This window comes from Capricornis sumatraensis, chromosome 18 (genome assembly GCF_032405125.1).
Source record: "Capricornis sumatraensis isolate serow.1 chromosome 18, serow.2, whole genome shotgun sequence".
Classification (NCBI taxonomy): domain Eukaryota; kingdom Metazoa; phylum Chordata; class Mammalia; order Artiodactyla; family Bovidae; genus Capricornis; species Capricornis sumatraensis.
In genome coordinates, this window is record NC_091086.1 from 47,499,100 (window position 1) to 47,643,278 (window position 144,179).

Below are 144,179 nucleotides of genomic sequence, written 5' to 3' on the forward strand. Positions count from 1 at the left end.
CACAGGGCTTAGGTGAGGTCTAACGTTGTCACTGTGAACTTTTGTTCTAAGCCTTCTCAGCTGATCCATGTGCCCTCTTTGGGGCATGGGAGAATGTCTGGGCTCTGAAAATGACCCAAATGGATTATAGGAGACCAGTGTGGTGTGTCTGATCCTTCGGTCAGCCTCTCTGTCAGGGTTACACCACATTAAGAATTATGGCTGCCAGGCCCATTGCGAGGCCAGTTCCAGAATTCTGCAAGTTACCTCAGGCTTGTTGTTGTTCAGTCACTAAGTCTCTTTGCGAACCCGTGGACTGGAGCATGCCAGGCTTCCCTGTCCTTCACCATCTCCCAGAATTTGCTCAAACCCATGTCCATTGAGTCAGTGATGCCATCCAACCATCTCATCCTCTGTTGCCCTCTTCTCCTCCTGCCTTCAATCATTCTGAGCATCAGGCCCTTTCCAATGAGTCAGCTGTTCACATCAGGTGGCCAAAGTATTGGAGCTTCATCTAAGGAAACTGATTGATCACCCCAATATGACTAGGTTTCTGTATACTTATCTGGATATTTGTGCAGCCCTTGAATTTTGGGCTTTGAATACAGTCCCCAAGGTCCTGACATCTGACCTCTATATCCTATTCTAGCTCTTTCCTCCTTCCCACAGCCCTCTGAGGTTGCAAGGGATGAGCTCTCCTTCCTTCCTTAATGGAAGAAGCTTCCGAGATCTCATACCAAAGTTCCCTCTGCCCTGTTACTTATAATAAAACTCAATGATCTGATGCCCAAGCTTGAAGAGGAACAACCGAACTCCTAGTTATACATCCAAGAGGAATAAAACCCATGTCCATGCAAAAGTCTGTTCAGCAATGTTCAAGCTGGTTTATCCATAATAGCCAAAAAGCAGAAACAACCCAAATGTCCATCAGTTGAGGAATGGATAAGTCAAATGTGGCCTGTCTTACAAAGGAATATTAGTTGGCAATGAAAATGAATGAACTGCTGACCCATGTTACCGCATGGGTAAACCTTGACTACTATGCTAAGTGGAAGAATCCAGTAACAAAAGACCACATGTTCTATCATTTCTTTTATATGTAAGTCCAAGATAGGCAAACCTTTAGGGACAAAAGTAGGGTTGCCAGGAGCTGGGGGAGACAGGGGGTAGCTGCAAATAGTATAGGGTTTCTTATTGGAATAATGAAAATGTTCTTGGGAGCTGAAGAATCTTAGACAATCTATTCTCTCTCACCAAAGCCCCTTTCAAAATATTGTCAATCTGTAAACTCAAAACTTCCATTTTGGAATTTATAAAATCAGCATCACTTCTGTCCTTGCATCCCTGCTTCAAAAATTCTAATTCTCCCCAAAGCAAATGGTATCTCCAGAGAAACAGGAGGTCACATACCAGGAAATTCAAATACCGAAACCATGTTAAAATAAATGAAAAATACTGTTCCCATTATACTAGCATCAAAATAAAAATGGGCCATAATTGTGTCAAATTATTTGCTAACACTCCTCTCTTTCACCCATAAATTTGAAAAGCTTATCTTTTGTATCTTCATGGGGTCATTTGTAAAAAGAATAAAATCATTGAATGAGATAAAGGATGGAGTTTGGAGACACACCACAGAAACATGTTTGCGAGTTGACAGTGATCCACTGTGAAAATATTGTTCATGTGGAATTTATTCCTATACCAGCCCAAGCAAATCATTTGGGGTTGTAGTGGACAGACGGTAAAGTGAACCCCCCAGCGTTCCTCTTCTGGTATTCAAACCCTTGTATAATCCTCTCCCACTTAATTTGGGCACTACTTGTGAGTTGCTTCTAAGTATTAGAATACGGCAATGGTGACGCAATGTCTCCACTTGATTGTTAAATTATATAAGACTCTAGCTTGCTACAGACTTCCTCCCTTCCTGGCTTTGAAGAGGTAAGTGGCCGTGATAGAAAGGCCGCATATCAAAGGGGTGAAGATGGACTCTAGGAGCTGAGGATAGCCTCTACGCAACAGTCAGAAGGCACGTAGGGCCTCAGTCTCACAGTCATAAGGAAATAAATTCTACGAACAATTTGAGAGAGCTCGAAAGAGGCTATTTCTCTAGTCAGGCCTCCAGATGAGAACACAACCTGGCCAATACTTTGATTATTACAGCATGAAGCCAGAGAATCCAGCTAAACCTTGATATATATTCTTGACCCACAGAAATAGTAAGATACAAATAGCATATTTTATATATATATATGTATTTATATATATAAATAGTGACAAGGTAAATGTATATTGTTTTAAGATACTATGATGAGATTTGTCACAGCACAGAAAGCTAATATAGGGTCATATAGTGAGGGAACCAGAGGCTTCCCAGGTGGTAAAGAATCTGCCTGCCAATATAGGAGACGCGAGGGACTCGGGTTTGATCCCTGAGTCGGGAAGGCCCCCTGGAGTAGGAAATGACAACCCACTTCAGTATTCTTGCCTAGAAAATTACATGGACTGAGAAGCCTGGCAGAAAACAGTCCATGGGGTCGCAAAGAGACAAACATGACTGAGTTTGCAACTGACTGGCTCAATGAGTGAAGGAACAAATTATCCAGACATGTGCCTTTATTCTGATCTCTGCTTCAAATTATATCGCCTTTTTGGTCTGGTGGCTGAATCAGAACTCAGGAGAGCTAAGATCCTATTAAGTTGTGACCAACAATTTCCTTCCTTTCCCTTTGCCTCATTTTCCTCATTTGTAAAATGAAGACATCATAGTGGGTGAACTCTAAGGAATGTTTCAGCTCATTTTTTATGTCCTATGGCCTCCAAAGAAAAAAGTACCCTTGAAATGCATTTGAAATGAAGTGAAGCAGAAAAGGATGAAGTTTGGGAATAATGGAACAGAAATGAGCAAATATTGAGGACTAAAAGGAAATTTAGCTCAGAATAGAAGTTTTAAAAACCCATATACTGATGGCTCCATAGAAATCAATGAAATGCCCCCAACCAATTGCAAACATGATGCTGGCACATGCAGCCACGTGGGCAATGGGATTAATACTTCCCATCTTGTTTCTATGAACCTCATTCCAAAGACATGTATTATTTGGGAGTTTTGTTGTTGTTGTTGTTTTAATCTAGATCAAATCTTTTCTAGTGAAAGAAAAAAGAACTTACCTATACCCCAACTCTGAGAAACTTGGCATGAGAATCCTCTTCGTGTTCTCCACCTCTAATAACAGGCATCGCTCAATTATTAGACCACTGTCATGACTTCTGGTTAGTCGGAAGAGCAGAGCCAATGTTCCTAGAAGTAAACCAGAGCAACAGGCTCATGTGAAATAGTTTTGTGGGTCTCCATTTTCTAATGCTACATAAAGAAAGGCTTTGAATAGTGCTGGATTCTGGGAAGAACCATGGTGAGTATTTTCTAAGATTTCAAAGTCAATGGAGGATAAAACTGAGAACATAAATTCTAAAACCATCATAAGCTGAATGTTGGAAAAAGAGAAGCAAGTGTTCTTTTCAGTGTGGAAGAAAAAAAAAAAAAAAAAAGCCCTGCTCATTAGGGCCTTAGAATGAATCTACTCTTACAAGTCTAATCCATGAATAAACTAAGAAATAGAACTTTGCTGAAAAATTCCTCATGGATTTACAAGTTGCTATAAGTCCCCAAGGGGTAGGGTTTGAGCTATGAAGTTGCCTGAGGTACACAAATCTGTACAGTGTAGTAAGAATTTGGAAGCTGACATCTGTCCACAACAAAGACACTACTGATACCAAAAACCAGCCCTATCTGGCTTTCTGTCCCCTGTGTTAAATAGCACTTAGTGAGGGTTTAAGAGTAACTTAATGGTTGCTGGCTTAATAAAGAGGGAATTTTGAGGGGCTGTTGGATGTGTGAAAGCAGAAGAGCCAATCTAGATTTCTTAAAAACCCAGGACTTTAAATCATTTAGTTTAATTTTTATCTTAAATTTGTCATGTAATTGGACTAGTGATTTTCAAAATTCTCAACTATCTATTAACATATAGGTAAAACGAGAAAACAAATATACATATACTTCTTTTCCTCTTATCAAATGAAGTAATACTATTAAAGAGCCCAGCAATAGAAGGGATCAATAAATATAAGTTTTCAACAAGGATCTACTGTATAGCACAGGAAACTATATTCAATATCTTATAATAACCTGTAATGGCAAAGAATCTAAAAAATTATATATATATATATATATATATATATATATATATACACACACACGTATATGTATCTGAAACACTTTGCTGTGTATCTGAAACTAACACAATATTGTAAATTAACCATACTTTAATTTTTTAAGTTAAATTTCTTAATTTAAAAATAAAAATAAATGTATGTGTCATCTTCCATTCTGCACTTTATTCAGATGTCCCATAATAATGGATCAATTGTTTGCCAACTCTTAGATTTTATAATGAATTTAGCTGAATGTTAAATGTGCTGTTTTAGATGGACATCAGTTAAAAACACAGTCACAAGGCAAAACTATAGTAAGACAAAGCTGAGAATATTGACTCAGATTGCAGATTATATCAGTCTCTGATGCTCCAGCCATTTGTGAAGCCTGCTTTGGTCAAATGCAACATCCCTTTCTTCCTCATTTGAGAAATGATCTCATTTGGAAGACTGCAAGAGATAGGGAAATGAGAAATTTGGGGGGGTATAAGATTGCCATGGTCAAAGTAAAGATCATATTATCTCTTATATATCTTGATAATTAGACTGAATCAAAAATCAGGAAGCCAATAATTTGTAGTGATCTTACCATCTTAGACAGAGAGCTGCATGCTCATCAGAGGGAAGACTTCAGGGAGATGTTTCATGACCCTAAGATCTCTTCAGAATGGGGTTTTTCTTTTATGAATCTTTGAGTTTATTCAGACTTTCTAGTTCATGTTCAAGAACTCAATTTTTTAAATGTTAGCAGTTTTACCCAGTGTATTAAATTATGTGCTAAATACATATTTGCCAGAAAATGTATTGGTGTCCAACTGCATTCAAAATGTCTTGCTGATTAGGTACAGCAGTTTGGGGAGATAGATAAGGAAATAAATAAGACATAATTCTTGGCCTCTAAGAATAACTAGTCCTACTTGGAGAAATGAGACATAGTCATGTACAATCACAATACATAGTAAGGTATGCTGTAAGAAAAGGACAGATAATAGTCAGTGTGAGTCTCAAGACAGAAGGATTATTGGGGATTGACAAGAGTTAAAAAAAATATTCAACAGTATTTTTCATTGATTTCACACTATGGAGAAATCAAGATTTATCTTAGAATCAAGGATCTCAGAAATAAGAGAATTCTGAGAAATCATGAAGCAGTCCTCTACCCCATGGGTTCTTAAGTAGAAACCCATGGACTGACTTTAGGGTATTTAGACCCTCTATACTGCCTCTCATTCTCTGTCTCCTTTGAAGACTCATCCTCTTCTATCCTGTCCTTAAATATTGAAGTTCCTCAAATACTCATCTCAGCCCCTTTCATCCATACCCAAGACTTCAATAGCTATAAATATCAATAATTCTTAAATTTATCTCTCTAATCAAAATGTCATCTCTAAGTTCCATATATTTCACTGCCTACTAGGCATCTCCAGCAGGAAAATGCAGCATTTTCAAGCTGTATCTCATAATCTTCCCCCTTAAGCCTGGTTCTCCTTAATATTTAGACACTGTATTCCTCCTTGGGCTTTCCCAGTGGCTCAGTGGTAAAGAATCCACCTGCAATTCAGGAGACACAGGAGACATGGGTTTGATCTCTGGGTCAGGAAAATCCCCTGGAGAAGGGCACAGCAACCCACTCCAGTATTCTTGCCTGGAGAATCCCATGGACAGAGGATCTGGCGGGCTATAGTCCATAGGGTCACAAAGAGTAGGACATGACTTAAGCGACTTGGCACACATTCTTCCTTAAACCCTTACAACCCTGTCTCCACACAATGAAATTAGATCATCTTTTTCAGCTCGTGGCTGACCCTGTCACACTTTTCCTGAGATCCTTTAACAGCTTCCCCTTGTTCATTCATTAAACACCAAACCCTATACAAGGCTTCATGACTTGAGGTTCTTTTGGCTGCAAATAACAGAGAACACCCACTCAACTAGCTTAAATAATAATAATATCACCTAACAAGAAGAAGTCCTTATAATGGTGGCCCCAGATGGATCATCAGCTTCTTCAAGGACCCAGTTTTCTTCCATCTTTCTTTTCTGCCATTGAATTTCTTTCTAAGATTTCTGATTTATGTTCACCATTGTTTTAGTCATAAAGGAAAAATTTTCTTCTCATGTCAACCTCTCATTGAATTTTTATTTAAAGTGTCTTCATTTTATCCTTTAATTACAGTGAGGGCATTTTTGAAAGGCATTTTCAAGTGTGAATAAGTAGGGTCCGTGGGATACATTGCTTCCCAAGGTGCATATTTTTGAGAACTACCACCCTGGTCACATAAGCAAAAAGTGTCATGGTCCCAGATTAACTTCTATAAAGTCCAAGCTGCCAGTGAGTTTCAAGGTCAGAAGCATTCAGCTGTACTTGACTGAAATGTTTAATAGTGTTGGGTCAAGCATAGGTTGGCACACTGTGTTTCCTTCAGGCTATCTCCCAATAAGATAAAATATTCATTGATTGTAACTCATAAGTTCTCCCCTTGCCATGTATTTTGTTGTGTTGAACGGGTACAGAGCTGTAACTAAAGAGATAATAAGGAAATAAAGGGGAATGTAAAAGGTATAATTTCTCATTTCAGAGCCATGCTTTGGCGAGAGTCACACCAGGCAGAAAACACCATGAGATGCCCTCCTTGGAAATGGCATGATGCTGACAGGAACCAGCTTGCCAAGCTAAATCACCGGGTTCTAATTCAATATCAACTGCAAATGAGATTTGATGAACAGAAAGTCTTTTGCAGGAAAAATGCTATGTTGCTTATAGTCATTACTTAAAGGCAGCCAAGACAACCTTTATGACCTCCAAAAAGAAGCCAACAATCCCAGACTAAGGAGAGAGAGCGAGAAAGGAAATCAAAAGGTAATGGACTCCTATGGTTCTAGTCTAGTCCAAGCATAAAAAAAGCATGGCACAAGAAAAGCAGAGGCCAATACGGAAAGGTCTTTCCATCATTAGGAAAACACACAGGAGGCTTGTAAGGAGAGCTCTGTAAAACTTATGTAATGAACCTAGGTGGAATTTGGTGATGAACATTAATTGAGTGATAATTTTGGATGGAAAGCAAACATGAACTTTCTAGATGTTTTTACTCTTGATCAGAAAACTCTTAATTTGTAGCAACTTCTTTGAATTTTAAAGATTATTTGAATCCCCATCACCACTGAAAACTGAACTGAACAACTAGAAGTTGACTAATGGGATACTTTCAAAACATTCATAATTCCAGGAACTTTATGAAGAAATATAAGAAAGACTTTGCTACCTCACATCCATTAGGATAGCTACTGTCAAAAAAAAAAAAAAAACAGAAAATAACAAGTGTTGGCAGGGTTGTGGAGAATTTGGAACCCTTGTACCCTATTGGTGGGAATAGGCAGCTGCTATGGAAAATAGTACAGAGCTTCCTCAAAAAGTTAAAAATAGAACTACCATGTGACCCAGGAATCCCACTTCTGTGAATATATCCAAAAGAATTGAAAGCAGGATCTCAAAGAGATATTTGCATCCACATTTATATCAGCAATATTAACAATAGCCAACCCAGATGTTCACTGACAGATGAAAGCAAAAACAAAATGTGATATATTCCCACAGTGGAATATTATTCAGCCTTAAAGAAGAAATTCTGACACATACTAAAACATGAATGAACCTTGAGGACATCATGCTAAGTGAAATTAGCCAGTCCCCAAAATGTAAAAATACGGTATGATTCCATTTATATGAGACATCTAGTAGTCAAATTCATAGAAACAAAAAAAAAGAATGGTGGATACCAGGGCCTATGGGGAGGTGGACAAGGGGAGTTGTTGTTTCATGGGTATAGAATTAAGATTAAGAAGATTTTTATCTGGAAAGATAAAAAATGTTCTGGAGATCTATTTCACAACAACATGAATTTGTTTAACACTGCTGAATTGTATTCTTAAAGTGGCTTAGATGGTAAATTTTATGTGGTGTGTTTTTTTTACCACCACCACAACAAAAAGACATTACCATTCCCTTCATTGACAATTAACTTCAGGAGAGATTGGATGAGAGGTTTCCTCACAGGTAAGAGGAAGATGGAAGGGGGAAAGAATATGGAGAATTTTAAGGGCCCTAGACTTGTCCTTCCCAGTAACTTGGGTGCTATTGAGGCTGCAGAGAATGAATGAAGAGAGAGCACAAACAGTAACCTTGGATATAAAAGGGATTGAAAAGGCTTATGCAAGACCTCCTATCTGCTAACTTCAGGTCTCCTCAGTTCTGAATCTCTTGGTAGATCTTCATCTTTTGATGCCACAGACCCACTCCCTCCATCCTCCTTAGAATTCATACTGCCTGAACTGTCAAAGCAGAGTCTTTATATGCCGTGCCCCTGTCTGTGCTGGGGAGAAGACTCAGAGAAAGTGCTGCATCCTGGGAGCTAGAACATGGGAGTGGGTTGGGACTCAGGGGAGCATTCTAAGGATGGGATAGCATGGTTCTTTAGCTTGGAGCAAGGTGATGGTTCAAAATATTCAGGCACAGGATAACCAAAAAATGAAAAGAAGGCCAGCCAATGGTTCAGAGTCTAAGAAACAGGGACCAGTAGTCTGGTCCATAGGCATGAATAGGAGCCTCCCTTCCCCAGGTGGGAAGTGTGACCAACAGATGTAGTCTAGGCAGCAGACACAGAAGCCCTGCACAAAATGTAACTGACGCCTCTGTCAGAAAGCTCCTCTCAGAAGTAATATAGACTACCCATTACAGAAATTTAGCTCGCCTTGAAGACCTTGATTTGGGACTTCATGGTGTCTGACACTTTCTGCTAAAGGTAAGAAAGCACATCCATTGTTGATCTCTTTCAGTTCCCTTTACATTAGATTTCATAGACTTCACTTCTGGTAGTACAGAAGATAGGATTACCTGGAGATTTCCCGCTGCAGAACAGTTAGAAATGCTGGATAACGCTAAAAAACATTCCTTCAAATGCATACCTGAGCTCACCAAAAAAACTCACCAGAGAACTCCAGGGGCTCAAAATGCGTAAGGAATGGAATGAACACTGTATCAGTAGAAGCATGAACCCTGGTAAAGAGGATAGGGATTTGCCAGTTTACAGAAACCAGGATTTGGGTTTTCGCCATACAGGAACAGAGAATGAAAGTTTCTGAGAAAAAGTGCCATGACTTGGTGTCTCTCTAGTGACCTTGGGTGACTTGTAGCCTTCTGGTCAGAACTAGTGCCCAGATCTTTCTTCCCATTGACTAGTTCTTAGGAAGGACAGGGTGAAATTTCTTCAGTAGGTCTTCTGGGTATGTTTATCTTTATCAGAAGGCAGAGGGCATTGAAGCTAATCAGTACAACTTAAAAAACCCTAGAGACCCTCCGAGTCCTCTAGCTCTGGGCATTTAGTCTCTCAGGAGCTGTTAGCTCCTTATTGTCTCACCCAGGTTCACAAAGTTGATGGTTACGTCTTTCACTCTTCCTGCCTGCCCGACTACCAGGCTCCTAGCGCCTAGAATCTGTAGCCCAGAGGGTCCTGAGTCCAGAGCCTACTGTGCCTTAAACTGAATCGTCAAGACTAGAATGTTCTTTCTGAAAATTACACAATTATTCCTTTTAGAAGGAGGGAGTCTGTCTGCTTTTAAAGCCAAATGTGATGTGTTTCCTTTAAAAAGTCTCCATAGCGACAATTTTGGTCATGGCCCCCTCAAGTCTGGAACAAGCATCTACAAGAAATATTGGAGGCCTCAGGACATGGCACCAAGCTGTCAGGTCAGGAAACCAGTAAGGCACCTTGGAAGGAAAAAAGGGGCACACAGTTACAGTAAAAACAGAGTTCCTTATCGGTGATGTTCACTCTCCTCAAACAAGGAATTCCGTGTTTCCCTGAGAAGGTAAACATGAGGTTATTAGCCCTGAGATGACTCACTGAAACGCACCCAGAGTAGCTGTATGTTCACTGGGAGACCCCCGTTGGCAGTGCAGGCTGTAAATTATGGTCATTCCTAAGAGGTAACAAGAGAGGTTCTGTCAGCTGTGCGATTACTTTGTTTTGGCAGGACACTTTGGAGTCAAGAAAACATTGGCTGGAGTTCAAGGCCAAGATTTTGGATCAGCTGCCACCATAATTTTTCAGAAATGTGATGACTGTTCCTCAAGAAATAGTTTCCTAAGTAGGCTGCAGGAATGTCTCCTGTACATGTTCGAATGGGATTTAAAGAATGAAGCCCTCGGGGACCGACCAGTGAAAGTGAGTTACCATGGGCTTCTCAAGCAAAGAGTGAGGAGCCAAGATCACATCAGGGATCTCCTCCCCAAATAGAGTGAAAGAATTAGAGAGCGATTTTCATTGAGGTGAGCCCTGCCTGGACGCTCTAGCTTCTACATGATATGTAAGAACAGCGATAGAAAGTCTACCGAGGTTACTCAGATAGATTTCTCTTTGACTTCTGTGTTATACTAGCAGTGTAACCTTCTGACACTTCCCCATATCCTGGTTGTATGTGATAATAGTAAAGAAGAGAACCGTGAACATCTAAATGGCCCCGTGCCTGAAGAGGGTACTGGATTGCGCTCACTCTTTCATGCCTATTCACAGTCCTTCATTTGTGCAGCAGAAACCATCACTCATGCTTGAAACTTCAGGGGATCATTGCAATCTGAACACCCAAATGTGAGTCCATGGCTTGGCTTGGCACAAAGAACATTCCCTGTTCTTTTTTATTTAGCATAACATTGCATCTATGTGAACACTCTATTAACACTGTACATTGAGCTCATCAACAGGAACATTTACAATGTACTTGAGTTCCTAAGATAGAAAAGGAGGTCAAGTTTGGATGGTTGGAGGTTGGGTATGAAACTGAGAGTCGAAAACTGCGTCAGAAATACCATTATGGAAGCATAGATGTGATGCCTGTGGAGGACTAAGCATTCGTGAGGGAAGAGAGAGGAAAATGTCAGTCTTTTGAGGCAGTAGCTAGGCCATGCAGATAATAACCTGGAAATTGACTTATTATGTTACATTTTTTGACTTTATGAGGGTATATTAAAAACACTGTTTGCTCTCTAAGAGATTAAACAAAGATGGTAGCCAGTCTCAGAGTTCATGTCATTCACACAAATGGTTTCCAAGATGGAGGCTGATGCTGGGTTTCTCATTCTGTTTAGGAAATTGTATCCATTACTCTGGGCTTCCCCAGTGGCTCAGCGGTAAAGAATCTGCCTGCAGTGCAGGAGCCACAGGAGACGTTGGTTCAATCCCTAGGTCAGGAAGATCCCCTGGAGGAGAGCATGGCAACCCACTCCAATATACTTGCCTGGAGAATCCCATGGACAGAAGACCCTGGTGGGCTACAGTCCATGGGGTTGCAAAGAGTTGGACACCACTGGAGTGACTTAGCATGCATGCAGGTGTTCATTACTCTGTGGAAGCCCTGAAAATTTTCTTTGCTCTACTATGAGTGTTCTTAGATAGCTTCTACACCATGAAATTAAAAGACTTACTTCTTGGAAGGAAAGTTATGACCAACTTAGAGAGCATATTAAAAAGCAGAGACATTACTTTGCCAACAAAGGTCCATCTAGTCAAGGCTATGGTTTTTTGTCATGTATGGATGTGAGTGTTGGACTATAAAGAAAGCTGAGCGCAGAAGAATTGATGCTTTTGAACTGTGGTGTTGGAGAAGACTCTTGAGAGTCCCTTGGACTGCAAGGAGATCCAACTAGTCCATCCTAAAGGAAATCAGTCTTGCGTGTTCATTGGAAGGACTGACGCTGAGGCTGAAACTCTAATACTTTGGCCACCTGATGCGAAAAGCTGACCCATTGGAAAAGACTCTGATGCTGGGAAAGATTGAAGGCAGGAGGAGAAGGGAACAACAGAAGATGAGATGGCTGGATGGCATCACTGACTCAATGGACATGGGTTTGGGTGGACTCCAGGAGTTGGTGATGGACAGGGAGGCCTGGCTTGCTGTGGTTTGTGGGGTCGCAAAGAGTTGGACACGACTGAGCGACTGAACTGAACTGAACTGAACTGAACACTATAATATCAGTTCTGAAAATTTCACAAGAGATAATGATGCACAAATGATATGGACTGCTTCTTTGGAAGGCCTACTTCATTTCAATTGTTTCGAATTAAATTTTTATTTTCTATATTTTTTATCATGTTCCCAACTTTACCACATGTGCTATGTGATGTGTGGGAGTGGGTGTACATTTAAAGAGGTGGGAAGGGGGGTCTAAAAAGTTCAACAGCAAAGTATCCAATTATCAAATTCCCACTAAGTCTTACCCTTTTCTGTCATTATCCCCATTGTTGTTGTTATTCAGACTCTTTGCAACCCTGCAAACTATAGCCCACCAGGCTTCTCTGTGCATGGGATTTCCCAGCAAGAATATGGGAGTGGGTTGCCATTTCCTACTCCAGGGGATTTTTCCAACCCAGGATTAGAATCTGTGTCTCCTGCATTGCCAGGTAGATTCTTCACCACTGAGCCACCAGGGAAGCCCAAGATTTTAAATAGAAGGCTTGCTGCTGCTGCTAAGTCGCTTCAGTCGTGTCCGACTCTGTGCGACCCCATAGATGGCAGCCCACCAGGCTCCCCCATCCCTGGGATTCTCCAGGCAAGAACACTGGAGTGGGTTGCCATTTCCTTCTCCAAGGCATGAAAGTGAAAAGTGAAAGGGAAGTTGCTTAGTCGTGTCTGACTCTTAGCGACCCCATGGACTGCAGCCCATCAGGCTCCTCCGTCCATGGGATTTTCCAGGCAAGAGTACTGGAGTGGGGTGCCATCGCCTTCTCCAAATAGAAGGCTTACATGATCAAACTTATGTTTTCAAAAGATGACTGTGATAGCAGAAGAAAGAGTTGGAGGGGATCCAAAAAAGAGTCGTCATCGATGCCAAAGTCCAGAAAGTAAGCTGTTGCATTAATAGGTGAGAAATGATGGCAACCACTCTGGCCACCAATGATAACTAATGACTTAAGCTGGTGTTAGTGCAGACAGAGAAGTGACCATTTCAATAGATGCTTCAAAGACAAGATGAAGATTGGTGATTGACTGAACTGGTGGAGTACTGGGGAGATGAGAAAGAGCGGGTTTGTGTTTTTTTTTTTTTTTGGTAAAAGAGCGGTATTAAGGGCACTGATCCCATCATAGGGGCTGTACCCTCATGCTCTCATTTAATCCTGATTCCCTCTCAAAACTCCCACCTCTTTTGTCATTCAGTCACTAAGTCATGTCTGACTCTCCTACTCTTTGCAACCCCGCGGACTGCAGCAAACCAGGCTCCTCTGTCCTCCACTATCTCCCAGAGTTTGCTCAAACTCATGTTCATTGAGTCGCTGATGCTATACAGCCATCTCATCCTCGGTCACCCCCTTCTTTTGCCCTCAACCTTTCCCAGCATCAGGTTCTTTTCCAATGATTCAGCTCTTTGCATCAGGTTGCCAAAGTATTGGACTTCAGCTTCAGCAACAATCCTCCAATTTGCAATGCATACACAACCTCACCAAAATACTGAGGGACAATTGGGAATCTTAGCTGAGATTACAAAAATGTATTCCCATTAAAACAATCAAAATATTTGATCTCCCAGTAGACCCTCAGGGCAGAACACTCACCAGGGCTGTTATTAAGCTGGGAAATTCATCCTAACATTCAAGGTTCTTTTTAGGGCATGGGATATCTTTCATCTGCTAGTGTAAAAAGTAAAATAGACTTTTGAAACTCTGGTTTCTAGACCTGAGTTTACTGTTCAGTTACTTTGTAAGCAGCTTCTATAGTAAGACAGATCACTACTGATCAGCTTATCATAATAAAAACAATCAGGATAGTGACAATCATGCAACAATATGTCCCCTTCACTCCACTTTCTGTATCCTTCCAAACCATCATATTGAAACCTCTAAGCCTTTTTCAACTTAGCTGCTCTAAGTTCAGCATTGGAGAATGGTTTGGAGAAACAGCTATGAAACCTTTGAAGAAAAGAGCTTCAGTCTGAGAGGTTTGTTTTGCCAACAGTTTTGGTTTGAAGATAACTTCTTAATCCCAACTAGTCAGAATGTGAGGGATCACTCAAAGGAAGGCAAAGAAGAACTATCAGAACTGCGTTGGGACACAGGTTTTGTGTAGCCCTTAAAAAGAATCAGCCAGTGAAGATTTACTCAATGGATATCTTTAAGCTCCTAGGATGCAAAAAGGAGATGAGGGGAGGCTGGCCCAGAAGACAAGATTTAGTCTCACACACACACATGCATGTGCTCAGTCACTCAGTCCTGTCTGATGTTTTGTGACCCTAAGGACTGTAGCTCACCAAGCTCCTCTGTCCATGGAATTCTCCAGGCAAGAATACTGGAGTGGGTTGCCATTCCCTTCTCCAGGGGATCTTCCTGACCCAGGGATCAAACCTGAGCCTCTTGTATTGCAGGCAGATTCTTTACCATCTGAGCCACCAGGCAAGGTCCATGCCAAAAGACCCCATGGTCTCAGTTTACACCAGGCTTCACCCCAAGAACCCAAGAACTTGAGATGTTAAATAAGGCTGCCTCATGAATATAGTAGCAGCTTTGATTTATTGAGCTTCTGGTCATATCAGGTGCCACGTGAACCCAATGAAGTGGTTATTGTTCTCCTGATTGTACAAAGGAGGAAACTGAGGCTTGGGAAGGGCTCACAGCTAGTGAGTTTGCTGGGCCCCACAGTTAGTAATAGAAAAGCAGGAGTTTAAGCTCTAGATTCCTCCTTGTGGGAGACCATTTAAGAATATCCCAGTTTTAAAAAATTTCACAAAGCAGAAACATTATGTATTGAATATTAACATTGAAAAACCACACGGAATCTTTTGGGGTAATAATTCCCCTGGGACAGGAAATCTTTTATTTCAGAGTCACCTAGTACTTGACAAAGATGGTAAAGGAAGAGAAACAAATCCAAGTGTCAGAGAATTCTTTGAAGACCAGCAACTTGGAAGTTATGATGCTGAAAAGATAAGTAAGGTGGCAATAGAAGGGATGCTCCATGCAGTTGCCTGATTAGCTGTACAGGCGGGGTTTGCAAGCCCCAAGAAAACTGGGTGTAAGAAAATCAAGAGTGCAGGGATCCGGCAAACTGGAGAGCATTTGTCCCATCTCAAAACACTCAAATTTCTTTATTTTTCCCTGTCTAAACATTGACTGGCCAAACACATCTGTAGACCACCCATTCATAACCCCTCACAGAATAGGGTGGAGCTCAGCCTAGTGAGGGTGGATGAGGGAGCTTACTGAGCACCTGGGATGTAAACTCTACGTGAAGGATGCATGGACCTGGTTAGAAAGCAAAGCGTTTTCCAGGTGGGAGGAACAGTGGGAATAAAACACTGCTGGCAGGAAAGCGCAAGGAATGTTTAGTAGATGACAAATAAATCAATTTGAGCAAGTCAATTTCAGCACCATTCCACTGAACAAGAGGTAGTGAATAATGGGGCAATAGAGAGAGACTAAAGGGGGAGGGCTGGGCCACCAGGCACAGAATATGCAATCGACCTCTGAGGACGGGAGTTATTATAGGTTATCAAAGAGGACAGGAGTGTTATCACAGCAGTATTTTAGGGAGACTGACAGGGTAATGGTGAGAAAAATGAGTTAAGAGAAAGAAATCAGAAATCAGAAGAGTTAGGAGGCTTTTCCCTGCTCATGTGGGGTGAGGTTATAAAGGCCTTGTTTCAAGGCAGTAGAAACAAAGAAGAGATAGGGAATTTGATTGAACATGGAAGGTAATGAAGAGGGCTACTGATGGAGACTTAATGTGATCACCAGCCACAAGATTCAGCAGTCTGGCATGGTCCTCGTTAGGGTCACCATTCTGCCTTCAAACCCCAGCCCTGCTGTGTAGTAGCTTCTGTGTAGGAGACCTTCGGCAAGTTACTTAGCCTCTCTGTGCCTCAGTTTACCCACCTCTAAAATAACAAGGGGGCTTCTCTGGTGCCTCAGACAGTAAAGAATCTGCTTGCAATGCAGGAGACCCAGGTTCGATCCCTGGGTCAGAAAGATCCCTTGGAGAAGGGAATGACTACCCACTCCAGTATTCTTGCCTGGAGAATCTCATGGACAGGAAATTGGCGGGCTACAGTCCGTAGTGTTACAAAGTCAGACATGACTGAGCAACTAACACACACACACACACAAAGTGAGGGGATGACCACAGTCCCGCTTCGTGGGGGTGACATATGGATAACCATGTCTGGTGAAATAAATGATCCCAGTTCAGGTGCTCGGTGCAGGCTTGGCTTGGCTTGTAGGGTGCTCTCTGTCAACAGCCACTGGAACTGGATGAGGACGGGCACGCAGTCTTGCTCATGCTTCATTTTCCTTCTGAATAAAATCCCAAGAACCGCTATCAAGGTTACACAACTAAGACACCAGGTGGCAAGTTCTGTTTAGATAGTCTCTGGCCAGATTTTTGTCTGAAAGCATCGAATACCTTTGACGGCACTGAAGCTGGCCCCCCAGGGGAGTATAGCTCTCACACACAGCTGGTGCTTCTCAAGTTTTAATGGAGCCCATCCACCCCTCCTCCGCCCCACCCCCGCCAGAGGGTGCCCCGCACTGGCTCCTGAGAGAAGGGATGTGGAGGAGGTGACGGAGCCTGGAATGCAGCCTCCCAGACCGGCCTGGCTGACTCCCCGCACTTGGCAGCCTTTGGGGAGACCGCCCAGTCTTCATCTGGTCTCTGGGGCCCTAGGCCTGGGGGGAGAAGCCCCACAGGCACCAGAAATTCTGGGGCTTTGCTGGGGTCACTTTCTACCAGCCTTCATGACGCCTGGTCTCTCCTTGGCTAACTGAAGTGGTAGTGGAATAAGAACCCCCTTTTGTCTACACTGGCAAATCCCCCCATCCACTGACACACTTATGAGGTGCCACTGTTGCATCTGGGACAAGATCCCAGCCTTCACAGGGAGACGAGGGCAGAGGGCAGCCCCTAGTGGGAAAGATGTCCTTCAGGACACCTGAGGGTCCCTTTTCTTGGTGGGATGGGGAGCGGGGGCTGCTCTGACTGATCCCAGAAGCTAGTGTCATGGTCCAGGGGGCTGAGTCCACGGAGGGGTCCTCAGGGCCCTCTCAGTGGGGGTCGGGAAGCAAGACATGTGTGGCAGGTGTGACACACTGGTCCAACTGAGGAGAAAACAGGCTTGAATGTGACTGCTCCAGCCCTGTGAGAGCTTTGCAGGCCATGAGGCTGGAACTGTCCCCTCTAGGCCTTGTCTAGACCCTCTGTCGGGGGGACAGTATACAGAAAAGGAACCTCTTTCTCTTTATAGTCTCTGATTTCATCTTCTAAGAGGGCAAGACTAGATATCGTCAAGACAAATTGTCTGGAAAAGCCTCAAAAATGGCCAGCTGAGGGTTTTGCCTTCTTATCCAAAGAAGCGGGAGAGTGTAGGGATTATTCTGTTGACGGCTTCACCACGTGCTTAGGTTTGAAGTCCTCACAGCAGCCCAATGAGCTCGGCACCATTGTTACACAGGTGACATGAGCCACAAGAGTCAGAACCTGGATATAAACCCCAGGAGGCTGGCTCCATGTGTCCTCATCTATAAAGTGCAAATGACATGGCTTCAGGAGCTTGAACAGTCAGGGGTGCATAAAGCCTGCAAAAGGAATTCTTTTTCTTGGTTCTCGTTTGGTGATGAGATGGTTTGTTAAGCTGCTATTCTTTTAAAGACGCACAACCATTGGTCCCTCTCCCTATAGCAGCTGCTATTTAAATCAACCTCAGAAGCCCAAGATTTAGGGTTAAGATGAGGCCCTAAATCAATGGTATGCAGAACTCCCAAGGCTTCTTCCAGAGACATACCCCCAACCTCCGCCATTAGCCACAGTCATGAGGCATCTTTGGTCTATTGTGGAGTGTTGGGTGTTCATGAAGAAATTCAAAATGAGCAGGAGGGAGAATGGAAAGATTCAGGAAAGCTATGGTCCCCAAAGTGATGTAGGAAAGTAGTGGGAATACACTGTGTTATGGACTGAATATGTGTGTCCTCAAAATTCATATGTTGAAGTCCCAACCCCCAGTCTGACTGTATTTAGAGACAGAGCCTCCAAAGAAGTAATTAACATTAAATGAGGTCATAAAGATGAGGCCCTATCATAGGAAAAGGGTCCTCATGGGAAGAAACACCAAAGAGCCTTCCTCCTCCCCATTCTCTTCCTCCCTCCCTCCCTTTCTCTCTCTCTCTCTCACACACACACACACACACACACACGAGAAGCCATGTAAGGACACAAGAAGAAGGAAGCCATCTATAAACCAGGAGGACAGCCCTTACCAGGAACCAACCCTGCCAGAACAATGAGAAATACAGTTCTGTCGTGTAAGCCCCAGTTCATAGTATTCTGTTACGGCAGCCCGAATGGACTGAGACACCCTGTGTTTCCCGGAGGCTTCCTGGCCTCACCCTTCATTCCTGCAACACCCACCCACATCCTGGCCTCCCATTCCCACGCCCCCACCTGCTGTGGAATCTTCTCAAACTCTGGTACCCAGTGTGAGTGACATTGATGGCACTGCCAGGGGACCTCACTGGCAGTGGCGGTGGTGGCAGAAGCAGGACCTGGGGCACCTTGATCCAGCCCTAGAATCACTGTGTATTTCTTGGGCTTAATGTAAATCATGACTAACCTCCCAGAGAGTGAAGCAACTTTTTACAAACCAGAGGTGCCTGCAGATGCTTGAGGCTGTTGACTTGTCCAGTACACTAGAGCCTGAGAAGCACTTTAGAGGGACAGAACTGACTTAGAACCTCATCAAAGTGGGCAAGGGACATAATAATATGAGTCAATGGGGCCAACATGTAGCTATGTGGTGTTCTCAAGCTGCAGAGACTTACAATATCATTCACAAACATTTCTTCCCTTACCTGACAATTCAGGGTTTACTCCTCATTCCAATAACATATCCTCTTATTTCCGCAAATTTCCCTTTTCTGGGAAGAAATTCTTGAGTTCTTTCACGGGTATCCCTCAGAGAGCCCAATTCATCACATCTGCTGAATATTCTTGTACTTAAACTGTGGTTTCCCTGGTAAATCAGACAGTAAATAATCCACATGCAATGTAGGGGACCAGGGTTCGATCCCTGGGTCAGGAAGATGCCCTCGAGGAGGGCATGGCAACCCACTCCAGTATTCTTGCCTGGAGAATCCCATGGACAGAGGAGCCTAGTAAGCTACAATCCACAGGGTTGCAAAGAGTCGGACAGGACTGAGCAACTAACACTTCCACTTTCTCTAAACTGGTCCTAGGAGAACAGGAAGTCCTCAGAGAATATGAATATTTGCAGTGTATATTGGTTGAATTATAAACAGGAAAAGTTTCGGTGGGATGTATTTTTTAATGAGAACACATTGTTATCCTGCGAGCATGTGGCATTCTTGCTTAACAGAAACATTTATAAGAACACATACACATTTATATCCAAACACCAAATGAAGATATCTTCAATGACCAATTTGCACCAGAAAGAAAATATATTATACAAAACAGGGGTTATATCCACAGTCATTAATTTTCATTTTCTACACAAAACAACAATAAATTAAATCACATTATATGCAGATAGTTCTACTTACATTAGAATAATAAACTGTATGTAGCTGTCAGCTTTTTACTTTCATTTTTCTACCAGACTCATGGTAAGTGTATAATGTTCGGTAGTCCAATATGTAAATTACTGATGAATAATACGGCCTGGGAGACAAGGGCTGCAGGAGTAATTGCCCACAATGTCTGTTCTGTGTCCTCTTGGATTCAATTATTCACCATGCTCAGGGAACAATGCTCAGATTCCCTGGATCCAGCAGAAAGATCTGCAAACTCACAGCATCTCCAGGGCGGTAAGGGCACCTCATTGCTATTTTGTAAGACACACCACAATACACACTTTAAGATCTTGATATTGAATAATAAATAGGACATCGTGTCTCAAAATCCAAATTTGCCTGTTTCTCAACTTTCTCTGCCTTGGTATTATGTGCTATGACAGCTTTGTTCTCCCAGCAAATAAAAACCGCTTCGGTAGCCTATGCTGTGACTTACGCTGGTGAATGGGCCCTTTATTCCTTGCACATAGAAATTTAGGTATTTAAACATGTGACTCAAAGCAATGCAGCACTTTTTGCTAACTCTTAATTCTGCTTGTTCAAATATGTCCCCTGGGAATCACCGCCTAGTACATCAAAGAGCTATTATAACATGGATTTTTACTTCTGAGCCTTGGCTCCCATTGAAACCTGTTTACTGTGTTTGAAGTAGGTGAAAATATGAACATTAATAGCATCAGCTGGTTTAAAATTGCTTTGGTATGAATGAACATTAGTGGTTAATGAGAAATCTGAACAAACTCCAATCCGGCACCTCTTGAAAGTCATTTTAATCCTAGAGTCTAGCTATGGGGGCACACCTGCAAGAGACATTTGCGAGAGCTCCACGCTGAAAACTGAAGCCAGTTTTGTTGGAGTATATGCACATCAGAGGCTTGAACTGCCCCAGGAGCACGTGGTCAAGTTAGGTAAGGGTTCTGATCAAAAGTCAGCCACATTCTTACAGCCAGCACACTGTCTCCTTTCTGCCTTCTGAGGAAGTATGGAGGTCCTGCTCACAGGCTGCTACCTGCGTGGCATGAAGCTGCCGCACCTTTGGAACCATGATGCACAGTGGATGGGGGAGGGGAGAGGGGTGGTAAATATGGTGGCAGCTGGCAACACTACCCTCTTCCATTTCTTTTGGAAGAGCTTGATCTTGACTCTTCTCGTGGGAGAGGAGCTGAATTATATGTGGTTCTGAAGGTGAATCTACAGGTGATTTTGAATTATAGGTGGTTCTAAAGATGCACTGAAAAAGAAACGGGTTCCTCTGAACAGCACCATCTTACTCTCTGTGCTTTCACACTGCTCCCAGAACATATTCCATGTTATTAGTTTCCTGTTTTTTCACTAAGGAGGAAATTCAGCTTACCTTCAGCTTTCTCATGAAGCACTGAACCACAGGGCATAACTAAACAAAACCCATGAAAGGGACTTGATTTTTGTTGGTGTTTGGCCTTATGACTGCATCCACTCAGGATCTGAATGCTTTGTGTCCCAAAAAGTATAGGTATGTATTCCTTTCAGTTTACAGACACTCCCTGAATACCAGTGGCTAAATATTCTATTTGGTCTCCCAAAGAGACTTTACAAAAAGATATTTCATGCTAACTCACAAGAAGGTGGTAGGGCCACTGGACCTACTCTGAATTCCTGTCTCTATCTTTTTAAGGTCTATACAATGGCCTTAATTCCATGGTCAAGGACAAATATCACATTCCCAAAATCAGCAGCAACCAGAAGGGAAGTGGTCAGTTATGGGCGCAAAAGGCAGAGGAGCTTTGAATTAGTGAGTGATCCCAGGATCCTGTGAGTAGGGAGATATGACTAACATTCCAAAGTAAGTCTTTGAATTTAAGGAAGAGGAGAAAAGAAGGCATCAACTTTCCATATGTTTCTCCCTTCCCTGAAGAGTCAAGAACCATTTTAAAGCCTGCAGAACTATGTTTATAGTTCAGGAAAGGACAAGCTAATGGTTCTTTTGATAAATGAGTGTTTACATGGATTTCGTCAGGGAACCTGTGGGGGCAGATACACACTCTATACAGGAAGTTCTTCCCAGATAGAAGTGATCGTTTAGAGGAAGCTTTTATTTCTGAGTCCAGCAAAGAAAAAAAATCTAAAATGATGATGATGACCATGAAAACCTAGACTTATTTCCAATACCAAGAGTCAATACACTAAAAGTATATACTCATTTTGACCTGTATTGGTGTCAACTTATGTTAGACCTGATGAAAAATTACTGATAAAGTATCCCCTTTTGGAATCTGAACACCCTGGATTTCAGGGTAATAATTTATAAAATGATTCAAGAACTAAAGTCTTGTTTATCTTACCATATGATATGTGGCTACTGGCAAAGTATGAGTGACCAGTTGTCAAAGATGTTAGCAGTTAGAAAATTAAATCCTGAGTTGTAAATGTCCAGAAGTCTTAAACCAGGGTAAACTTGAGCCAAACACCTACAGCTTTAGAAAAGGTTTTCCAACTTTTCAAAATTTGATAGGGTTTTATAACTTATATGACAATTTCAAGGAAGAAAGGATAGACAGCAGATGTGTAAATAAGCAGTCAACTTCAAGAACTGTAGAACTGCTTTAAGATTGGAAGAGAATGGCATCTACAAATCATAAATCTCATGATTGGCTCTACTATTTTTAAAAGACTAAATTATCCTTTAAAACTTTTAAGATTTTATGTGGGAATCATAATACTAAGTTTACTACGATTCTTCTACCTGAAATAGAAATAAAAGATATCTGCTTTAAAAATACTAGAGTTGTTATATTCAAATATTTTTTGATATTGATCTCTAACATAATTGATCTCTAACATATTGTTCTCTAACAAGAGAACATTCTGCATGATTCCAGTATCTCTAGACCATCAAATTTTTGCACCTGGTCTTATGTCCCTGGCTGTGTTCCAATGTCTCCTAGTATATAGTCTATGGGAACTTGAATAGAATTTGTATCCTACTGTTGTGTGAAAATTGTATAAATCTTAATTACGTAAAATTGGTTCATAGTGCTTTTCAGGTCTACTATATCCACCTACTTCTCTGTATATTCATTCTATTAATTTTTGAGGATTTGATATTGAAACTCCAACTAAAAATCTTTATTTATCTACTTAAAAAATAATTGTATAGTGGAAGTACATGTAACTTTGTTCTGTATTTTCCAAGTCACCTATAAATGTGTTATCATGCTTTCATAATTTAAAAAATAAAAAAGATTAATCACCCCTATAAAAATTCTAGAAAGGTTAGAAATGTTTCCACCCAAAGACTGCAACCAGGTAGAGAGTTTTTTCCCTGTAATAAGTACATAGGCTCAAATTTAAATGTTTTTTTACAAACAAGATAATAGAAAATGAGTACTTCTAAAATATATGGAAAATACCACTGAAAAATAAAAATAGAGAGAAATAAACTCTCAATTCACAAAAATAAGACAGATGCAACCCTTCCATTCTGTTCTCATGCTGAGCAGTCCTGAGATGCTACACACTTTGCTTTCCTGGATTTCACTTCCCAAGCTCTCTTCCTATGTTAGAATTTCTGGAGCTGGCCTCTCTTGCCTTCTTTTTCCCTCCTGTATTGATTTCAGCACTTTTTCCACTGCACTCAGCATGGAGAGCTACAACGTAGCTCTTTCAGTTGATCAGAGTTTATCTTTTTATCACGTTCTCCAGCTGCATGCATTCCATTTTTAAACAATATAGGGGAGATGTGCCTTACACGGAAATAATCCATTCACTGTGACTAGCTGAAATAGAAGAGACGGACGCCCCCAGGGAAGCAAGCTCAGGCCAACTTCCAGGACACGCAGCTCTCACATGCCCCACCTCCACCTCCATTACCAGTGTAAACCACAACTTCCATCACTACCTAGGAATGGCTCCAATTTCTGCACCCTCCTATTTTCTTAAGCTGTCCTATTTTCCTCCTGTGGATGGTCTTTTGTAGACATTAAGATAATCTTTAACACTATTTTCCAGATGCTCAAAACATTATTGAGGAAAGACCTTCATAACATCATTATAAGATAGTACACTGATCTGACAACTTCCCATTCTTCCCTCACTGTCTGTTTTCTCCACAAATTACACATGAAAGTGGCAACCTAAGCTTAAACCTATACACAGAGTACTAGGTGCAAAGTTGAGATTCGGCAAATAATTATTCAACCTTGACCAATTCCTGATATCCATACCCAACCCCTGTTACACAAGTTATTAGCGGATGTCTGCAAAGTTCTGTGGTGTTTACTAACAGGGAACATAGTAGCTGTTTAGATTCCCTCTTTTAACCAAAATCATAATTGTCAATTTTGGTAAAATGTCATTTATTAAATTATCATTTCTATGCATACTGCCAAGTTCTAACTCTCTATAAAGTTCTTCTTGAGAAAAAAAGGTTGCCTCCCTTTATAAAACCTGACTTAATTCTAATAAATTTCATCCTTGATCCTGATACTCATCATTTGGCCAGAACTGAAAGGAGACTATCCCTAAAATAGCTTGCATTTAAAACAAGTAAATTGATGTATTCCTGTAGAGTCTACAATCTGAATACATTTCTAGATCTCTGTAGTTAAAGCAGCAATTTGTATTGGGCTATGGCCACAGGGAAGAGGGAAACAGGGAGGGAAAAAAAGAGAGGCATCTCTCATCATTATTGGTTTGCTGTACACATTACCCATGTTTTTTTTTTTTTTAAATATAAGTGAAATTTAATCTTCAAAATGAAAAAATAGACACATTTTCTAATAGCAAAATATAAGATTAAAATACTTAAAAAATAAAATGTTAGTGTGAAATAGGGTTTTTCATATTTTAAAAAATGAAATAGTTTAGATTTGCTTTTTCTGCATAAATCCTCTTATCTCATTCATAGTTACAACTTTCCAGAGTAATTCTTACAAGACACTGAAAGAGGTGGGGGAAATTCTTTTTCAAGACATAAAGTCAGGACCTGAATGCATACATCAGATAGAGCAGTCCTTGACCTCAGATCCCTCCACCAGCTCTAGAGAGAGGAATGCTGCATTTTCAACCTTGAGATTTTCATTACATTTTCTTCTTCATGGGGTTAAATTCTTTTCAATAATATCCTACTTGTAAAAATGATTTTATTCTAGCTATAAAACATCTCACTTAAGTAAAACACATTTTATAGCCTTGTGTCAAATGCCCCCAAACGCCATCAAGATATGGAGACCTCAGACTTTCAGAACATAAATCTAGTCATATGCCCTTGAAACAGTATCAACATTTAACAGTGATGTTATATTCTTGTATTTGTTTGTCATGAGATGAGAGGCCAGCAGGCATATGGTGATTAATAATAGTTCCTGAGCTTCTAAAGAAATTTTATGACAAAATGACTAACTGCTTAAAAGAATGAGCTTTTCAAGAGCGCCCCTTCTATTCCATTGATGTCTTTCATCCCATATATCTCCTTAAAGAATCTCAAGCCAAAAGAACGGGCTTCCTTTTAAGCCACCGAAAAGTGGGATCTGATGGAATCTTCCCGTAACTCCCGATGTTTTCCAACGTTGCTTTCTTCTTGATGGTTTCGCCTCTCAATGGTTATTCTGTATTTCTTCCTGGGTAGAGGGAAAGTGAATGCAGTAATAAAACCTCACTTGGCTACAAAATACTATGGTTTCTCTTACAAAGAATGCCCTCAAGGGACATCTGGGTTTGGGTTGATAAATGAGAAGTGACAGAATATGAAGCCATAGTCAGAGATTAAAGTGGGATGCCCCAAGGCATACTGCCCTTATTCAAGGAGGAAAATTGGCCTGCTTTCCCAATACCATAGAACAAGCCTTCCCGTTCTTCCCTGGGTGCCTCGCGGGTTAAGTCCTGTCTGTTCTGCCACATTACACCCCTCAGCTCCCAGGATATGCCCTTGATAAAGATCAGATGAAGTATATGGGAATGCAATTGTTCCCACAAAGACTCATACACACCCAGAGTTACACAGCCATGCAGAAATGAAAAATGCATGGTCCAATGACTTAATAAGCCTCAAACTCAATCCCCAAAGACTGCAAAGGAATGGACAGCACTCAAGAGGTGAAACTATCAGGATCTTGAACACACATAAATATTACAAGTTTATAAGACTCGGGGCTTAACCACAGTGGTCACGAAGCATGTGGGCTCTCAAAGACTGAGCATAGACCTCCTGAGAGTACAGACTGCTCAGAGTCACTTCCTTCTCTAGAGAAAGTAAACTCACCACGTATTCCTAAATTGGAGGAAGCCTGAGACTAGGGAAGTTGATTTCCCCTTTGTCGAGATTCTGTCTCCACTTATGTATGTGGTGGGTGGAAGGAATTCAGGTCAGAATATTTGTGAGCAAAAGACTGCAATGGCTCTGTGGCACACAGTGGGATACAGAAGAAACCCTGATCCACTGCCTGGTATGCTAACCCCCTGACCACCAAACCAGAGTCACACCAGTGGAAGGTTTAGCTCTTTTCACTACCTTGCTTTTTGGGTAAGAGCAAGATATAGACAAGTCACAAAGAGGATCGTGCAAAGGCAAATGGCAGGAAATTAAGGAGAGTAAATTTTAAAACTTTATAAAGCAGTCCTAACCTGAAGAAGTAGAAGGCCATTAGCAAACCAGCTCCTAGTAAGGCCCCCACAACAATTCCTGTCACCGCTGATTCTTCTAGGCCACCTGCTTGAAAAAGAAACATAGATAATCTGAGTTCATTTTGAAAAACAGCTAGAAATGCCTCACTCTGACTTTTTATTCATTGAAAATTTTCATTCATTAGAAGATATTTCGTGGTTTACCACTTGAGGCAAATTTTCCAATTTTCCTTTCTTTTAAAGAAAGTTTTTCTAGGCAATCCTGTTCATTGTTGTTGTGGTGGCAGTGGTCATATTGGTGGTGGTGGTGGTGGTGGTCATGGTGGTGGTGGTGGTCATGGTGGTGGTGACAGTGATGGCATGGTGGCGGTGGTGATCATGGTCATGGTGATTGTAGCAGTGGTGGTCATGGTGGTGGTGGTCGTGGTGGTGGTGGTTATGGTGGTGGTGGTGACAGTGATGGCATGGTGGCGGTGGTGATCATGGTCATGGTGATGGTAGCAGTGGTGGTCATGGTGGTGGTGACAGTGATGGCATGGTGGCGGTGGTGATCATGGTCATGGTGATTGTAGCAGTGGTGGTCATGGTGGTGGTGACAGTGATGGCATGGTGGCGGTGGTGATCATGGTCATGGTGATTGTAGCAGTGGTGGTCATGGTGGTGGTGGTCGTGGTGGTGGTGGTTATGGTGGTGGTGGTGACAGTGATGGCATGGTGGCGGTGGTGATCATGGTCATGGTGATGGTAGCAGTGGTGGTCATGGTGGTGGTGACAGTGATGGCATGGTGGCAGTGGTGGTCACAGTCTTGGTGATGGTAGCAGTGGTGGTCATGGTGGTGGTGACAGTGATGGCATGGTGGCAGTGGTGGTCACAGTCTTGGTGATGGTAGCAGTGGTGGTCATGGTGGTGGTGACAGTGATGGCATGGTGGCGGTAGTGATCATGGTCATGGTGATTGTAGCAGTGGTGGTCATGGTGGTGGTGGTCATGGTGGTGGTGACAGTGATGGCATGGTGGCGGTGGTGGTCACAGTCTTGGTGATGGTAGCAGTGGTGGTCATGGTGGTGGTGGTGGTTGTGGTCATGGTGGTGGTGGTCGTGGTGGTGGTGGTTATGGTGGTGGTGGTGACAGTGATGGCATGGTGGTGATGGTGGTCATGGTCATGGTGATGGTAGTGGTGGTGGTCATGGTGGTGGTTGTGGCAGTGGTGACAGTGATGGCATGGTGGTCATGGTCACGGTGATGGTAGCGGTGGTGGTCATGGTGGTGGTGGTTTTGGTGGTGATGGTGACAGTGTTGGCATGATGATGATGGTTGTCATGGTCATCATGGTAGTGGCAGTGGTGGTCATGGTCATGGTGATGGTAGCAGTGGTGGTCATGGTAGCAGTGGTGGTCATGGTGGTGGTGGTTTTGGTGGTGGTGGTTTTGGTGGTGGTGGTGACAGTGATGGCCTGGTGGTGGTGGTGGTCATGGTTGTCGTGGTGGTGGCAGTGGTAGTGGTCATGGTCATGGTGATGGTAGCGGTGGTGGTCGTGGTGGTGGTGGTCATGGTGGTGGTGACAGTGATGGCGTGGTGGCGGTGGTGATCATGGTCATCATGGTGGTGGCAGTGGTGGTGGTCATGGTCATGGTGATGGTAGCAGTGGTGGTCGTGGTGGTGGTGGTTATGGTGGTGGTGGTGACAGTGATGGCATGGTGGCGGTAGTGATCATGGTCGTCATGGTGGTGGCAGTGGTGGTGGTCATGGTCATGGTCATGGTGATGGTAGCGGTGGTGGTCATGGTGGTGGTGGTCATGGTGGTGGTGGTGGTGACAGTGATGGCATGGTGGCGGTGGTGATCATGGTCATGGTGATGGTAGCAGTGGTGGTCGTGGTGGTGGTGGTCATGGTCGTGGTGGTCGTGGTGGTGGTGGTTATGGTGGTGGTGGTGACAGTGATGGCATGGTGGCGGTGGTGATCATGGTCATCATGGTGGTGGCAGTGGTGGTCGTGGTGGTGGTGGTTATGGTGGTGGTGGTGACAGTGATGGCATGGTGGCGGTAGTGATCATGGTCATGGTGATGGTAGCAGTGGTGGTCGTGGTGGTGGTGGTCATGGTGGTGGTGGTGGTGACAGTGATGGCATGGTGGCGGTAGTGATCATGGTCGTCATGGTGGTGGCAGTGGTGGTGGTCATGGTCATGGTGATGGTAGCAGTGGTGGTACTCGTGATGGTGGTGGTCATGATGGTGATGGCAGTGGTCATGGCGATAGTGGCAGTGGTGCTGGTGATTTCGTATGGTGTTTTTTTTTACCAAGTGCAAAGCTTAAAAGCACTTAAGAAAATACTAGATGAACAAACTGTTACAAAAACAGTGAGCACAATGGGAACAGAGCAGGTTCGAGAAGGATTTGAAAACAACTGGAAACCGAAGTTTTCAGATCTATGCACATTGTTTTGAGTTTTCTGCCAGAGAGGACAACCACCTGGACCATGGGACTGAGCTGGCTCTTCTCATTTTCACAGATGGATGATGACACTTCCAAGTGCTGGGAAATTTGGTGAAAAATCTATTGGGTTAATGTTCTGTTTTTAGATGTTCTCTCACCAAAGCCAGAGTTTCATGTCAAAATGTCTTATATAGCTTTGTGAAAATGTAACAATTTGAAATAATCAGTTCTGTAGTGTCCCAGATGTTACGTAAAAATGATAAATAGCTAGCTTGTGTAGAAGGAGTTTAGGATACAGTCTTTAACACAGTCTTGTATTTAATCCTCAAAGCATTCCTGAGAGTTGGGTACATTTCTTTAATTTTACTTATGAGAAAACTGAGGCTTAAAGAAATGAAGAAATGATCCTGAGGTCACAGTAAGTGACCACGATGGGATTTCAAATCCAGGCCCAATAACTCCAGAGACTGTGTTCTTAACACATTTATGCCTATCCACTTATTGCATATACACAGATACATCGCAGTTTGAAGACTGTTCCGAAAACATAACGAGCACACGAGTGAGTGAGTGAATGAGTGAGTGAGTGAAAGTCTCTCAGTCCTGTCCAACTCTTTGTGACCCCATGGACTATAGTCTGCCAAGCTCTTCTGTCCATGGAGATTCAACAGGCAAGAATACTGGAGTGGATTACCATGCCCTCCTCCAAGGGATCTTCCTGACCCAGGGATCGAACCCAGGTCTCCCTCATCGCAGGCAGATTCTTTACTGTCCAAGCCACCAGATATTAAAGTGAACCACTTCCCTGAAAGGTCGATACTCACTTAATTCTCCCACTTTGCTTATCAAAGTGTCTTTCTACAGCAATGATTTCCAACCACTTTCCTGTTTGTAAGCTTCTTATAAGAACCTCCACTTGCTTCTACATTTATGACAAGGCTACTCATAAATAACATATTTTACATTTACTTGCTAATTTGTAAATTTTTAGGTGTCTAAGGAACGTTGTCTGGTTCTGGGTGGGTAAGAGAATAAATACAAACTTTGAAACAACAGATGAATAGTGAGTGACATTTAGTATTTGATATTTTAATTTTCCCTAAAAGTATAAAACCTCAAATAATAACAGATTATGGTAAGAGATGTAAAAATAGGAAGACACCTTCTACCATCTTGGAAAAGGATAGAAGGGAAGAAGGACCTAGAAGCCTCTGATGGAGCTGGATACCAGTTTGTGAACTGTTGTGGATTTTACCACATCAGAGACAGAAATCTGTTCTTTCAGAACAGGAGCCACTGAATGACGCCTGTGTTATATGGATACTGCAGATGATGAAACACAGAGCGAATTAAGTCTCTAAACTTACATGCTTTGCAAGGAGAGCTGTTCGTGTGCTCCACCATTCTGGTTTCATCTATTCTCAGTTTTAAAGGTCCCCAAGGATATTTGACATTTGGCCGCATTTCAAAACGGCCTTCTTTTCCAAAGTAATCACCAATAACCTAAATAAAAGAAAAAAAAATGCACAAACTGAAAGGTCGAAGTTCTCTGCAAAGGAGGCCCGGAGTAGGCCCCCAGACCCTCCAGGCTGACTACAATAGTGTGTTTCTGAAATCTTTGTAAATCAAGGTGCCAACAGCGCTTGTAAAGCGAGCATAATTTAGAAAGCACAGGCTCCCCATGGCGGGGAAGGTAGTTATACAGAAAGCAGTAACCTCGGAAGGTACGGCTTTCCCCTTGCTCCTGGGAGAGAGTGGTGCCCCTCCCGCCTGCAGGTCAGCCGTCTGTCAGGACCCAGTTTGTTCCAGGAAGAGGGAGTTCATGACCCATCTTATTTCCGGGTCAGTGAAGCTTGACACAGAATTCAAGCATCAGAGAGCCTCTTTAGGAACCTTCCACTTCACCTTCCTCTGGTTCAAAGGCTCTTCTCCATCTTGGCTTTGAGGGTTACCTTCTCCTCTGTTGAACACATCCTATTTGCACCCCACCTCCAAGTTGAACCCTTTTCAGTTAGTTCCTGTAGCCTCTGAAAAATCCGTATCCTTTCATGGCTCAGTTCAAGGGTTACCCTCAGCTTCTGGTTTAAACAACTGTTTCATCAGCTACCGATCCCTGATCTAGCACTACCTGTGCACCCAGGTTCTCAGGATCCACCTCCCTACTGTCTCGACAGTGGCACCCTGCTCCTGGGGGACGGTGACACCCCCTGCCTTCTCTCTCCTGAAAGAGGCCCCACAGGCTCTCATGTTGGAATGAAAAGAATTCTAGGTAATCACCAAACTCCAACAGTCACTGGCATGTACTGAGCAGGTACCAAGTCCTTTACACACGTTCACGCCTGGGTCCTCACCATGACCCTCTCTATTATAGACTATTTCTAGCCACTTTCTATAGAGGAGAGACTGGAATATACATGAGACTCAGATCGTCGAGGGTAAAATAATCTTACAGCAAAGGTAGCCAATACAGATCCTGGTGGCCTGACCCCTCCCACAGAGGCCAGGTCCTATGGACAAAGAGAAGAACAGCGAGTCCTTCATGCCAGGTCACAGGAAGTGTGACAGCAGTCATCAACCCTGGGTGAGAGCCATCAGAGAATTAAAGAAGGAACTGCATCATCTGACCTCAAACACGGTGGATGCACATCCTCTTTCTCTATATATTTATCATGCAAAATTTATATAATACTTCTCCAGGTTCCATTTCATCTGGTGCTTGTGACCACCATGTGAGGTCAGCAAGGGAGATAGGATTATCTCCTTGTTAACAGCCAAGGAAGCTGAGGCAGAGAGCTCGTACCCCAGTAAGTGTCAGATCTCTATGTCCAGGGCACCCTTTTCTTTCTAGTGATGCTATCCAGAAACTCCATCATCCTTTGACATACTAATGCATGGTCCAGTTTGTAATCATTCCCTGACCAAAAAAAAAAATTTTTTTTCAAATTTTAAGGGAGGAAATAAATACACAAATTCACTTTAAGTCTCTCATCCGATGATGCCGTCCTGCATCTTAGGGCTGAGGTGTGATTCTCAGCCACTTGAAAGGTAGGATGTCCCCACTTAGGATAAACAAGGAGCCACTTCCTAAAGCCTTCCCTGATACCCTCAGCCAGAAGGAAATCCCCTCACTAAGAAACTCCCGGTGTTCAGCTCATTTTTATTTGGAGGCTGCTTTGGGGGCAGCTGTTTGGATACCAGGACAAATACATTCCTTGGAATCTCAATAAGCAGAGGAGGCTAGGGTGGAGGTCCCATCTGCTTACCTCCTGGGTGCCCGCTTCTGTGTCGGTCATGGCGATCACGGAGAAATCCCCATACCGGTCTCCGTTGGCATCTATGGACACCTGCCCAGCAATACCTAGAAGATGAGATGCAAGGAGCTCCAGTTGGTTATTTAAAATACCTCTGTCCACCAACGAAAACAAGAAGATGAATTGACAGGACTTTTTAAACAAACTCATGCCACAGGGAATCTCATCAGACTCGGAGCATTTTTGTTGGCATTTAGAAAGACATTGTAATTTCATCTGTGTCTGCATTCCTAAATTCTTAACATTTCTCCATTTAAAAATGAAAAGAAAAAGAAACAAATGACCTTTTTTGGGGAATATGTTAAAGAAAAAAAAAAGGCTAAGGCTAATCCTGAAAGCAGTATGCTTATCCCAGAGTTTTGTATTAATTTGTTTTTAATGCAGGGTAAGAAGCAGAGTTGTAGCACGTTCCTAGACTTGCCATGGGTTCACGTTATCACTGGGCAGACATTATAAAGGAACACCTGTTCCAGGGCCAGGATTCAATGAATGTGCTTCCGTGTGGGCTCCTTGAATGCACAGGAGAGCAGAGGGCCTGCTTCACAGGTCGTGGGAGCCAAGAACCAAAGAAGAGCTAGTTTATCCCACTTGTGTTCATGCATCCATTCTTTGAGAGGCTTTATTTTTGTTTTCCAGTTAAATTGAGATGTACTCGATGTATCTCACTGTGTAAGTTTCAAGAGTCCATCATAAAGGTTTGACAAAAATATTGTGAAATGAGTTTAGTTAACACTCATCACCTCCTATAGATAGAATAAATCATTCATTGTTTATCCAGCAGTTACTAGGGGCTGAATTCAATATTGCAGCAGAAGCAAAGATGACCCGGACACAATGTCTGCTCAAGAGAAAAGCAGCCTGGACTAGGAATTTATCTTGTTGGCGCGGGAATCTGACCACCTGCATCTGAGTCCCAGCTTTCACATTTCCTAGCTCTGTGACCTTGGGCAAGGATTTAGACCTCTGAGCCCCAGTCTCCAGAACTGGAAAAAAGGCAGGATAGTACCTCTCTGCCAAGAGGCTGCTGAAAAGATTAAAGGAGCTAACACAGGTAAAGTACTTGTGGGTTTCAGAGAAGTCAGTTGTTTTCTTCTTTTGTTATTACTATCGCTATGCCTGGAATCTGGGAGAGGACCTAGGATGGTGTCCACACCATTCAGGGCACGGGCTGGAACATCTAGCTGGAGACTCACAGAGGACCCAGTAGAAGAGCAGGCCTTCAGTAGACATGTTGGTGAAGCCTCCAATTTGGACAAGCAGCCAGCAGGGTGTGGGAGTGTTCTAGGCAGAAAGGCAGCCTTGCGAGTATTTACAAAGGCACAAAAGCTGAAAGGAATCAGGGGTCAGAGGGGTTTGGGGGGAGGTGGCGCATGTGTATGGAAGGGAACAGTGAGCTCTAAACCTGGAGCAGGGAGGCCAGAGCGTGGAGGGCCCAGAGTGCCACACAAAGGGTTAGGCTTGCTTAGGCTAGCAATGGCGGCTTACAGAAGCTAATCAATAAAAACGAACATGTATATACGATCAGCTGATATTCAATATGTCTATATTGTCATTTTCCTTAACTAAGTAAGAGAATATGTGTGTCAGCCACATCCTAAGTATTTGTTTTCTTTCATTTCAAACTGTGCCAGAGTTCAGTATAGTTCTTAATTGGGGTCTCTATTGATTTGGTTCTCACCGGAAATAAAATGAATGTCTGGGAAAAGGAGTCCCAAGGGAAAGTTCCATCCTCTAGTGTGGTTTGGAGAGAGCAAGTATTTGGGTTTGCTCTCCTCTGGGTTGTGGTTTGAAGGCCCTCTAATTTTTCCAGACTTTGGTCTACTTTGCCGGAAACAGAATGGAGCTACTATTCATCCTAATTTTTTTTTTTTTTTGTCTTCTTAATAGAGACTGCTTACAGAGGACACACGTATCTCAAGCTAGCTTATCCTTGACAGTCTATACAACTTTTAAGTAATAAATGTCACTGAAAAATAGATACAGATGTATCTCCAAACATACTGGCTGTCTAAAACCATATGCCATTCTGTTTAGAGGTGTTTATGATAGTGTGTTCTGCTAAGTGTTTTGCAGAGTATTTTATAAGACAAGGTGGCCCTAGTAATCCAAGACCTCATTACACTTAAAGCTATTACAGTTCTGCCAAGAAATGGGGTGTGAACCCTCAGGGTGGCCAATTAGCAAGTGAGATTTCACCTGAGAGTATTATACATAAGGTGAGAGCGTCAGGCTGAGAGCAGAATTTTCCTGTACATAAGTAATTAGACTTTCTACCCTCCTTTCTATTGGCCTGCAGTGGAGCTCAGGGTTTGAGCCACAGTCCTATTTACCTTGTCACCCTGACCTCTCCCACAGTGAGGAAATTCAGCTTCTTCCCAGGCCATTTATTGAAAGTCTTGAGAGTCGGTCATAAGTTTCATGGTAATAAAATCCAAATTTGTCAAATAACATCCAGAGTATTTTTCCCTTGACAACTTAGTGGTCACTTACAGTGACTATTAAAATTTTAATTGTTTTTAATTTTAGAACAGTTAGGGATATTTTTATAGTTCTTTGGGGGTTTACCCTCAGGTTGATCATTGTTTAGCAAATAGAACGAGCTCCCCAAACAATTCAAGGTCAACACTTAGCTTGGCTTCAGTTATCTTTACATTGGACAGATGAGATTCTAAGTTTGGACTGAACTATACAGTTGATTATTCTGGGACTCATTTAGTATTGCCTGTGTAGACCGAGCTCTAGAATGGAAGCCTCAGATTGGCCCACAGGAAAATTTAGTCCATGCCCTTTATGCAAAACTGAGTTCCAGCCATCATGGGCACCTGCCCTTCCCTTAACAACCTCCCTTGGAAGACCAAGAGCAAATGACCACACCATGCAGAGAGGAAGAGCTAGGAACGGGATGTGGCCTACCAAGGTTGTATCCACACATGCCAGCTCTCAGGGCATGGGACAAAACTTCTGGGAAATTTGATTCTGTCCTAATATGACCCCTGACTGATCCCATTTGACTTCAGCTCCTCAGCTAAAGCTGTCAGAGGTCAAGCAAGACAACCCTGAAGGGTTATTTGATTTGTTCACGTCCTACAATCTGTTCAAAGTTAAAGCAGATGCCACTCTGGGTTACAGTAAGATGTGGCATCTACTAAAACTAGCAAGGAGAAGTGAAATCCACCAACTGTCACCATAGCTACTGCCCAGACAATTCTCGCTGGAACCTGACCCCTCTATCCCATCTTACCCTTTCTAATGACCAAGGACAAGGTGAGGCAGAGGAGTAGAGGAGAGTCCTAAGTGATCAACACAGTATGAACCTAATCTTGGTAAGGCAGATAGGCACAGCCCCAGTACATTCAACGGCTCAAATTGTTGGCATGATGCAGAACTCAAAGGGCCTTTGTCAGTCATCAGCTGATCCAACCCCTCTTGGTACAGGTGACCAAGGAGAAAATGAAAGGACTGAGGTGACAGTCAGTCACCAGGATGCTGGTTTTCTGACCTGGTTAGTGACCTGTATGTCAATGGTCCTCAGATGATATCCATCGGCATTGTTATTGTTCAGTTGCTAAGTCGTGTCCTACTCTTTGTGACCCCATGAACTGCAGCACACCAGGCTTCCCTGTCCTTCACTATCTCCCTGAGTTTGCTCAAACTCATGTCCATTGAGTCAGTGATGCCATCCAGCCATCTCATCCTCTGTCACCCCCCTCTCCTCTTGCCATCAATCTTTCCCGGCATCAGGATCTTTTCCAATGAGTTGGCTCTTCACATCAGGTGGCCAAAGTATTGAAGCCTCAGCATCAGTCCTTCCAATGAATATTCAGGGTTGATTTCCTTTAGGATTGACTGGTTTGATCTCCGTGCTGGTACTCTCAAGAGTCTTCTCCAGCATCACAATTTGAAAGCATCAATTCTTCAGTGCTCAGCCTTCTTTATGGTCCAACTCTCACATTTGTACACACCCTACAGTTTATTTTCCACACAGATCCCAGGGGGCTCCCTTTTAAAGACTCAAGACAGATCCTGTTTCCCTTGACACCCTCTGGCGGCTTCCGTCTCATTCAAGGTCCTCAATGCAGCTTTCAGGCCCACAGGGTCTGGTCCTACTTGACACTGTCTCTGGCTCACTTCACACTGCAACTCCCATACTGCTTTAGCCACACAGGCCCACAGGCTCTTCCAGGGTATTCACCACTGTCCCCCAGCTACACTCAGGGTCTCTGTGTCTGCTGCTGCCTCTGGACTATTCTCTCCTAAATAGCTGCATCATATATCTCAGTTCCCTGAGGTCTGCACCCAACTGCCACTTGTCAGAGAGACCTTAGCTGAACTCTATTTAAATTAGTAGCCCTACTATACCCCCTTCCATAACTTTCTATCTCCCTTAACCTGATTCACTTTCCAGCCCCTGAAGTGGTGTATTTATTCCACAGAAGCTCAGCTGATTGCAAGGAACATCTTTAATTTACTGCTGAGTTATCAGCCCCTTAACCCAGTGCCTGGCACATAGGAAGTGCTTAAGAATACCTGATGAATGAATGAATGAGTGAGTGAATATGAAGCTGATGTCCCCAGGGCTCCAGCAACTGGGTGTTCTAATATTGAGTCTCATGCTCATTTTTGACTGATGGCAGGTCAGGAAGCAACAGTTAGAAATGGACATGGAACAACAGACTGGTTCCAAATAGGAAAAGGAGTGTTTCAAAGCTGTATATCGTCACCCTGCTTATTTAATTTATATGCTGAGTACATCATGAGAAACACTGGGCTGGAGGAAGCACAAGCTGGAATCAAGATTGCTGGAAGAAATATCAATAACCTCAGATATGCAGAGGAGAACACCCTTATGGCAGAAAGTGAAGAAGGACTAAAGAGCCTCTTGATGAAAGTGAAAGAGGAGACTGAAAAAGTTGGTTTAAAGCTCAACATTCAGAAAACGAAGATCATGGCATCTGGTCCCATCACTTCATGGCAAATAGATGGGGAAACAGTGGGAACAGTGGTTGACTTTATTTTGGGGGGCTCCCAAATCACTGTAGATGGTGATTGCAGCCATGAAATTAAAAGACATTTACTCCTTGGAAGGAAAGTTATGACCAACCTAAACAGCACATTAAAAAGCAGAGACATTACTTTGTCAACAAAGGTCCATCTAGTCAAGGCTATGGTTTCTCCAGTAGTCATGTATGGATGTGAGAGTTGGACTATAAAGAAAGCTGAGCACCAAAGAATTGATGCTTTTCAACTGTGGTGTTGGAAAAGACTTTTGAGAGTCCCTTGGACTGCAAGGAGATCCAACCAGTCCGTCCTAAAGGAAATCAGACCTGGGTGTTCATTGGAAGGACTGATGTTGAAGCTGAAACTCCTATATTTTGGCCACCTGATGCGAAGAGCTGACTCATTTGAAAAGACCCTGATGCTGGGGAAGATTGAAGGCAGGAGGAGAAAGGGACGACAGAGGATGAGATGGTTGGATGGCATCACCCACTCAATGGACATGAGTTTGAGTGAACTCTGGGAGTTGGTGATGGACAGGGAGGCCTGGCGTGCTGCAGTTCATGGGGTCACAAAGAGTCAGACACAACTGAGTGACTGAACTGAACTGAACTGAACTGACGTGAGAAGATACTAGTATTTTATACACCATCAGCAAGAATATGGATAGTAGACCTTTCTGGAAGCTCTTTAGCAATATCTAATGTACTTTGCTTTTTTATACAGTTCATGGGGTTCTCACAGCAAATATACTTTAGTGGTTTGCCATTCCCTCCTCCAGGAGGAGAAGGGGACAACAGAGGATGAGATGGTTGGATGGCATCACCAATTCAATGGACATGAACTTGGGCAAACTCTGGGTGATGGTGAGGGACAGGGAACCCTGGCATGCTGCAGTCCATGGGGTCACAAAGAGTTGGACACAACTTAGTGATAGAACAACAACACACTTTAAAAGGCACCAATATAATTTTGGACCCAGATATGCCATGACTAAGAATGTTCCCTGTTGGATGTACTCACAGAAATTCATCAAGACGTGTAACCTCATGATAATATTTTGCATAATAGCAAAAACTAGACAATTGAAGTATCCATCAATAGGAGACTGGGTAAAGAAATCCTTGTACAGCCAAACAGTGGAAAAATGTGGAACCATCATTTTAAAATGTGCTGAATTTATGAGCGCTCATATGGAAAATTCTTCTGCTTGACATACAAGTGAAAAAGCTAAGATGAAGAATGGCATTCCTAGTATGACCCTTTTGTGTAAATTTTTTAGATAAGATATACAAATGCATATGTGCTGGCAGAAGGCACAGAATATTTTTAGGCTGAATCATAGGAAATTTTTAATAGCCATTACACTGGGGAGAGGGGACTAGGGTGGAAAGGAAAACTTTCACTTTTCATTTTGTACATTTTTGTAGTGTTTAACTTTCCAGCCAAGAATAGTCTCATTCTTGTACAATTTTTAAATGTCAACAAAATTGCTTGAGTGAGGAGATGACATGCCATTTCTTTTGTTGTTGTACTTATGCTTCCTCTGTTCCTAAGAAAGCAACAACCAGTATTCACCATTTCAAAAATTAAAAGCAGAGAGCTCAACTGGACCTGCTCATCATCTCAAACCTCCAGATGTTCTGAACAGAGGAAAGTGTATCTGGGATAATTTCTTCTAAAACTGATCACAGAACTCTTCACAAACTGATTGCTGTGACTGAGGCTTATGACAAGTTTAAAGATGTCTAGGAAAATAAAATAAAATAAAGAATCCTAGGGGCTTCCCAGGTGACACTAGTGGTAAAGAGACTGAAGTGACTTAGCACAGAATTGCGGCCATCAGGAGACAGCGTGAACGTGAATGTGAAGTCGCTCAGTCGTGTCCGACTTTTTGCGACCCCATGGACTGTAGCCTACCAGGCTCCTCTGTCCGTGGGATTTTCCAGGCAATAGTACTGGAGTGGATTGCCATTTCCTTCTCCAGGGAATCTTCCCAACCCAGGGATTGAACCCGAGTCATCCATATCATAGACAGACGCTTTACCGTCTGCGATCTCAGCCAAAAGGCCGAGAAGGTTCTTCCTATTTCAAAGCACTTTCATAAGCTTTATCACATTTAATTTTCACAAGCCTGTGAAGTAGGTTGATCATGACTTATTATCCTTTTATAGCTGGGAAAACTAAGACACTAGCAAGGTCCCATAGTTGTAAGAGAGAAAAACAGAACCAGGAAAAAAGCAACTTGATTGGCAGCAGAACGCTGTGACCTTGTAGACTGAATCCTCACCTTCAAATGTTCGGTTCCAAGTCTGCTGGATAATTTTCCCTCCATCCTTCTTACTGTAACCAGCTTTGAGTACTTCACGTAAAGCCAGGACGTAGAGGAGGATGGCATCATGGAATCCTTCAACAAACATGTTCACCTGGAAAGGAAAGTCCAGGTGGGTGAGCCCAGACACCACATGACTCACGTTCAGGAATAATGTGAGAGAATCCAAATGGTTAACAGGTTAGGCTCGAAGCCCGTGGCAATGGCAGAAGTGTGCAAAAGAGCAACTAACAAAGAAAAGGCTACAATTTTCCTGGCAGTGGCTTATGTCAGGAAAACCCTTTCCCCATTTGAGAATTTGGAGAAAAGACAAGATATTACCGAAGTTAAGAAAAATGTACCTGTGGGCCAGGTTAAGTATTCCAGGTGCAAAAAGCCTTTGCCCACAAATACCTCTGAACATGTGCCCTCTACTCCCACGTCTGCTCTCTACCTGAAGCCATCTCCCCATTGAGGTCTTCTCCACCCTCACCAACCCCTGTGCTTTCCACGCTCTGAATATGAAGCAGAACTGAAAGGACAGTAGGGACCCATTCATTCATATTCAATACTTCCCCAGTGGCTCAGATGGTAAAGCGTCTGCCCGCAACACGGGAGACCCGGGTTCAATCCCTGGGTTGGGAAGATCTCCTGGAGAAGGAAATGGCAACCCACTCCAGTACTCTTGCCTGGAGAATCCCACGGACTTGGAGGAGCCTGGCAAGCTACACCCCATGGGGTCACAAAGAGTCGGACATGACTGAGCGACTTCACTTTCACTTTCACTTTCACCACCTGCCTAGTTGAGGAGCACAGATGCCTAAGTGTGCAAAGAGGAGTGGGCCTGGCTATCCCCTCTCTGTCCTCTCTTCTATCAGCATCAGCATCTCAGTTTCTCTCTCCAGTTTGTGTTCTGACTAGTTCCAGTGCATCTGAGTCCTGCCTACTTCCAGTCCCTGCCAAGCTCCAAGGACAAGAGCGGAAACGGGCCATTGGTTTATCTCGGTTGAGTTCTGGCTCAAGTAAGATAGCCTTTGCCCTCAGCAACGTAAAACTTTGTGTGAAATTGGAGAAGTCACTTAATCTTTCTGAGCCTGTTTCCTTCTATAAGCACCGTTTGGCAAGTTCTGATACCACATGTAAACCCATTAATGTTCACTAAAGATGAAATGAGCAAATACAATCTTGAAACACTTAAGAGTCACAGATTCTGTAGAATTCTGTAGAATTACCCCCAAATTCCAGCCTTCTTATTTCAGAAGACAGGGTCAAGAAAGGAATTCCATGAAGCAGGGTGAATTAGGTATCCCATAGACAACTGCAGGGAAGCCCTATGAGGGGCATTCCTGCCCCATCCCTAGGAAAAAACACCCAGAGGAGGAGAGCCACCTGGTTCAAATACACGAACATCACAGAAGACATAGCTCAACGTCCAGTTCTTCTCAGCCTCATCCCACTCTGAAGGACTAAGTCCTATATGCATCACAGAAGCAAATATTTCAGAACTGCCAGAGCCGAGTGCTGCTGCTGAGAGGCAGGCTAGAATAACGCTTGAACAGCCTGGGTTCGTACCCAGCTCTGCCACTTCCTGGCTGTTTCTGCACCGCTCTGGGTCTCAGTTTTTCCCATCTGGAAAATGAGGAAGATAGCCGTAGCTATCTCAAGGGGTTGTTGTCATTTTAAATGATTTAGCAGATATAAAATCTGTAAATGTCAGCACTCACCTTTTGTTCTTATCATTTGGAGACAGAGAATTATAAACCTAGGGATCTTGCTAGGCTTCTAATTCCCAATAGAAGTGTTCAGAAAATAAGTGATTTACTTACTGTTACAGCATATCTTACTGACCCACTTTCATGGAAACTAAGACTCCCTGTTCATGCTTTCACATCCCAAACAGGGATCTTCCACGATGTCTCATCCTTAATTCCTCCCAAGTATGATGAGTGCAGCTGGTCAGTTTTACTGACCCCCTGGGAGAGTCGGAGGACAGATGAGTAGAGTTTACAGGAGAGCCCTCACTTAGCCACTACACCCAAAGTTTAATCCAAGCCTTGACAGGTTGCCTGATCTCTTTAATCTTCAATTTCCTTATCGATTAAATGAGAGTTTAGTATCAACTTATCTCCTAGAGCTCTTCTGGGGATTAAATGAACGAGTGTGTGTAAAACATCTACAACAGTTCTTGGGACTGTGAAAGAAAACGGCAGACACTGGCTCTATTGCTTAGCCATCAAGCTAAATTCTCAGAGTCATTATTTTTTTAGGCAAAGCAGAATGGTGTAGAAATAACACCTACTAATCAAAGATAATTTTCTGCTGATTTGGCTATGCTAATTCAATTTTCCAAAGGAAAGAAATTTTCACTTAGCCTATGAAGTCATCATGGCTTGAGAAAGTATGTATGCTGATGAGTTCACGAGTGGACTTGAGCTGCGTGATTTAATCCTCAAGCTACAATAAAAAATATTTTTTCAAAATATCTATCTTCTCTTTGATAATTATATAAAAATCACCCAGCTATAGCAGGAAGAATCACAGAATAGTGGAATATGGTGAATATAAGGTGCTTTTAAAAAGCTCTGATCTAATCAACTCCTTACCTTGAGCACCTAAAGAGCATCACTTTCTCTCAACCTTCTAGTATTCTGGAAGCTTTCCATCTATATTCCTTGTTCTGGGAGACTTTAAAGTTTCAGCTGCTAGACATCACCTATCCATTCCTCCCTCTCCTTCTTCTTCTCAAAATCCTAATCCCAGGCCACCATGCCGCCACTGGCCACCCAAAGCACCAGAATGGGAAGAACAATGATTTGACTGAAAAACACGAGCTTGCATTACTTCCGTCCTAACAGGTTTAAGGATTTCTGTGGTGGCTCAGACAGTAAAGAATCTGCCTGCCATGTGAGAGACCTGGGTTCAATCCCTGGGTCAGGAAGATCCCCAGGAGAAGGGAGTGGCAACCCACTCCAGTATCCTTGCCGGGAGAACTCCATGGACAGAGGAGCCTGGCGAGCTACAGTCCATGGAGGCACAAAGAGTCGGACACAACTGAGCAACTAATACACACAGACACACAGACACACACACACACAGAGGTTTAATGGCAGAAGAGAATAGACAGGCTCTGAACACATGTCTGAAAACTCATTTTACCTCAATTTGCAAATGAATCACAAAATTTACCTTCTTTCCTCGCCAAGTAGCTGAGTGTCTCCCTCTCCTGCCAAAATTAGCAGCAAAGCTGCTGGCCCCTAGTGAGGTTCACTCACACCCCCACCCACTGCGGGGGAGGCTTCATCACACCTACCTCATAGGACCTCAAGCCAGAAGCAAAGCCCCAGAGACCGTCTTTTCTTAAGGAGAAACATTCTCACATCCACACGTGTTTTTTAATGGGAGGAAAGCCCGTTAGCACATTATAGACACTGTAAATTGGAAGTGCAAATTTTTGTAAAAAGCGAGGGAGAAAAATAAATCCAGAGTATTCAGTTGCCTTTGGAACACTTTCCACTGGACTTCCAGGCTGAAAGGCTTTATAAGGTTATCTGATCTGCCCCCTGTCTCTGGTCAGAACAACACCCAAACCTCAAAATCCTGACTGACAGAGCATGCTGTCATTACCAACAGAAGAAAATAGGATTCCCTCTTCTGACTGACTTGTTCTTGTATTAGGCCTCATTTCTAGCCAGGGCTTCCCTGGTGACTCAGACAGTAAAGAATCAGCCTCAACATGAGAGACCCAGGTTCGATCCCTGGGTCGGGAAGATCCCCTGGAGAAGGAAACAGCTATCCACTCCAGTATTCTTGACTGGAGAATCCCATGGACAGAGGAGTCTAGCATGCTACAGTCCGTGGGTTTGCAAAGAGTCAGACACAAATGTGCGACTAACACACTTTCACTTTCACTTTCCAGCAAGAAAGAAGCCATCACTAAATTTGTCAATGTAGCCATTCCCCTGCTGGACACTAAATGGTTAAGAGAACCATACAGCACCACCACTCCCCATGGGTGCGTAGATGGATTCCACACAAGGCAGCTGTGAAGTTAACCCCCAAGAGGGGACCAGCTCCAGGGTAATAATGATTTGCTTTTATCGTTCAAATAAGATGATCATCATTCACCATCTTTCATTCATTCTGGGGAGTTTGCCAGAACAAGGAAGCATGCTCTCCCTTCATTTCATCTCAATTCCCTTGATGTTATCCTCTGGAATTGGGCTATTCCATGTAAAAGAAAGCCATTTTTGCCTTTGACTTTTCTCTCTGATAGTACCTGTTAGCCATATCTGTCTGCTAATGTGGTTTCTTTTTAATTCTCCATCATGGGGAAAGCAGAATAGAAACCTAGTTCCTTTTCAAAGTGGACTCACAGGTATAGAGAACAAACTAGTGGTTACCAGTGGGGAGAAGAAAGGAAGGAGAGGCAATACAGAGGATTAAGCAGTGCAAACTATCAGATATGGAATCAGCTACAAGGATAGATTGCACAACACGGGGGATATAGCCAATATTTTGTAATAACTACAAATGAACGAAAGTTTTCAAAATCATGAGCCATTATATTGACACCAGTAACTCATATAACATTGTACATCAGCTATACTTCAATTTAAAAGAAAGAGGCAGAGTTCTATTTTAACTGAGCATAAAGAGTTGCCATTTATAACATGGCTCCTATCTATAACAGTGGGCAGAGTCTTTTCTCATTTCTTTTTGGGGGAGACACATTCATAGGTGAATTCCTCAGTGGCTGTGTTCCAAATAAGTCAGCAGAGAACGCTACCTGCCTCAGCTGTTCTGTAAAGTGAGAATGAATAGCCTGGCAGTATCAGGCTCCCAGGGTTGTCTAGATATCCAAGAACGCCTATAAAGCGCTCAGATGGAGGCAACTGGGAGAAACCTACCAAAGCTGAGTACAGGGTGAGGCTGCCCCAGGGCTTGGCTAGTGGAATCCACATGAACTCAAGTATTCATCAGGTGAATCTACCTTCCTCACCACAAATCAATGGTTCCCAGTGCAAATGAGAAAAGTGGAGGGTGCTGGGCAGCATTTTTCAAGTCTTTTGAAAAAGGTGACCTTCAAAGAGGCGGTCAGGGACAAAGACTTTTTTCAGTACTTTTTAAAACTATTTTTAACTGAAGGATAATTGCCCTACAATATTGTGTTGTTTTCTGCCATACATCAACATAAATCAGCCATAGGGATACTTATATCCTGATGTTGGAGAAAATTCTTGAGAGTCCCTTGGACTGCAAGGAGATCAAACCAGTCAATCCTAAAGGAAATCAGTCCTGAATATTCATTGGAAGGACTGATGCTGAAGCTGAAACTCCAATACTTTGGCCACCTGATGCGATGAACCAATTGGAAAAGACCTTGATGCTGAGAAAGATTGAAGGCAGGAGGAGAAAGGGACGACAGAGGATGAGATGGTTGGATGGCATCACCGACTGGGATATGAGTTAGAACAAGCTCTGGGAATTGGTGATGGAATGGGAAGCCTGGCGTGCTGCAGTCCGTGGGGTCACAAAGAGTCGGACACGACTGAGCAACTGAACTGAACTGATACCTATGTCCCCTCCCTCTTGAATCTCCCTCTCACCTCCCACAGCATCCCATACCTCTAGGTTGTCACAGAGCCTTGGTTTGAGTTCCCTACAACAAACAGCAAATTCCCACTGGCTAACTATTCTACATATGGTAGTGTATATGTTTCCATGCTACTCTCTCCATTATCCCACTTTCTCCTTCCCTCCCCTGATCTCATGTCCATAAGTCTGTTCTTTATGTCTGCATCTCCATGGCTGCTCTGCAAATAGGTTCATCAGTACCATCTTTCTAGAGTCCATAAATATGTGTTAAAATATGCTATTTGTTTTCTCTTTCTGAGTTACTTCACTCTGTATAATAGTCTCTAAGTTCATCCACCTCATTATCACTGACTCAGATGTGTTCCTTTTTATGGCTGAGTAATACTCCATTGTGTATACGTACAACAGCTTCTGTATCCATTCATCAGGGACAGGGACATTTTGATGGCAGGTAAATAAGAGGAGACACGGCCCAGGACCTGCTTCTCCCTATCAGAGCAAGAACAATGGCAGCTTCATCTGGAATGATGAGAAACAAGACCGTGAATATGAACCTTGTCCTGCCCTCCTAGGCCACTGGATGAGAAAAAATTGGCCTGGGCATGCTGCATTGGGAGGTCAAAGGTTAAAGGATATTAGGCATTTGATGAACACTACGCATTTGACCTCCATACAAGAAACATATAGATACTATCTATATTTATGCAATTTTCTTTGCATCATAAAATTAAAAACTACAATATAGGGTAACAATAAATCAAGTGATATCACAAATTCTTCAACATCAAAAGAGGAGTTCTCATTCTTACCAGCAGACATCCCCAACATTTGCTCTTTTCTATTGGGCCTGCCTTCAGGGAATTCATACTTGGTCACTTGCTGTCTGATTTTAGCCTTGAGGAAACTGAAACTGAAAACCTTCCTTCCTATCCTAGTGAACTCTGAAGAACACTATCCTAGTGCAAAGGGCAAATGGCTTTCTAACCATCAGACAGCAGATTCAGGAGGGAGCCGGAGTCCAGCCCTATGCTTAGCCAAAGAACCATATTCCCTGGCAGACTTCTTTGAGATGGAAGTGGGCCCTAAGTTGATAAATGACTGTCTCCATCCCAGGCTCAGCTCTGGCCCCCAGAGTAATGCCCAAGACTGGTAAATTAACTCGGATCAGCTAGCCTAAAGTGTGGCTGATGCCTGCAAATATAAGCAGAATTTTTTTCTCTATCTCCTTACCTAAGACAAAACGGATCATTAAACAAAAGCGGTCCTGAGATCATGAAGTCTGTTTCTGACCCCTCATGCATCTTCCACACTATCACAACTGGCTGTCCCTCTAATGAAGAGAACAGCAGTGCAAACTGCCCACAGGTATCACAGTGCTTGCAGATCACATCCGTGCACCAACCCCAGCCAGGAGAGCCGCCTGAGAAACAAAGCAGAGGAAAACTGGAGTCTTGGAACTGGAACTGGCCTCCTAGGATTAGTGGGTGTGGAGCAGAAGCACAGGAATGACTTTTTAAAATTCTCCCATGGCTCACACAGGGAATTCAGTCATCTGATATGTGTGCCCTTTGAACGTGTCACACACACATGTCATATAAGGATGCTTCTCCTCACCCATCACTCTTAAAGGCTTAGTTGAGAAATGCACATTCCTAATGATGTAATCGTCCCTGGCTTTCAGGTGATCAAGTGAGCAATGTCTGTCCTTGGCCTGGATGTCCCACCCGTGCTCAACCATCTGTGCCTCCGAAAAGCTTGGGGACCCGACCCCCACACACTGCTCTGGTCACTCACTGGCCTCACTTTCCAGGGATCTGAGTTCCTCGGTCAAGCACAACATCAAGGTGGGTGAACACACACCACACACACCCCACACAAGTGGGAGGGCAGGGGCAGGGAGTCGGACCTGCTGGGCAGTGAGGCACCCCAAGACACGAAGCAGGGTGCCAAGGCAGAGGAAGACAGACAAGGGAACACAGGAGGACAGCGTCTGGCCTCATTGTTTCTGAAAGGCCAAAATCAGAAGGACCATGTAAATTCTAACTTATCCAACTTGATGACATCCTTGACAGCTGATCCAGAGAACTTCAGATAGCTTTCCTTGAATTTCTTAAGTCACCTGGAGATGTGATTAGAAGGAAAAGATGAGCAAAAATCCAGGCTTCATATAGACAAATAGCTCAATCTTATCTGACTCTTTGCAGTCCCATGGACTGTAACCCGCCAAGCTCCTCTGTCCATGGGATTCTCCAGGCAGAATACTGGAGTGGGTTGCCATTTCCTACTCCACGGGATCTTCTCCACCCAGGGATTGAACCCACATCTCTTACGTCTCCTGCATTGGCAGGAAGGTTCTTTACCACTAGCGCCACCTTTTTGATTCTCTTATATCTTAAAATGAAACCTCTCCTTTTTATTCAAGCAACATGTGGTGAGGACTGAGCTAAGATCCAGAAGCCCAACTTCTAGTTTAAGCAGCACTGATTTATTCACTCACCGTGAACAGGCAACAGCTTGATTTTGTTCAATTCTTAATTCAGGGTTTCCAACCTGGATTCCATAGAGCAGCAGCATTCCTTAAAATGTTAACACATACTTCTAGAAATAGCACTATCATGGTTAAACAAGTTCACAAAATGCCAGATTGAACAAAGTCAAACAGTGCTCTTTACTTCCAGGTAATAGCTATGATATTGAATATCTCCTATATTCTAGGAGCTGAACTTAGTAGAATTTAAATTCTACTGTGTTTAGGGTCTTCCCTGATGGCTGAGCAGTGAAGAATCTGCCTGCAATGCAGGAAACGCAAGTTCCATCCCTGAGTTGGGAAGATGCCCAGAGGAAATGCCAACCCACTCCAGTATTATTGCCTGGAAAATCCCATGGACAAGGAGCCTGGTGGGCTACAGTTCATACAGTCACAAAGAGTCAGACATGACGGAAGCTACTGAGCATGACAGTAGCACGTGTTTGTCCTTACAAAACTTTTGTGAATGGACACTGTTATGCTGTGGATAGAGACTCTAACATCCTAAACAGAAAGAAGAGATCTTGGCCCGTGGATGGGGTCAAAACTCCAGAAAATGTTCAGTGGGCAAGTTAAGTAAGGGTCCAAACCAAGTCTTGCCTAGTTATGACATCTATCCAACTGGCACATATGTTCAGCCAGCTCATACTTGAAAACAGCCTTGTGCTCTGGTTTCTGTTTCTAACTGGCCAATAGTTGCAGAGCTTTCCAAGTTGAGTGTGTAGATTAGAAAGACCAACAAGCATCTATAGGAGAGAAGACGAACAATGTACTGCAAGATGAGGGAGGGACAGAACCATGTCTAGAGATGGAATGAGAGGGCAGAGGATGGAAGAAGAGGAGAGGGGACATGAGGAAACATGCTAATTGTTAAGCAAACATTTAAACCAGCAGCTCAGAACAAGTGAATCAGGATTTCTGACTCAGCTAAAGTTGCTCTTGCCCAGCTGTGACTAAAAAGGCCTATTAATAAGCCTATCAGGGTATACATGGGTGTACATGGGTATACATGGATGGGTATACATCTGAAGGAACTGAAATCCGTATCTGGAAGAGATAATTGCACTCTACGTTCACTTCAGGATTATTCACAATGGCCAAGATGTGGAAACAGCTGTGTCCATTGGCAGATGAATGATTAAAGAAAATGTGTGTGATAGAGAAAGACAGACGGATAGATGATAGAATTCAACCATATGGAAATCCTGCCATTTGGGTCAATATGGATAAATTTGAAGAGCATTAGGTGAAGTAAAATAACTATACGGAGAAAGAGGGAATACTAAATGATCTCACGTGTGTGGAATCTAAAAAAGTGAAATTCACAGAAAAAGAGAGTTAAATGGTGCTTGCCAGTGACTGGCAAGTGGGAGAAATGGGGAGATGTTGGTAAAAGGGTAAAAACTTTAAGTGATAGGATGAATAAGTCTGGGGATTTAATGTACAGCATGATAACTCTAGTTAACAGTACTGTATTATAGACATGTAATTTTCTAAGAGAGTAAATCTTAAAATGTTCTCACCACCGGAAAATAAAAATTGAAAAGGTAACTACTGAATATATGAGATGACAGTTGTATTAACTAACTCTATTGTCATAATCATTTCACAATATATACATATACCAAATCCTTATGCTTGTATACCTTAAACTCATTTGTCAGTTATAGCTCATTAAAGGTGTGGGGAAGTAGACAGGTTGCTTATGGAGGTAGAAACTGATTGGAAAAGGACATGGGGAAACTATGTGGTCATGCAAATCTATATCATACTAGCAGTGGTGGTTGCACAGACATACACAAGGATCAAAGGTGATCAAGGTGCACAATTAAGAGCTCTAGATTTCACTGGGTATAAATTTTAATTACATAATAAAGAAACGAATCTTTTAAAATGAGGATGCCTTGGATTTGCTTCACAATTACCAGGGCCTAGAGTTCTAGAAAAACATCTATTTCTGCTTTATTGACTGTGCCAAAGCCTTTGACTATGTGAATCACAATAAACTGTGGAAAATTCTGAAAGAAATTGGAATACCAGACCACCTGACCTGCCTCTTGAGAAACCTATATGCAGGTCAGGAAGCAACAGTTAGAACTGGACATGGAACAACAGACTGGTTCCAAATAGGAAAAGGAGTGCGTGAAGGCTGTATATTGTCACCCTGCTTATTTAACTTATATGCAGAGTACATCATGAGAAACGCTGGGCTGGAGGAAGCACAAGCTGGAATCAAGATTGCCGGGAGAAATATCAATAACCTCAGATATGCAGATGACACCACTCTTATGGCAGAAAGTGAAGAGGAACTAAAAATTCTCTTGATGAAAGTGAAAGAGGAGAGTGAAAAAGTTGGCTTAAAGCTCAACATTCAGAAAACTAAGATCATGGCATCTGGTCCCATCACTTCATGGGAAATAGATGGGGAAACAGTGGAAACAGTGTCAGACTTTATTTTTTGGGCTCCAAAATCACTGCAGATGGTGACTGCAGCCATGAAATTTAAAGACGCATACTCCTTGGAAGGAAAGTTATGACCAACCTAGATAGCATATTGAAAAGCAGAGATATTACTTTGCCAACAAAGGTCCGTCTAGTCAAGGCTATGGTTTTTCCAGTTGTCATGTATGGGTTTGAGAGTTGGACTGTGAAGAAAGCTGAGCACCAAAGAATTGATGCTTTTGAACTGTGGTGTTGGAGAAGACTCTTGAGAGTCCCTTGGACTGCAAGGAGATCCAACCAGTCCATCCTAAAGGAGACCAGTCCTGTGTGTTCAGTGGAAGGACTGATGCTGAAGCTGAAACTCCACGAAGAGTTGACTCATTGGAAAAGACCCTGATGCTGGGAGGGATTGGGGGCAGGAGGAGAAGGGGATGCCAGAGGATGAGATAGCTGGATGGCATCACCAATTCAATGGACATGAGTTTGAGCGAACTCTGGGAGTTGGTGATGGACAGGGAGGCCTGGCATGCTGTAATTCATGGGGTTGCAACGATTCAGACACGAATGAGTGACTGAACTGAACTGAGGGTAAGGGTGGGGAAAAGATTAGAGATGAAATTAGACTTGGCTAATTACGAAGCTAAGTGATGACAGCATGGAGTTTCACAATACTGTGCTCTCCATTTTGTATATACTGAAAGTTTCCCATAGTAAAAAGTTTTCTTTATTAATCCCCTAAATGGATATTCCAGGACAAGCCTGGAAAATTTGTCCACATTTGCCACTATTAGAAAATACATAATCATAAGGTCAACGTTCTTGTTTTGTCCAATCCAGTTCTGTTTTCTATCACTGAACTAAAATTTTTAAGCAATAATTTTTAAAGGCATTTGTATATCTCAGATATCAGCTCTAAAGAATGGGGCCTCACATCAAAAGATCAACACGCTCTGAATCCCATTTGGGATCCATCATAATGAACTCATCTAAATCATTCTGGAACCCATGTGAAGAAAGCCTTTGGAAACTAGGCAAGTAATGAGTTTCATATGCTTACTAACTACCAGGAAAAATAGTCATTCCTTGTAATTATCCTGAAAGTATCCCTTCAGGTCTACAGTTTTGAGAATTCAGTTAAGTCTTCACATTTCAAGAAATGCCCCACAGTCTTCACAAGTTTGGATCGTGTGACATTTTGAAGAGATTGATCTTTTTCAGTCTGTTTCATAAGAAAATTATTTCACCTAATTGGGCAACTAAAAGATACCCCATTTCTTTTTTAAAATATTTAGGGCTAACATATTCTGCTTCTGTGAGGAGACTCATTTCTCCTAAGAAAGCTACCAGAACTATGCAGAGTACTCTAGAAACAGATGTGTCTTCATTTGGAATCACGGATAGAATGACACTGAGCTTAATAAATATATTGGCCACAATATAAGAGAGACTCCTGAGCACATGTCTAAGGGAGATGCATTATTTTAACCTCATAGACATTCCTAACAGCCTAAAAGAATTACGGAATCACAAGTTTACAACTCAGAGGGAATTCCAAGCTCATTTAATCCAACCAGCATGTTATGTAAATGAGAAACTGAAGGCCATAACACTTGCCTGATTCACTCAACGTCGCACAGATAGTAAGGATAGAGCTGCGACTGGAACTTAAATCTCCTGACTCCAAATCAGGACCTTCATCATCAGTGCTGATTTGTCTATCAAGCAAAGTACCTCCTTAAAGACCAAACCCACACCCAAGGAAAGAGCACCAATATGCGTTCTCTAACACATATAAGATTTTCAAGATGTTTCATGTGTATCAGGAGAGAGAATAAAAGAAAGAAAAAATTTGCCCCAGTAAGCACATTTTTAATTAACTGTCAGGAAAACAGAATCAATCCCTCCTGCTTGGAGGGATGATGATGTTGGATACCAGATTATTAAAGCTCCAGGGTTGCTTAAAAAAAAAAAAAAAGTAAATTGATCAAAGGGCTTAATTTGTATAAGCCCACTGCTTGTAAAGTCGATTCACCATTGTATAAGGACTTGCTATATTTTTTAAGCCCTGAAGCACAGAACTTAAAGGGGCTTCCCTGGTGGCTCAGTGGTAAAGAATCCGCCTGCCAAGCAGGAAACACAGGTTCAATCCCTGGGTCAGGAAGATCCCCTGGAGAAGAAAATGGCAACCCACTCCAGTATCCTTGCCTGGGCCATCCCATGGACAGAGAAGCCTGGCAGGCTACAGTCCAAGGGTTTGCAAGAGTCAGAGACAACATAGTGACTAAGCAACAGCAACAGAACTTGAAAGGGGAAAGATCCTAATCAAAGGCTCTGTTCTCAGTGAACTAAGATGTCAAAAATCCCACATCAAATACCACTGTCATCCAATGCAAGGACTCTCCCTCACTCCGGGGCATAATGAATACATTGAGGAGGCTGGCAGTCAGCTCACATTCTTCCTCTCCACCCACATTATTGCACTCACACCAAACCACTTCAGTGTACCTGTGCTTTATCCATTCATTCAATATTGCAGCCTCTTGGTTCCCTGACTGCCATTATTTGATCAATTTCTACTCCACTGAACTTCCTCAGTTCACTCTCAGGCACATACCCTAGAACAAACTTTCTCAGAACTGTGCATGCAGCTCACCTGCGAATCTTGTTCAAATGCAGATTCTGATTCAATAAGTCTGAGGGACAGAGCACTAGGGCTCCTCCTTTCTGCAATCCCGCAGGGGATGTTGGTGACTGGTACACAGACGACCCTTTGAGCAGCAAACCCCTAGGTCTCATCATCACCTAGTACTGTTCCACTTCCAAAATTCTGGGAAATCTCTTTTTGACTACAGTCTCCTACTTTTTTCTGCATACAGAACAGATTCTTTGAATTCAAACTTCCATCCTGCTTGACTCTCCTTCTACACTTGGTTCAGCAGAGCTCAGAATGGAGCAATTCTGAATGAAAGGATGAGACAGGTAGACACAGTATTATTCAGGCAGAGGTGCCAATGGGCAACTGGAACTGCGTGCCTGCCACTCCAAGGGAGTCTGGAGTTGGAGATAGAAACGTAGGTGTTATCCACATTGAGATGAGCATCTCATTCAGGGGAGTAGATGTGCTGCCCAGAGATAAAAGAGCCAAGGGAAGAACCTAGGAAACATGAATATTTGTGGAGCAAGTGGAAAAGAAGAGTCATGAAAGAGAGAGGAGACCAGGAAGGCCTACAACATAGGCAGACCACTTAGACATGGTGGTGTTTTGGCAGCCAAGGGAGGAGCAACTTTCAAAGAAGAAAGACCTTTCCAAAAACCCTCCTTGACAAAATCCCCCCATTTAAGCCAGGTGATTTTGCTTGCTATTCCCTAGATGTGTCTGCTGCTGCTGCCGCTGCTGCTGCTGCCAAGACGCTTCGGTCGTCTCCGACTCTGTGTGACCCCATAGACAGCAGCCCACCAGGCTCCCCCGTCCCTGGGATTCTCCAGGCAAGAACACTGGAGTGGGTTGCCATTTCCTTCTCCAATGCATGAAAGTGAAAAGTGAAAGTGAAGTCGCTTAGTCATGTCCGACTCTTCGCGACCCCATGAACTGCAGCCCACCAGGCTCCTCCGTCCATGGGATTTTCCAGGCAAGAGGACTGGAGTGGGGTGCCAATGCCTTCTCCTGCATCCTACTTCTAAGCTGGTATTCTCTTTATTGGTCTCTCTGAGGAAGCTCTTCTGTACCACCTCTTCTTACCCATCCTTCAAGAGCCACCCACACAAGTGCTGAACTGTCTTCACAGGACACAGTGCCTTGCCTGAAGGAAGCACTCAGTAAGTGCACAGTGGTGGGCATTCAATCAACAACCATCTGCAGGCTTAACTGTATGCTGGTAATATGCAGGATCAAGTGATCAACAAAAATGTATGTGCATATAGATAGCATATGAGCTATATCTGAAATCTGTCCTACCCAAGGAATTCTTGACATATGGTTACCATAAACATACTGTTGAGTAGATTTCAGTCACTGCTGCGTTACAAAAAGAAAAAAATGGCCCCAAATTGAAATGACTATGATTTGTAGGGCAACAGTGGGCAAATTAGAGTGCCAATTTGATGGACTATTTACTTAAAAAAAGAAGAAGAAATCTCCTTAAGATCTTAAGGATAAGAAAAAAACACAACTGGCTGACTACAGTGATTTAGTAATTATCCCAAACAGAGATAACTGGGCAAAGGAAATAAATAACACAAGTCCCAAATTTATGCCAATTGTTAAACTGTTCCTTATACAAACACACACAAAATCCTTTGCTCACTTCCTCCCTATCTTGGGAAGATCCCCTGGAGGAGGAAGTGGCAACCCACTCCAGTATTCTTTCCTGGAGAATCCCATGGACAGAGGAGCCTGGCAGGTACAGTCCAAGGGTTGCAAAGAGTCAGACATGACTGAGCATGCACGCAAAATCCCTACCTCTAAATTGCAGCCTGGGGGAGCAAGATTTTTAAAACCTTATAAAATGAAGTAATTTCTCTCCAGGGGGATATCAGATGATAAAGACTAATCCAAAATAATTTCCTACACTTAAGCCACTTTCAAATTTCATAACCAGAATGAGGGTTGAGCCCCCAGCAATGTTATTCTAGTTCCTCTCTTTTGGCTGGACCCAAAAAGGATGCCACTCAACACTGCTGCTAAACACTGCTTACAGGGCCATGGGGATGCTCTGCTCTCTGCGGTTGGGTCTGTTTCCTTTGGACACCATCACTCAAGAGCTTAAGCTTCTAAAACCCTTTTACAATCATTTTTCACAACATCCAAGAGCAACTCGGTGTGGTTTTCTCCATTTCACAGATTAAAGTCTTGGGCACACAAGCTGGCATGCCCCAGGGTCATCCATTGTTTTATGCCCATCAATGAACATTTACTGAACTACGACCTTGAACTCCTCCGCCACATCCACAAACACAGACAGCAGCATCCATGGCCAGGCCTTACAAACCGACTCTGCCCGAGGACTTCCAGAACCTGTGGCTGCTACCAGCATCAAACACCAGAGTCCTCTGTCGGTGCAGTGGTGAGTGAAACTGACAGGGGCCTGTTGGCCTCCCATCTTGCAAGTTGCAAGGCTGAACACATGAGATTCCTTCCTGGTTCCTGTCAAGTTATGTGAAATACGGTACTTTGCTGCTCTATTAGTAAAATGCTAAGCTTCGTGTAAGGGAGTTAATGTTCAGAAAGCACCACATCGCTCCAGCCACAGGGTGGCCTGACTAAAGAAATGTTTCCTGAGTAGAGTTCTCTTGTAGAAAAACTAAACCCTGACCTCTGAAAGACTCGCTCATCTCCTCCCAAAAGCAAAATATCACCCTTAGATTCATTTACGTTGTCTTCCTTTTCCAGCTTCCTCTTTTAAATGAAATATCCTGGTAATAAAGCTAATCTACTGACCCCTCAATATCTGTGTGGAAATGAGTTCCTCACCAAGTAGAGAAAGGGGGACACTGAGGCCCTGAGGCCCCCCCAGAGCACAGAGACATCAAAAGGGAAGAGAAAGCCAGAAAACAGAAATCTGAGCTTTCTTCCCCTACAGTTTTGCCTCCGTGCTTCTTCACTAATGGGTACCAAGGTTCACACCGATATATGTTCTTTCTGGAAACTGAACTGGCAATGTGTCTCTAGTCCATAGTTTAAGTGATTCAACTCTTCTAGAAAGAATGTGCTTCTGCTGATGTACGGCTGAAACCAATACAATATTGTAAAGCAGTTATCCTTCAATTAAATATAAATAATTTTTTAAATTAAAAAAAAAAAGAAGAATGTGCTTCCACTTTAAAGAGTTTGGCCCTCCATTCAGTGACAATTCAGGAAAAAAAAAAAAAAAAAGGAAAGCAGCTTGGCCTTCGTTGTGAAACATATTTCCACACGGCGTTGCTATTTCAGTTGTGCATATTTTAGTATGTTGTCACCATTATTGCAAAATATCTTTCTAACTAAAATTGCATCGCTGCACATAACAGTAAAAAAGAAAAACAAAATGCAGCGATTGTCACTTGACAGGTCCAAATGAAGTCTGCTGCGTGGAAAAACCATTTCTCCTAGGTGCTGTGGCACTTCCTTGAACATTTGCCAATTGCACCAGTTCGACAGCAATGAATAGATCCACATCTGCCAATATGTGGGAATCACAAGCAAATGAGTGCCTATTTACAATCAAATAAAAGTGCTTTAGCCAGGAGAGTCCCAACTTTTTTTAATATTCTAATTCTAATATTTTAATATTCTAATATTTAGTAGCACAACTAAAGCTATCTAAAATTACAGAAAGACAATTTTAAAGCATTTTCTCTTTTATGTCAAGGAAAAAAGTGATTTTTTTTTTTTTTTAGATTTTAGGACATCTTTATTTAAATGTGTTTTCAGAGTCAACTGATAATTTCTTTAGCTAGAAGAAAAAAGAGAATGGCTTTTAATAACCCATTCCTCTTGGCATCCTTATTCTGCCTGATTACATTTTTCTAATAAAACTAATCTTATTGATATGTTGGCATGTGAGCACATTATTTTTCTGTTGTTAAAAGTCAACTTGTGGTTTGCTCTTATTCTTTCAAATACAATTAGCAAAGCCCTCCTCCAATGCCTGAAAGGGTCTTTTCATTTGGACAAATTATTCTCCGGCTGACTTGGAAGGAAGAGGGTGAGGGCCCAGGGCAGGGTAGTGTGGGGCAGATCCTCTATTCTGAGGCAGCCCCGGTAGACACAAAAGCGGCCTCTGCACACTCTCACCAGAAGTGGGACAGATCCTGCTTGCCTTGGCTGCATTATTTTTTTTTTCCTTCTTTCATTGGTTTTACTGAAGAGCTAACTGGAAATTTCAGTGAGAGTGTGTGCATGCATGCCAGCTAAGTCGCTTCAATCATGTCTGATTCTGTGAGACCCTATAGACTATAGCCCAACAGGCTCCTCTGTCCATGGGGATTCTCCAGGCAAGAATACTGGAGTGGGTTGCCATGCCATTCTCCAGGGGATCTTCCCGACCCAGAGATCAAACCCGAGTCTCTTGTGTCTCTTGTATTGGCAGCTGTGTTCTTTACCACTAACACCACCTGGGAAGCCCTCAGTGAGAGTATACAATTCCAATTAAATAATATACAAGACAAGAGGAGAGGGCTTCCCTGGTGGCTCAGATCTTAAAGAATCTTCCTGCAATGCAGGAGACCTGGGTTCAATCTCTAGATCAGGAAGATCCCCTGGAGAAGGGAATGGCTACCTACTCCAGTGTTCTTGCCTGGAGAATTCCATGAACAAAGGAGCCTGGTGGTGGGACATGACTGAGCAACTAACACTTTCACTTTAAGACAAGAGGAGGGGAGACAAGAGGAGGGGAAAGGCCCGGCCAAGATTTTACTGCTGAACTGATAACTTCTCAACTAATGTCACCTCCCACACTGCCTCTGTGCAAAACCAGGGTCAAAACACAAGCTGGATTAGACAGATTTACTGCTGGGCTTTCCTCTCATTGAAGGAAATAACATGTGTACTATTCAACATCTTGGACTTTCCAAAATGCAATGCTTCGCCTATCTAAACAATGATTTATTAAACCCTATCTCTGTTTGAATACTGTGGCTAGATAAGGTGTAGACTTCAGGCCCCCGTTTCTTTTCTGAGTGTCAGAGGGAGACCTGGAAGAGAGGGATTGCCCAGTACACATCCTACCTCCCTAACAATACTGCTGTGCCATCGGACATGGCCAGAATATTGGTTTAATTAGTTACATTTTCAACTTTAAATAAGGAGAACAAACAAGCTATGGGTGGCCTGCTAACCTCAAACGAGCAAATATCCAAGGTTATAAAATCACCCCCCGCTCAGAATACCTGGTTAGAAATAAAAACAGCATTTACCAGATTCTACCCCAAGTCAAAAACAGAGCTTGCATTAAGAAGTAAGAAACTGAATGTGAAAACCAGAGTACCAAGGATGCAGCATTATTCCATTAATAAATGGACTTTGCACTTTCTCTATGACTACAACGCCTTTTTTTGACAACAGCATCAAAAGCCATCTCAGATTAATTGGAAAAATACTTTTTTAAAAAAAAGCTTCTAATCCATTCTTAAAATCTAGGCTCGAATTTTGTCTTTGCAAAACTACACTTGTAGCTGGATCCTTGCAAATGCAAGTTGGATGCAGAACATTGCAGTGACTTAATTTTTGTATACAAAGATGAGTTTTGCACATACAAATGGTTTCAGACTGCAGAATGATTACCAGTTTGGAGCTGAAAAAAAGTTGATCATTTGTATTTTAAAGTTGGAGTAATGAAAATCTCTGAGACTTTTATGATGTAATGTTATAAGCAGCAGAATGCTTTACTGTAACAATTCCATACCCAGATAGTGACAATGAAGTACAACCTCTAAATTAACACTGAAGTTAGAAAAACACTTTGTACATATAATAACAGAAACCTAGGAATGGGAAAGTGCCTTGAGATGGTGGCCCCAAATCTCTGGTCTTACAACAGAGGAAGCCCCAACAACTAAAGAGACCAAGCCAAGGGCTTTCTCAGCCCAAGTCCAGGGTCAGCCTTCTCTCCTACAGCTCCTTTCCCAGCTGGATTCCTCTGGGTCTAAAACAATGCTACCTACAACATTGGAGATCACTAGGGTACTGTGCTTAGTCGTGTCCAACTCTTTGGGACCCCATGGACTGTAGCCTGCCAGGCTCCTCTGTCCATGGGGATTCTTCCAGGTAAGAATACTGGATTAGGTTGCCGTGGTCTCCTCCAGGGGATCTTCCCAACCCAGGGATCGAACCCCAGTCTCCTGCTTTGCAGGCAGATTCTTTACCGTCTAAGCCACCAGGGAAGCCCAACATACTCTGTTCAGAGGAGATGGTCTCTACTACCCAAGGCTGCATTGGAAGATGACTGAATCCCAAGTTGGAACCCTCTAAACAAGTCTATGTCTTCCAATGTTTTCAACTTTTTTCCAATTCTATGAAAGGTGTAAAACTGCTACCACTGCATCGTGATAAGTTGCAAACAACCCAACAGGACATAAACAGGTTTTTTTATGTAAACATCCCATTTCTTAACCTTAAAAGTCAGCCAACTTAGCTTTTTAAAAATCTACTTTAAAACCTAGATTTCTACTTGTGCTGGCATCAGGATTCCTAGATGACCTTCTTATCTATGTTCCTTTTTCAAATGAAACTGGCACAAGAGCTATATTAGAGGAAACACCCCTGGACACAAAGTAAAATGAAGTGTTCCTACAACAGTACGACAAAACTGGAACAGAGCAGCCCTTTTCTTAGTGAGTATGTATTATTGTTAATGGATGTTGCCTCTGTATAGTTGCTTTTCAAGAATCAGAGAGGACAGGCATAACTGTGAGGGTAAGAAAGTAAGCACTGAGCTAATAAATCAGGATTAAGTAGCCACTAGAAGAGAAACTATAACCAAAAGAGAATTTCTAAAGGAACAAGGGCATTCTGGACCAAAAGAAATACACTAACTCCCTCTCTCAAACACACTCTCTCTTTTCCCCTCCCTTCTTTGCTTTGAGTATAACGAGATTATCACAACGACCACCACTCCCAAAAATAAATAGGATGGCACCACCATCTCTGCCTACTTGCATGGTGCTGAAATTCAACAATCCAGAGAGACTGCTGGTAGTCACAACCACTTAACCATACATTCCCTGCAAAATCCCCACTAAAATGACAGTGACATTTTTAGGATGTAAATTTACAAGTTCAAAGAATATAGGAAGGATGAGGAGAGTTGATAAAATTTTGAAAGTTGGAAAGGGGTAAGTAACTCAACAGACCTGAGAAACTTAAATCCAAGTGTGTGGGGCAGCACGACAGGGAACTCCAACAAGAAGCAAGGAACTCCAGTCTAGAGGTTCTAGAGTTGGAGACACTAGTTACCTCTGGAGGCAGGGATGCAGTGGGGTGGGAGAAACCGGGACTAGTTGAAAATCTGTACAAAGAACATTTAAATGTCAGATCCCGTATTCCCAAATGTTGATGCAAAGAATGTCTGACCAGGAGGGTATAATCACAGCTGAAAATTAAGGTATAAGTGAAAAGCTCTCACTCCTAAAAGTAAGAGTCCCCCCTTTCTAGGCTGCCAGAATGTAGGGCAGCATTATGACTCTCAAGAAGATATTTAGAGAACAATTATTTATTGAAACAGACCAGCCTAAGAGAAACAACCTCCACATAATCATATGTGAGATGACTTTTTGAAAATGCCAACTTGACATCTTATCACCCTACATTAAAATCTACCACTAGACAAGTTCCCATACACACAGAACTTAGATAAGGATTACCAACAGTTTAAGAAAAGCTTATAATACAACATAGAAAGAATTCAAAGTTAATATTTTTAAAAGAACTTGAAAGAAACGGGCAATGCAGGAAATAAAACTTTTTAAAAATATCAACTAATATGAAATGCCTGCAATTTCAAGAAGCACCTTTGTTTTATGTGCCCTTGCTGCTGCTGCTGCTAACTCGCTTCAGTCATGTCCAACTCTGTGCAACCCAATAGATGGCAGCCCACCAGGCTCCTCTGTCCCTGAGATTCTCCAGGCAAGAACACTGCAGTGGGTTGCCATTTCCTTCTCCAATGTGCCCTTAGACAGAAAAAATTGTGACAGCCCACCAATTATAAAATGAATCCCAACTTTAGGTAAGTTAAAATGTGAAAATATATTCTTGAACTGATGAAAGGGTATACTCAGAAAAAAAAGATATTGCATCCAGGCAACAAGGTCAGTGTATTGGCACTCAGAATGAAAAAGAGATCTTGTAAATTAAAATTTTGATAGCAAAAATTAAAAATTCAATAGGCAGATTGGAAGATAAATTTGTGGCAATCTCAGAAAATAAAAGAAATTGGCAGAGTTGAAAAATAAAAGAGAAAATTAAATAATCAACTGAGGAGACCTGACATCCGACTTTAAAATTTTTCAGAAAGAGCAAACAAAGTGATTAGTACAGATTTATAAAGTCCCACACCAAAACTCACCATCGTGAAATTTCAGAACACCAGTGAGCCAACAGTCTACCTATTAGATCTCCAATTCATTTCCCTCCCTACATCTGTTTGCTCTATTCTATATCATAGAAAGGTGATTTATCCAGGCTGCATTTTCCTGTCAGCTTATTTTTGGTTCATTCAGCCAACAAGTTCAGTTCAGTTCAGTCACTCAGTCGTGTCCGAAAATTTGCAACCCCATGAATTGCAGCACGCCAAGCCTCCCTGTCTGTCGCCAACTCCCAGAGTTCACCCAAACTCGTGTGCATCGAGTCGGTGATGCCATCCAACCGTCTCATCCTCTGTCGTCCCCTTCTCCTCCTGCCCTGAATCTCTCCCAGCATCAGGGTCTTTTCAAATGAGTTGACTCTTTGCATGAGGTGGCCAAAGTATTGGAGTTTCAGCTTCAGCATCAGTCCTTCCAATGAAGGTCTGGTCTCCTTTAGGATGGACTGGTTGGATCTCCTTGCAGTCCAAGGGACTCTCAAGAGTCTTCTCCAACACCACAGTTTAAAAGCATCAATTCTTTGGCACTCAGCTTTCTTCACAGTCCAACTCTCACATCCATACATGACTACTGGAAAAACCATAGCCTTGACTAGAAGGATCTAGTCAGCAAAGTAATGTGTCTGCTTTTGAATATGTTATCTAGGTTGATCATAGCTTTCCTTCCAAGGAGTAAGCGTCTTTTAACTTCATGGCTGCAGTCACCATCTGCAGTGATTTTGGAGCCCATAAAAATAAAGTCTGACACTGTTTCCACTGTTTCCCCATCTATTTCCCATGAAGTGATGGGACCAGATGGCATGATCTTCGTTTTCTGAATGGTGAGCTTTAAGCCAACTTTTTCACTCTCCTCTTTCACTTTCATCAAGAGGCTTTTTAGTTCCTCTTCACTTTCTGCCATAAGAGTGGTGTCATCTGCATATCTGAGGTTATTGATATTTCTCCCGGCAATCTTGATTCCAGCTTGTGCTTCTTCCAGTCCAGCGTTTCTCATGATGTACACTGCATATAAGTTAAATAAGCAGAGTGACAATATACAGCCTTGATGTACTCCTTTTCCTATTTGGAACCAGTCTGTTGTTCCATGTCCAGTTCTAACTGTTGCTTCCTGACCTGCATATAGGTTTCTCAAGAGGCAGGTCAGCTGGTCTGGTATTTCCATCTCTTTCAGAATTTTTCACAGTTTATGGTGATCCACACAGTCAAAGGCTTTGGCATAGTCAATAAAGCAGAAATAGATGTTTTTCTGGAACTCTCTTGCTTTTTCCATGATCCAGCAGACGTTGGCAATTTGATCTCTGGTTCCTCTGCCTTTCCTAAAACCAGCTTGAACATCTGGAAGTTCACAGTTCACATATTGCTGAAGCCTGGCTTGGAGAATTTTGAGCATTACTTTACTAGCATGTGAGATGAGTGCAATTGCGCGGTAGTTTGAGCATTCTTTGGCATTGCCTTTCTTTGGGATTGGAATGAAAACTGACCTTTTCCAGCCCTGTGGCCACTGCTGAGTTTTCTAAATTTGCTGGCATATTGAGTGCAGTACTTTCACATCATCATCTTTCAGAATTTGAAATAGCTTAACTGGAATTCCATTACCTCCACTAGCTTTGTTCGTAGTGATGCTTGCTAAGGCCCACTTGACTTCACATTCCAGGATGTCTGGCTCTAGGTGAGTGATCACACCATTGTGATTATCTGGGTCGTAAAGATCTTTTTTGTACTGTTCTGTGTATTCTTGCCACCTCTTCTTAATATCTTCTGCTTCTGTTAGGTCCAGACCATTTCTGTCCTTTATCATGCCCATCTTTGCATGAAGATGCCAACAAAAAGCACTGGTAAAAGAGCCAGAAAGGACGGAAATGCCAGGATAGTGCTCCCTCTCTCTTTTCCTCAGATAGCCTCTCTGGCAGGGCTATGCTTCTTCCCTGCCTCTAGCTCTCATGAGCAGCCTTAACTCTGGAGTTCCTGGTAAAACTGTCTTTTCTCTGAGCCTTCTAGCTCTAGAAGCAGTAATGGCTCTTTGCTATTGCCAATTGCTGGCTTGCCTTACTCTTTTATTTGGCATCTTAGCTTTTCTTTTACCTTAAAGTTAGCTTCTCCTATTAAATTCCTTCTGTTGAAATACCTTGTGTAGACTGTTTTCCTGACTGGATCCTAACTGATTCAACCAATGATACAGAGAAAGTACTAAACGCTTGTAGAAGTAGAGAAAAAGAAAATAGTATGAAAGAGATAAATAATCAGAATGGTAATACCAAAAACTGAAAAAAAAATAGAGCAATGACCCCAAAATTTTAAGAGAAAATAATCTTCAAACTATAACTTTATATCCAGATAAGTAACCAATTAAATATAACAATAAAAAATGGTTTCTGATTGCATGCAAGGTGTGAAAAGTTTTTCCACTCATACTCTGCTTGTCCTTCAAAACCAAGTTGAAATTCAACAAAGAAGGAGATGCAGTATCTAAGAAAAAAGAAGGATCTGGTACAGGAGAGAACTAAAGTTTGATATTAAAGAAAGCTGTTACTCTAAACTAGAGCAAGAAGACAATAGGAAAAAAAAAGAAACATCATTTTCTAAAAATTTTGACTGAAGGAATGAGAATGAGATAGTGAGAACTACATGGAAGCAAATAAAAAAAACAAGGAAATTACTAACTCCAGAAAAAACAAAAAGCTACATAGGAAAAGAAATATAATCATAGAATACTACATGATTCTGTTGTAAATACATACATATTTATATACACATATATGTATGTCATAATAATAAAAGTTCTATTTTTTAGTCTTTCTTCAGATTTTATTCTGTGACTATACCTTTAACTAAAAATTATGTCATAAAATACTGGTAAGATGGGTAGTATTGGTAGAGGAAAAGTGTATAAAGGAGTTAAATCTTTTTCCATTTTAGGAAACTGCAATATAATATCAAAATTTTTAATATTAAAAACATCAATATAAATAAGCTAATTTGAAATATAAAGGGAAACAGCAGGGACCAATAAAAGCATTAAGAATTATGGCCTCCAAAGAATGAGTGTCAGGAGTGGAGTAGAGCAGAATTGGAGACTCATGTTTATCTTAAGAGTACCATGAATTTATTTTTAATTTAGTGTGGGTCTTTTTTCATTGTACGCAATCTAGAAATTCATGTATATTTTGAATTAAACAACTACAACAACAAGGAAAGAGGGTGAGCTTCACCCAAGAGCAGAGCCAACTGTTAAAGGGCCAGCCAGTGAATGGGTGTCAGAAGTGCCAAACACAATAGGAGAATGGGGCAAAGCCAAGAGTGGGATTTACAGGACCGAGAAGTCAGGGTGGCTGCCAGAGGGGAAAAGATGTCTCCAACACTGGCTCAGTCTAAGCTGAGAAATAGTAGCTGGGACAAATTTAAGTCTACCTCTTAAAGATGTGAAAACACTGGTAGGTGTAAAGACTAGACCGACTCCCTCGTCCAGAATGAAAGTATGATTAAATGAATAGTATCTCTTTCTTCCATCTCAGGAATAAAACAAATGGTTTCAGAATAAGATTAAAAAATATTAGGGCATTTAAGTGTTTCTTCACTTTCTTGCAAGGGAGTGATTTTTCAATGTAGCCCTGCTTACACAACGCTGTAGACTATCCATGTGAGTAAACAGGGTTTGGGACAATAACAGGTCAAATGATATGCTGACTAACCCTGGTCTAATTCAGTGATTCTCAGCTTTTCGTGAGATTGATCCCATTAAAAGTCAGATGCAGGGTGCATATTTCTTGAGAGAAATATACACATGTGCACTTACATACAAAAATTTGCACATAATTATAAAATCCCTGGTGGCTCAGAAGTTAAAGTGTCTGCCTGCAATGTGGGAGACCTGGGTTCGATCCCTGGGTTGGGAAGATCCCCTGGAGAAGGAAATGGCAACCCACTCCAGTATTCTTGCCTGGAGAATCTCATGGACGGAGGAGCCTGGAGAGCTACAGTCCACGGGGTCGCAAAGAGTTGGACACAACTGAGCGACTTCACTTTCACTTTCCTAAAGAGTTAATGCACCCTAAGTCATCCACGTAAAGAGGTCATGGAAAGTTGGATGAATTTTGAAGGAGCCTCCTACTAAAGAACTAAGTGAACCCACTCCACTGTGTTTGATTTCATTTCTTTTGAAACATGGATATTTTCACACATGTGCCACATTTGGTCTACTAAAAGATAAATTGTGCAGACTTGTGTGAATGCCATCAGTGTGTCAGAGTGCTGACACTGAAGTGAATGATGTTTTAAGTCCATGCTGGCACAGGAACTGTGGCCTCTGTAGGCTCCCAGAGCTCATGGATATGTATATCCTTGCTCAAGTATTTTTAGGTGATGAAGATCCCACCCAAGATGGGACCATTACATGGCCCAGGATCAAGTTCACAGCCATGCTCCCTGGGGTGCTCAATAAACAGCCTCTGATGACTTAGGACATGATAGTTTACACTTCAGAATAAAACATGCAAAATAAATCCCAGCAGATGGAGAGAAGACCAAGTCCTGATCAGACTTTGTCAAGTGTGTGAAAGAGTAAAGAGACACTGATATCTTAAAAGTGTGCGTTTGGGCAAGCAGGATGCAGGGAAAGGAAGGAAGCACTCCTGCCTGTGCTGCCTGCCAGGCTCACTTGTAGGGTCTGAGACACTTAATCTCTGGGTCATGGGTTTGCCCTCGTATTGGGCACATTGTTGTTAAAAAGGTCAGACTGATGTAGTGGAAAAAGAAAGTCACTGGACTGGGAGTCAGGGGACGCCACTAATCTTGGCTTGGCCACCACACAGCACATTCTAAAACCAAATACCAGTGCTCTAGAATTGGAACCATTCGGTGGCAGAAGCCAAACAGCTCCATTAAGACACCCTTGAGTGAGAGCCACTGCACATGTGGGCAATCCAATAAAAACCACCAGAGAAGGCTAGACAGACAGTTGGCGAGCGCTTATCTGAGCCAGGCTGGAAGCTCTACTGATACTACCGGGCCTCTCCCATAGGACTTTACTGCTAGCTTTAGATTTCTGATGCCCCCTCAGATGGCCTTCAGGATCCCCACTATAAAAACCCACTACTGACCCCCCCAGTACCATCTCCCACAGTAGGAGTGGATTTGAACTCCTGGCGCTATGCACCTGCTAAGGTCTAAGCACAGGACTCTGTCACCACCCAACAGTGCTGTACTGACTGCGATACAGTGGCTACATTTGGGAAAGCCACCTCCTCCTGGGCTTCCCTGGTGGCTCAGATGGTAAAGAATCTGCCTGCAATGTGGGAGACCTGGGTTCTGTCGCTGGGTTGGGAAGATCCCCTGGAGAAGGGCATGGCAATCCACTTCAGTATGCCTGGAGAATCCCCATGGACAGAGGAGCCTGGTGGGCTATGGTCTACAGGGTCACAATCTACACGGTCTATAGGCTCAGCTGGACACAACTGAGCGACAAAGCACACACACACACCTCACCTCCCAGGCTGCAGTCTTCACCACTGTACAGGAAGAGGGCTGGGTCTGATGTCTTCTGGTTCAATAATAACTTATTGGCTGCTTCCTAAGTGTCAAGCATATAGTAAGGGGGAGGCAAGAGTAGACAGCTCTCATGGAACTTCCGGTGTAGTAGAGGAAGTCAGAAGTAATTTAAAAATCTCACACACAGGCATGTGGTTACGACCAGAGAGGCAGGCTATGATGTCGAGGAGCAGAGTGCATGAGTTAGTCTGGAGTATCAGGGAAAATGTCTTGAGAAAGTGTTACTTGAGTTAACAGCTGAAGGATGAGCAGGGGAGCTAAAGAGAACACTATATGCAGGAACCTCAGACACATGGGTTACACTGCTCCGGAATATAAAAAGCAAAAGGAAGAGAAATAATGGCTACCATCCATTGAATATTTACTTAATACCTGGCATTGTGTTAAACATATTTAAATATTTATATACAATGCCAAAATTCTTTTAACCTGTCAGTTAAAAATTATTATCTCCACTTTATAGTCAGAAACCTAAGGCACAGTTTCAGAAACATGCTCAAATAAAAACACTGAGAGGCAGATCCAGGTCTATGAAAAGGAAACTGGCACATTTAAACACTATACTGTCTCCCAATATAATGGGCCCTATTAAAACATGAAGCATTGACTAGATTAGGTTTCCACAAGATTCACTAGTAAAAGAACAAATATACTTTAAAAATACTATTGGGACTTCCCTGGCAGTCCAGGGGTTAAGAATCTACACTCCCAATGCAGAGGGCCTGGTTCAATCCCTGGTCAGGAAACTAGATCTCCCTTGCCACAACTAAGAACCCGCATTCCACAAGGACCCAGTGCAGTCAAAAACTAACTAACTAAATAAATACTATCGTATCACCCATAGGGATGGTGGAGACAACGTCATAATATACAAGTGCTAACAACTAGACAATCACCGTATACACAACACCCAAAGCCCCAACAACAGCCCAACCCTGAGCAATCTTATTTTCCATCAGATCACACATATACCTACCCAACCGCCCACCAGAGGTGAGTGAGACAGGAGCAGACTTTTGACCCAGAAAGGCTAGCTTACAGGCTGCCAGTGGCCTGGAAAGCTCCACCCTGACAAACGTGTATAGGTTCAACTGTGATTATATTCTCCAAGATAAGAACCGGGAAATAGGAGAGTCCAAGACTTGACGTAGAGAGAGGGCAGAAATATTATTCCAAGTTGTGTGGAGATTATCAAAATTTAAAAACTCTAGTAATGAAGGAGATCCAGTGATACAAATTCCAATTATAAGATAAATCCATTCTGGAGACGTGATATACCACAAGATGACCATAGTCAACAATACTGAATTGTAAAGTTGAAAGTTGCTAAAAGAATACTTTTTATAGTTTCCATCACAAGAAAAAGTTTTGTAACTATGCCAGGTGATCAGTGTTAACTAAACTTACTGTGGTGATCATTCCTCAATATACATAAATATCAAATCTTTATGTTGTCCTTAGACTTATACTGTTATATGTCAATTATATCTCAGTACAACTGGGGTTCAGGGGGAAAACCCTGGTAATGCAACTCACCACATTATAAGAGAATAAAGAAAAAATCTGATTATTTCAACAGATGTGGAAAAGGTATTTGATAAAATCTAATCACCTCAACCTACACAGGTGATTAAATTGCAAAGAATTTATACCAATACATGCGTATATACACACATAAGTACAAATAAAATTGAGAAAATTTGAGTCAAATCAGTGCCTTGTTATCAGTGTCAATACCCTGGTTGTGATCATGCATGAAATTTTCCAAAATGCTACCAATTGGGAAAACTCAGCACAATATATAAGGAATATCTCTGTATTGCATCTTAAAACTACATGTAAACTTGCTCTTATCTCAATTAAAAAGTCACTTTAAAAAAAGAGAAGGCAAGAGTTGGAGATGGATGGAGGGAGAGAGAGAGAGAAGGAAAGAGAGAAAAAGAGGGGAGAAACAATCACATTAATAATAAAATTTGGTAAGTTTAAAATATATAATAATAATTTTATTTAAAAAATTTTATTTATTTTTAAAATAAAATAAAATTATTTTATTTTAAATTTATAGTAATAATTTTATTTTATTGCCACTCCATCCTTCCAATATTTAAATATAGCCTTATAAAATTTTTAAAGCTTCAAATTTTTGCATTTTGAGATCACAAGCCTTCCAAAGATGCCAACCACATGCTAATATGACAACCACGATGCTAATATGCATGACATGGAGTCAGGGATATCAAACAGTTTATAATGCCTACAATGAAAAGGTGTGTCCTGTCATAGAGAACAAAGATGTTTGCCAAGGGAGGGGTAGGGGAGTGGGACTGGGAGTTTGGGATAAGTAGATACAAACTACTATATATAGGCTGGATAAACAACAAGGTTCTACTGTATAGCACAGGAAATTATAGTCAATATCCTGTGGAACCTTAATCAAAAAGAATATGAAAATGAATGTATATACATAACATATATGACACAGTCACTTTGCTGTATATCAGGAATTAATAATATAACATTGCAAATAGCTATACTTCAATTTAAAAAAAATCTGTGTCCAGATCCTTCCCTTAATCTACATTACGTGACTCTTGATGTTTTCTGTGCTATTTTTATTTCAGTTATCCTAATAAAGGGCATCATTTTGCTAAAACAGAATTCACCAACAAATGAAAATCAAAGAGAACTTCCACTCTTTCCCCAAATCACACTTGAATGGTGATATGAGCAGATATGAAATGTGTTATATGCTCTTCATTTTATTTTTTTCTTTTACTATTTATACACTATTCTGTACTTCGCTGTTATCATTTAATATATCACTCTGGTTTTTCCACCTGAGTACACAGATATTTGTCCTTATTTTTCACAATTCCGTCCTATCCCATTGCATGCATATGTTATAATTTATATAAATAGTCCCTTATTGATGGGCAATTAATTAGACTGTTTCCAGTTTTCAGCCATAACAAATAATGCTGCAGTGAATACTCTGTACAATTGCAATGCCAGTGCTTATACTTCAGCACCTGCTTTATTGTTCCAAGTGCTTTACATAGCTAAAAGATAAATCCCTAGATACAAATTTGCTAAGTATGTGCCTTTGAACTTTGAAAGATCTTGCCAAAATGTTATCCCTGGTATGTTCTTCATTTTAAAGTTAAGAAGGCAAGGACACCCACTACCACTACTTATATTCAATATTGCATTGGGATCCTATCCAGTATCCTTAAAGGTTTTTATTCAATTAATTTTACTTAATTTTAATTCAGAATACTTATGTATGCTCTTAAGCATACTTAAAAGAAAAAGAATCAGAAAGAAACAAAACTGTTACCATTCACAGTTCAGGCATTGCTATTGCTAAGTCACTTCAGTGGTGTCTGACTCTGTGTGACCCCATGGACTGCAGCCTACCAGGCTCCTCCGTCCATGGGATTTTCCAGGCAAGAGTATTGGAGTGGGGTGCCATTGCCTTCTTCAAGGAAATGTACAGAAAAAATTCAGAAGTAATCAAGAGAGTCCACCAGAGTTGCTGGGTTTGAGATCAATAGCCAGGACTGCAAAACTCATGACGAATGTCATGAACAGAAAGTTCCAAGTAAGCAGATGAGACAACCCATTAGTACAAACAAGAGAAACAGACCCAGGAAAGAGCTGAGCCTTGAGATGAAGACCACCATGTCTTGCTAGTCTGCTCCAGCATCTCCCGCTGCAGGAGATCAAGCTCTAACCAATGTCAGGCCCCATAGCTCCCTCCTTCACAGTACCCACCGCAACCACCTATCTAAACTAACTCGACAAACATCTGCAACGACACTCAAGAGAGCACAGCTAAAACACACATAACTAGAAAGACAAAGTCATTAGGAGGAGCTCCGATTTCTACTTTATATGATCATTTTTATCTATTTATAAGATCCAGGATGGTCCAGTGGTTAAGACTTAGAGCTTCCAATGTATCAGTCACAGGTTCGATCCCTGGTGAGGGAACTAGGATCCCAGATGTTGCATGGTGTGGCAAAAATAAATAAACACCAATGCTAAGTATCAAAAAAAAAAATAACATAAAATCTATTTTAATGATCCTGCCATCAAAGAAAAGCAGTATTATAATCTACAACTACAAATAATCTCTAATGCAGCAGTCTTTGATTGGAATGTATTCTGGATCTCTGTAGTAGGTACACCTTTCAGGAAGATCTTGCCCAGACTACCATTAAAATAGAGACCTGGGTTCAATCCCTGAGTTTGGAAGATCCCCTGGAAAAAGGAATGGCTATCCATTCCAGTATTCTGGCCTGGCAGAATTCCATGGACTGTATAGTCCATGGGGTTGTAAAGAGTCGGACATGACTGAGCAACTTTCACTTTCACTTCACCATTAAAATAAGATTTAATATTCTGAACACAAGATAACTAATGGTCAAGAAGATATACCTGGTGGAGCACTGGAATGCCAACTTTCACCCACTGAATATCATCAGTGTTGGCCAACCTATACTGAAATATTTGAACTTCAACAACTTCAGGAAGAAGACAAATTTGTCATTAGACAAGATGACACCATTTTTGAGTTTTTAATATGAAGCAGAAAATTAATATGAATTTAGTAAAGCAAAATAACCTATCATGGCATATGTAAAAGACTCGGATGCTTTCAATATTAACACAGACCACCTCCGGCAGAACTACTAAAGGAATCATGATGCCCTTTGTGTCCTTCCATATTCCTGGGGCAAAGGATTCTGATGATGACAAAACTATCATAAGTTTCTATTAAAAACTTCGGCTCTATTACAGAGTGCTAAGTCGCTTCAGTCATGTCTGACTCTTTGCAACATGTCTTACTCTGTACAACACTTTGGACTATAGCCCACCAGGCTCCTCTGTCCATGGGATTCTCCAAGCAAGAATACTGAAGTGGGTTGCCATGCCCTTCTCCAGGAGATCTTCCCAAACCAGGGATGGAACCCAAGTCTCCCTCTTGCATGCAGATTCTTTACCATCTGAGCCACAAGGGAAGCCTGGGAGGTGAGGTGGCTTTCCCAAATGTAACTACTGTATTGCCGTCAGTACAGCAAAGGATTTTCCCAACCCAGGGGTGGAACCCAAGTTTCCTGCATTTCCTGCATTGCAGGCAGATTCTTTACCCACTGAGCCACCTGGGAAGCCCCCTCTCTATTACAGAAACCCTACTTCTTTCATAATTCAGACCATGATGTCCAATATGGCAGCCACTGGTCAAGCACTTTAGCTGAATTAAGATATTCTGTAAGGGTAAAATGGGCTTCCCAGGTGGTGCTAGTGGTAAAGAACCTGCCTGCCAATGCACAAGATAAAGATGCAAGTTCATTCCCTGAGTCAGGAAAATCCCCTGGAGGATGGCATGGCAACCCACTCAGGTACTCTTGCCTGGAGAATCCCATGGACAGAGGAGCCTGGTGGGCTATAGTCCAAAGTGTTGTACAGAGTCAGACATGACTGAAACAATTTAGCATGCAAGGGCAAAATACATACTGGACTTCATATAAGAAAAACATATATACAATCTCAATCATAATTTACACTGATTAAATGCTGAAATATTTTTATATCTAAGGGAAATAAAATGTATTATTAAAATTAATTTCACCTGATTTTAACTTTTTCATGTGTGACTATCAAAAAATTTTTAATTATACTTGTGGTTCACATTGCATATCTAGAAGACAGGGCTGATTTAGAAAATCAAAAGATATTTTAAATGATGTGTTATATACATGTATATATATGGCATTTAAGACATTAATATCTGTTTATAAGACCCTTTGTATGTCACTGGATAGCAAATTCCTACAAAGACAAGTATGATCCTATAACAATAGTACAAAAGAGGCACCATTTGTTTAGTTCCAACTTTTTGACCAGATAGTGCTAAAGACTTCAGCTAGATTATCTATGATCCACCCTTGTCTAAATGAGGAAGACTGAGGAATTTGCCATGGATCACACAGTGAGAAGTCCTGCTGCTTAATCCTGAGCCTGGCTTGAGCTCCTGACTCCAGTCGGAGTTAGAAGATGCATCTTGGAAGATGCTGAATAACAACCACACTAATGAAGTGGGATGCTCTGGAATACTTCAGTAGGAAACAGCCCGCAATGGAAAGAGGCAACAACAGGGCCACAAGTGAGAGAAGCAGATGGGCCACGAAGCTAAGACAGATTGCCAAAAGAAGGAGCCTTCTAAAATCCAAAATATCTTCCTCCACCAAGCTTTGGAAAAGTTAGACATGCCAAACTTTGGCAACCCTTCATCTGTCTTCTCCCCCAACATGCTGCTAGCAGAAGAGGCAAGGGAAGTCTCCAGACCTCTGCATAGCATGACCACAAGTACCCACAGAAAGCAATTTCTCTTCCTGCAGCAGCTGGAAAAGTTTAAGTGAAGGGTGGGGTGATGGGGGCCCAATGGAGAGGAGAGAGGAAAGTTGGCCAGGAAAAAAAAACACACACACAGAGCAACAGTGACATTCAGACCTGAACCCAAGACTCTTTGAATGATTCAGAACAGGATGCTTTATCACATCTGATTTAATTTGACGACTGTTTTTGGGATGCTGAAGGTCTAGGCTCCTAATCAAGCACTTACGTAATCTTCCTCACTGAGCCCTTGCTTCTCAACAGAACTTTTCACCTCCATGGAAAACTTCTCAAACTCAGGTTTCACTGTCCTCAGTAGAGTGATTGTTTGGAGGGATGAGTATGCTTGCTTAGCTTCAAAGTCGTGTTTGTCTCCTCTCTTCCACGAGCCATCTCCTATGGGAGAAGTAAAAATATTTATAATTCCAAGCCAGTCACCACAAAGGGGCCATTCTCCCTTTTCTACCATGATGTGCTTCTGTGTTTCTTTTGGCGGCTGGGGCAGGAGGTATTGTCACAGTTTTGTACTTGGGTGTAAAGTGACAACGTCAAGATCATCAAGGGAGAAGAAGGCCCTTTGGACACATGTTCCTTTGAAATGTGAGACAGAGAGAAAAGCACTGTTGGATTCATTGCCTTATAATAACCATGTAACTGGAATTTTAGGCCCTCAAGAATTGCAGCACTGCAGGAGCAAGAAGTAGGTTTATCCCTTTCCATTCACACTTATTTTTTAAGGAGATCAAACCAGTCAATCCTAAATGAAATCAACCCTGAATATTCATTGGAAGGATTGATGCTGAAGCTGAAGCTCCAACAAAGAGCTGCAAAGAGCTGCAAAGAGCTGACTCATTGGAAAAGACCCCGATGCTGGGAAAGATTGAGGGCAGAAGGAAAAGGGGATGAGAGAGGAAAAGATGGTTAGATAACATTATGGACTCAATGGACATTGATCTGAGGAAACTCCACGAAACAGTGAAGGACAGGGAAGCCTGGAGTGCTGCAATCCATGGTGTCACAAAGAGTTGGACACAACTTAGTGACTGAACAACAAATTCACTTATTATTCAATACCTACAATCAACTGTGAAGGTCAACCAAGTTGTTAACGTGCTACAATAAACCCAATGCTATGTAGATGTGGAAGGCAAGGATGGCTACATATGAAAATGAATTTATAAAGTACTATAAAGTTGGTACTAAAAGAAAAAGAGATTTGAGATTATTGAACTATTTCTCAAATCTCTTCAGGCTGAAAAGTAGCTTAGGTGAACTTGAAAATTTGTATCTCTTTAGTGCTGGCAACATCATAAAGATTATTTATTAGACAAGTCCATCAGCACATCAGCAGTAACAAAATAAAAATTGCTAGCATTTATTGAGCATATATATATTATAATAATAATAAAAGCCTCATTATTGAACACTTTATATGTATAAACTCATTTAACCCTCTCAAGATCATGTGACTGTGGGTACAATTTCGGTCCAGTTCAGTTGCTCAGTAACGCCCAACTCTTTGCAACCCCATGGACTGCAGCATGTCAGACTTCCCTGTCCATCACCAATTCCTGTAGCTTGCTCAAACTCATGTCCATCAAGTCGGTGATGCCATCCAACCATCTCATCCTCTGTCATCCCCTTCTCCTCCTGCCTTCAATCTTTCCCAGCATCAGGGTCTTTTACAATGAGTCAGTTCTTCACATCAGATGGCCAAAGTGTTGGAGTTTCAGCTTTAGCATCAGTCCTTCCAATGAATATTCAGGATTGATTTCCTTTAGGATTGACTGGTTGGATCTCCTTGCAGTCCAAGGGACTCTCAAGAGTTCTCCAACACCACAGCTCAAAAGCATTAATTCTTCAGTGCCCAACTTTCTTTATGGTCAGACTCTCACATCCATACATGACTACTGGAGAAAACAGCTTTTACTAGATGGACCTTTGTTGGCAAAGTAGTGTTTCTCGTTTTTAATAGCTGTCTAGGTTGGTCATATTAATTTTACAGATTTGGGGGTACAATTTTACAGATAATTGGTTATAGTAATCTTCTCTATTTTACAGATAGGGGCTTCTCTGGTGGCTCAGACAGTAAAGAATCTGCCTGCAATGCAGGAGACCTGGGTTCAATCCCTAGGTTGTGAAGAATCCCTAGAGGAGGGCATGTCAACCCACCCCAGCATTCTTGGAAACCAAGGCATTCAGAAACCTGCTGTTTCACGACTCTCCCTTTCACAAAAGCAAACGCAAATTACATGGATAAGAATCATTCTTCTTCTCTTTATCATTTCATTTTTGAGAAAAGAAGTAGTTTGTGGGACCCTAAAAGGAAATAGGAACATCTGACTTTTTACCATAGTAACAGTAATTCTGAGAATTATCATTATGATCCCTAGAAATTTCTGCAAATATAGCAAGAAATTCAACAGGCTGGAGTCCAACATCCAAGTTATTTGTTTGCCCCCAAGCCCACAGTCCATAGAGGCCCAGAGCCCAGCAGCGGAACAGTGAGGATGTTTCCAGAATGTGCAGCCAGGACTCGTGGGCCTTGCTCCAATCTTACAGAAAATGTCCAGTGAAGAGCTGATGGCTTTGCAATTTCTATTGTAGCTTAACCCAGACAAACATGGATTAACTGAACTACACACAAGTTTCTATGATAGCTACCACAGTGGGCATCATAAACGTTACGAATGGTCTCCACCACCTTCCAAAGAGGAATTTAGAGATGGACATGTAAAAAAATTGAAGTCACTACAAGATAACAGCTTACTACACAGGGCAGCGAGTGGCACATGGAAACCACACAGAGCATAGAGGAAGAGGCAACCGGCTCCAATGAAGGAAGTTTCATGCCAGGAAGAGGCATCCGCCTGGCCTGAAATGTGTGAATAGGATTTTAATAAGATGAGAAGAGGATGGAAAGGCATGCTTGGCAGAAGCTACAATGGCACGGGCAAAGGTGCAAACGTGTATGCCATTCAGTGGGCAGCTGGGAACCTCAGTTTGGAACAGGAGAAAAGACAGGGACAAAGAATTTGTTTGTGGAGACCTCTCTTTAGTCATAATCCTAATAATAGCAACCATTTATTAATTGCTTACTATGTGCCAGGGAGCTGTTAAAAGATAAATAAGATAGAGCCAAGGACAGAATTCATTAAGGGCTAGATCAGTTCGCAATAAGCATAAGATTAAATTTTAGGCCACCAAACAAAACTCGATGAAGTTGTCCTCCTTCTTCTCCTGGACAAAACCTCCTGAACACCGATGAGGCTACAGCTACGCCAGTGCTCAGAGCGCACGTGAGCTGTGTGTCACTGTCATTGGCCAGGCCAGGGTCAACCCTGCTGGGTGCTCAAGACACAGACAACATGGCCTTTTGTCAAGGGGCCAAATTTCGTTTGCTAGAAAGACCCCAACTTCTAAGAACATCCAGAAGATCTTCAGCCCACGGAGGAATCCATTTCTTCTAGTGCAATCCATGTTCATTGATTCATTTTGAACTGACTCGAGGTATGAAGAGTCAGCAGGAATGATGGTTCTTGGGCAAAGACAGTCAGTGTTTCTCAGCTTTGGGTATGAGTCCTCTCCAAGGGCACAAGAAAGGAAATAACCCTCTAAGTGTTCTGTTGCATAATTAGAAAATACACATAGATCCGGAAACAGCAACTATCTCAGTTACTATGATAATGTGGAGAAAAGCATTTTTTATTTTGAAAGAAGTGAAATTTGGTACAATACAGCTGAGTACCACAATCTAAAAGGTAATGACTTTGAAGTTTCGTTTTCTAGAAAAAAAAGAATGGAAACAAAAATGACTAATAAATGTAAGCCAAATTAAACAGGTACATAGTCACAAGCAAAACTGATACTATGACTTCCTGCTTTGAGCGAGTTTCTTGTTGTGTTATGTCAGTAACCTTTCCCATACGGAGCCATTGAAAGCTAGGAAAGCGGAGGTCAGCTTGGCGGGATGCCCCATCAGTGAGGACAAATTTAATTCAACAGACAACTGGGTGCCTCTGGAGATTTACGAGCGGAACAGAAGAATGACATGATCAGACTCATGCCTAGGGAAATAGCAGTGGATTAGACTGGGGAGACACTGAGGGTTCAGAGCCACAGGCAAGAGGCAAGAGGTTACGAGAGGTTACATGCACAAAGTCACAACTCGCCCCCCCCCCCCACAAAAAAAAATTGTACGTGGGTCTCCGGGTGCTTCAAATCACAGGCAAGTTCTCTTTTCTTTTCGTGTTTTTCTGAATTTAGCAAATTTTCAGCAGCATGTGCTTTTAGAATCATTAAAAGAGGGTGAGCCCTTGAGAACGAATGCAGAGGGCTGTGCAAGAGGAATGTGAAGACTCCACAAGAGTGAGGGAGTGAACGACAGCCGAGAAGGACGCACGTCACCGGTGATGCCAGAGAGGAAAGGCCAACGGTTGTCAGAGGAAACAGCAGAGCCAGAGGGAGGAGAACGGGTTAGTGGATGTGGAAATGATTTCAGTTAGGGTCACGGTCAATTCAAGGTGACTGACTGCAGAACACCCACGTGGCAGCACCAGGCTTCGGCTGGAAAGAGTGGTCTGAAGCCAGCAAGAAGAATGAGGGCTAGAGAAAGTGCTGGAGGTCACATCCACATGTCTTACACTCAGAACTCAAGAGGAGAGGGCGGAGGGTGAACGTACACCCTTTGGGGGTGCTGTTTTAGTGGGCACAGGAGTGAGAGGAGCTAGCAGAAAGCCAGAAGAATGCTGTGCCACCAAGGCTAAAAAAGAAAACAGGGATTCCAGAAAGAAATGGACAGAAGCAATAGGGTAAGAACTAGAGCTGACCTCATACACCAGCCACAAGCCACGTGTGTGACTATTTACACTTCAATTAACCAAGATTAAGTAAAATTAAAATTTCAGTTCCTCAGTCACACTGGCCACATTTTAAACGTACAATGGTCATACGTGGCCATGACTCCTGTACTGGGCAACACAGGATAGCACACTGCCAGCATCACAGAAGGTTCCACTGGCCAGCACTGCTTTAGAAGCACGCAAGCATGGTCTGCGGTAAGGCTGATGGCCTTGTCAGTGGTGACCAGGCACTCTCAGAGGAGTGATGGGTCTATTGTCTTACTCCTACAGTCATTCTGAACAAGGGATTAAGAAGAGAAGAAAGAAGGCAGCTAATGAGAGGGTAGGCAAAGAAGGTGACTCTGGTAGATTTCTCAGGAATAAAGGAAAGTGAATTTGCTTTCTTTATTTGGTTTGGTTTTAAACATTGTGGAGATCCAAGCTTGCATTTGGGCCTCCCAACTGGCGCTAGTGGTAAAGAATCTGCCTGCCAATGAAGGAGGCATGAGACGCAGGTTCGATCCCTGGGTCAAGAAGATCCCCTCAAGGAGGACATGGCAACCGACTCCAGTATTCTTGTCTGGAGAAGTCTATGGACAGAGGAGCCTGGTGGGTCACAGTCCCTGGGGTTGCAAAGAGTCAGACATGACTGAAGCAACTTAGCACGCATGCATGAAAACTTGCATTTCGAGTGAGAAGGGTACAGAGTATTTGTGAAAGAGGAAATATCTTGCTCAGCTCCAGGCCCTAGGCTCGGCAATTCTGTGGCCAGGGAGCTGGCTCAGGCCAGTGGTTCCCACACTGGGATAACCATGTCATCCTGTAGTTCTCCAAACTTACCAAACACTCGGCACATAGTAAGCCTTTGGTAAATGTGGGCTAAGTGACAAGCTGAGACATCACAGACCACATTCAAGAAATGATGGACAAGCTGAGACATCACAGACCACATTCAAGAAATGACGCCTGGAGTACAACCAGGACTGCTGCAGAACACTGTGGCTCCTGACCTCTGGCAGCCATTCAAGTGAGAGAAAAGCATCAGCCTCCTTGCCTAAGCCACTCTCTCCAAATGTAACATCCTTGCCTTGACCTTCGCTGGTCCAGATCCTCCCACCAGTGATAACAGCACCACTTACTGAGTGAAGCCACTGTGACCAGCTTTGCCTAGAGCATTTCATTCTTTAATCCTCATTAAAAAATAATAATAATATATCTGTATATACACACACTCTATGAGAAATATTGAAGTATGATCCCCATGTTACAGATGAGGAAACTGAGGCTTAAACATGCCCGAAGTCACTTGGTTAATACACAGAAAAGAAAGTGAAGTCGCTCAGTCATGTCCGACTCTTTGCGACCCCATGGGCAGTAAACTGCCAGGCTCCTCTGTCGATGGGATTTTCCAGGCAAGAGTACTGGAGTGGATTGCCATTTCCTCCTCCCGGGGATCTTCCCAACACAGGGATCAAACCCAGGTATCGTGCACTGCAGGCAGACTCCTTACCATCTGAGCCACCAGGGAAGTCAGTATTCAAACACAAGCCCAGCCTCCAAACACCGGTGCCATGCCTGCTCCTCCTCACTTCATCCAAGTTTAGGATGTTCCAAGATTTAAATTTGCAAACAGGGGGCTTCCCTGGTGGCTCAGTGGTAAGGAATCGGCCTGCCAATGCAGGAGACACAGGTTGGATGCTTTGTCTGGGAAGATCCCATGTGCCACGGATCAGCCAAGCCTTTGTGCCACAACCCTTGAGCCTGTGCTTAGAGCCTGGGAGCCACAGCTACTGAGCCCGTACACCCTGGAGCCTGTGCTCCGCAACAAGAGAAACCACGGCGATGAGAAGCCCAAGCACTGCAACTCAGCACTTGCCTCTGCTTGCCACAATTAGAGAAAAGCCCGCGTGGCAATGAGACCAGCACAGCCAAAAATAAATTAATTAAATTATTTTTAAAAATAAAACTGCAGATTCAGTGGGAGAACAAAATGCTTTAAAAAAAAAAAAAAAGGAACAGAGGAAGAAAGATTAGAAAAGGAAGTGTTTAAATGTGGTTTAACAACTGTCACAGTTGAAGGATTCGTGGAGCCCTGTACCAAGATCACAGATATAAAGCCTTATGACAAGGCCCTGTACCAAAGTCATCTCCCAAACAGACCAAGCCCCATAGGAATGGTTGCCCTGAGGACCCTGATCAAAACCAGCCAGCTCCCTGACCCCATACTAGGTAAACATACCCACCCTATAGCATCCTAACCAATCACCTAATACCACCCTTCCAACAGGAATTTTCTTTGCCTTGAGGCTACAAAACTTGGCTAATAGCCCACAAAAGGTGTCAGCTTTTCCCACTGTTCCAATAGTCAGCTCTCTCTCAAGAGCCACACAGACCACAAGATTGTGTGAGAATTCTCTTTTCTCATTACTCCAAACTGACTGTAACATGCATGTACTCATGATCAGTCACTCCGTCATGGCTGACTCTGCGACCCCATGGACTAGCCCACCAGGCTCCTCTGCCCATGGGATTTTCCAGGCAAGAATACTGGAGTGGGGTGCCGTTTCCTACTCCTGGGATCTTCCCGACCCAGAGATTGAACCTGCATCTCTTGCATCTCCTGCATTGGCAGGTGATTCATTACTGCTGCGCCACCTGGGAACATGTCACTTTAACAGCAAAACATAAATCCAATTCCTCCCCGGTTTCTCTGTCATTATCCTACTGTTAGCGAGTCAAGTAATTTAAGTGCATTCCCAGCCCTGGGATACTTCTATCCTCACCTTAACTAGTGCACTCTGAGTTCTCAGGAAGTCAGGAGAAGTGCTACAATACAATAGAGCCCCAGACAGGATCACCCAAATGACTTTCCACCTAAACTTACATCCAGACAAGATAATGCCAGGAAATGGAAATGCCAACAAGTGCTATCCAAAACTATACAGAACAATATATATCAATTTCACTCTAGATTTCTTTAAAACCTATGCTTTCAATCTATTTTCCATCATTTGAATTCCTTATAATAAATTCAGAACTCCTGTAACAATATAATTGGAGGCAGACCTGAGAAATTTTTTGAGTGCCCACCAAGACAATCGGATAATCAGTAAATATGGACACACTATCAATATGTTTCTTAAAAAAAAAATCTCAAAGATTATTTAAAATGGAGCCTTTTTCTAGCAGTGGTGTAGAGTTTCATGTGAAGAAGCACACGGAGAGGAGGATGTTGGATAACTTTTCATGAACATATGTGTTGGTGGTGGTTTAGTCGCTTAGTCGTATCCCGCTCTTTGCAACCCTATGGACTGTAGCCCACCAGGCTCCTCCGTCCATGGGATTCTCCAGGCAAGAATACTGGAGTGGGTTGCTGTTTCCTTCTCCAGGGGATCTTCCCCACCCAGGGATCAAACCTGTGTCTCCTGATTGGCAGGCAGATTATCTACCATTGTGCCACGTGGGAAACACTGATTCTTAGGATATAAAATCTCAGAGAAGGCCCTTTATGAGCAGCAGACTCCAGAGCCTCGGGTAGGTCACTGTGCCTTCCGTAAGATCCTGTTTGCTGCTTCTGCTCTGAGGAGGGAAGGCGCTTCAGGGACTATGACAAACATGGACAGTTGCCTCCCTACGTCTATTCTCCCGTGTCCGTTAGTAATAGATTCCTGGATTGATCTGGGGGTACCAGTGAGACCAGCTGAAAGCACACATTTCCTGCCTCCCACTTTCAATGAGGGGTAGCAAATGATATGTAACCAAAAAATAATGAGTGGGGCCCCCGAGAACCTTCAAACAGAATTAAGTCAACTGAAAGGATCTCTTTTTGCCTCTCATGTTCCTCTTCTGCCTTCCCTAGAATTAAGATCTAATCCCTGGAATTCTAGCCACAATTTCATCATCTTGAGGATGGATGCCATCCACTAGGACTGAGGTAGCCAAAAACCCGAAAAGGCTTAGATTCCTGATGACTTTATGGAATCATCATTCTACCCTGGTTTGCCCGCCTCTGGACTTCTTACAAGTGAGAGCACAAATCTCTACATTTGTTTAAATTACTATAATTAGGAGTCTTGGTTATTTGCATACAGATATAATTCCTAATGCAACCAGGTCCTTATGAGGTACTAGACAAAAGTTGTTTAATTTGGTAACAGAACAATGTATGGCCTAAATCAAGCTATAAAACTACACCACAGGAAAATGTACAGAGTATTTTTTTCAAAATTATCATTTTTAAAGTACTATATGTAACTGTTGGTGTAAATTGAAATTAATAGTAAACATAACTAACATTTACTAAACACTCATCATGTGCCAAGAAGTTTTCTACACATTTCACACACACCACATCATTGATTACTCTGTCTGATGCCATGAGATAAGCACTATTATTATCATTAGAAGAAACTAAGGCTTGAGGATGAGGGCAGGGTGATATCAATTTGCCAAGAACTAGTTTGTGGCACAGCCTCTCAGGCACATTGACAGCTGAGCTCAAAGCCTAAGCAACCAGGCTGTAAAAGGGGAAAGAAAGAGGATATAATCAGAAACACCAAGGATAGCCTTTGAATGCTGGGGACACAGGTTCGAACCCTGTTTGGTGAACTAAAATCCCACATGCTGCAGAGCAACTAAGCCCTTGAGCGGTGACTTGACAACTATAGAGAAGCTTCCACATGCCTCAATATATAGAGAATGCCTGAGCACTGCAACAAGGACTCAGCATAGCCAACTTTTTTAATAAAAAATAACAACAATAAAGACTATTTTTTAAAAAGAAAGAAACACAAAGGATACTTTGTAGATTCTATCAGAGCACAATGTATAACTCCATGCAGTTAAATTTTCAAGCAGAAAAACTGAACTAGTGAAAAAATAAGCTTTAAAAAGTTGTCCCTCATGTTGATATATGGCAGAAATTGATACAATATTGTAAAGCAATTATTCTCCAATTAAAAATAAATTTAAATTTTTAAAAAGTTTTCCCAAAAAGAATGATGTAGAAGAGATGAGATCGGCCATGTATCAATAATTCTTGAAGCTAATTGATGGATTCATGGGGATTTATTACACTACTCCTTCCACTTTTGTGTACGTTTTTAATTTTCCATATTAAAAAAGCTTTTAAAAGTTAAAAAAAAAAAAAGTTGTCCCAAAATCACCAACAGTAAGTTATGTATATATGACTTCTCATTCACTGATATGACACAATGAGAAGGACAAACACTACTTTTGTAGTATTCTGGCCAAAGATGTATAAACTCCACTTATCACGTGAGACATTCTACAAAATAATAGACTTATTCAAAGTGTTAGGTCATAAACAACAAACAAAGATTGAAGAACTATCACAGATTAGAGAAGATTAAGAAGACACAACTTAGTGGACTGAATCCTGGAACAGAAAAAGAACATTAGGAGGAAAAGTGTTAAATTTCAAATAAAGCCTGTACTTTAGTTCTTAGTATTGTACCAATGTTAGTTTTATTTTGATAAGTGCACTATGGTTACATAAATTGTTTAAACTAGAGAAATCTGAGTAAAAGGTATACATGAACTCTCTGTTATTTTTGCAAGTTCTCTGTACATCTGAAATTATTTCCAAGGTTTTTTTTCTTTTTTTTTTTCCAAAAATTACCTCTAAAAAGAAGTAAGGTCCAGAGACAAAGTTGAATTGTTTCCATCTTTCAAGGAATAGTCTTATGGTACACAAACTGTTCTAGAGCAGAAAAACAATGGAAAGCGTCCCGGTTGGTTTTATAAAGCTAATATTAACTTGACATTAAAATAGGGCTTCCTTGATAGCTCAGTTTGTAAAGAATCCGCCTGCAATGCAGGAAACCCTGGTTCAATTCTTGGGTTGCGAAGATCCACTGGAGGAGGGATAGGCTACCCACTCCAGTATGCTTGGGCTTACTTGTGGCTCAGCTAGTAAAGAATCTGCCTGCAATGTGGGAAACCTGGGTTCGATCCCTGCTTGGGAAGATCCCCTGGATCTTCTGCCTGCAATATCGCCCTATTAAAATAAGGCAGTACCACCTAAGTTTCCAGTGGTCATGTATGCACGTGAGAGTTGGACTATAAAGAAAGCGGAGCACCGAAGAATTGATGCTTTTGAACTGTGGTGTTGGAGAAGACTCCTGAGAGTCCCTTTGACTGCAAGGAGATCCAACCAGTCCATCCTAAAGGAGATCAGTCCTGGGTGTTCATTGGAAGGACTGATGTTGAAGCTGAAACTCCAATACTTTGGCCACCTCATGCTAAGAGCTGACTCATTGGAAAAGACCCTGACGTTGGGAAAGATTGAAGGCAGGAGGAGAAGGGGACACCAGAGGATGAGATGGTTGGATGGCATCACTGACTCAATGGACATGGGTTTGGGTGGACTCCAGGAGTTGGTGATGGACAGGGAGGCCTTGTGTGCTGCAGTTCATGGGGCTGCAAAGAGTCAGACATGACTGAGCGACTGAACTGAACTGAACTGACCTAAGGGCAAGAAAACTGTCCAATCTCACTCATGATTATAGATTCAAAAATCCTAAATAAAATACTAAAAACTTAAATTGGCAATACATTTTAAAAAAAATCATGCAGACTATGTTTAATTTCAAGAATATTATAATGGCTCAATACTAGGAAATTTATTTAAAAGTATAGGTAAAATGCATTTGATAACATTCATCACTCACTTTCAATTTTTTAAAACCACACTTAATAAACCAAGGATTGTTTTAACATCTACTTCTAACAAGCTACTAAAAATTAAGTACCACCATTGTTACACAAAATTATTCTGAAGGCTATTGTCAATGGAGTAAAAACTGAAAAATAATATTCAACTATCAAAATGGACAGCTAACTATTGCTATTATTTGAAAATGATTTTAAAAACTATTAAAACAGAAGGTTTAATATGTAGAATTCCTGTTTCTATGTAACAGCTACAAAATGTAATAGGAAGAAGTCAGGATCATAACAACAATCAGAAAACATAAAATATCTAAGAATGAACTCAGCAAGAACGATGCGAAATTTAAATAAAGAAAACTGCAAAACTTTACTATATGCATAAAAAGAAATTTTAATAAATAAAATAATTTAAAAGTTAGATGATGCAGAATTGACAGAGATGCAGGAAACAGACATTCTCATATGTTGTTGCAGAAGTGTAAATTGGCAAACCTTGTAAAGGGATAAGTTGGCAATATCCATCAAAAGATAAATGTGTATAACATTTGACCCAGAAACTCTGCTTCTAGAAGCTTGTCTTACAGATTGCACACATACATGTATATATGAATGTCTGTATGTGTACGGGCTTCCCTGGTAGCTCAGCTGGTAAAGAATCCACGTGCAATGCAGGAGACTTCGGTTCAATTCCTAGGTCAGGAAGATTCACTGGAGAAAGGATAGACTACCCGCTCCAGTATTCTTGGGCTTCCCTGGTGACTCAGACAGTAAAGAATCTGCCTGCAATGCAGGAGACCTGGGTTCAGTCTCTTGGTCAGGAAGATCCCCTGGAGGAGGGCATGGCAAACCACTCCAATATCCTCGCCTGGAGAATTCCCATGGACAGAGAAGCCTGGCGAGCTATAGTCCATGGGCTTGCGAAGAGTTGAACACGACTGAGCGACTAAGCATAGCACAGCCCATGTGTATGCACAAATGCATCCCCACAGCGAGGCAACTCGATACAACATTGCTCTTATAAGAAAAAGCTGGAAACAACAAAACACCAAAAACTAAGACTGATTAAAATGCCATGTTAGCATTATAAAATACTATGTAACTATACTATAGATAATGTGATCATTTTTACTGAAAAATAGTTTCCATAAATTCATATTTTTAATGAAATAGACAAGATGTATGCCTAAATATTATCAGTGTACTTTTATCTGGACAGTAGAGTTGTAGCAACTTATTTTCTTCCTTGTGCTTTTCTACGTTTCTCAAAATTTCTATAATACTCATGTATTGTAATGAGCAGGAAAAAGTAACGCAAGCTTTATCCAGAGATGAATTCCAGTACCTAATTTTTTGTGTACTTGCATTCTCATGCACTGTCTCCAAATTCTATGCTGGCAGTAGCCAACTTGCTAAACTCAGTAAATTTCTTTCATTTGTCACAAGTCTCTACCACTATCTCAATGAATTCAAAATTGTATTCAATAATGTAGTTACATTCTGATCTTGGGCCAAGAAGCAAAACTGCCACTCTGCTTCTGTAAAGAGAGGGGGAAAGATGATGATGAGAGCAAAGAGAGAAAAACTGGGTGTTTATCCTGCAAGCCACAAGTCTTCAGTTTTATCCATTACAGGGAAAAAAATTACTTTTGCTTCAACAACTTTTCTTTATCCCCATGAGAAGTGTGATTTATTACGTTCATTCACAATGATCTATTGCTTAAGTAATTTGAATGCAGAGTTCCAAAGAACAGCAAGGAGATATAAGAAAGCCTTCCTCAGTGATCAATGCAAAGAAATAGAGGAAAACAACAGAATGGGAAAGACTAGAGATCTCAAGAAAATTAGCGATAGCAAGGGAACATTTCATGTAAAGATAGGAACAATAAAGGACAGAAATGGTAGAGACCTAACAGAAGCAGAAGATATTAAGAAAAGGTGGCAAGAATACACAGAACTATACAAAAAAGATCATCATGACCCAGATAATCATGATGGTGTGATCACTCACCTAGAGCCAGACATCCTGGAATGCAAAGTCAAGTGGGCCTTAGGAAGCATCACTACAAACAAGGCTGGTGGAGCTGATGGAATTCCAGTTGAGCTATTTCAAATCCTAAAAGATGATGCTGTGAAAGTGCTGCACTCAATATGCCAGTAAATTTGGAAAACTCAGCATTGGCCACAGGACTGGAAAAGATCAGTTTTCATTCCAATCGCAAAGAAAGACAAGGCCAAAGAATGCTCAAACTACTGCACAGTTGCCCTCATCTCACATGCTAGCAAAGTAATACTCAAAATTCTCCAAGCCAGGCTTCAACAGTACATGAACCATGAACTTCCAAATGTTCAAGCTGGATTTAGAAAAGGCAGAGGAACCAGAGATCAAATTGCCAACATCCACATAGGAAAAGCAAGAGAGTTCCAGGAAAACATCTACCTCTGCTTTATTGACTATGCCAAAGCCTTTGAGTGTGTGGATCACCACAAACTCTGGGAAATTCTTCAAGAGATAGGAATACCAGACCACCCGACCTGATTTCTGAGAAATCTGTACTCAGGTCAAGAAGCAACAGCTAGAACTGGAGATGGAACAACAGACTAATTCCAATTTGGGAAAGGAGTACGTCAAGGCTATATATCGTCACCCTGTTTATTTAACTTATATGCCGAGTACATCATGAGAAATGCTGGGCTGGAAGAATCACAAGCTGCAATAAAGATTGCTGGGAGAAATATCAATAACCTCAGATATGCAGATGACACCACCCTTATGGCAGAAAGTGAAGAAGAACTAAAGAGCCTCTTGATGGCAGTGAAAGAGAAGAGTGAAAAACCTGGCTTAAAACTCAACATTCAGAAAACTATGATCATGGCATCCGGTCCCATCACTTCATGGCAAATAGATGGGGAAACAGTGGAAACAGTGACAGACTTTACTTTTTTGGGCTCCAAAATCACTGCAGATGGTGACTGCAGCCCTGAAATTAAAAGACGCTTACTCCTTGGAAGAAAAGTTATGACCAACCCAGACAGCATATTAAAAAGCAGAAACATTACTTTACCAACACAGGTCCATCTAGTCAAAGCTATGGTTTCTCCAGTAGTCATGTATGAATGTGAGAGCTGGACCATAAAGAAAGCTGAGCGCCAAAGAATTGATGCTTTTGAACTGTAGTGTTAGAGGAGACTCTTGAGAGTCCCCTGGACTGCAAAGAGATCAAACCAGTCTATCCTAAAGGAAATCAGTCCTGAATATTCATTAGAAGGACTGATGTTGATGAAGCTGAAACTCCAATACTTTGGCCACCTGATGCGGAGAGCTGACTCATTTGAAAAGACCCTGATCCTGGGAAAGATTGAATGCAGGAGAAGGGGACAACAGAGGATGAGATGGCTGGATGGCATCACCGACTCAATGGACATGGGTTTGGGTAAACTCCAGGAGGTGGTGATGGACTGGGAGGCCTGATGTGCTACAGTGCATGGGGTCGCAAAGAGTCAGACACGACTGAGCGACTGAGCTGGACTGATAGCTTAAGTAAGCCAGTATACCAAAGCAGGAAACTGAGGCACATGCTTTAAGGTTTAGATCCCATCTAACTATACCTCAACTGCAATAGCAGAGAAGTGGAGCTCCACGTAAACACCCCATTTGTGATATATGCCCTTACAGTTTCCCTGAAACTGCCAGTGTGTGGTACCTGAGAAAATGCTCCATGGCCTTACACTGTTGACTTCAGAGAGAATCCTAACCACACTTGGGAGGAAACGTTGTGACCTGTGATCTTGATGACTTAGACAGCCTCCATCACAGGTACCTTGGGAACTTCTCCAGACCCATTTTAAGGAATTAAATGCTTTGGGTCATATCTGTTAGTGGCTCCTGAACATTTTATAAAAGAAATTTAAGAGAGAGTAATCTGGAAGGAAAGCTGGCGTGCTGTAGTCCATGAGGTCGCAAAGAGCCAGACAAGACTTAGTGAATGAACTACAGAAACGATCTGGAAGAAGGAGGGGTTAGTAGCAGCAACTTTCAAAATATTTTACCTCAGTTTACAGAAATGGTTATTTTATTTCTCATTTCACATTATGGTTCATTACAAATATATGTGTAACATGCATAAATATATCCATAGAAAGATGCAATCACATTACTTTAAAGTTTTATGAAACCATAAGTATGCTATGTGTGATACACTTTGACATGTTCTGTTATGTTGATGTGTTAGTCTATTCCATGCTTCTAAAAATTCCATCCAAATCTTGATAAAAGTATTCCAACAGTCCACCATGGTAGCAACCCAAAGTTGAAAATGCACTCAGGAGGAGTCTTCAGGCCCTGGATTTATGATCATTTAGTCCCATAGCCTCACAAGTGGTAATATCTTTCTGCTCTGAATTCTCAAGGGAGAAAAGCTTGAGAACTTAGGAGAAGTGGGAGTACTCAGAATCACAAATTTCCAAAATCCTATCTATGGAAAAGAAATCAACCCTGAATATTCATTGGAAGGACTAATGCTGAAGCTGAAGCTCCAGTAATTTGGCCACCTGATGCAAAGACCCAACTCATCAGAAAAGACCCTGATGCTGGGAGATTGAAGGCAGGAGGAGAAGGAGGCAACAGAGGATGAGACGGCTGGATAGCTTCACAGACTCAATGGACATGAGTTTGAGCAAACTCCAGGAGATAGCGAAGGACAGGGAAGCCTGGCGTGCTGCAGTCCATGGAGTCGCAAAGAGTCGGACACAACTGAGCAACTGAACACCACCACCTATGGAAATCATATCGACTGAAATGAGTTATTGGCCCTGTCTCACAACCCTTTTTTGACAGCCTAGCAGCAGGAGGGGAAACTGGAGGCAGAGTTACCGTAGAAGGAGCTGTTGAAGAGCTCGATGTTGAAGAAGGCATAGTCCCCGCTGGTCATTCCGTGCCTGTGCGCCGCCAGCATGATCCCCCGGATGGTGTCGCTACTCGCACACATGATCACCACTGTGGGAAGGAAAAAACAGATGCGTGACATGGCCCTGCACAGAGGACAGCATCTGACATGGACCAGGGGTCTGCTAAGGTCCTGCAGAATCCTCACAAATTACTCGAGAGTTAACAAAGGGCAGAAGAGTAGCTTGGCAGTGGAGAAAGCTATCTGTCACCACTGCAACCAAGTGGATGGATGCCAACGGTACCCACCATGTGAACAGACTCAGGAGCCCCCAGCTGTGGCACATCAGGGGCCCCAAACCTCAAAAGTGGCCACCTCAATCTAATCAGAAGGAAGCAGCTGCAAACCTAATTTGGGGGACAGTGATTAGAACAGTGAACCTATACCCTTTATAATGGTCACTTTCATGAAAAACAAAAACGACCTGAGACGTTCTAGACTAGCCGAGACTTAGGGAAACAGAAAGCTGAATGCACTGTGTGATCCTGGATTGGATCCTGGGCCTTAAAAATAATAATAATAAAATTTTTTCTAGAAAGGGCATTGTTGAGGCAACTGGAGAAATTTGAATAAGATCTATAAATTGGATAATAGTATTATGTTTGTGTTCATGTTCTTGCTTTTCATAATTCTACTGTGGTTCTATGAGTTAATGTTCTTGTTCTTGGGAAGTGCACACTTCAATTTTTAGGGGTACAAGAGCATGATGACTGTACTTACCCTCAAATAGTTCATAAAAAGATAGCAATATTTGTGCATATATATGTACATGAGTATATATTTGGAAGGGGCAGGGGAGGGAAGGGAGAGATTTGGAATGACAAAGCATAGTGGCAGAATATTTACCACTAGTGAAAATCTGGGTGAAGGCAAGACAGAGGTGCTTTATACTTTCCTACATCCTTTCCAAAAACACAAGATTATTTCAAAATAAATCTTTTTAAAATTCTTCAAGTAAATTCCCAGATTGGCTGAATATAAGATAGTGAGACATGTCAACTGTTTCTTATACCTTACTACTATAGTGGCGCTGGCGGTAAAGAGCCTGCCTGCCAATGCAGGAGACACAAGAGACGCAGGTTCGATCCCTGGATCTGGAAGATCCCCTGGAGGAGGTAGGGCAATCCACTCCAATATTCTTGCCTGAGACTCCCACGGACAGAAGAGCCTGGTGGGCTACAGTCCATGGGGTGGCAAAGAGTCGGCCATGACTGAAGAAACTTTAGCACAGCATAGTATAGTAAATACATTTTCCTCAGAAAACAACCCAAAGGGTTTTCATTTGGCAAATCGGCGGATGCAGCAGGTGGGACAGGCTTTCTGATGTTTGAAGGGAGAACACATTTTTTAAAGCTGTCTCAACACATAAAGGAAATAGATACCAAGATTCCAGGTCCCTTCCCACACGCTCTCGGTTCACATCCACACTGTAAGAGCCGAGAGGCTTTAAGCAGCTGCAGAATACTGTTCCCTGTCACGTAACAACTACAGGGATGAAAGGGAAGAGAGACCTGGCCTTCATCCACTTATTTGGATCACTGTCGATGGCCCCTGACCCCCATGACAGCACCCGCTGTGCTTTTCTGCACGCACAGAGGAGAGGAGAGGCCTGGGTGCCATAACCGCATTATCGCCACACGCGCCAGCCCTGTGCCGTGTGTATGTTCTTTGTAAAAGCATGGGTGAGGAATGATGCAGAACAAACTTCAGGCTGTGCCAAAGCCGCCTTGGCAACCTGCGCTGAGGGCCAGGCGCTTGCTGACATTTCGTTTACTGCACAGGTTAATTCAGAGTGTTAGGTCATGACTCTGACATTTCTTACGACATAACAGCTCAGGGTACAGGCTGAAAGCTCTGCAGAGCAAGTTTTTAAAACCATACCAAACTTCTTAAGATGTCTAACTGCAGGAGTAAGTGCTGTTTGTGCCTAGAAATATAGTTATATATCTAGAATAAATAGTCAAATTCCAAGATGTACCAGTAACGAAGTTTTTGAAGAAATTTCTCATTACTCATTGTGACCTAAATGTTTGTTCTGCTCTCATTTGATTCTAGTCCCTTAAATGATAAGATTTAAAAAAAAAAAAAAGAATAACCGAAAGAAAAAAAAAAAGAGCCTATGCATGTGTACGAGGCAACTCACTTCAATGGAGCCTGACTCTTTGTGACCCCCATGGACTGTAGCCCACCAGGCTCCTCTGTCCAAGGGGATTCTCCAGGCAAGAATACTGGAGTGGGTTGCTGTGCCCTCCTTCAGGGGCTCTTCCCAATCCAGGGATAGAACCCACTTCTCTTAATCTTCACTGGCATGCAGGTTCTTTACCACTAGCACCACCTGGGAAGACAAAAGAGCCAAGGTGTCCCACAAAACAGCCTGGATTAAGGCTGGACAAGCGGATCCCAAAAGGCTCCAGGAAGCTCTCTCTGACTGTCCAACTGCAGTCCTCATCATTTTTCTATCAACTGATCATAGTCAAGAGTCTAGTTCAAGATCACTCCCCATAAACACAACAGGACTCTGTTAGCACATGAAGTGTAGAGTCATTGTTTGGGGAGAAGAATTCTAATAACCTAACATAGATATTTTTAGCTAATCTGAAGTGAAGATTAATTTCAATGAGGACCAAAATAGTCACAAATACATTTGTGTCAATATAGACCTGGAGGTGCCAATTAAGGAGCCAAACTGTAAACAGCAGGGTGTTAGTAAGGATGCAAAAAGGATGAGGAGGGTCAGCTGGAGGGTCCAGGCATCCAAAGGCATCAGGCCTTGATAACCTGAAGCATCCATCAGAGAGCTACACCTGGCTCAGGTCCGAACAGTCTGTGTCCTCAGGCCGGAGCACATGCTTCCCCAAGCCCTAGAAGGGCCGTGCCCTACACTGGCCTGTCACTTCTTTTCTATTTTTACAGCCCTGGCCCATCTCCTCTCTTTCCTCATCACCACCAAGATCAACCCCCTCCAATGGGCACATTCTTTCTTTAAATGTCAGTACCTGCTTAAACTGAGCAAGAGTGACCTGGAGCGGCACTGGGCCTATCTAAACAGACTGGAATTATTTTAGATCTCAGCCAGTTCATGACAAATGAAACGGACATGTGGACAAATGTAGTCCAGCTCTCAAAAGGAAATCCTAACCCCCAAATTCATGGGCTAGGTATTGTTTCCCTTCCAGAAAAGAAAACCCATAGTGCACACTGTCACCCAGTTTAAGCTGGAGCAAACGCTTAAAAACATTGGCCAAGCAGTCAGAACGCAGAGTCCTTCTAGATCTGTGGGATGCTCCCCAATCTGTCAGGGCTTTTTCATTCATGCCTAATTCAACAGCATGTATTTTTAGCAACACGACTTTATACAATATTTTGGAAGGTTTAAAATAGTGTTCACTAAAATAGCTTTCTCTTCTTCTCATGTTTCATCAGTTTACATAATGACTAATTAAACTGCATACTTATAATAAGTACAACTGGTATAAACAGATTTGTGAGAAGTGTGCTGGCAAACCTGGGAGAAGCAAGACTAGCTACCAGCTTTCACCATCAGCCAAAAAAGTTTATAGAGAAAAGGAGAGCATCAGCTAATCCTGAAAGCAGCTTAAGTGGAGGTCAATTCAGATAATTCCTTCTCTACTTAAATAGATTTAAAATGTACGTATTTAAATATATACTAAAGCATATTAAATATATAAATACTACCTTTGGGCGTCAAATTGTTAAAACTTCTAAAAGAGGAAATGGTGGTGTGAGTCCAAGTTTCCGGAGAGACTTTTCATCATTTTGCTCCATTTTTCCCTCCTTGCTGGAGAACTTGTGGGGTTCCACGTCACCCTCCACTCCCTGATTCCCACAATGTCTTCTGTAAGTGGCTTCTCCCTATAGCAACACATTCTTGCAATCACTTGCGAAGAGGTGGCTAGAGAAGTCAATTCGGGGACCCCCGAAACAATCCAGGAAGCATGTTTGAGTGAGGGAGATACCCTTTCACCCATTTCAGCTTTCCATCTGGAGCAATCTCTAAGAGAAAGACACTTCTCATCTCCCTGTGTGCCTTCATTTATCCCCCTCTTCCCACCCTCCGAGGAAAAGGAGGGACCTGTCTGATGGCTGAGTCTAGAAGAGAAAACTGGGCATACTGCATTCAGCCCTTCCTTCCTCTTTGAGGTGCATCTGCTTGCAGAGAGCATACATCATGGGCAACTTTCGCCCTGTAGTAAGGTCTGTTTGGAGTGGGGTGTGCAGCACTAGCTGTGATTTAGTGGATGACCCTGCCGAATTCTTGGGGGAAATAATAGCAGGCAGGCCCTTTTTGGTAACTGATCTAAATCCATGTTCTGCAATAGGTTCTTTATCAATAATAAAAATCTTATTTTCATATTCTCCAACTGATGCCTGCATCCATCTTCTACTTAATTCTAAACTTAGAAGGGAAAAGAGATGTTCTATGGAAGCAAAGCAAGATATGCCATGTGCTGCAAATTGAAAATATGACAGGAGAAATTTAAAACTAAAACTCAACAGTATTTGGGAGCATCCAAAGAAATAACTAAGTAAGAGGAACTTTTTTTGAATGACAGGTGGTAAATATAAGAAAAGGGATAAGAAAAACAAAGTCTTGAATCAGAAAGTCTAACATCTTTGGTTAAAAACTCTGACCAACTGCTCGGTCATTTACCCCAGCCTATTCTAAAAATAAATCACTCTTGTTTTAAATGCTGTTATCACCATAGTTGTTATGCAGGCCAAGAATAATGACATATTAATAACCAAAAAAGATAAAACTACAGTTCTTCATACAAAAATGTTGTGTGCACAATAATTCTGGTTCTGCATCTTATGAGATATATGACAAAGCAACTGCTCACTTTTATTGCTTGAAAAAATATTTTTAATGCCTCTTTATAAAAGTAAATTTATTACTGAGTGTTAAATATTGAGGGCATAGTTGACTTTTTAAAAACAATGTTTAAAAACAGTGCTCACATGCATGTATTTTAATGATATACATTGGCTACGACTTGTGAGAAAAAAATGTTTATTATTGACTTTGATAGTAAATCCCTAAGAAGAATAAATAATACCCCTCAGTGTTTAATTCTATAGCACACACATAGCCAAATTAAATTTTAGTCATATTATCGAGATGGTGGCATTATTAGTTTAACCCTTTAAGAGATTAAAACTTTTGTGATCTGATTTTAAAGATGAACTTCAAGTCCAAAAAAAAAGTGCTAAAAATTTATCTCCAAAAGAGGGAGGAAAAAGACTCCCTAGTTCTATGATATTTAATGTGGAATTTTCAAAGACAAAAACAGTTCCATTTTACACTTGAGTTGAGCAGAAATCAGAACCACCAAACACTGGTCTAAACAGGCCTGATTCTCACCCCACCTCTGTTTCACAGAGGAGGAAACTCTGAGAAAGTCAGGAAGTGACTTGGGCAGGCCCTGCAGCAGTTGAGTGCAGCCACCAGATCCAAAGGGTCTGCTTCTCACCGCTGGGTTCTCTTCCCATGGTGTGGTCTCACTTCGTGGGAAAGGAGATTACCTCTGTAGATATGCCCTGACTGGGGATTCCTTGGCAGTTGGGTGGTAAAGAACCTGCCTGCCAAGCAGGAGACTTGGGTTTGATCTCTGGGTGCAGAAGATTCCCTGGAGAAGGAAATGTCAACCCACTCCAGTATTCTTTCCTGGAGAATCCCATTGACAGAGGAGCCTGGCGGGCTGCACACAGTCCATGAGAACACAGAGTCAGACACGACTTAACAACATTGTGCCTCGGCTACCCCCATTATAACCGGAGTCTGATAGCAGCCCAAGCTCCCTGGCCAGTGAATGCCTGAGGCAGGCTAAGAGCTCTGAAAATTCAAACTCTACTCAGTCATTGTATTGGGCCCCTGTTTAACCCATTAACCACTTTTGGTGAAGTAAAGGTGATCAGTAAAACTTAAGAGACTCCCAGAGAGAGCTGTTACCAAATATCTTTCTCTCTTGAGTGTAGGGAATTTCAGCTGAGGGGAGGGGGCTTAGGGGGAGAAATTATTTTGATTTTTTATTTCTGAACATCTGCCAAGTCACTGTCAGAAATATTTTTTAGAGTAAGAATGGTAACTTTATCACCTGCAAAACATACGGGTCAGCCAAGCAAACTTTGACCACTAAATTCAAACTTGGAAGAGAAAAAGTAAAGAAACTTGGGAACATCTGCTTTTTGGAACTGAAAAAATAGCAGCACCAGACTGTAGCCCAAGCTCTTCGAAGCCCCCCAGGCCCCCCCCCAACCCCTTGGCTCAGCCACACCATGTGAGGCCGAGGGGCCCCCGGTGGCCTCGATCTGCCCTCATCCGGGCTGACCTCGACCACGAATTCCAGGCCATGTGCGCAGAGAGTCACGGCCGGCACTAAGACCTTCAGGGCGGTGGCAGCACAAATACATTGGCCAACCGCGGTTCTTGCCGGTAGGGGGACACACCCCCATCCCCAGCCCAAGCTGGGAAGTCTAGCTCCAGGCCCTTGAGAGCCTAGGGCTGAAGAACGCTGTTCGGGGTCTGCAGTGACCTGGGGACTGAGAACAGGAAAGAAGTAGATGTGACTTTCTCGGCCCGGCGTGGCGAATCCGCCGCCCTTGGATACAAGTGCCCTTTTTCATAATCAGCAAAGCCGGCGCCCTGCCTGCTTGGCTGGCAGGAATTCGGCGCAGACAGCCTGGAGTACGAACGCTCAAAACTTGGCCATGCCTCCCCACTGTCAACACCTCGAGCCTCTTCACTCTAAAGAGTGCGTTCACTCCGAGTGCGGGGTGGCCAAATTGGGAAGGGGATGGCCGCAGCGCCCTCTTCTGCGGCGTCTTTACCCTCTCTCACCTGTTCCTGAGACCCCCTGTCTCCGGTTGCGCTGATCCCACGACCAGCGCCCAGGTGACCAGCCATGCCAAGTCGTAAGCTACCCCTGCGCCTGGCTCTGCCCCTCTCCCCTTCCGTCTCCCCGCGTGGGTAGCGGAGAGCTTTACAGGAATTGCGCCACTGACAATCCAGGCGCGTGAGCCCTGAGCGGGTGCTGGCGGGATCCCGCGAGCGAGCGTTTTCACCGCAAACCTGACACCGGTAAGGAGGAAACTGCGCTATGCTGGGTTCTCCGCCCGCCTTCGCACAGGTCTACTGGGCAGTAAAATGAGCCGCTTTGGGGGATTCTGCGATTCTGTATCCGTGACCACCCGCTTCTCCTCCCAGCCCCTAGAACTATAGCCACTATCCTTAACCTTGAGCTCTTTGGCCAGTCTCGTGGTTATTCAAACCCCCACAGACCCTCAGAGAAAACTGGAGAGGGAAAGGAGGTTCAGTGCCCGCTTCTCCAGCGCGCGCGCTCTCCCAAAGTCTAGCTGCTGGCGCACTGGCGACCACGACGCTGAGTGCGCCGAGGGCAATGGGTGTCGCCAGGGTCCAAACACTGCGAGGCATTTTTTATGGAAACCACAGAAGCCCGTTTATAAGGGGCTGGAGGGGCCATGGAAGGAATGAGAAGGGCGATACAATGAGCCTTTAAAAGAAAGCTGAGATCTGTGGAAGGAGCAGCGAGGGAAACCCGGAGACCGGAGCTGACCATGAGGCGCCGCGCGGGCTATGGAACTCAGTGTGCGCTTCCTCGCTAGGAGCGGGCGCACGTCGGAAAAGGACCCGGTAACAAGTTCTTTGGCCCTTGTCACGCTTTGAGACCGTAGTTAGAGCCGAGTACCCGCAGTGAGCCCCTAACCCGGCGCTGGACACAAGAGAACGAGAAAGAAAAAAACCCAAGAGGTTTGACAGCACCTGTTGGACCAGGGCCCGAGCCCGAGAAGGCTGCCTGCTCACATGCCCCACCCACAGGCTCCATCACTTCCCCAGGACCCTCTACGTACACCCCACCATAACCATGGGTGATGGTCGAAGGTCGTCGCAGCCAGACTAGGCACACTCGGGGGAGTCCCGGTGGGCGCTCCCTACTCTGATCCTCAGTGCAGCAGGGAGTAGTGGGGTCTCCAGGGGAGCAGACAGGCATGTAGGGAGAGCCGCGGAAAGGGGCTGGGTTAGGGCCAGGGACCCGGGGCGCACTGCTGCTCACCTCGCTCACTGGCCTGGATGTGGCGCACGATGTCCTCCAGATCCAAGTCTTTGGTCTCATCGAAATTATAGGCGGACGTGTGCAAGCCTTCCTCCTGGAAGACCTCATGGACGCCCTCGAGGGTGAAGAAGCAGTTCCGCTCCAGCTTGTCGTCGCTGTAGACCAGCACGGCGCGGCTCCACTGGTGGTGGCGGAACAGGGCGAGCATCATCTCGCCCATCTTGGCGTACGAGGGTGCCACGCGCGTAAGGTGCGAGTACTCCGTGTCCTTATGCTGGAAGCCGGCTGCCAGGGCCCCGGCAGACAGCATGGGGAGGTCCCAGTGCGACGCTAGCCGGGCCACCGGCGCCGCCGCGTACTCGCACACCGGCCCCAGGATGAGATCCGGCTTGGCTCCACGCGCCGCCGCCACGCGGTCCACCAGGCTGAAGAGTGCGCGGTTGCCGCAGTCCGAGTCTTCGTAGGCCACCTGGAAGCGAGTGCCGGCTGGCAAGAGCCGCCTCCCGGTCTCGTTGCCCTCCACGCTGCGCAGCGCATACTCGATGGCCGGTCGCACCCGAGCCAGGGAGAACAGGTAAGAGTCGTCCTGAGGCAACAGCACCAGAACCTCGATCTTCTGCGGCGGCAGCGCCTCTCTCTCCCGGCGCCCGCCGCCCGGGCCCGCGCCCCCGCCGCCACCGCCACCAGTGCAGTCGGCCAGTAACGCCCAACCGAGCAGCACGCACGCGGAGAAAGTGAGCACCAGTAGGGACGGCATCGTGCCGCAGGAAAGCGCCTGCCCTCGCTGCGGACTCGCCCTCTGCCCCCCACCCACCCTACCTCTTTCCTCCACACTCCTCTCCGAGGTCCCTGCGCCCCCTTGGGCGCTCTAAGAAAAAATAAAAGAATACCCCCTTCACTAACTCGCCAAAAGAGAGGAAGAGTCCTCCTTTGCAATGCCACTCGTTTAAAAAAAAGAAAGAAAAAGAAAAAAGAAAAAGAAAGAAGACAGAAAAAGTTAACCGGGTGTAAACCTGTACTCCTATATTTATATATACACTTTTTATAAATACATAGATTAGCCCTCCCTTGATATATACTATTTTGCTTAGAGGTGGCTTCTTATATGGGCGTTGCTAAGGTTGCTTTGGAAAGCGCATTTGTAAAAGAAGAAAAAGTTAGACTTGTCCAAGTGCTTGTAATTGACGGTGCATCTCCCTCGCGTTTGATCTCATTGATTCGCGCCGGTTCCCGGATCCATAACCCGCGTTTAAATAGCGTGGCAGCGGCTGAGCGTGTTACCACACAAGGCGCGCAGAGGCCGGGCTGGTATTTCCAGCGGGTGGGGAGGGTGGGGGTGGGGAGCGGTGGGGGCTGGGCTAGGGGAGTCTCTTATTAACATTCTTACATCAGGGCTCCTCCTCCCCGCACCCCTAGTCTTCCCACCCCTTCCCTGTCCCTCGCTCCCACTCCCCGCCAGCCCTTTTGCCTTTTCCTTAAAGCCGCAATCGCTCACTTCTACAGCCGCGGAAGCCCCCACAGAGCTACGCCGCCACCAGGGTCCCCGCCTCTCCCGGGCCCGGCACGCGGCAGCTCTGTCTCCAGCTCCGGGCTTTAAAAATGGAAATGTGTTTAAAAGTAAAGAAACGCGAGCAGACACACACACACACACACACACACACACACACACACACACACGTCTTGCAAAAAAATAAACAGGATTAAGGGAAAGGATGGCCCCAGAAATTGGTGGTTTGGTTGACAAACAAATACCCTGGGTCCCGTTTGCTCTCACCTCTCTCTCACTCCAGCCACAATCTCTCCAGACGCGCCAACTTGGGACGGGCTCTCGACCTTCGCGGTCCCCTGGCGCAAGGTCAGGAAACAGGGACCAAGGTCCCGGGGCAGACGGCTGGGTCGAGGGCCTGGAACGCCCAGCTGCCAGGGTGTCCTCGCCCCCCCTTCTTCTCCCGCTCCCCACCCCTGGCAGCACCTCCCCGCGAGCCGCGCGGGTTCGCGCCGGAGTCGCCGCGCCGCGCGGGATCCAGTGTCCCAGCGCCCCCACATCTCCCGCGGCGCGCGGCGAGCAGAAAAGCGAAACTTGTTGCTTCCAAAGGGAAAAACGGTTCTTCTGAAGGTAGCAGAAAGCTTGAAAAGCATCTCCAAGGCGTCCTCTGGGCTTTATGTGCTAAACCAGGTAACTAAACAAAGAGACCTTCTCCCTAAAGCTTCACCCCTGAGGGTCCCCCGGGTGCAGGCGCGTCATCAGCGGCCATCCGTGCGCTCGGAAATCCCAACGCTTCTCCCCGGTGTTCCGGATCCTGCAATGCGGAGGAAGGACCTGCGGCCAAGACCCAGTCGCTTGTCACTTGTCACAGGCAGGCACAGCAGCGGGGGAAACGAGGATGGACACGGTCGTGGAGAAGTCGGTGGCCAGAGGAGCCTCGCCAGGGTCCGCCGAGCTACGGGGCAGGTTCGAAGAGAACTTGACCCTTCGATCGTGGTAACCCGCCGAGATCATTTGCAGTATGAACGTGCTATATTGGATTGGTGAATTCTGATATTTAAGACCCACGAATTAAAATAAATTAGAAAATGTTTTCAAAGGTCTTTCATTTGGGCGTCCGCGTCCACAAATTTCTATTCGTCTTAGACCAACGCCCTCTTTCGGCAGAAAATTGTAGCCGACTTGTATCCCCGATGCCATCATCCCGAGTTCGCTTTTTTGGTCTTTTTTTTTTTTTTTTTTTTTTTGCTTTGTTGAAAGCCGAGGCCTCAAAGAGCAATCGCTCTCATTTATGAGGATGAAAAAGGCAAATTGGGGCTTCCGGAGATGTTACAACTTCAGGCATCAGCGCTCATCAGCCTTACCAGCACCCTTCTTAACGCTCTTTGTGGCACCATAAATATAACGATGAGTAACGTTTCACCCTCCAGGGCTTTTAGATTTCACTTTATGCACTGCGATCCCTGAATCTTCAAATAGGATCTTCTAACTCCTGTGAAAACTTTCATTTAATTCCACAAAAAACGTAGTCTTCACACACTGGAAATTAAGATTTAAGGCTTCACAGTGATTAAAAAAAAAAAATTCCCCCTGAACTCCTAGGAAGGAGAGAAAGAGAGAGAGAAAGAAGAAGGAAAGGAGGGAAGGAAGGGAGAGAGGGAGAGAGAGGCTAAATCCCGAATTCCAAGGGTCTTAACGGATTTCGAAACTGGTTGCCGGGAGACGTGAAGGAACCAGGGTTTGCTATTACTGCTCGCTGTGCTCTGTGTCTGGGGAACACTGGCCAATGGCGATTTGATGCTGCGCACGGTGTAGCATAGCTTAGTCGGAAAGGCTGGGGTGACCCCGGGCGAGAACGCCTCTCCCCTTGCAGGCGCTGCCCATTCGCGCCAAGGGTCACGGGCAGGGCAGTGCCTTTACGGTGGACTGAGTATCACAGCCTCTGAGTGGCCTTTGCATCAGAGTTCTCAGCTTCCAGTTTGTCATTCAAGAGCCCTGACAAACTAAGCCCTGTAAGGGAAGAGCCCCCAATCTAGGCAGCTGAACCAGAGAATCCGGTGCTCAAAACACCCCTTACATTTTTCCATTGAGCAGAAATTAGGATGTATTTGTTGAGGTATAACTGACATATGACATTATATTAACCTCAGGGATATAACGCAATGATTTGATACTCGTATATACTATGAAATCATCTCCACAACTCTAGTTGACATCGTCACCATATAGAGTTAGAAAACAAAAATTTTTGTGTGATAAGAACTTTAATCTCTGCTCTTCACAACTTTCAAGTATGCCATATGGCGTTACTAGCTATAGTCACTATGCTATACATTACATCGCCATGACTTAATCATTTTATAGAAATTAGGATTTTGTTTTTTAAATGAAAATAGGCACAATATTATAGGAAGAACTGCCAAGTAATATGAGTATATGGACTTAACATTACCAATTTATTCTCTTTCCATCAGACTTACCCTGGCAGCTGAGAGGGTGTGTGAATATCACGAATATCATGGAGTTCTCCAGTCTTATGGCTGGAAAAACTTTCAGTTCAGTTCAGTCGCTCAGTCGTGTCCGACTCTTTTCGGCCCCATGAATCGCAGAACGCCAGGCCTCCCTGACCAACTCCCGGAGTTCACTCAAACTCATGTCCATCGAGTCCGTGATGCCATCCAGCCATCTCATCCTCTGTCGTCCCCTTCTACTCTTGCCCCCAATCCCTCCCAGCATCAGAGTCTTTTCCAATGAGTCAACTCTTCGCATAAGGTGGCCTAAGTATTGGAGTTTCAGCTTTAGCATCAGCCCTTCCAATGAACACCCAGGACTGATATCCTTTAAAATGGACTGGTTGGATCTCCTTAGAAGTCACCTAACCTGAGACATTTTGCTCTCTAAGTGAGGAATCTAGGCCAAAGAATATAAATGTCATACTTTTTCTGCCTCTTCACTCCCTGGAAGATATTTTTAATGGCATTGAATTAGAAATAAATATTTATTACACTACGTAAAAAAGGGTTGGGAACAAAGCTAAATGCCATTTAAAAGTAACATTTTATATCAAAAATTTATTTTATTTGTTGCTATTTTGAAAACGCAGCATAGTAAGAAAGATACTAAAAGATTGTAGTCTAATTTTTACAGCATCATGATCATAAAGATGAATCAAACTATGTAGGTAGGAAAAAAGAAAAAAGGAGTAACTCATGCCTTGGACTCAATTTTTAAACATTATTCTCTTCAATTCTGTAAAACACTGAAATGGGAGGCAGAAGAGGGAGGGAGAAGCACTTTTTTTAACATTCGAAGGATTACTAACCTTTTCACTGAATGCATTCTTTCTGACTACAATTCTGAATGAAAACAAAAGAAAGTTACAGGGAAATGCTGCAAAATAAAATTAGCCAAATGAAAAGCAATGTTAGCCCTAAATGTGATATTATAGAAACCAACACACTTTTAATAAGATTTAGATCTCTTTTCATTAATATCTATAAATCATGTTTTTTAACTTTATTACTAAAGTCAAGTGGCAAGTTTTCTATGAAGTATTCAGCTGTTTGTTTTCCATCTGTGAAATGAAATCATGTCTCTGTGGCATTACTCTGCCAACAGGGAAAACAGCATTCTATAGGGAACTTCAACCAGCCATTGTTTGAAACATACATGCCATCAGAACAAAGTTTTCTCCACCAGTTGTCACAGTCTGTACCATCTCCTTCAGAAGCCTGGCTGCAATTTCTAAAGTAAGTGACTTTCAAAATGACTCTCCTCTCCCTGTTAAGCCAGCCCTGAAGTCATATTGAAGAATAATGCGATGAAGCCTGTAGCCCACAAAGAAAGTATCTTATAGGAACAGAATTGTTGAAAACACACTTCCCCCTAGAGGCAGAAAACATGAAAGAATATTACATGTAATTCAAGAACATTTCTGTAACTCAATTAGTGCTGAGGTTTTGGTTTTAACATACAGTTGATTCTTTAGAGGGAGATATGGGAAGAAAATCAATAAATGGCCAAAACACAAAAAATTAAATTGAAAACTTGCCTCTAGGCTTTAGCTTTCCTTAGCAGAAACTTTGTTAATTGATCTCTTCCCTTCTTTTATACAAATCTACAGTTTTTTCCCAGCATTATAATAATAGCAATTACATATATTTATTTAAGTTTAAACTTATGATTTAATTTCACCAGAAAATGCAGTTAAATGTGGTCTTGAAGGACCCTTTTGAAAATGCAGCCCCAGTAGATTTAGCTCCTTATGGTCAGATTTGTTTCTGTATTACAATGTATTTGTAACTGTCCTCCTCACTTTCCATCAACCGCAATCTCTCTTCATTTCTTTGGAAATCTTCTGAGATAGAATGACATTAGAAACACTTCTGAAAAATGTAGAACTCAAATGTGATTTAGTCTGAGTTTCTGGCATGAGGTTTTCTGGATTGGCAAGCTACACCAAGATTTCTCACCGTTGATTTATAGACCAGTTATTTAATATAAATCATGAGATTCACAAAGATAAGTGTATGTGCCTCAACATCATCCATGCCAATTCTGACTCCATTTAATTGGTTTACATAGTTGTACATGGCCTTATGTCAAAAAGGACTTAAGAAGGCATGTAAAAACATAAAATGGAAATTTAGAGAATTTTCCTCAGGGCAAAATGCACAGCCATCGCATCCTACTCTCCCACTTTTTTTTCTTAAGGTTTTACTGACTATTCCAAGCTTCAGCAACAATCACTTCTCCCATCTGAGTTCCCACAGCATCCTTTGGGGTCGTGATCACATGCGATTTTATTTCCAGAAATTTTATTTCCATTTACAAGGAGCCAATCTGGGTGGGGATCCAGTTCTCAGGGTGATATCCTGTGGGAATAAAATGCATTTAGAAGCCTCTCAGTGTGTCCCAAGGTTATCTCCTCACCTATCTGCCCTTTAGTTTCCCCTTTCCCTCAGTTTTCCCCTTCTAAAATGGAGATAATAATCTTGTCCTGGTGTTGTAGAAAAGTCAAGGAAAAAAAAGATGTACAGTGCTTTGTATAAGTAGGAAATTAATAAATGGCAGCTGTTATTACATTCCCTTCAATACCTGGTGAAGAGCACTATACCAAGTAAGTGGTTGAACGATGTTCCATATAAATTCATCATGGAATGAATGAATGAATGAATTCAAAACCCAAAACCAGGATGGCTTATGCATACCTTGTTTGGAATTATCTATTGCCTGATCACAACAGACTTTACTTAACAAGGCTCTGTAATAGTGGCTTCTTTGGAGGAACTCTTTTGGCAAATCACTTTGATATTAGGTTTCCCTGGTGGCTCAAAGGGTAAAGAATCTGCCTGCAATGCGGGAGACTCAGGTTCAGTTCCTGGATGGGGAAGATCCCTTGGAGAAGGGAGTGGCCACACACTGCAATATCCTTTCCTGGAAAAGTCCATGGACCTAGGAGCCTGGTAGGCTACAGTCCATGGGGTTGCAAAGAGTCAGATATGACTAACAATTGATGTTGGCCCTAGATTCCCAAACTGAGATATTTCCTGGTAAGCTTGAGACAGGAGTTTGTTCAGTGTTCTGTCCTCTGCATAGTAGGGCAAAGAGAACCAGAGCTCGTATTTGCTACCCCACGGCTGCCCTTCACACTTTTTTTTTAATAGAATATTATTTATTTATTTATTGTTGTTTAGTTGTGAAATTATTTATTTTGGGCTGTGCTGAATCTTTTTTTAATTTATTTTTTAACTGAAGGTAAATTGCCTTACAATGTTGTGTTGGTTTCTGCCATACAACAACGTGAATCAGCCATAATTATATATTATTATATATAATTATGTTCCCTCCCTCTTGAGCCTGCCTCCCCTCCCTCTACCCTACCCCTGTTGGTCATCATAGAGTGTCAGGCTGGGCTCCCACTCTATACAGCAACTTCCCACCAGCTATCTATTTTACACATGATAGTGTCTGGTCAATGCTACTTTCTCCAGGAAACCCTCCTACACTGTTGGTGGGAATATAAACTGATACAGCCATCATGGAGAACAGCATGGAGATTCCTTGAAAACTAGGAATTAATCTACTATATTACCCAGCAATCCCATTACTGGCATATACCCTGAGAAAAACATAATTGAAAAAGACATATGTACCCCAGTGTTCATAGCAGCACTATTTATAATAGCCAGGACATGGAAGCAACCTAGATGTCCATCGACAGATGAATGGATAAAGAAGATGTGTTACATATACACAATGGAATATTGCCTGCGTGCGTGCAAACTCAATCATTCAGTCGTGTCTGACTCTTTGCGACCCTGTAGATTGTAGCCCACCAGGTTCCTCTGTCTCAAACGGTAAAGAATTTGTCTGCAATGCAAGAGACTCAGGTTCGATCCCTGGGTTGGGAAGATCCCCTGGAGAAGAGAGCAGCTACCCACGCCAGTATTCTGGCCTGGAGAATTCCATGGACTGTATAATCCAGGGGGTTGGACACGACTGAGCGACTTTCAGTGTGTCAAGGATGGTGGTGTTCTATAGCTTAAACCTATTCCATCAGACATTCACTTGCTTTTGTTCAAAGATATGATCTGACCCAAGTTACATTTAAATCTGTGTGATAGTCATAATAGTCAAATGTGCAATGTTTAAGAGAAACATTATCAGGACAAAAATAGATCAAATTTCACCTTGTAGACATCTTATTACACTTTGTGAAAATCAAAAAATTGTATAAAAATAATTTTCCTGTTATTATTATATCATGATATTGAACAGTTTATAATCCAAATTAATCAGCACTAATCCACTAGAATGTAAACTCCATGAGAGCTGGGATTATTTTTTTCCTTATCCTCTATGACAAAGTAAGCACTTGAAATTTTACTTCACCAGTAATAAACCCAAAGAATGCAAGTTTCCTATAAAACAGAATTTAGAAGAAAAATAATAAAACAGTGAAAGGAAAAATGTAATTCAAAGAGAAATTAGCTCATATTTATATATTCATAGATATAACTTCTAAAATAATTTTTTAAACATTCAGATACCATCATGTTGTACTTATGATTATGCAAGCAATATAAGAAGCCAAATACCTAAATACTAACTTTAAGAGATCTTCATACATTGATATACCAGCACCTCATCATTCATACCTAATTTTTATTTCATTGCTAAGAGAAAAATGCAGTATCCTAAAAAAATTTTTTAATCATTATCTTTTATAATGCTATGAACAGTAATTAAAGATGATGAGGAAAATTTGTCTTACCATCATGTGCAATGTTGTGAGATATAGTTTTTTGTTTCTTTCCAGCAAGTACATTCCATGAGGTATTAAATCTTGGATAGCTGATGCATAAGACTAAAATAGAATAGTATGCCATGAGGAAAACATCAGGAAAATTCTTGACATTTGCCCTCTCGTATTTTTGGTGATCAGGTTGTGACATCAGATTTCGCCCTGACATTAGTGGAGAAAACTGTTTAATCAAGCTAACATTGTTACTTCAATTTTTAGTAACTCCGCTAACATTAATGCTCTTCTTTTCTCTTCATCCTTCCTACAAAAATATTCCCTTTTAAGTCTTTCTGTTCTTTTTCCCTTTACTAACTGCCTGGGGAAAATAGTAAGAGTTATTTTAATTTGAACCCTGTTGCTTTTGGAAGTCTGGAGGTGGAATATGGAAATGACTCTCCTCTTGGGTAATCTCTCATATTTGAGTGTATATAAATGAACAAATTGTCTCAAATTGCAAGTCATTCATGTTCTAGTGAATCACCTTGGGGTTTTTGTTTAACTTCATGTACACATTTTTTAATTAACCATATCCTCCATTCTTGGCACATTCATGATCAATCTGCAAGGTTCTTGTCTTAAGTTCTCCCTTCATTTCTTCCTTCACATTCAATATATGCCATAGATATGTCTGTATTCCTGAAAAAGAGTGTTTCTTGTGCATGTGTGTGTTATTCCAGTACAGAAGTTATATTATGCTCTTTCTTATGTTTGCAGAGAGTATCAAAGATCGATCTTAACAAAACTATTAGAAGAAAATTCTACATCATTACCTTTGTTTTATTTAATTTTTAGAACTGGTCATCTCTTTTTTCTAACTTTAGCATGGAATAATAGTCACATATAATCAGACATATTTAAAGTGTACATTGTGATGACATGATATACTGTTGTTTTTACTGGGGAGGTGAGAACTGGGGCCTCCCAGCAGCCATGTTGCTGGCCACCTCAGGTCGTGGTCCTCAGCGTTTTAAAACTTAGTTTTATTACTTTTGAATACTGAAGAGTGTTCTACCACATTTTACTTGTTTGTTCTCCTAGATTTTTTAAAATTATCTTTTATTGGAGTATGGTTGACTTACAATGTTGTGTTAGTTTCACTTTGCACAGCAAAGTGAATCAGTTATCAGTTCAGTTCAGTCGCTCAGTCGTGTCTGACTCTTTGCGACCCCATGAGCGGTAGGCCTCCCTGTCCAACACCAGCTCCTGGAGTCCATCCAAACCCATGTCCATGGAGTCGGTGATGCCATCCAACCATCTCATCCACTGTCATCCCCTTCTCCTCCTGAGCATCAGGGTCTTTTCAAATGAGTCAACTCTTCGCATGAGGAGGCCAAAGTATTGGAGTTTCAGCTTCAACATCAGCCCCTCCAATGAACACCCAGGACTGATCTCCTTTAGGATGGACTGGTTGGATCTCCTTGCAGCCCAAGGGACCTTCAAGAATCTACTCCAACACCAAAGTTCAAAAGCATCAATTCTTCAGCACTCAGCTTTCTTTATAGTCCAACTCTCACATCCATACATGACTACTGGAAAAACCATAGCCTTGACTAGACGGACTTTTGTTAGATGGAATCAGTTATACATATAACCACTCTTTTTCAGATTCTTTTCCCATATAGATCATTACAGAGTATTGAGTAGCGTTCCCTGTGCTTAGAGTAGGTTCTTATTAGCATCTGTTTTATGTACAGTAATACTTGTTGTTGCTGTTGTGCGGTCACTCAGTCGTGTCCGGCTTTCTGCAACCACATGGACTGCAGCACACCAGGCTTCTCTGTCCTTGTCAATCTCAGTCTCCCAGTTGATCCCTCCCCCTCTTCTCCCTTGGTAACCATAATTTTGTTTTCTACATCTGTGACTCTATTTTTGTTTTGTAAATAAGTTCACTTGTACCATTTCTTTTAGGTTCTACATATAAGCAATATCATACGATATTTGTCTTTCTGTCTGACTTACTTCACTCCATGTGACTATCTCTCAGTTCAGTTCCGTTCAGTCGCTCAGTCGTGTCCGACTCTTTGCAACCCCATGAATCACAGCACGCCAGGCTTCCCTGTCCATCACCAACTCCCGGAGTTCACTCAGACTCACATCCATCAAATCAGTGATGCCATCCAGCCATCTCATCCTCTGTCGTCCCCTTCTCCTCCTGCCCTCAATCCCTTCCAGCATCAAAGTCTTTTCCAGTGAGTCAACTCTTCACATGAGGTGGCCAAAGTACTGGAGTTTCAGCTTTAGCATCATTCCTTCCAAAGAAATCCCAGGGCTGATCTCCTTCAGAATGGACTGGTTGGATCTCCTTGCAGTCCAAGGGACTCTCAAGAGTCTTCTCCAACACCACAGTTCAAACGCATCAATTCTTCGGTGCTCAGCCTTCTTCACAGTCCAGCTCTCACATCCATACATGACCACAGGAAAAACCATAGCCTTGACTAGACGGACCTTAGGCAATCTCTAGGTCCATCCATGACCCTGCAAATGGCTTATTTCACTCTTTTTTGTGGCTGAGTAGTATTCTGTTGTAAAAATGCACCACATCTTCTTTACCTATTCCTCTGTCAACGGACATTCTTGTTGCTTCTATTTCTTGGCTTTTGTAAATAATGCTGCAGTGAACATTGGGGTGCATGTATCTTTTTGAATTATGGTTTTCTCTAAGTATATGCCCAGGGGTGGGATTGTTGGGTCATATGCTCTATTTTTAGCTTTTTAAGGACCCTCTATACTCATTGCATCACGTTTTTAACAATTTCAGTTCAGTTCAGTCGCTCAGTCGTGTCCGACTCTTTACACTCCCATAAACAATGTAGAGGGGTTCCCTTTTCTCCACACCCTCTCCAACATTTATTGTTTGTAGATTTTTTTGATGATGGACATCCTTCCCCATGTCAGGTGGAATCTTACTGTAATTTCTATTTGCATTTCTCTAATAATTAACAATGCTGAGCATCTTTTATGAGCTTTTGATCTAGCTGTGTGTATTCTTTGGAGAAATGCCTCTTTAGATTTTCTGCCCATTTTTAAAAATTTATTTTTGATTGGAGGATAATGGCTTTACAATATTGTATTGGTTTCTGCCATACATCATCAGGAATCAGTTACAGACATACATACGTCCCCTCCCTCTTGAACCTCTTTCCCACCTCCCACCCCATTCCACCCCTCTAGGTAGTCACAGAGCACCAGATCTGAGCTCCCTGTGTCATACAGCAAATTCCCACCAGCTATTTACATATGGTAATGTATATGTTTCCACGCTACTCTCTCTACTTGTCCCACCCTCTCCTTCCCCTAATATGTCCACAAGTCTGTTCACTATGTCTGTGTCTCCATTGCAGCCCTACAAATAGTTTTATCACTACCATCTTTCTAGATTTCATATTCTGCCCATTTTTTGATTGGTTTGTTTGTTTTTTTATATTGGCAAAGCTGCACAGCTTGCTGGATCTCAGTTCCCAACCAGGAATGAATCTGCCACGGGAGTCACAGAGCAGAATCCTAACCACTAGGCGATCAGGGAACTTCCATTCTCCTAGTTTTTGATACCTGTGTTAGTTCTCTACCATAAGAAACTGCTCTTTAAAAATCTTTATCTGTGTTCCCTTATGGACTTAGATGAGCGTTTCCCTGGAGTATATGCTGTTTCATCAAAGGTGTTTGTGTTTTTACTTTGGTTATTATGGCCTATTACAGCAGAAGGGCAGCATTGATTTACACTCCCACCAGCTAGCTCTACATGAAGGCTTCCTTCAGGAACTTCTTTACAGTAAAAATTTAGTATGCTTCCAGTGGCTGTTTGGTATGCCTTAATTTCCGAAGTGGAGGGCTGCAATATCCTCAGATCCTTCATAACTTCATAGTCTGTCTTCCAGCTGAAAAGAGAGTTTAACCAAAAGTCCTAGACCTGACCTTTAATTGTCTGAATTAAGTCATCTACCTCAAGCCGTCCAAACACTGTGGCCAAAAAAAATCACATGTGAGAATTAAATAATTGATTGCCCTACGTAAAATCTTAGTGTTCTTACCTAGGGTGAAATGGATGCTGAGTGGCCGAAAACAACAAGTGCTCACTGAAGAATATATTCTTAAAATTACAGCCTTGTGGTTAGGGGATATGATCAACCCATAGCCCTAACCCCATCCATAGCTTCTCTGAGCAATATCCAATAAGTCTCAGTTTTCTGTTTCTACATAAAAGACCACCTCAAAATGTAATGGCTTCGAGCAGCAACCATTTATTTACTCATAATTCTACAAGTGAACTCAGCTGGGTGGTCCTCCCAGGGGGTTTTTTCATCTACGGTTTCTCACATGGTTACCATCATCTGGTAGTTTATCTGGGGCTGGAAAATCCAAGAGGGCCTCACTCATGTTAGCTGGGGCCAACCTCTCCAACAAGATTGCTTGGGTTTCTTACACAGAAATGATCCAAGAACACAAGCTTCAGTACAAGAGCACTTAGTAAGTCTCTGACTCAACACTTGCTGATGCCTCATTGGCCAGAGCATGTCCCATGGCCAAGCCCAGAGTCACTGTGGGAAGGAGGTACATAAGGGAAGGAGTACCAGATAAGTGATTCATTGCTATTGCTGTTGTTTAGTCACTCAGTTGTGTCTGAGTCTTTGAGACCCAGTGAACTATAGCCTGCCAGGCTCCTCTATCCATGGGATTTTCCAGGCAAGAATACTAGAGTGAGTTTCCACTTCCTTCCTTCTCCAAGAGATCTTCCCAACCCAAGGATCAAACTTGTTTCCCCTGTATTGCAGGCAGATTCTTTACTGATGAGCCACTAGGGAAGCCCTCCATGATTCATTGATGGCTATTAAAATAAAAATCTACCAGGGACTTCCCTGGTGGTCCAGAGGTTAGGACAGCATGCATCCAAAGTAAGGGGCCCATGTTCCATTCATGGTTAGGGTACTAAGATCCTACATGTGGCTCTACCAAACAAATTTTTTTTGCATGTGACTATGGTTGCACAACTCTGTGAATATACCAAATACCATTGAATTGTGCAAGTAAACAAAGTGAACTGTATGGTATGTAAATTATAACTCAACAAAAAAAAATTTTTTTAATCTACCATGCTAGAAGACAGACTTTTCCACGGCATACTATCTTACAATGGTGAGTTTTATTGAGAGTCACCTAGGGAAGAGATACAACTTCCTGGCCAAAACCTGAAACCAAGTAGGACAAGCCCAGAGAAAAAAGTTGCCTCTTCTGGCTTGAGGCACCCTGGGAGGCTGAAGGAGCACTGAGGTGATGGGTTCTAACATGACAACTCCCCATGTTGGATGACATGACATGACAGCTCCCCATCATGGATATTCCAGAAAGGAGCTCAAGGTACAGACAAAATACAGGCAATATGGCTTTGGGCTTTTGCCAGCTCTTTAAAGCTGAAAGACATCTACTGAACAGGTTTTCTGAGCCACGAAAGCAATCTATGGCAAACAGGGCTGCTGTCCATCCAATGTTCATTCTTTCCTTTGTCCTTAGAACCCCATTTTATTCAAGGAAGCAATCTTCTCTGCTTAAAAACTATATTGATCAGCCTCCTTTGACAATTAGCATGGCCATGTGAAACAAAGTTTGACTAATCAAATGTAAGTAGAAGTTGTTGGGTAAAAGTTTCAGGAAGGTTGTTTCTAAAGGGAGGGCACAGACTGAAGCCTGTGGTCCTTTCTCTTCTTCCTATCTGGAAAATATACATGATCGCTGGAACTCCAGCAGTCATATTAGACCATAAAATGAACTTGAGAATGGAGCCCTTATGCTCAGGATGGTGGAAAAGAAAAAAATCAGTGTCTGAGTTCCCAGTGGTGGACCTGCAGGCTTCTTTTACAGGAGTGAATCAACTCATATTTATGCTGTTCTTTGTTTGAGTTTTTGGTCAATACATATGAACCTAATGCTAACTTGTATATCAAAGTAGGTTGAGTAACTTGTATTATGTAAACTGGGCTATTTGTATGGCTTTTTAAAACTTGCTTTTATTTTCCTTGTGTTCTTTCCTGTTATACCAAAAAGTCTTTTGAAGACGTTCCTCACTGGTGGCTCTATAGACACCCTCTCCCCTTCCAGATCCACTCTCAGTTATTCAGATAGGAAAGATGACCTGGTCTAGAAGCTCCCTTCCACAGTCACTCCATTGCTGTTCAAAAGACTCATAAAGTGCCTGTGCTGTCAGGAGCAGAGTTCACACATAGCCTCCACAAAATAGACTTTGCCTTATGACTCAGACAGTAAAGAATTTGCCTGCAATGCAGCAGACCCAGGTTCTGTCCCTAGGTCTGGAAGATCCCCTGGAGAAGGGAATAGCAACCCACTCTACTATTTTTGCCCGGAAAATCCCATGGACAGAGGAGCCTAGCAGTCTACAGTCCATGGGGTTGCAAATAATCAGACATGACTGAGCAACTAACACTTTCATTACTTTCACTTTGGCAAAACCAACTTAACTAGTGCTATTGTGAGTACCCAGTTTGACAGCAGCAGGGACCAGTCTCTGGGTGAGCCATTCACCTCTCTGGGGGGAGGCTAACTACACTGAACCCCTTCCTCTGGGTAACAGCGTATTTTCACTGAAATGTATATTTATTCTGTATTTAGATTGGTCTCCTTCTCACAAATGCTTTTGCCAACTCCACCATCTGTGGAATTACTGTCATGGTATCCCATACACCATCCCTTATGACCAAGGAATTAACTTTACAATGAAACAAGGTAGGTAATATTCTCATTCCCATGAGATCTGCAGATTTTATCATATACTCACCACTGATCAGAAGCAGAAGGTTTTCAAGTATGTAGGAATGACCTATTTGAGTTTCAGTCAACACACATTGCTATTGCTCCCAGAGCCAAAGTACACGGATCTAGGAATGAAGGAACAGAAGCGGCATCATCACCTTTCATTATTACTCGTCAGTCAGTTCAGTTCAGTCGTGTCTGGCTCTTTGTGACCCCATGGACTGCAGTATACCAGGCTTCCCTGTCCATCACCAATTCCCAGAGCTTGCTCAAACTCATGTGCATCAAGTCAGTGATGTCATCCAACCATCTCATCCTCTGTCGTCTCCTTCTCCTCCTGCCTTCAATCTTTCCCAGCATCAGGGTCTTTTTAAATGAGTCAATTCTTCGCATCAGGTGGCCAAAGTATTAGAGTTTCAGCTTCAGCATCAGTCCTTCCAATGAATACTCAGGATTGATTTCCTTTAGGACTGACCAGTTTGATCTCCTTGCAGTTACTCCTAATGACCCAGTTTCAAATATAACTCCTAATTACCCACTTTCAAATTTTATGCTCCCATCCCTGTGCCTCTGGGTTCTGCTGGTTTGAACCTAGGAAAGAGGAATGATTTCACAGGTGACAGTGGCTACTTGGGATCTTCATACCAATGGATAAACAAGCGAAAAATGGGATAAGCCCTAAACTGGTCCTAAATTGGCCAGAAAGGTTGATCCTGACTGTCAAGGGGAACTCAGTATGCTGAAACACAGCGTGAGCAGGAGAAATATGAATGGAATCCAAGAGCTCCCAGGAGGGGCCTCCTCCTACATTAATACAAGTGATAAACAGACACAGGAGCATATCTGAGCCAGGAATCAGCCTCTGTGAATTAAATGTTGGGGCCAACTCAGTGAGTGAAGAGCACTAACAAGCTGAGATACTGACTTAAGTCAAGGAGTCCATGGCATGGTGAAGTCCCTAAACGCAATTACAATCTCCTGACTTGGTACAGATACAAGGGACTTAATCTCTACTCGTGTTTTCATCCTCTTTCTATCCCATGTATGTTTCTAAATTTTACCTATTTTCTGCTTTTCTTTCTCTCTGTTTGCTCCACTGTCATACTGATGACTTTCCAATGTGGTCCATCAGCTGTAGAATATTGAGATGGGAACACCACAGAATTAGAGAAATAATGGACCCTATCAAGAAATCCTGGGACTTCCCTGGGGGGGTCCAGTGGCTAAGCCTCCAAGTTCCCAGTGCAGGAGAACCAGGTTCCATCCCTGGTTGGAGAACTAGATCCCACATGCCATAACTGAGGGTTCTCACGCCACAACAAAGACCCAGTCCAGCCGAATAAATTTTTTTAAAAAAGAAATTCTGATTCAGAATCCTGTTACTATGACCAGTGATGTGACTTGAGTTGTTCTGTGCATTTTTAGGTTCATAAGGAGATCACCCCTGGGATTTCTTTGGAAGGAATGATGCTAAAGCTGAAACTCCAGTACTTTGGCCACCTCATGCAAAGAGTTGACTCATTGGAAAAGACTCTGATGCTGGGAGGGATTGAGGGCAGGAGGAGAAGGGGACGACAGAGGATGAGATGGCTGGATGGCATCACTGACTCGATGGACGTGAGTCTGAGTGAACTCCAGGAGTTGGTGATGGACAGGGAGGCCTGGCATGCTGCAATTCATGGGGTCGCAAAGAGTCGGACACAACTGAGCGACTGAACTGAACTGAACTGAAGGACTAACTCCCTGTGTTAGGTGATTTTCTTGTTTGGCTGTGAGATATGGGGATATTATTGAGAGGCCATGGTGCTGGCTGCAATGAATATTCATCAGGCTTTTGCACCCCCTAACAGCCTCCCCAGCCTACACTCCTCTCAATTTTAAGGTGATATAGGTGGGATTCAGTGCTCTGCCTCCTGCTGTGGAAGTCAGGTCACTTTTCATTTATTACAAATGTAAGTACATGCATTTATTTTTCAACATATACTTAAAGTATCATCATTGTTTAGTTTTTAAGTCATGTCTGACCCTTTTGCAACAACATGAACTGCTCCTCTGTCCATGGGATTTCCCAGGCAAGAATACAGGTGTTGCCATTTCCTCCCCCAGGGGATCTTCCCAACCCAGGGATCAAACCCATGTCTCCTACATTGTCGGGCAGATTCTTTACCACTGAGCCACCAGGAAAGCCCATCAAAAGAGTTAGGTACTGCTAATAATTAAGAGGAAAGGTCTCTACTACTGAGGGTTTCTGTTGTAAGACCTAAAAAATGAGTATGGCATAGTCATAGAGTGAATTCCAAGTAAATTACTAACATGACAGGTTTTGAGAATTCAGCCCATCCCATCTTTTTATTTCACAGACACAAGACAGCCTCGCAAGTTCAGCACATGCCCAGTGCCACCCAAGGAAGCCAAACCAAGAACTAAGGCATCATGACTGTCATTCCTCAGTAGGATACATCTTCTTGTCTCATCATACATTATGTTATTAAGAACTTTGAGCATTTTTGCTCTGAGCCTGAAGTGTGTGGGGGTGTTACTCACAGGTTGACTATTTGACCTGATTTTCTAAATGTTCTAAATTTTGAATTTTATTGTCTTTTTTTTTTTTTTACAAAATCTCAAAGCTCATTTTTTTAGGAAAAGATAGTTTTAATTGGGTTTTGATTCTATCTGATTTATCCTCTGTTAGTGAATCACTTGTTCTTCAAAGTCCTTGTGTTCCCTACTGTCATCGTGAGTAGCCACCCTTCTATTTCTCAACGGGAGTTATTTTTAAGCTGCTAGAGCTACAGAGATCAAATGGAGCCTTTGGTTGGCACATCTTTTACACGGCCAGTTACTGGGCTTTGGGGAAAGATTCACGTTGTGTAAAATTTGCATTGAGGGAGTCGTATTTTTGTCACAGCTACTCAAAGATGAGGAAGCAAAATAATAGACTGTTATCTTCTTTGAACAAGGAAAAACCATGAAGATCTACCTCAAGAAAACTTAAAAACAAATTTCAATACCCAAAAGGCATTCTGTATTATAGAAGAAACTTTGCCCACACAGTGTGCAGAGCTTCAGGGCTTGGGCAATCCTAAAACCTCAGATGCACAACTGACCCTGTCTGGATGTTGCTATAAATCAGGAAAGCATATTGAGAGTAGGCATAGAATCGGAACCCCAGGCAGCTTTTGGATGCTTACAGTTAAGGAGAGAAAGAAGGTGTTCTAAAATGTACCCGGAATTTGTTTTAATCAGGTGTGGTGAGGTGATAAGGGGCCTCCAAGGTGGCTCAGTGGTAAATAATCTGCCTGCTGATGCAGGAGATGAGATGAGACACAGGTTCGATCCCTGAGTCAGGAAGATCCCCTGGAGAAGGAAATGACAATACCCACTCCAGTATTCTTGCCTGGAGAATCCCATGGACAGAGGAGCCTGGTGGTCTACAGTACATAGGGCAGCAAAGAGTTGCACACGGCTGAACATGGTGAGGTGATAAATGCCTTTGAAAGTACAGTTCACTGCTTACATTTCCCAAGTAACGGGGTGTGACAAAGCACCCAGCACCACGTGGGGAAGCACCAAGTCAGTCAGCGGGTCAAGAGACAGGAGAGAAGGAGAAAGCATGAAAGAGCTTTTATTGTGGTTTCTGCGGGAAGGAATGGATGAGGCAGGGTTGGCAAATTTGAAAAAGCATAGAATCGAATCATTTGAAGAATTAATTTTGTAACAGGATTCTAGGCTGTAGGAGTGGTCTCCTGTTGTCCAAATCTCAATTTTTAAGGCAGGGAAATTGGTTTGGTGTCTCGTGGCTGGGGACAGGGCCTTTGGATGTATTAGTGTACATAGGAAAGTTCCACTCACAGGTGAGTTGCTTGCCATCTCTGTGAAGCAGTTCATCCTGGAGGGGCAAGTCTCCCTCTAGACAGTAAGACCTCTCCAAGATGTCAAAGTATCCCAAAATAAAGATATGATTAATACAGCAGGCAACTATTGAGCAAGTCATTTTCAGGCAAAGTTAACCAAAAATAAAATATCATGGTCATAGTAGAGCTCTTTGATATTCATTGTCATATGGGAAAAGAAAACAAGCAAGACAAAAATCTACAAAATGTATGGATTTTACATGGGGTTTTGTCCTGGACATTGATCAGTGCTGCTAGGATATATTACTGAAATAATCCCCTAAATGACCAAAGTATAATTAAGTTTAGGAAGTTTAACATTAGTGTAAGGAAAGACTAGAGATCTCTTAAGAAAATTAGAGATACCAAAGGAATATTTCATGCAAAGATGGACACGATAAAGGACAGAAATGGTATGGACCTAACAGAAGCAGAAGATATTAAGAAGAGGTGGCAAGAATACACAGAAGAACTATACAAAAAAGATCTTCACGATCCAGATAATCATGATGGTGTGATCACTCACCTAGAGCCAGGCATCCTGGAATGCGAAGTCAAGTGGGCCTTAGGAAACATCACTATGAACAAAGCTAGTGGAGCTGATGGAATTCCAGTTGAGTTATTTCAAATCCCAAAAGATGATGCTGTGAAAGTGCTGCATTCAATATGCCAGCAAATTTGGAAAACTCAGCAGTGGCCACAGGACTGGAAAAGATCAGTTTTCATTCCAATCCCAAAGAAAGGTAATGCCAAAGAATGCTCAAACTACCGCACAATTGCACTCATCTCACATGCTAACAAAGTAATACTCAAAAGTCTCCAAGCCAGGCATCAACAGTACATGAACCATGAACTTCCAGATGTTCAAGCTGGGGATTTAGAAAAGGCAGAGGATTGCCAAATTGCCAACATCTGTTGGATTATCAAAAAAGAAACAGAGTTACAGAAAAACATCTACTTCTGCTTTACTGACTATGCCAAAGCCTTTGAGTGTGTGGATCACAATAAACTGTGGAAAATTCTTCAAGAGATGTGAAATCCAGACCACCTGACCTGACTCCTGAGAAATCTGTATGCAGGTCAAGAAGCAACAGTTAGAACTGGACATGGAACAACAGACTGGTTCCAAATAGGAAAAGGAGTACATCAAGGATGTGTATTGTCATCCTGCTTATTTAACTTACATGCAGAGTACATCATGAGAAATGCTGGGCTGGATGAAGCACAAGCTGGAATCAAGATTCCCGGGAGAAATATCAATAGCCTCAGATATGCAGATGATACCACCCTTATGGCAGAAAGTGAAGAGGAACTAAAGAGCCTCTTGATGAACGTGAAAGAGGAAAGTGAAAACGTTGGCTTAAAGCTCAACATTCAGAAAACGAAGATCATGGCATCTGGTCCCATCACTTCATGGGAAATAGATGGGGAAACAGTGGAAACAGTGTCAGACTTTATTTTTGGGGCTCCAAAATCACTGCAGATAGTGACTGCAGCCATGAAATTAAAAGATGCATACTCCTTGGAAGGAAAGTTATGACCAACCTAGATAGCATATTAAGAAGCAGAGACATTACTTTGCTAACAAAAGTCCATCTTGTCAAGGCTATGGTTTTTCCAGTAGTCATGTATGGATGTGAGAGTTGGACTATAAAGAAAGCTGAGAGCTGAAGAATTTATGCTTTTCAACCGTGGTGTTGGAGAAGACTCTTGAGGGTCCCTTGGACAGCAAGGCGATCCAACCAATCAGTCCTAAAGGAATTCAGTCCTGGGTGTTCATTGGAAGGAAGCTTGACACTCCAATACTTTGGCCACCTGATGGGAAGAATCAACTCATTGGAAAAGACCCCAATCCTGGGAAAGATTGAAGGCAGGAGGAGAAGGGGATGACAGAGGATGAGATGGTTGGATGGCATCACCGACTCAATGGATATGAGTTTGAGTAAACTCTGGGAGTTGGTGAGGGACAGGGGCTTGGCTTGCTGCAGTCCATGGGGTCTCAAAGAGTCAGACACAACTGAGTGACTGAACTGAACTGAACTGAAGGATAGATGGATCCTTTACCTATCTCTATCTCTGTTCAAAATATATGTATGTATTTCCTTCCACATCAGCATTTTTTCGTTTAAAGGTATATTACTTTTCCAATATCAATTTTCTTTCTTTCCTAGGTTTGGGTTTAATTTAATAGAATAAAAATTGAAATTTGTTTATCAGTAAAGCCTATCAGAGTAGCTAGGAATTGAAAACAATCTAAACATACGAAACTAAGAGATTAAGTTAACCATGAGACATCCATACAGTGGACATTTAAAATAATGTTTGCTGAAAAAAAATGAGTATTTTCAATCTACTTAATGAAAAATGTAAATTGCAAAGTTTTGTGTTCTCTGTGTTCTAGTTTTCTGAAGAAAAAGAAAAGTATTTACATGCATTAAAAAGGTTGGGGAGGGGCCTGGAGGATACTGAGCGTAGGCACCATGATAGAATCCAAGTTATATGGGTTGTGAAGTTATAGTTGACTGATTTTCTTCTTTCTCCCATATTTGTGTTCTTAAATTTTCTATATGAAGTATGTATTATTTGTATAAAAATGAGAAAATAAAAATGTTTATTTTTATTATTTGGAGTTTCTTTTCCCAAAGACATTTTCTCCTTCTGCTGGTTCTGCCAGGTCACAAGGCTCCAATGGCTGGGCAGCTGGGGTCACAGCATAGGCCCACTGCAGAGAAATTTTGTATTCCAGGCCCCATTTAAAGTAGGGGAAAAAAAATATCAGCGAAAGTCTGTCCCTCAGTCATATACAACTCTTTGCGACCCCATGGACTGTAGCCTACCAGGCTTCTCTGTCCATGGGGATTCTCCAGGAAAAGAATACTGGAGTGGGTTGCCATTTCCTTCTCCAGGGAACCTTCCCGACCCAGGGATCGAACCTGTGTCTCATTTCCTGCATTGGCAGGTGGATTCTTTACTGCTGAGCCACCAGGAACAAAGTGAAAATCATTCAGTTGTATCCGACTCTTTGCAACCCCATGGACTAGACAGTCCATGGGAATCTCCAGGACAGAATACTGAAGTGGGTAGCCTTTCCCTTTGCCAGAGGATCTTCCCAACCCAGGGATCAAACCCAGGTCTTCCACATTGCAGGCAGATTGTTTACCAGCTGAGCCAAAAGGGAAGCCCAAGAATACTGGAGTGGGTAGCCTATCCCTTCTCTAGCAGATCTTCCTGACCCAGGAATCAAACCGGGGTCTCCTGCATTGCAAGAAGATTCTTTAGCAACTGAGCTATGAGGGAAGTCCTAGAGCCACCAGGGAAGCCCCATTCAAAACTGGTGCCCAAATGGGATGTGCCTCCAAAACTCACAGAGCCTCACCAAGCTTTGTACTTCATTCTTAGTGGTGAGAAGAGGCAGGGTGAAGCAACACATCCCTCACTGTAAAATAAATATCCCCATATACCTGGATCACTGGACTCTAGAAAGGTACCAAGATGGCAAAGCCCTAATCTTTCTCAAGGCTTACTTTTCATGCTTGGGCATGCATGTGTCTTGCCAAGGCCTCCAAGGAATTTTCTACTTCCTGAACATCAAGTCTCATTAGCATAATTCCATCTACCATGGAATATCAAAATAACCATTCTTTCTCCAAACTATACGGTGATAGCAGAAGAACTGATAAATATGGAATGTGATAGATATTCCAAACAACTCGGATAACATACATGCTGCCAAACCAGGGCCAAGCCCGGTCAACGTGTGAAATCTGGAATCCTGCTGGAATTTTGTTGTTGCTGTTTAGTCTCTCAGTTGTGTCCAACTCTTTGCGACCCCATAGACTGCAGCACGCCAACTTCCCTGTCCTTCACCATCTCCCGGAGCATACACAAACTCATGTCCATTGAATCCATCCAACCATCTCATCCTCTGCCATCCCCTTCTCCTCCTGCCTTCAATCTTTCCCAGGATCAGGGTCTTTTCCAATGAGTTGACTCTTCCCTTCAGGTGGCCAAAGTATTGGAGCTTCAGCTTCCGCATCAGTCCTTCCAATGGATATTCAGGACTGATTTCCTTTAGGATGGACTAGTTTGATCTCCTTGCAGTCCAAGGGACTCTCAAGAGTCATCTCCAACACCACAGTTCAAAAGCATCAATTCTTCAGTGCTCAGCTTTCTTTATAGTCCAACTCTCTCATCCATACATGACTACTGGAAAAACCATAGCTTTGACTAGATGAACCTTTGATGGTGAAATAATGTCTCTGGTTTTTAATATGCTATCTAGGTTTGTCATAGCTTTTTTTCCAAAGAGCAAGGGTCTTTTAATTTCACGGCTGCAGTCACCATCTGCAGGGATTTGGGAGCCCAATAAAGTCTGTCACTGTTTCCATTGTCTCCCCATCTATTTGCCATGAAGTGATGGGACCAGATGCCCTGCTGTTTATTTTTTTGAATGTTGAGTTTTAAGCCAGCTTTTCCACTCTCCTCTTTCACTTTCATCAAGAGGCTCTTTAGTTCTTTGCTTTCTGCCATAAGAGTGGTGTCATCAGCATATGCTCCAGTGTTAGTAAATTCAGGCGAAAAGAGATTTATTTGTTGTCCTGTTTGGTGTAACACCTTCAGAATTCACTCTCACCAGGCTCTTGCAGCTCCCCAGACTCTTGCCAAGTCCAGTCAGTGACATCTTTAACTGTGTGTAAACTCTCTCTTCAAAGACTGGCCTTCATGCCTCTCCATCAGAACTCTTAGATTTTAGCTCTTGTTACAGCTCTGGAGGCAATGAGTGGTGGCCTTGCTTGGGAGACAAGCACCAGTCATTTCCATATCAAAGGCTTTTAGCAGCAGCAGTTTTGTTCCCTTGGGGGAGAGCAGTAGGGTTTTCTCTGCCAGAAAGGGAGCCAGGGGAATTTATAGGTTCAAAGTCTTCAGCCATACTGATCACTGTAGGGGCCTAATGTCTTCAAGCCATGACTCCTGTCTCACTCCAGTCCCACCAATGCCTTTCAGTTCAGTTGCTCAGTCGTGTCTGACTCTTTGCAACCCCATGGACTGCAGCACGCCAGGCTTTCCTGTCCATTACCAACTCCCAGGGCTTACTCAAACTCATGTCCATTGAGAAGGTGATGTCACCCAACTATCTCATCCTCTGTCATCCCTTCTCCTCCTGCCTTCAATCTTTTCTGGCATCAGGGTCTTTTCAAATGCGTCAGTTCTTCACATCAGGTGGCCTAAGTATTGGAGTTTCAGCTTTACCATCAGTCCTTCCAATGAATATTCAGGACTGATTTCCTTTAGGATGGATTGGTTGGATCTCCTTGCTGTCCAAGGGACTCTCAGGAGCCTTCTCCAACACCGCATTTCAAAAAGCATCAATTCTTTGGCGCTCAGCTTTCTTTATAGTCCAACTCTCACATCCATACATGACTACTGGGAAAAACATAGCTTTAACTAGATAGACCTTTGTTGGCAATGTCTTGTCTCTGGTTTTTAATATGCTATCTAGGATGCTTCTTCCAAGAAGCAAGTATCTTTTAATTTCACGGCTGCAGTCACCATCTGCAGTGATTTTAGAGCCCCCAAAAATAAAGTGTGTCACTGTTTCCACTGCTTCCCCATCTATTTGCCGTGAAATGATGGGACCAGATGCCATGATCTTAGTTTTCTGAATGTTGAGTTTTAAGCCAGCTTTTTCACTTTCTTCTTTCACTTTCAAGAAGCTCTTTAGTTCCTCTTCACTTTCAGCCGTAAGTGTGGTGTCATGGGCATATCTGAGGTTATTGATATTTCTCCCAGAAATCTTGAATCCAGCTTGTGCTTCATCCAGCCCAGCATTTCTCCTGATGTACTCTGCATATAAGTTAAATAAGCAGAGTGACAATATACAGCTTTGACATACTCCTTTCCCTATTTGGAACCAGTCTGTTGTTCCATGTCCAGTTCTAACTGTTGCTTCTTGACCTGCGTACAGATTTCTCAGGATACCGTTCAGGTGGTCTGGTATTCTTATGTCTTGAAGAATTTTCCACAGTTTGTTGTGATCCACACAGTCAAAGGCTTTGGTATAGTCAATAAAGCAGAAGTAGATGTTTTTCCGGAAACTCTTGCTTTTTTGATGATCCAACGGATGTTGGCAATTTGATCTCTGGTTCCTCTGCCTTTTCTAAATTCAGCTTGAACATCTGGAAGTTCATGGTTCATGTACTGTTGAAGCCTGGCTTGGAGAATTTTGAGCATTACTTTGTTAGCATGTGAGATGAGTGCAATTGTGCAGTAGTTTGAGCATACTTTGGGACTGGAATGAAAACTTACTTTTTCCAGTCCTGTGGCCACTGCTAAGTTTTCCAAACTTGCTGCCATATTGAGTGCAGCACTTTCACAGCACCATCTTTTAGGATTTGAAATAGCTCAGCTGGAATTCCATCAGCTCCACTAGCTTTGTTCGTAGTGATGCTTCTTAAGGCCCCCTTGACTTCACATTCCAGGATGTCTGGTTCTGGGTGAGTGATCACACCATCGTGGTTATCTGGATAAGGGGGAAGCCTAGCAAGTGTAAGTATTGCACTGACTCTTTAGCACTTCGTCCTTTACCCAGCAGTTGGACCAACACTGAGGTTACATTGCCATCTGGTTCCCGATGAGTTCCCTTTCTTTTTAAATTAATTTTCTTTGGAATATAGTTGCTTTACAATGTTGCGTTAGTTTCTACTGTGCAGCAAAATGAATCAGCCATACATACACAATTATCCCCTCCCTTTTGGACTTCCTTCTCATTCAGGACACCACAGTGCATTAAGCAGAGGTCCCTGTGCTATACAGCAGGGGTCCCCAACCTCCGGAATCTAATGCCTAATGCTCTGAGTTGGAGCCGGTGTAATAACAACAGAAACAAAGTGCATAATAAATGTAATGCAATTCAATCATCCCGAAACCACCCCTTCCTGCCCCTGTTTGTGGAAAAATTGTCTTCCATGAAACTGATCCCTAGTGCCAAAAAGGCTGGAGACTGCTGCTATACAGTATGTTCTCTATTAGTTATCTATTTTATACACAAGTATCAAGACATAAACATGGAGATCAAATATATGGATACCAAGGGGGAAAAGGGTGGGGGAGGAATCCGGAGATTGGGATTGACGGGTAAACCCTGTGAGTATTCTTAAATCTATGTTCAGAGGTTTCCATTTCCCTCATATCATCTAGGGTTGTCAGAAAAAGCCGGGTGACTCCACAGTCTTTACAAACATTACTGTCACCATAGCAACTAAGTCCCATGGCCACTTGATCTCCCCATGCCTTCTCTCCTCCACCTGCACTTTGCTTGTGGATACCACTCTGTGATGATTCGAGTGGTCATGATCCACTGCAGGCTATGAGCTACCCATGGCCCATATCCCCTTGCCTTGTTAAGGAAGCAGTCTCTGTGCTTCTTGAACACATACACAACCCAGTTCCAAAATCTGTTTCAAGGATCTGTTTTCTATGTATAAAGTGAGCAACTATGAATTATCACCAGGTGTTGTCTCTTAGTTCAATAATCCCACATAGAACACCAGAAATAAAACATAGATGGCAAGAGGCCACTCATTTTAGAGAGGCCGGATCATATTACATCACTTTTCAGTCTGAAATTTCTACTCTGTCATTCCCTGGCTAATGTCTCTTCTCTCTCCATCCTCACTCAGCTATCACTTAAGCATTTCCTTGAGGGTACTTAATTCCTTGCTGTCTCCCTAAATTGAGTATCAGGGTGCTGCTTCAAACAAAGTCAGTGCTTTTTCCAAGAAGAATATGAGTGGATTTAATTTCTTTGGTTATTTTAGCAGCCCCAGCATGTAGCTCAATGATGACCCCATAAAACATATTAAAATTATCATAATCATGGGAATTCCCTGGCTGTCTAGCAGTTAAGACTCTGAACTTCTCCTGCAGAGGGCACAGGTTCAATTCCTGGTCAGGGAACTGAGATCGCACATGCTGCACAGCACAGCCAAAACAGACAAATAATACAATTCCCCTCCAAATTTATCATTATCTTTAGACACTGAATGTTTACTATATGGTTTATATACTTTGTATCATTTAATCTTCACAATACCACAAACTGGGGCCTCCTGCATTACAGGCAGATTCTTTACCGACTGAGCTATCAGGGAAGCCCATATACCATTATTAAGCCCCATTTATGGACAAGGAAACTGAGGCTTAGAGAGTTTAAGTAACACACTTAAGGTCACACAGGTGGGAAATGAAAAAACCAGCTCTATTTGATCCTAAAGCCATGAGGCTTCACAGCTTCTTTCAATAGTGTTTATAGAATGAGTAGCCAAATGAGGGGCTTCCCAGGTGGCTCAGTGGTAAAGAATCTGCCTGCAAAGCAAGAGACTCAGGAGATACAGGTTCAATTCCTGGGTCAGGAAGATCCCCTGGAGAAGGAAACGGCAACCCACTCCAGTAAACTTGCTTGGGAAATCCCATGGACAGAGAAGCCTGACTGCTACAGTTCACGGGGTCACAAGTCATACGCAACTAAACCACCAACCAACCATGGTTTTTCCAGCAGTGTGAGAGATGTGAGATGTGACAGCTGCATTGTAAAGAAGACTGAGCACAGAAGAATTGATGCTTTTGAACTGTGGGGTTGGAGAAGACTCTTGAGAGGCCCTTGGACAGCAAAGAGATCACACCAGTCAATCCTAAAAGAAATCAGTCCTGAATAGTCATTGGAAGGACTGTTGCTAAAGCTGAAGCTCCAAAACTTTGGCCACCTGATGGGAAGAGTTGACTCATCGGAAAAGACCCTGATGCTGGGAAAGACTGAAGCAAAAGGAGAAAGGGGCAGCAGAGGATGAGATGGTCAGATAGCATCACCAACTCAATGGAGATGTATTTGAGCAAACTTCAGGAGATAGTGGAGGACAGAGGAGCCTGGCGTGCTACAGTCCATGAGGCCGCAAACAGCCGGACAAGACTCAGCAACTAAACAACAACGATAGGAAGACCACAGGGATAGTTAATACATTAGGCTCAAAAGGGACATGTAAGGGAGGGACCACTGGAAATCAGAAAAGACCTGGGTAGAGATCCCCTGAAGAGACCGCCTTTAGTTGAGAGACACAGCTAGCCCAAGGTGACCTTGAAGGGAGAGCGCCAGAGGAATAAATATCTGAATAAGTATCAGACACAATTCAGAGACTAAACCACCACCAGCCAGATAAGGAGCCCCAATAATTGCTACCCATAGTGTTTCCGCATTATTTTATTGACCCCAAACAAAATTTCCTGGCATTGTCACTAACCCTTTATATCAGACTTCATCCTTATATCTCCACCAATGGTTACTTGTTAACAGACACCAACTCTGGCTAAATTTATCAAAGATAAAGGGAATTGCTGAAAGGTTAGGTTAGCCCACAGAATTTAAGTGGCAGCTGACCAGCAAATCTTGGAAAGGATCAGAATCCAGACAAAACCAGGGAAAAAAGGAGCAGGAAATAACAGACGGCCTCCTAAGACTTCCATTGTTGGGATGAATCAGCTTCAACTATTTTCAGTCCCTGTGTCACTCTGCTTCAAGCCTCAGATTCCAGGGAGAGTCTGACTGACATCATTTGGATCCCCTGTCCAGCCCAGGCCAGGGGGTTGGGGGTGGAGGAAGGATGGGGCATCGTGACTGGCAGCTCCACCAAGACTGCACTCCAGAAAGGAAAACAGAGGGACAGTAACCTAAAAAGGCTTCTCAGGTGCTAGTCTGGCAAATGCAAAGTGTCCGCTGCGATGACTTTAACACGTCTATGATCAAACAGAACGATTTATACACTTGAAAATATTCAAAGACTTGCACAATAGAGGCAATTCCTAAAGAAAGGGTCCAAAGCATTAAGAGCACTGCTTCGCCAAAGGATAACTTTTAATAAACTAAATAAATGAAAGATTATAAATGAAATACTCTCATGGATCATCTAATGTTGTCTTAAATTACTGCAATGTTACTTTGATGAGTGTGAACATAAAACTAGAGGTTAAGTATGCGAGACAGCAAAAGAGACACAGATGTAGAGAACAGACTTTTTGACTCTGTGGGAGAGGGAGAGGGTGGGATGATTTGGGAGAATGGCATTGAAACATGTATAATATCATATAAGAAATGAATCGCCAGTCTAGGTTCGATGCAGGGTACAGGATGCTTGGGGCTGGTGCACAGGGATAACCCAGAGGGATGGTGTGGGGAGGGAGGTGGGAGGGGGGTTCATGAGTGGGAACTTATGTACACCCGTGGTGGATTCATGTTGATGTATGGCAAAACCAATACAGTATTGTAAAGTAAAAAATAAATAAATAAAATTAGAAAAAAAAAAAACTAGGGGTTAAAAATCCTTGGATTTATAGCACTTATAAAATTATAAAGCCACATCAAAGTTTAACATTCAATTCAAAGAAAATAACAAACCAATAGAATTCAAATTACTCACATAAGATTTGACAGGTGCTGTTTTTCTGAAGCTAAGCTGTGACTCATAATGTGAACGTAGCACTGACCGCTATATTGTGGGTATTCTGGAGTTCAGCACGGCTGTGCCACTGCCTGCCTTGTGATGATGCAATTCCCTCTTATTTATCCCTTCAATCTCCTGGGAAAGCTTGGGACAGCAGGGCCAGGTCATTGCTTGGCCTTCGTTTGGTGTGAAAATATCTGTGCTCTTTTCTTATCGGCCCATGATAATTACAGTGGTGTTGCTGGTTGTTAATGAATAAAAAACACAAATGTAAACAGAAGCATGGAAATTCTTGGCAGTACTCGGTTATGATCTGGTCACTCAGATGATCCGTAATATGCTGATATTAAATTTTTGAGATACTTTAGAAATATAAATGCAACTTTTAAACTATCTAGTGGAGGGACTTCCCTGGTGGTCCAGGGACTAAGACTTGATGCTCCCGATGCCGGGTACCAGGGTTTGATCCCAGCTCAGGGAGCTAGATCCCACAAGCTGCAATAAGCATTTGCATGCTCAGCTAAGGTCCTGCATGCCATAATGAAGATTTTAGATCCAAAGTCACGCAACTAAGACCCAGCATAGCCCCCAAAAATAAATAAATACAAATGTTTTTTAAAAACTAACTAATGGAGAATCTGAGACTATGTCCTTAGAACCCCAGGAATCATGACCCTCCCCCCAGTCTGAGAAACAGTGGTTTAGGTCAATGGTATCATCCTCGGTATAAATGTGTATCCTCCTAAGATAAACCCTTTGAAGGGTATAACAATGATTTGCTGCTATAAATTGCTAGATATGTGTTTGGTGTAAAATTTCCACATGCATTCTGATAGTTCTTAGGCCCTTGATATCCTGCAAATGTATTTTAAAGAGAAAAATATCTTACAGCCTTCTGATAACCTCTATTAAGTAGGGGAAAGCTCTAATTTCCAAGCTTTTATGTACATAAATATATTCATACATACTTGTCAAATTGTATGAAAAAGCATGCAAATTGAGTTCACAAGCAGAGGTTAGTATTCAGATCACCCTTCTAGTTATTAATTGCTAATAATTAGCTATTCTCCTGAGTAAATACACATGTGAGAAATTTTACTATCTAGTGACTGTGAACAGTGTGTTTCATGTTGAAATATTTCTCATCCAGTGAGACGACATTCTGTTCTATTTTAAAAGATCAACTCACCATAACCAAATTTCACATGCACTGACATTCTAAAAGTTACTTCAAATTATATGGCTGAATTACGCCAAGAACCACAGCATCTTTTCAAAAAGGACAGAGCACAGATAGTTATGGAGAAATGCTTTTATATGTGAGATAAGAGTGCCCCAAGAATATTGATGTTTTGCATTATATTTCTAAATAATCCCCCAAAACTATATATTAGCATGGTGTGGATTATTTGGTTGACCACCTGTGTTATACCAATGAGAAAGCTTTTGATTTTCACCGGTAAAATCAGACTCTTTAATTTATGATTATGCCTTATTTACAAGTGGATTGTAAACATGAACAGATACTACTGATAATCTTTCAGTGAAGAGTAACTCTCAGATCATCCATATAGGAAAAGGCAATCTTGTGGGCACTGGTTCTAAAGGACAGCATGATTCTAATGACAGATTAACAGAATTATCAGTAGTCAAAATGCTAGGTTTGTGAAAAAAAAAAGTCTACACAGAAACCTCCTCTTAATATTTAGTTTCATTTCACAAAATACAGTTATCATTAACTTCCACAATCAGGTATTTAAAGGATTTACCTTTAATAGGAGTATGTTCAGGGTAAAATGTTCCATTGACATTTTATATCTCTGTATGAAAACTCCCTTGATGAAGTTGGTCATACTGAAAGAATGTAGGATTGGGCAAGTTTATTTGCACCATTCAAAATGAGTTAAGAAGTAGGTAATAACAAAAAAAATTCTAGAGGTTTATATATTATCTCTCACTTTTACAGTAGCTTATGAGTAAAAATTACAGTAACTTATAAGAGAAAATAGATAATTTTTGAAATGTCAGAAAATCTCTGGATGATCCCCAGATTAGTTGTAAGCTACAAGTGGAGGAAACATCCTGCTGAAAATGTCAAGCATTTCCTATCTGGATACAATGTCTTCATTTCCTGTCTGGATATGAATCCGCTTATAAGCATCATGTGATGAAGTACAATGGGTGGGCCTTGAAACCAGCTAGGTCTGGGACTGAACACAGGCATGGAGTTTATGAACTGTGTGGTGTAAGGCATGTTCTTAACCGCTCAACTTATTTCTTTATCCAGGTAAAAAAGGTGATAAGATTTACCTGTAGGAGTTAGATAACTTGGTTACCTTTCTGGCTCTCTTATTGGTCTGCAATCTGACACATTATGTGAACTCATCAACCCTACTTATCTTCAAGTGACAATGAAGGTTTTAGTGGTTCCCAACATTATTTCTTTCCATCCCGGGGTCATCTAGAAAAGTGTGGGGTGATTTTTTTGTTGTTTAGTCTCTCAGTCCTATCTGACTCTTTTGTGACCTCATGGACTGTAGCCTGCCAAGGCTACAAGGCTCTGTCCGTGGGATTTTCCAGGCAACATTACTGGAGTGGGTTGCCACCCCCTCCTCCAGGGGATCTTCCCAACCCAGGAATCGAACTGTGTCTCTTATGCAAGTCTCCTGCGTTGGCAGTCAGGTTCTTTACCTCTAGCGCTGCCTGGGACATGCCAAACCTATGTGACGGATCCTATTTTTCTTAATATATAGAAGATGAAATCTACCCATAGCTCCAGGGATATTTTTCTTCCAGCCTAGGTGACGTGAATTATGTATGTGTCTGTCTGCTTGTTTGGTGGTGTGTTTCCAAAATCACAGAAAAGGAGTACAACATAAAGGTGAGAATCAAACACCACCTGTTCTGAATCCCTCCCCATCTGCCTTCAGGGCACAGAGCCCCGCACACCCCACCCCACACAAGGTTTCTGAAGCTTCCGCTTGTCAGCATCCAGGCCAGACTTACCCAAAGCCGGGAGAAAGAAGGACGTTCTTCCCCCTCCTCTTAAGGCTCCCACCTCCTTCCCCAGGACTAACCTCTACTCGGGACAACTGGTGGTCAGACTGCCCCTTCCTTTCAGGGGAGACTCCATCCTCTACCCCTGGGACTGGATGTTGCTCCTTAGCCCCCAAAGACATCAGAACACATTCTAGATCAGTACCTTTGCCAAGTGGGTTATTCTCTCTTCACAACATCATGTGGGGTCCCTTCGCTCCCAGCAAAGTTCCTTGACCCTGACACAGTCTGTTGTGTCTCTTGCCGCACAAGGGAAGGGAAGGTGCGGCCTGTGTGTGAGCTCAGGCTCTTTAGGGTCTCCACTCAGATATGGTAGCAAGAACACACATCGCTCCAATATCTGGAATATCATGTCCTGGGTCCAGTCCTAGAAAGCCCTCCCCTCCCTGGAGGGAAGAAAGTGGAGAGGCAGCCTGGTCCAGTAACATCCCTTGTGTGTGTGATTCCAAGATGACTTACCTCACAGCCCTCCATCCCAGAGGAGGGTCATTGCTCCACTTTTCATCACTAAGAGCTATTCTGACTGGTTCTCCCCGGAACACCTTAATACATTATCAGAAGACTGAAAATGACAGTTTTTCCTAGTTTCAACTCAAGTGTTGGAACATTGTAGGCTAGGATATCAAGCAGCATCACTTGTTCTAATTTAACAGATACACGCTGACTGCCCATCATGTACCAGGTGCAATGCCAAGGCTTAAAAGACAGAAATAGTTACTTAAGGAAAGCTCCAGACTCAGGAATAAACACGTATGGAAATTCAGTCAGGAGTTCCTGGTACACAAATTCCAGCAATAAACTTTGATTGCTATCCATCTCTTTGGCGAGCCTGAGAATTTTGATTCCAGTAAACCCAAGTCATTCGTGACGGGCATATTTAGATAAGGAAGAGCAGGGGTGGAAGTGGGACTGTTGAGAATAGTAAACAAAGGTAAATCACAGGGTATTTCTGCAGGGAGGACTGCAGGAAGATACAGGGAGCTGAGAGAAGCCTGCTTCCTTGGGACTGTGCTCTGGCATCACACAGAAGGAACTAAGACGTACATAAGACGGCTTGACAGCCAGAGCTGAGCAGAGGCAGGAGGTGCCCAGCACGCCCAACAACTTAGCACGTCTTCAAATCAATGTTACTTTTTAGAATGGCTCAATGATTATTGGGTGAGGTTAGGGTTAGGGGCTTTTCGGTATTCAAAAGTACATATAACTCCCCCTCCCCCTCCCCCTCCCCCTCCCCCTCCTCCTCCCCCCTCCCCCTCCTCCTTTCCCTCCCCCTCCCGCTCCTCCTCTCCCTCCTTCTCTGCTTCCCTTCTCTTTCCTCCCAAGACCTTCAGGTGAGGCAGAACAAGGTGGCTTGTGCACCAGAAGAGGAAAGAGCCTCAGTGGCCCGGAGCAGGTGTCAGAGTTCAGCAGGGAGAACGCAGCACACACCCAGTCCGGGAGGATATGGAGCTCTTGCACAGCGAGCAGAGGGAGGGGGTGCCAGGCAGGGCACTGAGGCAAGGCTGAGAAGGATGTCTGTGCAGAAAGGCAGCCCAGCAAGGATGTCCACATGTGGTAAGGAGAGCTTCCGGCAGAGAAGGGATGGTAGCTGGTATGAATACAGTAAGTTTGATCAAAGGGGCAAATAAAGTAAAGATAATGGAGCCTGGCTGTTTGTGCAGAAGAGAGATGCAAATATGGAAAGGAATAAATGAACTCAATGGATGGATTGGAATTGGTGATGTGGATGTGAAGTCACAGTTTTCAATAAATAGGTAGATATATCAATAGATGGGGCTTCCATGGTAGTTCAGCTGGTAAAGAATCACTTGCAATACAGGAGACCCCAGTTTGATTCCTGGGCCAGAAATATCCCCTGTACAGGGGATAGGCTACCCACTCCAGTATTCTTGGGTTTCCCTGGTGGCTCAGATGGTTAAGAATCTGCCTGTATTGTGGGAAACCTGGGTTCGATCCCTGGGTTGGGAAGATCCCCTGGAGGAGAGCATGGCAACCCACTGCTGTATTCTTCCCTGGAGAATCTCCACGGACAGAGGAGCCTGGTGGGCTACAATCTATTAGGTTCCAACGAGTAGGACATGACTGAGTGACTAAGCACAGCACTGCATAGCAGTAAACACAGATAGAGGTGTGTATATATATATATGAATAGTATATAAGAAGTGTGTGTGTGTACAGAGAGAGAGACAGACAGAAAACCTATCCATTAAAAGGACCTGGAGCAAAAACACCCCAATAGAAATGAGCACGCCTAGGATTCTTGGATTCTAAACACCAGCCTCCACTAAAAGAAACAGCAGCTTTTCTTTGAGGAAACAGCAGCTCCAGGCTGGAGCAGGGAAAGTGGACTATAAGCCTGGATCATCTATGCTAGAAAAAGCAAGAAGTGTTCAAAGAATGAGGGGACGCCCAAAGGACACAGAATCCAGCTTGAATGGGGGCAAAACAAGGACAATGTATCAAGATAAATTATGGTAGTAACAGTTTATTACCCAAACATATATGCCCATGTTCACACTGATAAAACAATCAGTAATAACTAACAGGTACAGGTATTTACATAGTGTCAGACTCTCTCCCCACAAAATACCTATTAATTACAAAGGGGAAAAGAGAAGTCTCAGTCGTAAAGATTACCTCTGTGCTGCACTTGCAACTTTTCTGAGTGATTGTCCAAAATTATGTGTATGCATGTATATGTGTGCGTGTGTGTATATGTGTATATGTGTGTGTATGTGTGTGTATTTGTGTGCATGTGTGTATATATGTGTGCGCATGTGTGTATGTGTGCGTGTGTGTATATGTGTGTGTATGTGTGTGCATGTGTGCGTAGGCTTCCCAGGTGGCGCTAGTGGTAAAGAACCAGCTTGCCAATGCAGGAGACATAAGAGACGCTGGTTCAACACCTGGGTCAAGAAGATTCCCTGGAGGAGGGGATGGTAACCCACTCCAGTATTCTTGCCTGGAGATCCCCATGGACAGAGGAGCCTGGTGGGCTACAGTCTATAGGTTTTTCACACAGAGTTGGACACAACTGAAGTGATTTAGCATGCATACATATATATGTGTGTGTATGTTATATTTATATATTATGTATGCATATATTTCTAAAGTACATGTAGAAACACTAAATCACCTCTAATCGAAACAGAGACAATGGTCCGAATAAATTCAACAAAGACTTGTCCAGGTTTTATTTCCTTTTGGAATTTTCTAATCCTAGCTGATTATTGGGAGGCTTATTAAATAATAAAAGAAATTCATCATGCATTCCATACACAGGAAGTTCTGGGTGCCATGCTTTACCAAGTTTCAGAATTCCTGCTGCCTGGGACTGCTGATGTTCCACTGACTGGATGAGCTTGCACAGGGGCATTGCAAAATTATTTAGGAGACATAGCTTGGCGCTACTTTACTTCTACTCAAGGGTGCTGTCTGGTGCAGAACCAATTTACCATTGCATCACTATGTTGTCATGCTGTTTGAACCCTGTATGGATCACTGGCCCAAGTACATGCCTGCCCCACCACCCCTCCCCAGTCTCTGCTGGGGACGTCATGGTTGGAACCTCTCTGGGTGAGTGGGAGACATGACTCAACAGTCTTGACTCTAAGACTGTTTGAGTGGACATGCAGAAACAGATGCCAAAAAAATGCCTTTTATTGTGCATGCTATCTCAGCAAACCCAAGCACATTTGCATACTTACTGTTGCAAGTGCAGAGGAAAGAGGCACTTACAAAATTCTATCAAGCAAGGGGTTGCACGTTTAAATTGTTTATAGCATATTTACTATTTTAAGATGTATATAAAACACTATAGATAATCCCTCTTAGAGCTGCCATGTATGTTTGGGCAGGTTGCATACTGCACAAAGGCATGTGGCCAATTGCAGTCATGTCCACCCAGAGAAAAAGATTCATTTCAAATTTTGCTCAGAGGAGCATTATCTTTACTGCTCTAGAGAACAACAACAAAATATATAAGAATGGTTGTATGTTCACTTCTGACTGCACTCTCACAACTCTCAAAATCTTGTTTTTCAACTCTAAATTCTCCTTCCCTACAAAGTGTCAAGAATCCCACCCTTGTAATTTGGGAGAATTGGAGAAATAGTACAGCATGATACTTGCAGAGTAAAGACTATACATAGTACCAGGTGACTAGAGAATAGGCAGGAAGACTGGATTAAATTTCTAAATGACAGTTGCTTTTATATTTGCTGGTAGCATTTTGTATAAGACAGAAATGTAGAACTGGTAAGGTTGGATTCTCATCTTAGTATCTGGATAAAGTCATATTCAAAATTGAATAGTATCAGGGTGAAGAAATTCTGAATTCAATATAAAAATTTTATCTAGCATATGTCTACATCCAATTCCATGGAGAAAATTAATATCTGTTACATAAGTCCCTGGAGGAAAAATTCTGGAACATTGATCCTGCTAAAGCAAGTCCTTGCAGTAATTACCATACTAGCAAGGGCTTCAGTAAGAATTACTCTAGATAGAGAAACTCCCTTTACCCCCCTTTCCACGCAGAATTTGGTACAAAAGGAAAACAAGAGAATACATTCTCTCTAACCACGCTGTTTAGAAAGACAAATAGGCAAATTACTAATTATATAATAATTGAAGAGTTGACATTTGATTACTCGGATCAATATTTAAACAGGGTAAAACTGTTGAAAACCTGAATCATTCATTGGCTCAGTATGTAGTCTGACTCCATGATGAAACTAGTTCAAATTTCTTTTTAACATTTTATTATAGAAAAAGAAACTGATTCCTTAGAAAAGACCCTGATGCTGGGAAAGACTGAAGGCAAGAGGAGAAGGGGATGACAGAGGACGTGATGTTTGGATGGCATCACCAACTCGATGGACATGAATTTGAGCAAGTTCCCGGAGTTGGTGATGGACAGGGAAGCCTGGCGTGCTGCAGGCTGTGGGGTCACAAAGAGTCAGACACAACTGAGCAACTGAATTGAACTGATAGAAAAAAAAAAAGTTGCTTTCAAAAATAACCCAAATAACTATGTCTTATGCTTAAATTTTTAATTATTGCTCTATTATTAAATATTTTAAAATATACAGAGGAGTATAGAGAATACTAAACCCACAGTCCCAACCACTTAGCTATAACAAATATTTCCACTTTGCTGTTTTCACTTGGAACCCAGTTCCATTTAGAAGCTGGGGCGCTTCCATACCAAACATAATTTTACACGTGTACCTCCTATGACTGTAAACAATATAATTCTATAACTTGGGTTTTTTTCACTTTACATCATATTTTAAATATTTTCCCATATCAGTATACATACTTCTAAGCCATTCATGCTGATCACTGTAGGGTACAGCAATAATTTATGTGTCCATTCTGCTATTGAAGGAAATTTTAGTTACTTTCAGTTTTTCACTGTTACAACAAGACTTTGGTAAATATTCTCATGCATTTTCCCTGGAGCACAGCCATGAGAGTTTTTCCAGAGAGATTTATCCATCCCAGTTGCTTTTCCGTAAAGGTTGCTTAAGTATAGCAATTTATATGGCTGTCACTAGAGACCAGAGGTTGCAGAGAAATTCTCCCCTTCGTGGAGGCAAACACAATGGTCAGGGAAGGTTGGGGTGCTTAGGGCCTCTCCCACGTGCAATGGCTCTTACAGAAGCCCCCCTCACTCAGGAAATAGCATGGCCCTTCTAGCCCCATCCTCCCAAACAAGGAGACCTCATACATCCAAGGTGTGCCGCTTTCATCCTGCAAGCACCCAGAAAGCCGCTTCTAAAATCTGGAATGGACCGATGGAAGCACCATGACAATGACAGGTGTACAAGACAAACAGCCAACGCTGTCTGGAGGTTTACAGGCGAACACGACAGCTGCGGTACTCTCACGAATACTCCTCCCCAAAGAGGTCCATTTCTAATCCTCAAACACTGTCAATGTGTTTTCTCACACAGCAGAATGGATTTTGCAGGTATGGTTAAGCGAGAAACGTTGAGAAGAGGTGATTATCATGGATTATAAAGGGCTGGGGTCCAAGGTAATCACAAAAGTCCTTATAAGATGGAGGCAGGAGGTTCAGAGTTAGAGACCCTGGAAGACACTGGGCTGCTGGCTTTGAAGATGGAGGAAGGGGCCACAAATCAAAGAGTGCAGGCCGCCTCTGGATGCTGAAAAGGACAAAGAAAGGGAGCCTCCCTGAGAACCCACAGAAGGAACACCAGTTCAGTTCGGTTCAGTTCGGTTCATTTCAGTCGCTCAGTCGTGTCCGACTCTTTGCAACCCCATGAATCGCAGCACGCCAGGCCTCCCCGTCTATCACCAACTCCCAGAGTTCACTCAGACTCACATCCATTGAGTCCGTGATGCCATCCAGCCATCTCATCCTCGGTCGTCCCCTTCTCCTCCTGCCCTCAATCCCTCCCAGCATCAGAGTCTTTTCCAATGAGTCAACTCTTTGCATGAGGTGGCCAAAGTATTGGAATTTGAGCTTTAGCATCAGTCCTTCTAATGAACACCCAGGACTGATCTCCTTTAGAATAGACTGGTTGGATCTCCTTGCAGTCCAAGGGACTCCCAAAAGTCTTCTCCAACACCACAGCTCAAAAGCATCAATTCTTTGGCGCTCAGCTTTCTTCACAGTCCAACTCTCACATCCATACATGACCACAGGAAAAACCATAGCCTTGACTAGACGGACCTTTGTTAGCAAATATCTCTGCTTTTGAATATGCTCTCTAGGTTGGTCATAACTTTCCTTCCAAGGAGTAAGCATCTTTTAATTTCATGGCAACACAGCCCTGCCCAAACCTTGATTTCAGTCCAATGACTTTAACCTGTTCTCACCTCTGACATCCAGAACCATGAGATAATAAATTCATATTTGTTTTTTTATCCCCCAGGTCTTCTGAGTTTGTGGTAACTGATCACAGCAGCAGTATGAAACGGTTGATTGACAAATGTGGAACAAATCTCATGAACAAGAGGACCCCCCACTCCCTACCAATCCTGACAACAAAGTGGCTGACATGAAGACTGCCCTGAAGACCACCAGTCAGAACCAAAGCCACCGGCACCAAGGGTCAGTATCACTCTCTGGTATTTGACAGCCCATTCCTGCAAGGGGTCCATGGTGGCCTTTAGATGAGTGGGTCTAGATGGTTGAAGCAAATCAGAGTGCGGTTTGCGCTGACTCTCCCTTATGGGAACTGGAGAAAAGTCTCTTTGTATCACTTGGCTCCCTAGTCAGGCCCAGATTTTGAAATCTGAGGCATTGTTCTCTGCCTCCTTTCTACATTTGAGGACTGACCTCAGCCTCCTGGGGTCCAGCCCAAGTGGACATGTCCAAACCTGGCTTTGGGCAGCCTGTACCTGCTCACCAAGATTAGACCTCTGCATGCTCACTCCTGGCCTACTTCCTCCGAGCATGTCTGCGTTTCATGACAAAGCTGGCTCTTGCTGGCCCATTCCCTGGGCTTCTGACCTGGTTTTGTCTGTCCTCCAGCTTGGCCTGTCCCATGAGACCTGGACCTTGACCTGAAAGTCACACGTTATTCTAACTCCATGGCTTTCATACAAAGCACTCTTCCCAGCTAGTTTCTTCCACCTCCTTAGTGTAGCAGCCCCGATCAAAGGAGGATATTTCTCTTCTGAAACCCGAAGAGTAGCTGCAATGAGCTAACAACCTACGCCGGTGCCTGGAAATATGTGGGCCGCTATTCATACGTCTCCCCTGTGATCTTAAAAGACCGTGGGGTGTGTCAGAGCTCAGAAGGTCAGTGCCTCAGGCCTCTTCTGGAAAACCCACCTTCTTTTAGAGAACTGTTCCCATCACCCATAAGGACCCTGCTGACACAGCGGGTGTGGCTAATTGTAGTTCTGCACTCTCCTGGCTACATATTGGCATGTGAGCTGAGCTCACTGGAACACCCCACACTCCTATCCCCACATCTGCCACCTGACCTCAAGTCAGGGACTAGTCTGAATTCTTCTACGGAAGGTTTTTTAATAGAACATTAAAGGGGAGGCGCCTTTTGTAGGAAGGAGGTGAGAGGGGGATCTCAGAGGTGGGAGCCAGGTCTCTAATCTCGTGGGGAGAGCTGAAGAGAATGAAAGAGACTCAAGGATACAAGAGTCACAGAGAGAATAAACTTTAACAGCATTTAAGTCCTTGGAGACAAACAATGAACAGTGGCTCCAAGCGTGGGCTTGGAGTCAAACTGCCTGGTTACCTCTGGGATGCAACCTCTCTGAACCTGATTTTGCACTTTTGTAAAAAGAAGATAATACTTGTCCTTAACTCATGGGGCTGTGGTGAGGTTGAACAAATTATGAATCTGTTGAATGGTGCCCGGCACATGGTCACTTCACGATAAATAAGCTGCTCAAGTCAGCCATGAGGCTACCTACCTCCCCCTGTGCCCTGCCTTTGATTTGGTTCCCCAAGCTATTGGTTTCTAAGCTGATGTCTGGTCTCTATCATTTGCAACCTGAAGAGCACTGAGGAATGTAGTCATTATTTCCCTGAATTCCATGAGATGCTCTAGAGGAAAAATTTTCCATAGTTGCCCCAAATTTGGGTAACTCTAGGATATTCATTGTGCTTTGTCTATTGCTCTCCCTCTGTGATAGTCTCATTCTATTTTAATATATTAAAGGCTCTAAAATCAACCACTTTAAAAGAAAAATTTAAAAATTTTAAAAAGATATAAAGTTTGTACAAATACCATATGACTTCTAACTGTATAAAAATATAATGTACACTAAAAAAGACTGCAAATAAACTGCTATGTCTCTGAGTGGTGGAAAAAATAAAATAAATAAAGGCTCTGAGTGACCCTATAATTAAAGAATCAGTTGAACTTTTTTCAACCTAGCACCTCCCAAATTCATTTAACTTCTGTACCCTTTTTCTCTCCTGTGACCTTTTTTCCCTTATTCTACAAAATTAGTAGGATACACTTCTGTGTAAGGAACAGTACATAAAGATGAGAAAACTGAAGAATCTGCTGAGTAGCAACTTGAACACAAAACTACTTATATCTAAAATGTATGTTCTTTCTGCAGTTCTGTGCACATACACACACACACACAAGTATCGCTAAATCATGTGGAAGTTAAATGTTAGACGTTCTAGTTGTAAGTTGACTTTCCCATTTCAAGTGTTACTTTCCTGGAGAACAGAGTTTTAAGTACTTGCTCTTGCAGATCTGTATATACCATGCAAAATTAAGTAAGATTAAACCTTTCAAGACAATTTTGAATAAAGATTATATGAGACACGGAATGACCTCTCTTTTGAAAAATGGCAAGAAAGATGGTTTTTGTTTTCTGGTTGGCAGAGCCAATTGTGGAAGAAACAGTCCCTTGGGAGATGTTTTCACTACAGCTCACACTCTTCAGTACCTTTGTCTTCATTTGTAGAATGGCCAAATTGTTACACAAGTACTCATATTTCCCTCTGGGCTGAATCAAGCTTCTGATTACTCAAAGCTGTGTGTCTTGAACTGTAGGTCAAATCTGAGCAATGGATATTATTATCATTACCATTTTTACTGTAGTGGATTCAGAGTGTTGGACCCTAAGAATTGCCAGCAGGAACTCTGGGACCAAGGGAGAGACTTGGTTCCCTCTGGAAGCCTTACACTCTAAATTAGACCGAGTTGTATAACAGTTTTAGGCATCTGATATGGGACTTGCCAAATTTCATGGCTTCAGGCACACGGAATGCACATCCCTGTTCCAGGGAGGCTAAATATTTTTCCAAATCAGTAGATAAAACAAACTCCCTGACCTCAACTTACTGCCTGGCGCCTGGAGTCCTGAGTAGCTGATGAAGAGTGCCTGTCTGCTATCAAGTGACAGGACATACTCAGACTGGCTCCTGCCCTCGGGACCTCGTGGTACCTGATCCCGTCTCCATCTTCGGAGCTAACATTTTGGCCACAACTTCAAGATCTAAGTCCAGAGGGCAATGGGCCAGGGTTAGATACCATTAAATGCCATTGAACCAGCGTTGAAGGGCAACTGTGACTTCTTGGGGCATGAGGCAATGCTGCCGCTGGGGGCCGGTGAAAGCTGGGGATTGCAAATCCCAGGGAGATCACTTCTTGAACGTCATATCTGAAGTGGAGAGGTGGCCACACACTGTCTCGAGTAAATATGATGCACAGGTTTTAGACCTTACGGAAGCCAACCAAGCAGGGAGTAAATCCATCCAAGGGAACCTGAAGCTTCTGACCTGAGACTTGGTGGGGGCGGATTCCGTAACTACTCGACAGTGCCATCTGCTGACTGAGTTAGGCACTGCCACCTCGCAGACAAAACTGAATGAGTTAAGCTCTGAAGACTCAAAGGAATGTTAAACGAGGGGAGTGAAGGAAGTTCCCATGGCGGGTAAGAGGGAGGGAAGAGGTGTGGGGGCGGGGGGAAGGGAGAAAGACAAAGCAGAAGGAAGATGGCGGAGATTTTAAAACATGGCAACCCAGTCCAGGATTCTTGCCTGGAGAATCCCCATGGACAGAGGAGCCTGGCGGGCTACAGTCTGTGGGGTCGCAAAGAGTAGAACACGATTGAGTAAGCACATAGAGTGTTGAAAGTGAAGTGAAGTCACTCAGTCGTGTCCGACTCTTTGTGAGACGTGTCCGACTCTTTGTGACCCTGTGGACTGTAGCCTACCAAGCTCCTCTGGGGCAGGACAGAATACTGGAATGGGTTGCCATTTCCTTCTCCAGGGGATCTTCCCCGACCAAGGGATCGAACCTGGGTTTCCTGCATTGGAGGTAGACGCTTTAACCTCTGAGCCACCGGGGTAGCTCATCTCATAATTTCACCAAAGCCTTGGAGTCTTTTCCAGGAGAGATGCTGGCCCTGCTAGGCTCTGTACCAGAACCTTTCTTGGTTTATCAGCTCATTCCGGGGCTTCCCTGGTGGTTCAGATAGTAAATAATCTGCCTGCCAATGCAGAAGACACGGGTTCCATCCCTGGGTTGTGAAGAGCCCCTGGAGAAGGAAATGGACACCTACTACAGTATTCTTGCCTAGGAAATCCCAGGGACAGAGGATCCTGACAGGTTACAGTCCATAGCGTCGCCAAGAGTCAGACACGACTTAGCAACTAAACACTGCTCATTCTGGTGGTATTTACTTTGAGGTTTTTCCTCCTAGTCATTTCCACTTGCCTTTCAGATTCCTCTGCCTTTGCATCAATGTACAAATGCCTGCTTTTCTCCCCACCTTCTCCTCTCTTTACCCCCAGTTCAGTTCAGTTCAGTTGCTCAATCATGTCCGACTCTTTGCGACCCCATGGACCCCAGGGAGGCGTAAGTTTTTCTATAGACAAGAGGCAGACAAAGGACATAGAGGGAGGGGGATTCTGTTCCTAGAAGGCCCCATATTGTTCTGCTCAACTACAACCTCACATCCTACTTCATATCACTGTGGATCAGTTAGTGACTCAGGTCCCAAAGAACACATAAGCCCACATCATTCCAAACTGCTCTAAACCACGTAGCCACTCTTCTAGCCTTGACTAGGTGGACCTTTGTTGACAGAGTAATATCTCCGCTTTTTAATATGCTGTCTAGGTTGGTCATAACTTTCCTTCCAAGGAGTAAGCATCTTTTTAGTCACTAAGTCATGGCCAACTCTTGCGACCCATGGACTGTAGCCCACCAGGCTCCTATGTCCATGGGATTCTCCAGGCAAGAATACTGGAGTGGGTTGCCATTTCTTTCTCCAGGAGATCTTCCCAACCCAGGGATCGAGCCCAGGTCTCCTGCACTGCAAGCAGATTCTTTACCAACTGAGCTACCAGGAAAGCCCACATAAGTAGCCCTTGATAAATGTTTACTGTAGGGATGAATGATTGAGAGGCTTGTTTGAATTCTAGGACATCAGGGCATTGAAAAGGTTTTGTTCATAGCTATTGCAAGGCCCAAATACTCAAAACTGAAAACATGGAAATTAAACATTTCTGAAGAAAAGCTGAATCTCTCTTCCTGGCCTTTTGTATCATTGTTTGTTGAAAACAAAAACAAACAACAACAACCATAAAAACTCCTTTTGGAAATTCATCTCGACTAAGATTACAACACAATGCTCTAAGTTCCTGTAATTTTCTGTTTAAGGAAGTCAGTGAGTTTAAGTCCTTCAAAATGCTCAAAGATGACTCCTGTGCACAAGGGTCAGAAGTTGAATCATAAATTGGCATCATGTCCCAGAACTCAGACCAGGGACCTGCTTTGAAGAATCACAGCAGAACGCTAAAAGTTATAGTGTCAATTGATTCGGGAAAATACATGAAATCTTGGTGGTTTGCTGCTAAAATTCTCCTTTTTCTATCAGTTTTGGTAGATAAAACGCATGTATGAAAGATGGTCTTTTTCGAATGTAGTCACGAAGATTAGATGCACATGATGTCTAGGTATAAATACGCCTTTTCAGCCCCTTCAGGTTTGCTGTGCAACTCTGGGGGAGCCTACAGGGATTTTAGGATTTTCATGTTGTCTGAGACTGTTGAGTAATTATGAAACATAAACTCTCCAAGCAAGATCCGATTGAAATATTTGGTCTCCTCCCTCTTGACTCCTGGTCTGTGCTTACAGGATGTCTGTCATTTGGAAGGAAGGGTGATGCGAGATGGAGTAAAGTCACGACCATCCAGGACCTCGAGAGGAAGATGGCACATGAGCTATGTAGTCCACAAAGAGCGCCCAGCACACTTCGGTACTTGTTCTGGAGCACTGGGCAGGTAGCAGTGATTCACCGTGGGGCCACACACATGGAGACCAACGGGTGACGATTCCCAGCAAAGGGTCATCCTCTTCCGAAATCTTGAGGGGCCTCCTACATGGGGATTTATGCTGAGGGGTGGTCACTGCTGGCGGGTAAGTGGGGAATAGGAAAAAATAAATAAAAGGAGTTTAGAATTCTCTCTTGGGATAGAACTTGGAAGCTTTAGGTATCTTTCCTACCCAGGAACCAAGCAGCAAGGCAAGTCACTCCAGTGAAACCATTAACGGGAACAATGTGGCCAAAGGATGATGTGCTTCCTGCCGTACTCAGTAACTCTCAGCTCTTTGTCATGTCCTAAGTCTTAGGATTCTCTGCGGTGACACGACCTCGGCCGTGCTGTTGGTCTGAGTGGAAGGGTCTTGCTTCCCTGTTAAGGCCAGTTTTGTTAAAGGGGGAACAAGACTCCCCACTCGACTACCCACCCTCACAGGTGGCATTGGGGGTGCATATGAGAGAGCCCTCACATGACAGTGGGACTTGGGGGACAAATATCAGGGCTATTGGATCTAACTGTTCCTCCTCTCCAGGAAATTCTGTCCTCACCTTGAATGATAGCTTTTTGTTTGTTTTATTTTATAAAATCAGGGGCAGGGAGTAATTACTCAAAGACACCGCATTTTCCTAGATGAAATGATCTGAATATAAAATGAAAAAATTGTTACAGACTGAACTGTGTCCCCCTAAAACTCAAATGGTAGAACCCTAATCCTGCCCCCATGAGGGGAGATGCCTAGTCAGTCGTGTCCAACTCTTTGTGACCCCATGGACTGCAGCCTGCCAGACTCTTCTGTCCATGGAAT

General features: G+C 42.8%; 1 protein-coding gene across 2 annotated transcripts; it reads right to left on the reverse strand.

Annotated features, from left to right (window-relative positions):
- Positions 1-24,474: 24,474 nt before the first annotated feature.
- On the reverse strand, positions 24,475-98,347 carry NPR3 (natriuretic peptide receptor 3). 2 transcript variants are annotated; one of them, XM_068990802.1, is made up of 8 exons: positions 97,591-98,347; positions 89,425-89,547; positions 73,250-73,416; positions 39,439-39,574; positions 32,106-32,200; positions 30,210-30,345; positions 26,412-26,496; positions 24,475-25,408 (listed from the first exon to the last, which is right to left on the reverse strand). In XM_068990802.1, exons 1-8 carry the CDS (start codon positions 98,345-98,347, stop codon positions 25,297-25,299), a joined length of 1,611 nt encoding a protein of 536 aa, XP_068846903.1. In that variant the 3' UTR covers positions 24,475-25,296. The 2 variants fall into 2 exon arrangements, with proteins under 2 accessions (XP_068846903.1, XP_068846902.1); XM_068990801.1 differs by having other exon boundaries at positions 26,412-26,499.
- Between the last annotated feature and the right edge of the window lie 45,832 nt (positions 98,348-144,179).

Excerpts from the sequence above, each read along its gene's own strand:
- NPR3 (XM_068990801.1), bottom strand. The coding sequence starts at position 98,347 with ATGCCGTCCCTACTGGTGCTCACTTTCTCCGCGTGCGTGCTGCTCGGT. Across the intron at positions 89,548-97,590 it reads CATCCAGGCCAGTGAGCGAG|TGGTGATCATGTGTGCGAGT; the intron begins GTGAGCAGCAGT and ends TCCTTCCCACAG. Across the intron at positions 73,417-89,424 it reads CTTCAACAGCTCCTTCTACG|GAGATGGCTCGTGGAAGAGA; the intron begins GTAACTCTGCCT and ends CTTCTCCCATAG.